This window comes from Schistocerca gregaria, chromosome 6 (genome assembly GCF_023897955.1).
Source record: "Schistocerca gregaria isolate iqSchGreg1 chromosome 6, iqSchGreg1.2, whole genome shotgun sequence".
NCBI classification, from domain to species: domain Eukaryota; kingdom Metazoa; phylum Arthropoda; class Insecta; order Orthoptera; family Acrididae; genus Schistocerca; species Schistocerca gregaria.
In genome coordinates, this window is record NC_064925.1 from 389,579,413 (window position 1) to 389,696,284 (window position 116,872).

General features: G+C 41.1%; 2 protein-coding genes across 5 annotated transcripts; one reads left to right on the forward strand and one right to left on the reverse strand.

Annotated features, from left to right (window-relative positions):
- Positions 1–9,011: 9,011 nt before the first annotated feature.
- LOC126278693 (probable aminopeptidase NPEPL1) lies at positions 9,012–68,970 on the reverse strand. 4 transcript variants are annotated; one of them, XM_049978956.1, is made up of 10 exons: positions 68,912–68,970; positions 68,169–68,368; positions 67,905–68,087; positions 60,915–61,226; positions 58,966–59,193; positions 57,480–57,658; positions 44,683–44,806; positions 37,858–38,034; positions 26,174–26,284; positions 9,012–9,417 (listed from the first exon to the last, which is right to left on the reverse strand). In XM_049978956.1, the coding sequence occupies exons 2-10, from the start codon at positions 68,316–68,318 to the stop codon at positions 9,274–9,276; spliced, it is 1,608 nt and encodes a 535-aa protein (XP_049834913.1). In that variant the 5' UTR covers positions 68,319–68,368; positions 68,912–68,970; the 3' UTR covers positions 9,012–9,273. The 4 variants fall into 4 exon arrangements, with proteins under 4 accessions (XP_049834913.1, XP_049834914.1, XP_049834911.1 ...); XM_049978957.1 differs by lacking the exon at positions 68,912–68,970 and adding an exon at positions 68,692–68,777; XM_049978954.1 differs by lacking the exon at positions 68,912–68,970 and adding an exon at positions 68,452–68,679.
- A 92-nt stretch (positions 68,971–69,062) lies between these two features.
- On the forward strand, positions 69,063–115,843 carry LOC126278694 (protein Rae1). Its single transcript, XM_049978958.1, has 8 exons — positions 69,063–69,279; positions 69,401–69,493; positions 69,625–69,798; positions 69,892–69,963; positions 85,139–85,292; positions 104,902–105,032; positions 112,492–112,686; positions 115,047–115,843. The coding sequence occupies exons 1-8, from the start codon at positions 69,097–69,099 to the stop codon at positions 115,131–115,133; spliced, it is 1,089 nt and encodes a 362-aa protein (XP_049834915.1). The 5' UTR covers positions 69,063–69,096; the 3' UTR covers positions 115,134–115,843.
- Positions 115,844–116,872: the final 1,029 nt, after the last annotated feature.

Sequence of the window (116,872 nt, forward strand, 5' to 3'; positions counted from 1 at the left end):
GAACGTGTGCAGGCTTCTCTCTGGGCATCACCCTTAGTAATTTTGCCAAAACCTTCCGGCAAATTGAGGCGTTGTGTAGACTTCAAGGCAACAGTGCATCCACAACTAGTGATTGCAACTTTTCCTTTACCCCGCCCAGAAGATCTTTTTGACAAACTGTGCCCGGGTAAATATTTTTCGAAGTTGGATCTAGCAGATGCGTACTTGCAAATACCAGTGGACAAAGAATCCCAGCACGTTTTGGTGGTTAACACGCATCTTGGTTTGTATCGAGTCAAACGACTGCCATTCGGTTGTGCATCCGCCTCTGCATTGTTTCAGCAACATCTACAAACTGTTTGTGCGTTGGTCCCTACTGCAGCAAATTATCTGGACGATATTGTGATCTCATGAAAGATGGAAGAAGAACATTTGGCCAATCTCAGAACATTATTTCAGGTCTTGCGACAAAATGGTCTTCGCTTGTGAAAGGACAAATGTGTGTTTTTTGCTCGGGACTTGCCATATCTGGGACATGTAATCAATGCCCAAGGCATACAATCCAGTCCCACGCACCTTCGTGCCATACACGACTTGCCTTCGCCGCAGAATTTGAAGCAGCTATAGAGTGTGCTGGGAAAAATTAATTATTATCGACGTTATATACCACACGCCTTTTCCATTTCAGCTCCGCTTCATCGCTTATGCCGTAAAGGTGTTCCGTTCGTCTGGACGACGGAATGCGAACGCGCCTTTCCAATACTTGCCTTATGCCATTCGATCCCCAGAAGCTCCTTTTGTTGATGGTGGATGCATCGGATTTCGGGATCGGTGCTGTGCTTGCGCACAAAGATGGATCACATGATCGCCCTATTGCCTTTGCGTTCAAATTGCTCTCGTCTGTGCAAAGAAATCATTCACAGATCGAGAAAGAAGCATTGGCTCTCGTATTTGGTGTTACAAAGTTTCATGATTCCTTGTATGGTCATCACTTTACCATAATCACAGACCACAAACCTTTGACATCGTTTTTTCATCCGATCAAGCCTGTACCTCCGCGTACAGCGCAGAAATTCAGTCGCTGGTCTATTTTCCTCTCACAGTACCGCTACGATATCTTGTATCGGTCCACTGCTAAGCACGGAAACGCCGATGTGTTGTCCCGCTTGCCTGTTGCTGAGGATAGGGCATTCAATTCCTCCGAACTTGCTTGCTTGTTCATTGATGCGGAAACCGAAGATGTGGTCGAATCATTTCCAATTGATTTTCGTTGTGTAGCTACAGCCACAGTTGCTGACCCTGTCCTTGCTACTGTTCTGCGTTTTGTTGCTACGCAATGGCCCTTGTCAAAGTCACGGATCGGGGACCCGTTGGTTCGCCGATTTTTTGCTCACAAGGAGAGACTTTTTGTACGACGTGGTGTTTTGCTGTTGCGTTCTGATAATGATCAGTCCAGGGTCGTGGTCCCACGTTCGTTACAGTCCTCTGTCTTACATCTTCTCCACCAAGGACATTGGGGTATAGTGAGAACGAAACAACTTGCTCGTCAGCACTGTACTTGGTTCGGAATCGATGCCGTGATTACGAATATGTGCTCTTCTTGCATGGTGTGTGCCGAACAACAATCAGCACCATCGCGGAAATTCTTTGCATGGCCAAAAGCCATTTCCCCTTGGCAACGCTTACACATCGATTTTGCTGGTCCATTCTGGAATGCTCGATAGTTGGCTGTGGTAGATTCATTCAGTAATTTTCCTTTCGTTGTCCATGACGTCATCTGCTACCATCCAAGTGTTATCTGCTATCTTTAGCATTGAAGGTATTCTACAGACTATTGTTTCTGACAATGGCACACAATTCATGTCAGCAAAATTTCAGTCATTCTGCAGGGCCAATGGTATTCAACATCTGACGTCTGCGCCATTTTCGCCACAGTCAAATGGTGTCTCTGAACGATTGGTCAGGACTTTCAAGTTACAGATGTTGAAGTTGAAAGAGTCGCATTCTCGGGAGGACGCGTTATTGCTCTTTTTATCCTCGTATTGCTCTCAGCCCCGAGATGGTCGCTCGCTGGCTGAGTTGCTCCACGGTCGCCCTCATCGAACCTTGATGTCTTTGCTACATCCGTTGCATCAGGTTCCTGTGCAGCGGCAGACACCTGCTTTTGTTCCAGGCGACGTTGTCTACTACCGCCACTATCGAGGTTCACGGCGTTGGCTCGAAGGGCGCATTCTTCGCTGCCTCGGCAGCGCTATGTATCTGGTTTTGGGGGCCTCTGGTGAGGTGCGTCGGCATCTGAATCAGCTGCGCCTCTGTCGTCGCACGGGATCTTCCGCTCGCCGTCTGCTTTCAGTGACGGTGCCGTCCGGTCAGCGCCCTGGGGACCCATCTACTGGCTCGCCTCAGCCCCAGGTGTTACCGACGCTGCCTTCCAATTTGCCCCATGGCGCCGCGCCGCCGCCACAGCCACGCCCGCAGTGGACGCGTCGCTGCAACCGCCCGGCGCCTCCCTGGGTCCCGCGCCGCCGATCGCTTCCTGTGACCAGTTGTCCTCCGACATGGAACTCTGCCCGCTCCGCACCATATATCGTCTTCGCCTGTCGGGTGCCCCGGCCCGATGGAGGTCGACCCTTCGGCCCCTCCTGTCTCTCTACAGGCGCATACACTACATGTTGGCGTGCACCCTGGAGCAGGTTTTCAGGCGTTTCCTAGCTCCCCGCGGTCCAAATGGCAGGGTGCGGATGGCACAGCCTCGCCTATTGTTAGGCTCCCCACCTCGTCGCACACGTCAACATGCGGTCCTCCCCATGACGGGGGGAATCCTTATGCCACAACCGTACGCCTATTTGCAAGGGAGGAATGTGGTGTCATTGCCAGACACCACACTTGCTAGATGGTAGCCTTTAAATCGGCCGTGGTCCGTTAGTATACGTCGGACCCGCTTGTCGCCACTATCAATGATTGCAGACTGAGCGCTGCCACACGGCAGGTCTAGGGAGACTTCCGAGCACTCCCCCCAATTGTACAGCCGACTTTGCTAGCGATGGTTCACTAACTTTTATGCTCTCATTTGCCGAGACCTTCAACTACGTCATTTGCTACGACCTAGTAAGGCGCCATTCTCGGTACTATTGATATTGTAAGCTATGTATCGTCAAGAGCGACGTTCGTCATTAACGGATTAAAGTTAAGTATTCCACCAGCTACGTCCGTTTTTCTCAATTCTAATTCCCTTGTTATGTTCCAGATCTCACGTCAGCCTGCGTGAGCTAAAACGCATGCATTTCGGCAACCTGTCAACCACAACAGCTAGTTCTGCATGGTTCGCAGGATAGCTTCCGTAAAGTTTGGAAGGTAGGAAATGAGATACTGGCGAGAGTAAAGTTGTGAGGACCGGGCGTGAATCATGCTTTGGTAGCTCAGTTGGTAGAGCACTAGCCCGCGAAAGGCAAAGGTCCCGAGTTCGAGTTGCGGTTGGGCACACAATTTTAATCTGCCAGGAAGTTTCATATCTGCGCACACTCCGCTGCAGAGTGGAAATCCTACTGTGGAAACATCCCCCAGGCTGTGGCTAAGCTATGTCTCCACAGTATCCTTTCTTTCAGGAGTGCTAGTTCTGCAAGGTAAGCAGGAGAGCTTCTGTAAAGTTTGGAAGGTAGGAGACGAGGTACGGCATAAGCAAAGCTGTGAGGACCAGGCGTGAGTCGTGCTTCGGTAGCTCAGTTGCTTGCGAAAGGCAAAGGTCCCGAGTTCGGGTCTCGGTCGGGCACACAGTTTTAATCTGCCAGGAAGTTTCATATCAGCGCACACTCTGCTGGAGAGTGAAAGTCTCATTCTGGAAACATCCCCCAGGCTGTGGCTAAGCCATGTCTCGACAGTATCCTTTCTTTCAGGGGTGTTAGTTCAGCATGGTTCGAAGGAGGACTTCTGTAAAGTTTGGAAGGTAGGGGACGAGATACTGGCAGAAGTAAAGCGGTGAGGACAGGGCGTGAGTCGTGCTTCGGTAGCTCAGTAGGTAGAGCACTTGCTCGTGAAAGGCAAAGGCCCCGAGTTCGGGTCTCGGTCGGGCACACAGTTTTAATCTGCCAGGAAGTTTCATATCAGTGCACACTCCTCTTCCGAGTGAAAATGTCATTCTGGAAACATCCCCCAGGCTGTGGCTAAGCCATGTCTCCACAGTATCCTTTCTTCCAGGAGTGCTAGTTCTGCAAGGTTCACAGGAGAGCTTCTGTAAAGTTTGGAAGGTAGGAGATGAGATACGGCACAAGCAAAGCTGTGAGGACCGGGCATGAGTCGTGCTTCGATTGCTCAGTTGGTAGAGCACTTGTTCGCGTAAGGCAAAGGTCCCGAGTTCGGGTCTCGGTCGGGCAGACAGTTTTAATCTGCCAGGAAGTGTCATTTGAAAAAAGGTTTTATTTATCCAAGCCTTAGGAGCCAGTGGCTCCTTCTGCTGGCAGAAGGGCTGAAGAGGAGAAGTGGGAAGAGGTTTAGGAAATGGGGTGAAATTCGGAAAAGTCACCCAGAACCCTGGATCAAGGGAGACTTACTGAAAGAGCTGAGAAGTAATTGTTAAACATTGATTATTTCAGTTGTTAATTAATAATTTGCTGCTATTCAATCGGCCGTCTCTCATTTCGCAAGACTGTCCCCAGTACACTTACCGTGTCGTACTATATTCTAACACTTGTTCATTCTGATTTACTTACTATCCAACAGTATCTGACTAATTGTTACCTGTGTGTTAAGATACTTAACTCTTCTTTGAGACTACAGTAAGCTATTAACGTGTCAGATGTTTGCTTAGTCTAACTCACAGACCACATGCATCTATTTGGTTTTCTCTGTTGTACGCCCTGTCTTATTTTTAACTTACTAGGAATTTTTATATCAATATACTTTTGAGAGTGATAAAAAAACAGAGGTGGAAAAATTCTTGCCAAGGCACACAGGTGAAATTAAGCCAATAAAATTTTTAATCAAACACTGGAAATGTAACAATACCAGAGAAGGAAAGTTGCTACTCACCATATAGCGGAGATGCTGAGTCGTGATAGACACAATCCTCATATCCAAGTGTTGCTCCCAGTCCTCCTTGAAGAACATCCCAACAACCCTCACCATCACCCCAGGTGAATCTTGTCCCATTAAGGAGCTGAAAACACATCGCTCTTTTGTCATCCTCCCGGTGGATAAAGGCTCCACAACTGTGGTCCTTGACCGTGTGGAGTATGTGGCAGAAGGACTGTGTCAACTCTCTGACACCTCAACCTACAAAGCTGTTACCCAGGATCCCATTCCCTCCATCCAGACTGAGCTGCAGAAAATCCTAAAAATCTAAGGTCCCTCACAATGGCTTCCATTGACCTACTCACTCCCCCTGAGCCACGTACCCCTACTTTCTACCTATTACCCAAGTCCACAAAGAGAACCATCCTCGCCATCCCATTGTGGCAGGGTTCAAAGCCCAAACAGAATGTATCTCAGCTCTGGTACACCAACACCTCCAACCTATCACCCGCAGACTCCCATCCTACATCAAAGACACAAACCACTTCCTAGAACGCCTCAAATCCATCCCACCTGAAAACTTTCTTGTCATCATAGATGCTACATCCCTTTGCACAAACATCCCACATACCCATGGTCTCTCTGCCCTTGAACACTACTCTCCCAATGCCCACCTGAAGATCTTTCAAAAACCTCGTTCCTTATCACACTTACCAACTTCATCCTCACCCATAATTACTTCACTTTTGAAGGCCAGACCTATAAACAAATCAGGGAAATGGCCATCAGAACCAGGATGGCTCCGTCCTATGCCAACCTCTTCATGGGCCACAAGGAAGAGGCTTTCCTAAAGACCCAACAGCTGCTTCCCCTGGCCTGATATAGGTTTGTAGATGACATCTTTGTGGTCTGGACTCGTGGTGAAGAAACACTCCTTAACTTCCTCCATAACCTTAACTCATTTTCAAATCTGAATTTCACCTGGTCCTTCTCCAAAAAGAAGGCACCCTCCTGGATTTTGACCTTCATCTTGTTGAAGCTCACATGCACACCTCTGACCACATCAAACCCACAAACAAACAACAGTACCTTCACTTTGATAGCTGCCATCCATTCGACATCAAACGCTCCCTTCCCTACAGCCTAGATATTTGTGGCAAACGTATCTGCTCCAGTGACGAATCCCTCAACAATTACACCAATAACCTGACCAGTGCTTTCCTCTCTCGCAACTATCCTGCAGATCTCGTCCACTAAAAATAGATCTCCCGAGCAATACATTCCTCCCCGTCCAACAACAATGTTACTACCCCCAGACCACACAGAAGCATCCCCCTTGTCACCCAATATTATCCTGGCCTTGAATACATCAACAAATTACTCTGCCAGGGATATGACTTTCTCAAGTCAAGCCCTGAAATGAGATCATCCCTTGACAATATTCTCCCCACACCACCCAGAGTTGCCTTTTGTCACCCCCACCTAACCTCTGTAACATCCTTGTCAAACCCTACGATATTCCCAGACCACCTTCTCTACCCAGCGGTTCCTATCCCTGTAACCGACCCCGCTGCAAAACGTGCCTCATGCATCATCCCACAACCACCTACTCCAGCCCCACTTCTGGTAAAATATACACAATTCAAGGCAGGGCCACATGTGAAACAACATGCCATTTATCAGCTGACATGCCTGCGCTGCACAGCCTTTTACATTGGCATGACGACAACTAAACAGGCTGAGCGCTTGGACGGGTACAGATGAACTGACCGCCTAGGATACGTCCAATACCCAGTAGCAGAGCATGCCCTCCAGCACAATTCTAGGGACCTAGGAACCTGCTACACCGTACATGCCATTTGGCTTCTCCCACCCAACACCAGTCCCTTGTTACTGCAGAGATGGGAACTTGCACTCCAACACATCCTTTCATCCTGCCATCCCCCTGGACTGAACCTACATTAACCAACTTCACTCCCATTTACTCTTCCCAGTCTTCTCCTCTTTCCCTTTCCTCTTTAGCCATTCAAGCATCTTTTCATCCTACATAGTTGTGTTTATCTTTGTACTATATACCTCTTTACTTCTGTATGCATCATCTTTGGTTTGTAGCTGGCACAGTACCTACAGTAGAATATCTTTGGCTTCCCTCTGACACCCATGCCTCCATCTTTGCTACCCTCCCTGTTTACCTTTCCCCAGTTGCTTCATGACCTGGGTTGTGAGTAACTGAATCCACTTTCCCTTCCTCCCCTTTTTTCCCCCTCTCTTCTCCCTGACGAAGGAACAAAGTTCAGAAAGCTAGGATACATAAATTTTCTGTTCTATTTTGTGTACCTATCGGCTGTACTGAGCTGAGGTAAGTACTGGCCAGCCCCTCTATCTCTTTGTTAGTATTTGTTTCACATCTTTATATGATACTTTCCATTAATCATTTAGCACAATAAAAAGATTCACACATTTAAAGCTTTCGGGCATTAAGGCCTTTGTCAGCAGTAGACATACATATACACACACACAATCACATAAATGCAACTTGCACACACATCTGCAGTCTCAGAGAGCAGAGACCACACTCAGCCTGTAGTGGGGCTTTGAATTTCGCAGTGCTACACTCGTTCCCTCAGTTAAAAATTTTACCGTCGCAGCAGTATGAGCGCTCGACGGCAGAGAGTAACTCTTTTTCGTTTTCTATCCGTTTCTTTTGTCTCTCGAGAGAGGAAGCTTAATGCAGAACGTGATCTGATGAAGACCAAAAAAACTATTAATGTGTAGACAACTTGTGGAAGTTATGACATTTGGAGGAGGGAAGCAACGTAAAATAAATTGCATTTAATATCAAGACGGTTTTGTTTACATTAGAAATTCCTGGACGATGAAACTTATTGCAAGATTTCGGTGCAGACTTTTCACGCAGAAATGAAGTAGGAGATTTTTGAAGACCTGGACGCCGCACGAAAGAAGACATGTTAACATGGTAAAGAATGATCTCTTACCTACGCCATTTCCCCCTGTCAGTTACGTTTTGTTATTCTCTGTTCTTTTTCAATAATTTTTGTAGTGGAAATTAGTTTAACTTTTGCTCAAAAACGCTACAAGGACCACCCCAACAATAGCTTTTCCGAATCACGAAGTCCGATAGCTTTTCTGTAATACGAAGTCTGATTTGCTTTTCATTCTTTCCTTTTTTCACGGTCATTTACGATTTTAAAACCCCTTTTTATTCACCATTTCTTCCCACATTTTCAACCATTTTCTTTTTCTTTTCTTCTCATTTTCTTTTTTATTAACCACTACAAGGCCTTAATGGTCGAAAGCTTTAATTGTGTGAATCCTTTTATTGTACCTATCACGACTCGGCATCTCCGCTATATGGTGAGTAGCAACTTTCCTACTCTGGTATCAATAAAATTTTGTTTATATGTGTTGGGCAATAACTTAAATGTCTGCTACATCTGCCGAATATTTCTATTTAAAAAGGTGCAGGAATTCCCTCTAATCATGGATTTCTTCATTTTTATTGGTTTAGTACCAATGAAACCATTGAAAGTTGGTGGTGATTTAGGAGTCAGTACCTTCATTTTTAACAGTTAAGAAATAGGTGATGAATTCAAATACAGTTTTCGTCTTCTTGCAGATTATCCCAAAACTGCAACCCCAGTTGAAAACCTTGATCAACTGATTTAAAGGTGTACAGAATAGGTGACATTGTTGCTACATCCCAATGACTAAAGTATATTTTACATAAAGAATTAACTATGTGAGAGTTTTGTGCAAATAGTTGTTTGCATTTGTGGGATACTGGCCAAAAGTGCAACCACTGTTTTTTTGAGTGTGAAACGTCCTTTTTTTGTTGATTACTGTTTGAAGGAAAAACTAACTTCCATATTCGGAACAGAGGCATGTGCTATACCTGAAAATCACTCCTTATAATATCCTAAGTACTTCTGCTGAGTAATCAGACATTGCAAATAGCCTGGTATACAAAGGAGTGAGGAGAACATGGAGAAACAAACAATGCCAAAGACTTTGGAGAGAAACTTTTAATTCCTTGTTAAGTAAAACCCAAAATTAGAGGAGCACATGCAATACACAAATTTTGGCTCATTTGTAAGCAAAAATACAAAGATCGTGCTATATTAGTCAATGCTATCTGCCACATACAGTACACACTGATTGTGAAAGTAGTGATTAACACAATACAGCTAGCTCTTTACACATGTTAACAAAACAGGCAGTGACATCATAGAAAAGAATTAATACAGAGGACCATCCATCAGTATTCATTTAATTTCTTCTAATCTTCTTTGTTCCACAAACATCATCTGAAAAGGCTTTAGATGGTGCAAGCTGACGCAGCAGTGCATCTTCTGAAAATCCACCAAACAATGTAAGCAAGAGGGCAACTCCATAACCAGTGGCACGTTCACCCTGAAAGACAAATGGAGCTTTACAAACCAGTTTCAAGAATTTCTGAGGCTGAAGGTTCTTTTTATTTTGACATTATGCAATTATGACATATTTCCGATACCAATATTCCGATAATAGTAATTCTGATTTCCAAATAATCATCTTGATTTGAATAAATTTACAGCAATATTTGCACCATTTGGTACTTCTTCTAATTGTTTTGTAAGGCTCTACACCTACATATATGCGTTAGTTCCATACTTTAACTTTTCTTTCCACTCCATTCATGAATGAAAAATGGTAAGATTGACTGCTTGTACGGTTCTGTGGACGCCATTATTTGCCTGCAACATATCTATGGGCTAGATGTCAAACTGGCTGAGGATGATTTGTTCTTTTGGACCGAAAAGAAAGTCTTTTAAGAAGGTGTATGTTATCTTTAAGTGTCTGCCAATTAAGATATTTCAACATTACTATTACACTGCCATCTTCTGTGCACATGCCTGACGTGCTCTGTTGGTCGGAAATGATGTAGGTTCTCTTATTTACAAGACAGTCCATGTGATTATTCTGCTTCTTATCTACATCCACATCTTTACTCTGCAAACCTCTGAAGTCCATGGCAGAGAGTACATCCCATTGTACCAGTTATTAATGTTTCTTCCTGTTCACTCAAATATGGAATGTGGGAAGAATGATTGTCTGATTGCCTCTGTGCATGCGGTACTTATTCTAATCTTATCTTCGTGATCCCTATGTGAGCAATACATAGGCTGTTGTAGTAGGTTTCTAGAGTAATCAAGTAAAGTATGTTCTCTAGGTATTTGTTGCATCCAAATATTTGTGGATAGCTGACTCATTCATGTCCTCTCTTACTGCCTGTGTTCTTTCACCAGCAAGTTGTATAACTAACATGACCTCCCCACGCTGTGTTCCTGTTTTTTATTCTATTTGCATCTTAAAAGTGGCTGGTAGTTGAATCTTATAACTGCATATTATCATGACAGAGAATGTTGTAGAAGGACAGAACTCTACAAGGTGGCCAATTTCAGACAAACGATTTCTGTGTAGTGATCAACACAAATAGCCAGAGTGTGTACAGTGCACAGAGGCTTTCAAGGGCACAGAGTCTGAGCAGAGGTCACAACAGAAAAGCCAGTGTCGCTGGGTGTACTCTGTGGCCTGATATTGGGCGAAGAGCTCTGTTGTAAATACTGAGCAGTGTGACGGAAGCCGATACCGAAAAATGTCAGCGCCAATGACGAAAGCACACCCAACACCAAGGTCACTCTGAGAGCTATCAGTGTACACAATGGTACTATCGCGAAGGTGCATGTGACGGTCATGAAACTGAAGGTGATAAGAGTGAGGCTGGAGTAGTGTCCATAGGAAGTGAATGAAGGCCAAGGTGAACACAGGCCGCAGCACGAAGCCAAGGTGGTGAAGGGTTCACACCCACCGGGAAACTTGCAGGTAGCGTGAAGTTAAGCTACTGGAGCAGGAGCTGAATACAAATTCCAGGAAGTAACAGAAGAGTGACGCGCCCCATACTGGCGATCAAAGAAGCTATCAAAGAAGGAGGCATAGGATGGGTGGCCATGGATGACAGACAAACAGCATGTATGCCTGCTGGGGAGAAAGTCATGGCAGTAGGACAGTGGTAGTTCAGCAGCTTCTGCATACCGACTCTCAACTGGGCTAGTGCGAAAGGCGCCAGTGGCCAAATGTACACCATGATGGTGGATATTATTGAGATGATGTAAGAGAGACGGTCATGCAGATGCATAAACAAGCACCCATAGTCTAGTTTTGAATGGACAAGGGACCAGTACAAACAGAGGAGGATGGTTTGATTTGCACCCCAGGAAGTACCGTTGAAGACACATAGGACACTGAGGAACCATGTACAGCAAGCTGCCAGGTAAGACACGTGGGAGGATCAAGAAAGATTTCCGTTGAGCATGAGCCACAGGAATTTTGTAGTTTCAACGAATGAAAGAGCAACAGGCCCAAGATGTAAACATGGCGGTAGAAACCATTTGCACTGCCAGAAATTCATACAAACGGTTTTGTCAGTGGAAAAACGAAAGCCATTGTCAATGCTCCGTAATTAAAGACGACTGAGACATCACTGAAGATGCCGCTCAATGAGACAGGTATGTGGAGAACTGCAATATACGGCAAAATCATCAACAGAAACAGAGCAGGATATACATAGTGGGAGACAGGCCGTTTTAGGGTTAATAGCGATGCAAAGAGGATTACACTGAAGATGGAACTCTGAGACACACCATTTTCCTGGATAAAGGTGTCCGACAAGGCAGAACCCACATGGACCTTGACAACTCAATCTTTTAAAAATTCCTCAAGGAAACAGGGCAGGCGGCCATGGAAGCTCCACATGCAGAGAGTATGGATTATAGCAGTCCTCCAGCAGGTATTGTAGGCTTTCTCCAAATCGAAAAACACGGCCACAGTCTGAGATTTCTGCAGAAAACCCTTCATGACAAGGGTGGACGAAGTGACAAGATGGTCAACTGCAGAACAGCGTGCTCGAAATCCACATTGTGCAGCGGTGAGTAGACTGCAAGACTGGAGCCACCATACCAGCAGGGCACGAGTCATACATTCCATCACTTTGCAAACACAGCTGGTGAGAGAGATGGGGCGGTAGCTAGAAGGAAGGTGTTTGTCCTTACCAGCCTTAGATATGGGTATGGAAGTGGTTTCGTGCCAGCATCTGGGAAACGTGTCCTGTGCCCAGATGTGTTTGAACATATTAAGCAGAAATACTTGTACACAAAAGACAGGTGTAACACCTGAATGTGAACAGCGTATGGCCCTGGGGCGGAGGATCGGGATGAAGTGAGAGCATGATCTAGCTCCCTCATAGCAAAGGCAGCATTGTGGCACTCACGATTCTGAGAAGAGAAGGGTATCGCCCAAGCCCCCACCGCTCGTTTCCAATGGAGAAAGGCAAAGTGATAATAGAAGGAGCTTGAAATTTCCACAAAATGACAGCCCAAGGTGTTGGAGATTGCAGTACGGTTCACGATGACGTTGTCTGCTACTGTCAGGCCAGAAATCAGCGAATGCGTTTTGGTCCCAGAGAGCTGTTGGCGAAGGTTGGCCCACACATCAGAGGAAGGGCTGGAACTAGTGAATGAAATGCAGCAAGTTTTTTTGCTATCCTGAAGAACGCGATGACACTGCGCAAGCATCTCATTATAATAAATGAAGTTAGGAATTGTAGGATGACATTTAAAAACACAAAGTGTGTGTCTCTGCGTGCGAATTGCATCACGGCATGCCTCAGTCCACCAAGGGACTGGGACATGGCGTGGTAAAGAGCAAGTGAGAGGAATGGAATGTTCTGCAGCGGTAAGGATATGTTTGTAAGATATTCCACCTGGTCATCACAACTGGGGAAATTTTGTTCATCGAAGGTCACCAAGGAGGAGTAAAGTCGCTTGTTGGCCTTAGCAAGCTGCCATTTGGGTGTGCATTAACGTGGGGTAGGAGTCAGTAAACAGATAGCATGTGGAAAATGGTCACTTGAATAGGTGTCAGAGAAAACAGGCCACTCGAGACGATGTTTTGCTTCTATGTTAAGGCAGAAGAGTTTTAGTTGATTAAGGTCAGCCAAGAGGGCACCTCTCCGACAGGTAATGGTGCGCATTACTGTGACTGAGCAGCAGAAACGGGTGAGGTAGCTGCCCAGTAAACTGGAGGAAGTGTGCCCTGGTAACATCGAAAGATGGAGGGATGTAAATGGTAGAAAGGGAAAAGGTCAAGCAAGGAAGGAAAATGTGAACTGCAAAAGCTTGAAGGTTAGTAGTCAGGGAGATGGGCTAACTATGAATGTCATCCCATATGAGCAGCATGACTCCCCCCATCAGATGGAATGCTGACCTCAGGGGGTAAGGTCAAAACAGACGGAAGAAATGTGAAAGCTCAAAGTGGTCATGAGGATACAAGTTTATTTCCTGAAGGCAGAGTACAAGTGGACGCTGCGATTCTAAAAGCAGCCATAAATCCTCTTTTTTGGATCGAAGGCCATGAACGTTCCACTGGAGGAGAGTCATGAGGAGGAAAAAAGGAAGGGGTGTCACCTCAGCAGCTGCCGAGAGCCAGCCTACGAAGACTCGCTGCTACAGGGCACAGAGGCAGGAAGATCCTGCTCCCTGGAGGTCCACACAAGTGTCAGCTTTCTTGCGCTGTCGGCCTGCAAAGTCCAATGCAGAAAAATGGTTGGAGGTGCGCACCGCCGACATGGAGGTGAAGGTATTATGTGGCGACACTATCGAAGAGGATCTTTGGTGAAGGAGAAGACTGTTTGGCTTTTTTGGACTTCTTCAAGCCTTTCCAGTTAGCAGAGGAAGACTTGGTTGTCGGTTGGCTGGTGGGATACAGAATCTCTTCATGGGAATATTCCTTCCATCCTTTCTGGCCTGCTGATTGTGTAGCTGGTGACTTTGACCCATGAGGCGAGCATTTGATGGCTTGTTGGACAGCCCACTCATCGAGATAATAGGACAATCTTGAGAGAAGGTACATGGTTGCCACTGCAGGGTGTATACATGGACAAGGAAAAAAAATTCCCAGATTTCTCCTGGATTTCCCAGTTAAAAATACACTTTCTCCCGGGCGAAAACATACTTTTTCCCTGTTAACTGATGGTATATTTTCTCTTGGAACTGTATAAGTGAATGATTATGGTTTTATACACAAGAGTAGAATTTCCCGGCACTTTAGAAAACTAAACAAAGGGGGAAAAAATGCGTTTTGGAAAGATCTTTGATATGCAGCAACATATACGCTGCATATTTTCGTATTACGAAAGTATAAATTCGAATTCCACCAAACACCACATGTTACTTTGCAAAGCATTGAAATCGAGATTGCGATGCGCTTTTGTAAGCCAGTCATAGCTCATGTCACGTGATCTCGCCAGCTGATGACAGCGGGTATTCAGAGCTTAGGACACGTGAACATGTGATGTAGTCAGCCAATAGCAACATCACTGTTAAGTAGCGCGAACGCACAAACAGAAAAGTTAATGGTTTCAATTAATATACATAGTGTTGCTACATGAAACGCAAAGCTTTCACATATAATATTGGTCTGTAAGATTAATACGTTGCAAGAGAAGCTAAGCTAAGCTTTCACATACAATGTTGGTCTATTATGCGTGTATTACAATTTAAGATATATCACACAAATGTGATCGTAAAATTTTTAGTTTGTTAACATTTTTCAAACCACCATTCGGAATATTTTCCCATGACCTGTTAGAAATAGGTTCGTTTCTGCAGTTGCCAGAGAGCGCCAGATAACAGTCTTCACCACGCTTGCGCAGCTAAGATGTCGCAGGAAGCCCGTATGTTCGTATGTGTAAAACATTAAAAGATTGTACATTATGTCATAGAAGAAACAAAACATCACAGGATACTCCACGATCATTGGAATTTCGAGACCCATACTAAAATGTCCACATTTAAAGTCGACATTTGTATGTCCATATTCCCAGTCAAGTAGGCCACGACCTGATATTAAGCTTTTCAATGTAGTTTTCGGGATGTAAATTTTCTTGGAGTACCAGTACTGTGTTATCTCATGTTTGGTTCTTTATTTTGGCATAATGCCATACGTGCTAGAAGTTGAAAACGTGCACTTGAAATGCAGCGAACAGTGTGTGGAATTAAAAAGAAAATTTCTTTAGCAAACTGACAAAAATAACTTCATTGTTCTACAAGGCAATTAATGCTTGACTGTCAGAAAGGTGGAAATCAGAAATCTGTTTTGTTTTCATTTGACGTGAGAGCAGTAAACAAAAACAGCAAAATCACTAAATGTAAAGACGGGTCACGTGGAGGCTACCCACTGTAACTCAAGACTGCTCTGCGCATCAGCCCCAGATCTACAATATTTCTGAACCGGTCCAATACCCCATAACTCCCTCGAGTGTTTGAGATAGGACGACAAAAATTTTAAAAAATCGAATTTTCAAAAATATGTGCATTTTGTAGTGCACATCTTTCTGAAGAGTCTGATGCATAAAACGTGTGTTCGAGCAAATGTAAGACATGTTATTTGGTTGTAAGTGTGCCGAAGGGCAGTGCCTCGCCTCCTCACACAGCATTCTTCTATCGTACGTCAGTGTGCTTCGCTCTGAGGAATTGTATATTTTGTAATGGATGCCATCAAACTATATTCAGGACAGTGGAAATTAAAATGTCCTGTGGTGCCTCTCCTGCTTACAATTCGCCGGTTTGAAATCTGGCCCCTCTTCAGAAAATTTGCACTCTTTATTCCCTATAAGCTTACAACTTGCTGCCCTGTGTGACATAAAATTAAATATGGGATACATAAACCCAGTGAAGACATGAGACAAGAAAGACAATACACATTTCTTCAATCCTTAGCTCCAAGAATTTTTTCTCTTTAATCTTGTTACAGCTTGCTTTCTGCGAAGGAATCTATTACCTCATCAAAGTTCGTGAAATATTTTGCTACATGAAAAGTCGAAATGTTATTGTCTAATACAGAAAAAGCTGTTAATGCAAATAGGACCCAAGACTGGTGTGGCTTCCCGATGTGATTATGTCTATTTTGTCACATTCTGCTAGATTAAACGAAATGACATTTCTAATGCTGCAACAATTGTAATACGCACCAAATAAACGAGACCGTTTGTGCCAAATCAGTCTTTTTTGTAACGACCGAATATAATTCACCAAGTACGAATATCAAGTGCCTATTAGGCCTACTACAAGCAAAAAGCCTTACGTTAGGAAGTAGTTTCACACTTCATTCATACGCTCCAGTTTCTCAAGTATGAGATCGAAAAGTAGTAGTACGAAATTTTTATACAAACTTGGAATCGTCATATTGTTCCATAATTTATATGATGTCCCCGGTTCTTCTCCTTCCTCGTTCTAATAAACTGTCTTGTTAGCACTAGTTCTGTAACTGTTCCTGCCAATGTCAAAGCTTATTCGCAAGTTAACTCGCACTAACTCTGCCAGAATCACCAGTTTAGTTATCCCGCGATTATTCTCTGGTTAGGGGAGACTTACCAGATAGGATGAGAAGGAAAGACTGATTGTTAGGGACTGCACTGGATGAGATTTGAAAACCCAAGAGCTTAAAGGTGGAAAACAGGGTAAATATGCAAGACACAGATTACTACTAAAACATTGTGCATGACTTAATAAGAGTGAAAAATAGGCAGAGAGTGTATACAGGCAATGCACAATATCCTGTTGCAGAGCATGCTCTACAACATGACAGTTATGACCTTGGTGCCTGTTCCACCACAGGCGCCATCTGGATTCTTCCTCCAGACAACTGTTTCTCAGAACTCCACAGGTGGGAACTAGCACTACAGAATGTCTTTGGTTCTCATCACCCACTTGGCCATAACTTATGTTAATTCCTTCCGTCTCAGGGTCCCCCCCCCCCCCCCCCCCCCCCACCCAGAGTAACTACTCCTTTCTTCACTCCATTTTAGTTTTTTACATCTTTCATTTTCTGACCTGTCTACTTTTCGCCATTCCCCCTCTCACCTCTCGCACATACAATGCACTTAGCTTTTCACTCTTGTGCATGATGTTTTAGTAGTAATCTCTGTCTTGCATATTTATCCTGTCTTCCACATTTAAGCTCTCACGTTTTCAAACCTAGTCTGTTGCAGTCCCCAACAATTACTCCTTCCTTCTCATTCCCTCTGGTAAGCCTCCCCTGACCCGGGGTTCTGGGTGACTTTTCTGAACTGTACCCCTTTCCCTAAACCTCTACAGTCCTTTTCCTTCACTCCTCTTCCTCCCCCTTCAACTTTTCTGCCAGAAGGAGCCACTGGCTCTGAAAGCTTATAAAAGTTAAACCCTTTTGTGTGCATGTTCTCCTGCCACCACTTGGTGAGTAGATTTTTTACCTATCCATTTGCATAAAATTATGAAATTACTCACCATATAGCAGAGATGTTGAGATGCTGACAGGGCAACAGAAAGACTACTAAACACGTAAGCTTTCGGCCAGAAGGCCTTTTTCTGAAATAGACAACATACATACACATTCACACAAACACAGCTCACACACCCATGAACACTGTCTGGTTGCTGGGGCTCCAAAAGCTAGAGTGTTTAGTAGTCTTTTTGCTGTGCCTGTCTGTGACTCAACATCTGTGCTGTATGGTGAGCAGCAATCTATCCTTTTCATAAAACTGCCATTATTCCATTCCAGATTTTCCATTGTTTAATTTTTTATTACGTTTTGTTTGTACTATGGTATACCCATTTCATGGTAATAATGTCATGTGCTTTTTAACCCAAAATTAGTTATGTAACAAAGAAAGTCTAAGCAGAACTTAACTTTTACAAACTTTCAGAGCCAGTGGCTCCTTCTGGCAGAAAAGTTGAAGGGAGAGGAAGAGGAGTGAAGGAAAAGCAGAAGTATGTTGCCTTTAGGTGTTTGAGATGAAATGAAGCAAGCATGAGTCAGCTATTACTATTGATGTAAGGATTCTAGAACAAGCCTGCAAAGCAAGATCTGTCATCTGGTGTATGATGCACATTAAAATTTAATTTTCCATTTTATTTCAAACAGTCCAGTGGTGCTATGGTTCTCTCTCGTGAAAACCAAAAATTAATTTACTATGTTTCATCCAACTTCAGTGAGTCCCTCTAACAACAAACTTTCAATTATTTTAAATGTATCATTTAACTTTCCTGGGCTAAAAGTTGCTCCACTAAACTTTACATTGATTGTACTTTCGGCAAAGATGATCATTTCAGCTTCATGTGCAGACAGCGGGATTTGTTTACCAATAATAAGAATAAAACTGGAGTCAAAACTGACTGCTGTATCTTGAACATGCAATCTTATCTATTACATTAAAACCATATGCACAGTGAAACTTGTTAATCAATACCGATATCTGTGTTCCTGCACTTCTTACACAGAAAAGCAAACACTAATACACAAAATATATTATAAAGGTAAGTGAGACTGGTAACACTGCTACTTCCTCTCTGCATCAGTTATGCTCAATTGTGCCCCGAACTCCACACCTGGTTGAACTTGCTGCAGTTGCTTAACATTATGTTGAGAGCTTCTGAAATAATGTTTTTCAAAAATAGACCAATAGAAGTACGACCAACACTGCACTATCAAATTCTGTTTGAAGCCGTTACTGGCACTTACAAAAAATTGCAAGGGACATGGGTATTTGGATGCACCAGTTCTTTTTAAGAGGTCAACACATAGTGTGAGGCAAAGTGTGTGTAGGTAGACCATTAACTTCAAAAATGGATGATAATGTGGAAAAACTGAAGTGTCCTTTCTCCCTTTTCCCCAGCCAAACTGCAGTCACAGCACTGTCTATTCCTACAGCACAATGTAGCCATGTTGTTGTGGTCTTCAGTCCTGAGACTGGTTTATGCAGCTCTCCATGCTACTCTATCCTGTGCAAGCCTCTTCATCTCCCAGTACCCACTGCAACCTACATCCTTTTGAATCTGCGTAGTATAGTCATCTCTTGGTCTCCCTCTATGATTTTTAACCTCCATGCTGCCCTCCAATACTAAATTGGTGATTCCTTGATGCCTCAGAACATGTCCTACCAACCGATCCCTTCTTCTGGTCAGGTTGTGCCACAAACTTCTCTTCTCCCCAATCCTATTCAATACTTCCTCATTAGTTATGTGATCTACACATCTAATCTTCAGCATTCTTCAGTAGCACCACATTTCGAAAGCTTCTATTCTCTTCTTGTCCAAACTATTTATCGTCCATGTTTCACTTCCATACATGGCTACACTCCATACAAATAATTTCAGAAATGACTTCCTGACACTTAAATCTATACTCGATGTTAACAAATTTCTCCTTTTCAGAAACGCTTTCCTTGAGATTGCCAGTGTACATTTTATATCCTCTCTACTTCGACCATCATCAGTTATTTTGCTCCCCAAATAGCAAAACTCCTTTACTACTTTAATTGTCTCATTTCCTAATCTAATTCCCTCAGCATCACCCGACTTAATTCGACTACATTCCATTATCCTCGTTTTGCTTTTGTTGATGTTCATCTTATATCCTCCTTTCAAGACACTATCCATTCCGTTCAACTGCTCTTCCAAGTCCTTTGCTGTCTCTGACAGAATTACGATGTCATCGGCGAACCTCAACATTTTTATTTCTTCTCCATGGATTTTAATACCTACTCTGAATTTTTCTTTTTTTCCCTTCACTGCTTGCTCAATATACAGATTGAATAACATCGGGGAGAGACTGCAACCCTATCTCACTCCCTTCCCAACCACTGCTTCCCTTTCGTGCCCCCTCGACTCTCATTTAACTGCCATCTGGTTTCTGTACAAATTGTAAATAGCCTTTCGCTCCCTGTATTTTACCCCTGCCACCTTTAGAATTTGAAAGAGAGTATTCCAGTCAACATTGTCAAAAGCTTTCCTTGAGTCTACAAATGCTAGAAACGTAGGTTTGCCCTTCCTGAATCTAACTACTAAGATTAGTCGTAGGGTCAGTATTGCCTCACGTGTTCCAACATTTCTACGGAATCCAAACTGATCTACCCCAAGGTCGGATTCTACTAGTTTTTCCATTCATCTGTAAAGAATTCACGTTAGTATTTTGCAGCTGTGACTTATTAAACTGATAGTTCGGTAATTTTCACATCTGTCAACACCTGCTTTCTCTGGGATTGGAATTATTATATTCTTCTTGAAGTCTGAGGGTATTTCGTCTGTCTCATACATCTTGCTCACCAGATGGTAGAGTTTTGTCATGACTGGCTCTCCCGAGGCCGTCAGCAGCTCCAATGGAATGTTGTCAACTCCGGGGGCCTTGTTTCGACTCAGGTCTTTCAGTGCACTGTCAAACTCTTAACGCAGTATCATATCTCCCATTTCATCTTCATCTACATCCTCTTCCATTTCCATAATATTGTCCTCAAGTACATCGCCCTTGTATAGACCCTCTATATACTCCTTCCACCTTTCTGCTTTCCCTTCTTTGCTTAGAACTGGGTTTCCATCTGAACTCTTGATGTTCATACAAATGGCCCTCAAATCTCCAAAGGCCTCTTTAATTTTACTGAAGGCAGTATCTATCTTACCCCTAGTGAGATAAGCCTCTACATCCTTACATTTGTCCTCTAGCCATCCCTGCTTAGCCATTTTGCACTTCCTGTCGATCTCATTTTTGAGACGTCTGTATTCCTTTTTGCCTGCTTCATTTACTGCATTTTTATATTTTCTCCTTTTATCAATTAAATTCAATATTTCTTCTGTTACCCAAGGATTTCTACAAGCCCTCGCCTCTTCAGCTACTTGATCCTCTGCTGCCTTCCCTATTTCATCCCTCAAAGCTACCCATTCTTCTTCTACTGTATTTCTTTCCCCCATTCATGTCAATTGTTCCCTTATGCTCTCCCTGAAACTCTGTACAACCTCTGGTTCTTTCAGTTTATCCAGGTCCCATCTCCTTAAATTCCCACCTTTTTGCAGTTTCTTCAGTTTTAATCTACAGGTCATAACCAATAGATTGTGGTCAGAGTCCACATCTGCCCCTGGAAATGTCTTACAATTTAAAACCTGGTTCCTAAATCTCTGTCTTACCATTATATAATGTATCTGATACGTTTTAGTATCTCCAGGCTTCTTCCACGTATACAGCCTTCTTTTATGATTCTTGAACCAAGTGTTACCTATGATTAAGTTGTGATCTGTGCAAAATTCTACCAGTCGGCTTCCTCTTTCATTTCTTTGCCCCAGTCCATATTCACCTACTATGTTTCCTTTTCTCCCTTTTCCTACTACCGAATTCCAGTCACCCATGACTATTAAATTTTCATCTCCCTTCACTATCTGAATAATTTCTTTTATTTCATCATACATTTCTTCAATTTCTTCGTCATCTGCAGAGCTAGTTGGCATATAAACTTGTACTACTGTAGTAGGTGTGTGCTTCGTATCTATCTTGGCCACAATAATGTGTTCACTATGCTGTTTGTAGTAGCTTACCCGCATTCCTATTTTCCTATTAAGTATTAAACCTACTCCTGCATTACCCCTATTTGATTTTGTGTTTATAACTCTGTAGTCACCTGACCAGAACTCTTGTTCCTCCTGCCACCAAACTTCACAATTCCCACTATATCTAACTTTAACCTATCCATTTCCTTTTTAAATTTTCTAACCTACCTGCCCGATTAAGGGATCTGACATTCCACGCTCCGATCCGTAGAATGCCAGTTTTCTTTCTCCTGATAACGACATCCTCTTGAGTAGTCCCCGCCCGGAGATCCGAATGGGGGACTATTTTACCTCCGGAATGTTTTGCCCAAGAGGACGCCATCATCTTTTAATCATACAGTAAAGCTGCATGCCCTCGGGGAAAAGTTACGGCCGTAGTTTCCCCTTGCTTTCAGCCGTTCGCAGTATCAGCACAGCAAGGCCGTTTTGGTTATTGTTACAAGGCCAGATCAGTCAACCATCCAGACTGTTGCCCCTGCAACTACTGAAAAGGCTGCTGCCCCTCTTCAGGAACCACACGTTTGTCTGGCCTCTCAACAGATACCCCTCCGTTGTGGTTGAACCTACAGTACGGCTATCTGTATCGCTTAGGCACGCAAGCCTCCCCACCAACGGCAAGGTCCATGGTTCATGGGGGGAGGAATGTAGCCATATAGGTGCATAACAGCGAAAACCTTTTGAACTAAGGCCACAAGAACTCATTAATATCACATGGTTTTTGTTGACCTCTCCCCAATGGTTGCACATTCTTGTTCAGGTGAGAAAGGCCTTTCAATTAGCTATTAATTAAACTGATATATTTACTGTATAGTTCATCACGTTTGTCAGGATTCTATTTATTGTGAAGGTAAAGGGCAGATTCTGTATGATGTTTGGCAACTATCCTCTGCTAGCTCTATGTTTTTATATGAATTCTCACACTACAAATTCTCCATTACAATTCGTTTAGTAGAACAGTCAAAAATTTGTGCACATATTTATTGGAATAAGATCTATACTGGACAAACAAGCTGAGTCACTGCAACATTTAAAAGAGTAGATCTGTATAGAAAACAACACATTTTTTGTTTGTACATAACAATAATAAATAATAAGAAGAAAAAATAACATTGTCACAAGCCTACATATAATATGAAGTCTTGCATTGCACTAGAAAGGGAAAACCGATTAACATTCTTAAAGAATTGGACATTTATGTTCATTGTGAACAGATTCCAAAGAAGTTTATCAACAAACCAGGTAATTATACCAAGTAATATTATTTATTAACTGTACTTTGAGATTGGACAGCTGGGAACTGATTGGTAATGGTATATTCAACTGCAGCTACTTGTGGAGTGTTGTAAATGGCTGGTGTTCACGATGTCAAAACACCTGCAAGTGGCTCACAACATTACAGGAAATCAACCACCAGTAAATGTTTTGTGTAACTGCCAACATTATAAAACAATGAGCTATCATTTTAATATTCCATTACACCAGCATGTTTTTCTGTTTTGTTTTAGAATACAAAATCTCCATTGAGATGTTCAGTTCATCGTTTTAACACAAACAGCTCCATATAAACCAATTTTGCAGGATACCACAGAAATGTTGCCACTAACTTCTAGGGGAGGTTGGGCACATTGTTAGGATTGGTAACTGCATAGCAACCTATGGCCACAAACATCAAAGGTGTGTGGTAGCAGATGTCGATGATCGGATAGGAAACAAGAAAGTGATTTTTTCAAACTTTATTGGACATATGAGTACACATAGTGTACGACATGAATAGAGCTCTAATGCTACAATTTTGCACTGTCAGATGCCACCCATGTCTGATACCAATGGAGTATTAACTGCTAGCCAAGCTTGAACACACCGGGAGTTTCTTTGATTGGAGCAGCTGTGCAGATAATTCTTGCGATGAGATCAATTTCAGACTCCACAGGATCATGATACATGAGAGGTTTCGTGAGTGCCACAAACCAGTCCATTATGCCCAATCAATGAATGTGGGAATGACTTGTTCAGGTACCTATGAAGAGCCAATAAAAATGAATGTTTCTCTCTTGTATTGTTATCCTAATGAGTCTGAAATGGATCTCATCACATCATCGTCTGGGCAGCTGCTACAATCAAATAAACTCCCAGTGTGTTTGAGCATGTCAGGCACTTGATGCTCTGTTGGTATCAGTATGCGTGGCCTCTGATAGTGCAAACTTCAAGCATGCGTTGTAGCATTAGAGCTGTATTGATGTTGTACACAATGTGTACTCATTATGTCCAATAAATGCTTCAAAGAATCACATTCTCATTTCCTTTCCAATCTTCAACAGTGTCAAACACGATGGAATGGTATTGTTTGCTGATGACATTAACATTCTTCTAAAAAAAGGATTAGTTTCCACATAAGCAGAAAACCCAAAAATAACTCTTTAAAAGTGAAAGATGAGCTCACAGAATGTCTATCACAAACCAAATTTGTAGGGGTGCAGATTGAGGCACAACTAAAATGGACTGAGTATGTTATTGTCCTCGGGAAACGAATAGCTTCAGCGTGCCTTGCACTTAAAGATTAATAAATTCTGATTGAAGTAGCTCATGCACTAGAACAACTTACTTTTCATATATTCATTCTGTGATGAGTTATGGGATAATGTTCTGGGGTACAAATGAGCAGAACAGACAAACACTTTTTAAGCTACAAAAAAGGGCCGTACAAATTATGACAAAATGTAGCTAGACAACTCACTGCACTGAGCTGTTTAAATCTATGGGAATCTTGACTCTTTGATGTAAGTACATTTTGCAAACAGTGATCCACATAAAAAAATAAAAAATAAAATAAAACAAGAAGACACTGATCAGTACACAACGAACAGGTCTCTACATGAACATGGAACCAGTTACAGCCATCACACACACACACACACACACACACACACACACACAAAGTGTGTGTGCTATATAATGGAATTAAAAACATGCCTTCAGGAATGACCTAAAAATTATTTGTTAGAAAAGTATATTTATATTAGACTACCTAAAACAATGTGTAAATTTTGTTGACAATAATTCTAATAATTAATTACTGAAATTAAAGAGGCATTTTACAATATGTTCAATAGAACAGTGAAATACAATGTCAAAATGGGTAACTCAGTAGAGCAAGACATGTCTGTATCTATTTATGTGTGTAATTGTATATTAAAAACAAAGATTCCAAGACTTACCAAGCGGGAAAGCGCCGGTAGACAGGCACAATAAAAAAACACACAAACACACACAAAATTTCAAGCTTTCGCAACCGTCGGTTGCTTCATCAGGAAAGAGGGAAGGAGGGAAGGAGAAGGAAAGACAAAAGGATGTGGGTTTTAAGGGAGAGGGTAAGGAGTCATTCCAATCCCAGGAGTGGAAAGACTTACCTTAGGGGGCAAAAAAGGATAGGTATATACTCGCACGCGCAACCGTCGGTTGCTTCATCAGGAAAGAGGGAAGGAGAAGGAAAGACAAAAGGATGTGGGTTTTAAGGGAGAGGGTAAGGAGTCATTCCAATCCCAGGAGTGGAAAGACTTACCTTAGGGGGCAAAAAAGGATAGGTATATACTCGCACACACACACACACACACACACACACACACACACACACACACACACACACACACACACACACACACACACACATATCCATCCATACATATACAGACACAAGCAGACATATTTAAAGGCAAAGAGTTTGGGCAGAGATGTCAGTCGAGGTGGAAGTGCAGAGGCAAAGATGATGTTGAATGACAGGTGAGGTACGAGTGGCGGCAACTTGAAATTAGCGGAGATTGAGGCCTGGTGGATAACGAGAAGAGAGGATATATTGAAGGGCAAGTTCCCATCTCCGGAGTTCGAATAGGTTGGTGTTGGTGGGTAATTGTGTATGTTTATGTATATCTGTGTCTGTATTTTATGTATTTATGTGTTGACATATACACAGAATTTACATTGTCTATGGATGGATAGATGGATAAATAAATAAACCTCCGGTACCACTTACACATGATGTTTGTGGCCTGAGCTGTTATGCATTTCTCAATCCATGTGATGTGCCACACCTCCCTAGAAGTCTGTCATGACATTTCTGGACACATTGTATATACTCAAAATGAATGTGCTATGCCTGTCCCATTCCTTTCTTTTTCCTTCCCTATCTTCAGCAGCATTATGGTGGTATATCTGAGATAATTAGCTACAGCAGAGCATAGTGAATTGCTGTTGTATACTATATCTAACATCAAAATACTGCTAGAAATAACTGAAACCAGTACTGTGTATTACATCTTGTGGTTGTGACTCAATAAAAATATTTGTAAATGAGTCAAATTTATGTTTTTCCATTAGACAATATTTAAAATATAATGAAGATCAACACGACTATTTGCCCTAACAAGACACAACTTTAGAATAATCTTACTTTGTGCCGCATAGTTCACAGCATTGTCACTGTTTCTGTACTCATTTCTTACTTGTGATAATGCTATTGAAATCAAGTCTTTCTCATCAAGCAAGTGACTATGTGGTCAAGTGGTGGTGTTAGTAAGATTATTTCTTGAACGTGTATGTTAACAATTATTCTGATATTTGAAGGCATACATTAACAATTATTCTGATATTTGCTAACAAGTCCTAACATATGGCACACTGCTTAAAGATTATGTAACTTTACTCGAGTTGAGGAAAAAAGTACTCACACTATGCACAGGATACGCCATGTCAACATGTATCCAGGCTCCAGGATAATCAAAGCCAAGGTGCGCACCAACAAACAGTCCTGCACATGAAGACTGGGCATTGCTCCGATCCTGAAAATAGGAAAGAATATTACTGAACATTGAAACAGAAATAAAAACGAAAGAAAAGTGAGAAGTAAAAGTTATTCAGTTTGTTGTTACTTGCCATCTTGTTTTATGTTACTATGGATTATTGCAGAAGCCCTACAAAAAATTGCAAGCAACTTTGTCAAAATGTTGTTTGACATTTCACTGCAGTGCACACCACTGTGCGTGTACACAATGAACACACAGCTACAAAAAGTTGTAATTGGTAATTTAGTCTTGTTTGGAAGAGATTACACTACCACCACCTTGGATCATAGACATTCCTCTTAAGAAGAAGAGTCTTGTAATGAAACCATAAAAAACAAAGATAGTTTCTGATTGACAAGTGACATCTGTTGCTCTACACCCCTTCCTATATATTGTGACTTCTATTGTTTTCTGTTAATTTAATTTTTTCTTTTTGATTTATTGCTTTTAATTTTAGTTTTTTGCTCCTTACAACTCTGACTCGAGAACTGCCATATTAACATGACACGGACAGAGAGAGATACGTGGTTGGTTGATTGGGAGGGGGGGGGGGGGGGGAGGAGACCAACAACAAGGTCATCAGTCCCACAATTTCAGGGGGCAGAAACAACAGGAGGAACAATGCTAACAGCATAGTCCAGTTGATGAGATAGGGAACTGGGCAAACAAAGACGCAGAAGGAACATTGGAGTGGCAGGAAGAGTAAGAAACAGGAAAGGAGGTGAGGTGGGCAGGGGCAAGAGCAGGACGCATCCCAGAAGCACTATGCATGCTGGGATGCTGGCACCACCACTGCTCCAGACAAATCCCAATCCCAATCCCCATCCCATCCCATCCCATCCCATGACACCAGGGGGAGACAACACAAAAAAAGGAGAACAAAATGGCACAAAAGACTAGACAAAATACAGGGAAAGGAGAGGGGGGGGGGGGACCTGGTTGTCGTGCAGGCAAGGTCAAAGGCCTCCTAAAATAATTCCAACTGGGAGACTCCAGTTCCAGAAGGCAATGCAGGAACTGAAATCTGGGAGGACAAACAACTTCTGCAAAGAAAACCAAGCACAGACATGACCAAATGAAGGTCATCCACTAGCACCCATGACGTGGAGAGTGGTAGGACATATTTAGTTCAAAGGGCCGAAAGGTGGAGACAGTACAGCAAAATATGGATCACTGTGAGGGGGACCCTGCAACAACAAAGAGGGGAGGGGAATGGCCCCATTACAGAGTAAAAGAACTGTAGGTCAACCTGGTATGGCCGATACGAAGATAGCAGATGATGGGAGAGGCAGAAGGAAGAACACCACATAGAGGAGGGCCCTTACTTGAATAAAATTTGTTAGATGGGGACAAGTGCCAGCCCAACAATGAGCAAAAACAGAATTTGACAAGAAGCTGCAAATCCATCCCTGGAGAAGTCACAGATAATGGGTGGTAGGTGGTTGCCCTCCCAGCCACATAATCAGCAAGCTCATTATCTGGGTTACCCAAGTGGCTGGGAACCCAAAGGAAATCAACCGAACAAGCAGCAAGGTCAAGATCAGCAACAGCGTCGTAAATGGCAGAGACCAAGGGGTAGCAGGAAAAACACTGAGCAATAGCCTGAAGGAAACTCATTGAGTACTTACACAACAAAGTTGACGAGGGAGGACTGTTTAATAAAGCAAAGGGCTCAGTAAATGGCCACTAGTTTGGCAGTAAACACCATACACATGGAAGGTAGGAGATGGTGTGCTGTGCCAACACAAGGTGTGAAAGCATATTGGTGGATTTAGAACTACAGCGTAAAAAAACTCTAGGACCCTGAAACTCCCGTAAAAGTGGGCAGAACAAATGACTGAAAACCATCAGAGTGATGGAGGCTTTTGGATCGCAAGAGAGATCCATCTGAATCTAGGGCTGTCGAACTAGCTGGGAGGGGTGGGGGGTGGACCGGGAAAGGGGGGGGGGAGGTTCCAGGAGAGAAAGTGGCCTGGGAAAGGGAACAAGAGGGAAGATGGAATTTGTGATAGAAGTGTGGCAGAGCCCAACTAGTAAACTCAACCAAAGTCAGGCAACTTCCTGGAGCCACGAAAAGAATAGAATAGGAGGGGTAAGCATGGAAAGAGCTGATAGCACTTTCTCAGGAAACCATGCGTTGTGACTGCTGAACCAAAAAGGGGGGGGGGGGGGGGGAGCAGGACAGAATCCCAGTGCCAACCAGAAGACTGACAGTGATAGAATAAAAGGCACCAGTTGCCAAATGGATACAACTGTGGTAGACTGGGTCCAAGAGGAACAGTGTGGAAGGGGCAGCTGAGCCACAAACTTGACAACCGTAGTCGAGATGGAACAGAACTAAAGCCCAATAAAAGCAGAAAAGAGCCGACAATCCGCACCCCAAGATGTGTGGCCAAGGAAGAGTAGCACACTGAGTTTACGGAAACAGCAAATCTTCAGAAGGTGGATATGGGGCAATTAAGTAAGTTTGCTGGGGACCACAGTCAGGCATTGAGCAATGAGGTAGAGCTCCGGATCGAGATGGACTGTAGTATGGCGACAGAAATGCACCACTCATGGTTTGGGGAAAGAATTGAAAACCATGTGAGAGAGTCCACAGAACAGTATGTTGGATGGTGCACTGGAGCTGTCACTCTGCAGGGGCCACCAAAGTTGGATCTAGCCCAAATAAACACATACAGAACAGGGGTAATCAACCGTCTAACAAAGCCCACGAGTCCATTAATAGTAACAAAGAAAATAAGGACACTTAATGTAGAACCCTGTGGACTGCCATTCTCCTCCGTCCGCGAAGAGCTGAGAACAGTGCCAACCTGAACTCAGAGCAATACGTGGGACAAGAACAGGTGAATAAAAATGGGGCAGGGGTCCCACAGATACTACTCATGGAGTAGTATCTCATCAAGTGTAAGAAAAATGTGATGGTACCAAGCCGTGTCATATGCCTTACAAAGATTGAAGAAAACTGTGAAAAGATGGTTACACTGAGAAAGAGCCGGCCAAACTGCAGTTTCCAACCAAAGCAGATGATCAGTCAAAGACCATCCCTCCAGAAAGCCCCAATGGTAGAAAGAGAAAAGGTCATGAGATTCGAGGATCTGACTGAGCTGATGAGCCACCATCCCTTCAATAACTTGCAGGGGATGTTGATCAGACTGTTTGCTTGGTAACTATTGATGGATGACTTATCCTTACCCAGCTTAAGGAGGGATCCACAGTGTTGTTCCTCCACTGACCGGGAGAAAATGCCTTGCAGCCAAATAAGGTTAAACACCTGCAGGAGGTATCATCTTCGTGGAGGACTAAGCTGTTGAAACAATTGGTTTTGGATGGAATCAGGGCCTGGGGCTGAATAGGGGGAAGAGGAGAGGGCCAGTTCCCATTCAGTGAAAGGTTCATTGTAGGATTCTTCCTGACACGGGATAAAATGTAAGTGGGAAGCTTCGGTTCACTGTTTCCAGGGGAGGAAGGTGGGCAGATAGGAGGCTGGTGCTGAAATGGATCACAAGGCATTCTCACTGATCCTTACGTGGAAGACGGCCTCTGACAACCCTGGAGGATGCAGAGTGTAGCCCACACTCATGACAGAAGAATCTATGGAAGAGACAAAGAATTCTCATTACACCTGCTTGCTCTGTTTGATTAAGAAGTAATGGGTTTTCGTGCAAAGATGTTTCATCATCATCATCATCATCATCATCATCATTTAAGACTGATTATGCCTTTCAGCGTTCAGTCTGGAGCATAGCCCCCATTATAAAATTCCTCCATGATCCCCTAATTCAGTGCTAACATTGGTGCCTCTTCTGATGTTAAACCTATTACTTCAAAATCATTCTTAACCGAATCCACATACTTTCTCCTTGGTTTCCCCGACTCCTCCTACCCTCTACTGCTGAACCCATGAGTCTCTTGCGTAACCTTGCTTCTTCCATGTGTGTAACATGGCCCCACCATCTACACCTGTTCGCCCTGACTGCTACATCTATTGAGTTCATTCCCAGTTTTTCTTTGATTTCCTCATTGTGGACACCCTCCTGCCATTGTTCCCATCTACTAGTACCTGCAATCATCCTAGCTACTTTCATATCCGTAACCTCAACCTTATTGATAAGGTAACCTGAATCCACCCAGCTTTCACTCCAATACAACAAAGTTGGTCGAAAGATGAATGGTGCACATATAACTTAGTCTTGGTACTGACTTGCTTCTTGCAGATGAGAGTAGATCGTAGCTGAGCACTCACTGCATTAGCTTTGCTACACCTCGCTTCCAGTTCTTTCACTATGTTGCCATCCTGTGAGAATATGCATCCTAAGTACTTGAAACCGTCCACCTGTTCTAACTTTGTTCCTCCTATTTGGCACTCAATCAGTTGCAAAGATGTTTAAAAAGTAATATGATAAGAGGAGGACGGGTGCCACTTAAGGTGTTGCAAGGCTCAACAGCAATCATGGATGGTGATGGCAATGGCCGTGCTCCACCATGGGGCTGCTTGGGGCTAAAGAGGCCCGTCATGTGAGGAGTGGCAATTCATCGGCGTAAATAATTGTACATGTCACGGATGACTTCATCAATACAACCTGACAAAGAGGGGGTAAACACAATCTAGGAGGTATATGAATGCCAATCAATGTGATGGAAAGTCCTGCGGGGTAACCTGACCATTGGGAGGCAAGAGGGAGTGAAAGACTCAACAGGAAGTGGTTGCTATTGCAGCAGTGACCAGTGTAATGAAGGGAGAAGAGGAGGGGAAGTGAGCAAAGATCAATGGCAGAGAAAGTGCCATAAGCAGCACTAAAACGGGTAGGGGAATCATCATTAAGAAAGCACAAGTTGTGATCTGCAAAACACTGGTCTATGAAGAGACCCCAGACTAGACAGAAGCATTGCCCAAAAGAGGAGATGGGCGTTAAAATCCCCAAGGAGGAGGAAGGGAGGGGGGAGTTGCTGAAGGAGGGCAGTGGATGAGGTTCCTGTCAGGAGAGAGACAGAAATTGCAAACTGTGACCACAGAGTCCCAATGGACCCTCATGGTAACCGCTTCCAAAGTGGTACAAAGGGGGGTCCATGTACTAACAACATCTGTATGCACCAATGTGCAAATACCACTGGAAGCCTTCAAAGGGCCGACCCTGTTCTGACAAAGCACAGAACCCACGACGCGTCAGCGAGTGAGCATCGGTAAAATGAGATTCCTATAAAATGACACAAGCTGCAGAGTAAAAGGAAATCAGGGATTGCAACTCCGGAAGGTGATGGCAGTTTTCATTAAAATTTCATTGAATAATCATGTAACGAAGGTCTAAATGTGAGGTGAATGGGCTGGGTCTGGTCACACTGCCAGGTCACAATGAGTCACCAACGCGGACAAAAAAAAGGGGGGGGGGCAGGTTGCAAGGGGGGAGTTGGCATCTTCAGAGGTAGTGGTCCTTGTCCTGACACTTGTGTTTCTTCTTTTTTTTATTTCACAGGAGAAAGAAAGCAGGCTTCAGTGAGACCTGGAACTGGACAGAGAGCAGGTGATCTTAGGGCACATGTAATGTGGGTCCCATGGCTGACATTTACCAACAGACCTCTAACCTGGAAGACGCCAGGACAAGGGGTTCCATGAGAAGGCCCCATCACCAGCATACGCTGAAGTACAGGACACTTCTCTGGCCGGGTGGGGTGGGTGGCACATACAAGGGAGGGGGTCAGGACTGGGATAAGGAGAAGGTGCAAAGGACTTAACAGAGGCAAAGTTAGATGTCATAGACACAGGGTGCAGACAGTCATATTTCTGATGAGACTCAAGTCTAGGATAAACACTACTGTATTTTCTTGTAAACCAGGAAATGCAGCGAGCGTGGTGGGTGGGCCTCAGCCAAAAGGATACGTAAGACCCCACCACACAGAATGGCTATATTTCTGGCAATATAGCATGAAAAGAACAACTGCATTGATTATAAGATTGAAAACGCAGTAAGGCCAAATGCCGAATACGCTAAGTAAAGTGTTCTTCCCCAGTTGGCTCACACTACAGAGATAAAATTTAGAAGAGGAGGTCAAACCCCAAAGCGGGGGGGGGGGGGGGGGGGGGGGGGGGGGGGGGGGAGAAGAGGTCCCAAAGCACATGGGATAGAAGATCCATGAGGATAACCAGGCTGATGTAAGCAAGGACAGAGAGAGGGGAAGGAGCAAGGACAGGAAGGGAGAAGTACGTTGGGGAAGGGAATGCAGCCCAGGAAGGAAAAAAGGGCTGCAATAGCTTGGGGCCCAATGTGCACCACACACAAAAGAGCCATGAGCCCTCTGGTGAGCAAAGTACTTAGTGATTGAACTGTTTGCACTCTGACCAGTGCAAAGAAATTACAAATTTGTAAATATATGTTGAAGTAAGAAAAATGAGCTATCATTTTCTGGAAACTTGGTATATAAGTGCCTTTTTTTTATTAATGTTGACAAGAGTCTTAGAACTTATACAGGCTTGATTACTGTACAATGGTTGTCTCACAGACTGCCACAGGCAAGTAGATTTAGAAAGGTACAGAGAAAATGGGGCATTCAGTAAAATTATGTATGCAATCAATTGTCTTCTAAAATACACACTGTTTTTAGAACTTATCTAATAATTGTTGTGATAGTGGCACGACATTTAACAGTGCCGCCATGACAGTACGCGCAAACGGCGATAGAAGCGCTCCGCAAATCGGCTGAGCGTGGGAGCGCCACCTAGCTACGAACGGCGCCAGCCGCATGTCAGGGCACGGCAGTCGAATACGAGAGACTGAGTTGTAATCATGTGATCAGCTATTGTTTCTAAGAGAGAGAGTGTTGAATATCCACGCAATTATTGTCATTGAAGGTTATAACACTTTTTGGCGACGAGGATGGGATCTTTTCACTGCGTTGAGGATTTGCGTGTTCGTGACGGGGCAGACATGGAACAGCTTATGCAAGCGCTCATTGAACAACAAACACAGCTGACGGCTACTATTCAGGCTCAACAAACACAGCTGATGGCAGCGATTCAGGCGTTGTCGATGTCGCTTACTCATCGTCTGTCTTCCTCTTCTCCGCCTCCATTCCCTCCTTACGATGAGGCCGCTGAAGACTGGGAGGATTATGAGAAGTGTTTGTGGCAACACTTCTTGGCTTTCGGCGTTGTCGGCGCTCCTATGTGTGTAAGTCATTATTTCTATCTTGGATTTCCCCTCGGGTCTATCAGCTGCTATCTCAGTTAGCCCCTCTATGGGAACCCGTCTCCCTGTCCTTCCAAGAAATGTGTGACTTATTGTCTGACTATTATCGAAAAAATACCCACGTCGTTGTCGCCCGCATGGCGTTCTACCGGTGTCGTAAACAGCCCCATCAATCTTACCGGGCTTGGGCGGCGGAACTACACGGTCTGAGTAGGAAATGTCAGTTTGTCACGGACACACATCACGAGTCTTATGCTGATTCAATGGTTAGGGATGCTATTCTACGGCTTGCTCCTGATAAAGAAGTTCGGCAACGTGCCCTACAACTGCCAAACCCGTCGTTGTCGGAAGTTCTAAGCATCGCCCAATCCTTTGAAGTATCTCACACTGCTGGCCCGCAAATAGATGCGTGGTGTGATGTAGGCGCTGTACAGTCAACTCTCGACATGGTCAAATTGCCTGTTTCACAGGAGAACGACGATGTGCCGGCGGTTCACTCGCGTCAACAACGTCGCGTTGGGCCGCAACGCTCGCAGCGAAACCAGCAACCACAGAAGCCGGTTCGTTCCACACTTCCTTCTTGCCCCCGTTGTTTCGTACAGCATGACGGCAGCGTGTCCAAAACGTTGGGCCACGTGTAATTCATGTAGGAAAAAAGGCCACATTGCTTCTGTGTGTCAGTTCCCTAAAGTTCCTGTCGACGAGGACGAGGCGTCGGACATGGATGTTCACTGTGTGCTTTCTCAAACACATAAGTTGTTTGTTACTGTTCGTGTTATGGATAAAGACATCCGCATGCAAGTGGACACTGGCTCTGCAGTAACTCTCATTAATTCTCGCACGTATTTGGCGTTGATCTCCCCTCCTTTGTCTCCAGTTATGCGAAATCTGAGGACTTATAATAAACAGAAAATTCCTATCATGGGCCAGTTTGATGCTTCCACTGCCTACAAGTCTGTTGTTCGGCCCCTCACGTTATATGTGGAGGATCAGGCGGGCACTGAAAACCTGTTCGGTTATGATGCTTTCCAGTTGTTCGGGTTCTCCATTGATGATGATGTGCACCTCATATCTGAGGATATTCCGTATCAACAGCTGGATGGATTGTGTTCTGAATTTTCATCCGTGTTCTCTGCTGGTCTCGGTTGTGCCAAGGATTTTGAAGCCCAAATTACACTTAAACCTACGGCTCACCCTAAGTTTTTCCGGGCACGCCCTATTCCGGTGGCGTTGCATGCACCTGTCAAGGCTGAGCTAGACAGGTTAACAGCTTCAGGGATTCTCCTTCCGGTTACCTCCAGCGAATGGGCATCGCCGATCGTGGTGGTTTCTAAACCAAACGGGAGTCTGCAATTGTGTGGTGACTTTAAAGCCACTGTCAACACTCAGAGCCTCACTGACACTTATCCTCTTCCCCGTCCTGAGGAGTTGTTTACCAAGCTCGCTGGGGGCCAGTTATTTTCCAAACTTGACTTATCGGAGGCGTACCATCAGTTGCCGTTGGATGCTACTTCCAAGGAATTTGTCGTTATCAACACTCCTTGTGGGTTGTATCAGTACCAGCGGTTACCATTTGGCGTCGCTAGTGCACCGGCCATTTTTCAGCGGTTTTTGGAACAGATCACGGCTTCCGTTCCCGGCTGCATAAACTATCTGGGTGACATTGTTGTCACGGGGGCCTCCACTGAGGAGCACCTTCATAATTTGCGTTCACTGTTTCGGGTTTTGCATTCGGCTGGGTTGAGGTGCAATCTGGACAAGTCACAGTTCTTCCAACCCTCCATTGTGTATCTTGGTTTCCACTTGTCCCGTGAGGGTATACGTCCTCTACGTCAGCACATTGCGGCCATTAACACTCTACCCCGGCCGTCTATGGTCAAAGAACTTCAGGCGTTTCTAGGCAAGATTGCGTATTATCACAAATTCATTCCATCCGCAGCTGCGGTAGCTTATCCTCTCCATCAGCTGTTACGCAAAAACGTCCCCTTCTGTTGGTCCGACGGGTGTGAGCAGGCTTTTGTCCACCTGAAGGCTCATTTGCAGTCGCCGCCTTGTCTTGCCACATTCTGTCCGGGTCAGCACTTGGTTCTGGCGACTGACACGTCACAGTATGGCCTAGGGGCTGTTCTCGCCCATCAGTATGAGGATGGGTCGGAACGACCCATCGCCTATGCTTCCAAGACCCTCAACGAGGCGCAACGGCGTTACTCTCAAATCGAAAAGGAGGCGCTCGCTATCATTTATGCTCTAAAAAAGTTCAGCATTTTTTTGTATGGTTTCTAAGTTTCACCTCATCACCGACCACAAACCGCTGGTCTCCCTGTTCAACCCATCGGAGTCGCTTCAGGATAAGGCAGCTCATCGCCTGCAACATTGGGCCTTATACTTGTCTCATTTTCATTATGAGATTCACTATCACCCCACGGCCCAGCACGCCAACGCTGACGCTTTGTCGCGATTGCCGACGGGCCACGACCCGGTTTTCGATCGTGATGGACTCCTCTGTTTCCACATTGATGAGGAAGAACGTCGTGCGGTCGAGGGTTTTCCACTTACAGGTTCGCAGGTCGTGTCGGCTACGGCGCAGGACCCGGTCCTGCGTCGGGTGATCGATTTTGTTCAACGGGGTTGGCCAGACAGGACCAAGGGCCGGGCATCGGATCCCCTTCGCAACTACCATGCCTTGCGCCTTCGTCTGTCGGTTCGTGATGGTGTTGTTCTTCTGGCCACGGATGGCGCATCTCCCCGGGTCATGGTGTCAGCCTCTCTTCGCAAAGATGTTCTCAAACTGTTGCACGAAGGCCATTGGGTTATTTCTCGGACTAAGTCCCTGGCCCACAGGCACGTTTATTGGCCCGGTATTGATTCGGACATCACCCATATGGTTGCTGCGTGTGGCCAGTATGCTCAACAACTGGCGGCACCTCGTACAATGCCCTCTCCATGGCCTGATCCAGCTCAGCCATGGGAACGGGTGCACGCCAACTTTGCCGGCCCCTTCCTCGGTGCTTATTGGCTACTGTTGATTGACGCCTTCTGGAAGTTTCCGTTTGTTGTTAGATGTCCGTCACCCACCAATGCGGCGACGACGCTGGCTTTGTCCAAAATCTTTGCACTAGAAGGTCTTTCATCCACGATCGTCACAGACAATAGCCCTCAGTTCTCTTCGCAGGCCTTCCGTGATTTTTGTACTGGACAAGGGATTCATCATGTTACAGCACCTCCCTCCCATCCGCAATCGAATGGGGAGGTCGAGCGCCTTGTCCGCACTTTTAAATGCCAGATGAAAAAATTCCTTAGTGATTTTTCCACAGATGATGCTCTGCTGCAATTTCTGAGTTCTTATCGCTTCACGCCTCTGGGTGATCGCAGCCCTGCTGAACTCTTGCATGGCCGCCAACCGCGCACTCTACTGCACCTGCTTCACCCTGTCAGGCCTTGTGCTGTGTCCCCTAGTGCGGGAAAATGCTCGGTGGGTGCCGACGTGTGGGCACGAGGGTATGGATCTCGCCCTAAATGGATTCCAGGGGTGGTCACGGCTCTTCGCGGCCGCCGGCTTTGTGAAATACGTACGGGCGAAGGCACGGTTGTTCGCCATTACGACCAGATGCGCCCACGAGTGGTGGCCACACCAGTGCCACCGCCCCATCCTTCGCCTCCACCAGCCCGAGAAGACAGTCCTGTCGCTGCTGCCGATCTACCGTCCGTGTTGATGCAGCCGACATCGCTACCGCTTCCGAGTATGCCGGAACTGGCCACAGTCGCGACACCGCCTTCTCCGGGACCCATCTCGCTGGAGCACACTCCCAGGTCCATGACACCTATGGATGCTGCTCCGGAGTTTTCACCCATCATCTCATCCAAGAGGCAAGTTCCACGCACAAGCTTCCGTCCTGGACATTTTCACCATACTCTCGTGTCTCTCCGCGGGATCTCCTCGGGGCCTCACAAGAGGCCATGGATGTCTCCGCGCTGTCCATGTCTCCAAGGAAGTGAGTGTTTTTTTTTCAAGGGGGGAAAAGTGTTGTGATAGTGCCACGACATTTAACAGTGCAGCAACAACAGTACGCCCAAACGGCGATAGACGCGCTCCGCAAAACGGCTGAGCGCGGGAGCGCCACCTAGCTACGAACGGCGCCGGCCGCATGTCAGGGCACGGCAGTCGAATACGAGAGATTGAGTTGTAATCATGTGATCAGCTATTGCTTCTAAGAGAGAGTGTTGAATATCCACGCAATTATTGTGATTAAAGGGTATAACAATAATAATGCTTAAATATACACTGTGTTTACAACTAATATAATAATAATGCAACTCTAATTTGCTAACTGCCACACACAGCTTCAGATCTATTGACAACTAAACTATATTATGAATAAAACTTACGGCCACTGAATTCTTCATGTCAGCCACTGCAGATGCAAATTCACTAAAATGTAGCTCAGGACAATATGGTATAGGGAAGACAAGGTCACCTGAGATGCGGCCTGCAGTCACAGTAGCTGTCTCCCATTGTCCACTGTTAGTTAAAACAGCAGCATGGTACTTTCCAGTTGATATACCCTGCACAGTGAAAATATATCACTCCATTGATTATACAAAGTATTGTCACAATTTAAATGTCAAGTTACCTAACAGTGCAATTTTTTTCCACCTTTGACAAAATTTTTGGGAGACAAATGTTACAATACTGAAAATTCAAATACTGATAATATAGACAGTAATTTAAATTTTTATTCTCATCCCCATTCCATTCTCTTGAGAAATCACACTAAATTACAATTTATTTATTTTCATTTACTTTTAAATCATATTTCTAAAATGCAACTGCGGCAGAACAAAAGCTATAGTTATATTCCAGAATACAAGTATTGAAAGAAATGGATATACCAGACATCTTCAAAAGATACTAATCTTCTTTACCCAACAATTTAGGTATAAGAATGAAAACAATCAATTATTGACAAAAAAATTTAACTAGATAGGTAAAAAATCTACTCACCAAGCGGCAGCAGAACACACACATAAAAGATGGTTTTAATTGGCAAGCTTTCAGAGCCAGTGGATCCTTCTTTAGGTAGAAGGGGAAGCAAGAGGGGTGAAGGTAAAGGACTGGAGAGGTCTAGGAAAAGGGGAAGATTTCGGGAAAGTCATCCAGAACCGAGTGTCAGAGGTGACTTACCGCATGGGATGAGAAGGAAAGACTGATTGTTGGGAACCGAGTCTTTACTTCTCATCCCACGTGGTAAGTCTCCCTGACCCACGGTTCTGAAAGACTTTCCCAAAATCTGCCCCTTTTCCTAGACCTCTCCAGTCCTTTTCCTTCAGCCCTCTTGCTTCCCCTTCAACCCTTCTGCCTGAAGAAGGAGCTGCTGGCTCCAAAAGCTTGCCAATTACAACCGTCGTTTATGTGTGTGTTCTGCCGCCACTTGGTGAGTATGTTTTTTATCTATCCAGTTAAATTACTTTATGTATAAGGCTAGACATGCGACAAACTTTAAAATGAAGTAAATTTGCTGCATGCTAATATCTTGGCATGAGCTGTGTTAGGCACAGGTGCACAATCTGTAAGTGACATGTGAAAATTTCTGCCAGACTGGCTCTCAAACTCTGATTTCTATCACGAGCGGTCGCCTTCGCCACTTTGGCTATCCTTGACCTCCTCTCAGACTGATCCAAAACTTCCACTTGTCACACTGTCTACGTCTTTATACCATAGAATCCTACAGTCATTACCTAATGCATGTAGCTTTACTCTGTACTGCCACACCACAGTGCAAACAAGACTATAGGAACTGAGACACATTGTATTACTGTCTTGTGCCCACTATGGCATTTTGTATTTATTTTCTTGTCTGTGTGAACAGATATTAATGACGACTGGCAGCCTGCTGAAATATATTCTCTGAATACGAATATGCTTTCATCAACTCTGTAGTTATAGCTGTACTACCTGTTAGTAACATATAAAAATTTGTGCTGGTGGGGTCACATAATGATATCATTCACAGTATAGGAAACATACAAGGTTGTTCAATAAGCCCTTAGGAAACCCAAGTGATGACATGTACTACTGAAACAATTTGCTGGTAGTAAGGATTATATGTCGCTAGAGAATAGGTAAAGTTGCAATCGTATTCATCACTTGGTTTCACTGTCCCATTTCACTGAAGCAACATAGAAAAAAGTTAGTTTCAAGCAGTGAATAAAGACTTTGGTTTAAAAGGGTTAACACCAAAACAGATCAAATCCGAGGTAGATGAATTTCACATCACACCTGCTTATGTGTTTACAATTGGATAAATGAGTTTCAATGTGGCCATACATCCACAAAAGATGAACTGTGTCCAGGATGTCCAGTGAAAATGACCATCCCAGAAACGATCAACAAAATCCAAAATATTGTTCTGAGGGATTGATGAATCAAAGTGCATGAAATATTAAGGCCGCAGGCATATTCCAAGGTATTTTCAATTTTGCATGAATATCTGAGAGTGGAAAAAACCATGGCAAGATGGGTCCTGCATTTGCTCTCAGTAGAGAATAAATGCAACATTGTGATTGATGTTGAGGCCGTTTTTGCGCTTTTCCATCAAAATTCTATCGGATTTCTAAGTCAGAACGTAATTGTGGTCAAAACATGGGTACACTACTATACACCGGAGACTAATAATCAATCAAAACAGTGGATTTTTGAAGGCAAATGAGCTCCAAAGATGGCAAAGATGGTGATATCTTCTAGCAAGGTGATGGGCACTGCTTTTTGGGATGCATGAGGAAACATCTATGTCAATTAATTGAAAAAGTGACAAACAGTAATTGGAGAGTGTTATACGCTGTTATTGTACCAGTTGTCCACATAAATAAAGGAAAAGTCCTCATTTGAAAAAGAAAAATCTTTTTCTTCCATCACAGCAATGCATGCATGCAGTTTCAATGGACAAAATAATGGAATTAAAGTTTGAATTACTGCAACATCCACCGTATTCACTGGATCTGGCCCCAGCGAGTGTTTATTTAATTTCCTAACTTGAAAAAAATGGCACGGCAGTTCACATCAAACAAAGTAGTCACCGCTTAAGCAGATGCCTGTTTTGCAGGTGTTCTGGAATCCTACTTTTTCATGGCTTAAATAAGTTGGAGCAACACTTGGAAATATGTATGGAGTTAAATGTTGTTGAGAGTGGGGAGGGCGGGGGAATCCCGAAATAATTGTTATTTTTTCCCCTAAGGACTTATTGAATGACCATCTAACTTTAAAAAACACCCGGAAAGACAATTTTCTCTTAATACAATCTTCTGTATAAAAAAATATCATTTATTTGAAGAGGGGAAATGGGAGGGTCTCTCTGGATGCCTCAACAGACATAATTATTATGAGAAGAGTTATTTGCATAGGAACGTCTATATTGCCATCACAAGTACCACCAGCTTATCAAGAGTAGGCAGCTACTTCCAGAGGCCACAATGGAAGCAATTAACTAAATTCCTGTTTTGGAGGGCTCAAATCAGATGCTGGTGGAACGAAAGTTTCTGGGTGTTTCCCAGACAGTCTGTGAGAGCAATGCTACATTCTGATTTTAAAGCATGTCAGAAATAACCCAGTTGACTGAATTTTATTTAGAATTTGCTGATTTCTACCAACTGGAATACTTCAAAATTTTGAAGTTAGTGCCTGGCTAAGATACAAGTTAATTACTCCTTTTCTTTGTTGGAGATCTGACAAGAGATGCAGCATTTTAATGAGCATAAATTCAAAATTGAATCCTTATAAAATCCATTGGCAATCATCTCATGTGCAAACTGGGTGCAATCTTCCAAAATATGGTGCAGTAACATTCGTACAATGCATGTTATATCACGAATCGGAAAATATTTAACAGTAAATTGACAGCAGCTCTGAGGGCAGTGTACGGGAGCTGGCACCACGAAACATTAAAAGTACCTCCACCACACTCTCAGCAGCCATGCCTCCAGAAGTCCTGACTCTTGAGATAAATAGCACAGCCCTTCCATAGGCCACAAGTTCAGCTCACTCCACAGATGCCAGCACATCACTTATGGATGGATTAATAATGACTCGTCTTCACACCAGGACTCTCATGACATGAATGCTTGGATTTCCTGTGAATTTTGGTTTGTGGACTGTGTGTGTATCACTGACTGTTATTTCTGGACCAATCAGATACTATCAGAGTTCGAACTGTGTGTGTGTGTGTGTGTGTGTGTGTGTGTGTGTGTGTGTGTGTGTGTGTGAATTTTTCCAGTAGAGTTGTAATTCTTGGAATACCAAATCACAATCACAGACACTAGAGGCTCCCCCTATTGGAAACAAAATCTGTGCTTCATCATAAAGTATCCTTTTTGGAGGCACTACTTCTTATATAAATGGCTGGAACCACCAGGGCCCAGTAGAATGTTTTACTATGCAGCTTCTTGTCATTTGTTTTGAGTCACACTTACCACTGATGCACTTCAGAGGAGTCAAAGACTTCGGAGTGTGATGCAGTGTGTATCCTCCATTCCTCCTTACTTGCTAAGTCCATCACTAATTCCTCCAAATTTTTACCTGTCTGGTATCCATCAGAATACCATCACCTAGCCTAGTTGTTTTAAACAAAGGAGATGAAAAACACCTTGGAATATGCCTGCAGCCTTAATTGGTTCAAATGACTCTGAACACTATGGGACTTAACATCTGAGGTTATCAGTCCCCTAGAACTTAGAACTACTTAAACCTAACTAACCTAAGGACATCACACACATCCATGCCCGAGGAAGGATTCAAACACTCCAATTACTGTGCACAGCATTCTCTGTGGGCATGACACATAACCAACTGTCTACTTCCAAGAATGGCCACAGTGAAAATTGACTGTACAACAGCCACACATGTTATGCATCAAAACTCAAATGATCAGCAGCTGCTTCACTACGCTTGCCATTTGGATACTCCTTTCCAGCACAAGCTTTTCTGAGCTATGCAGATGGTAATTCTCTCCCTGCATACTCCTAATCCCCCCGCCTACACTTCTGCTAACCTGTTTCCCACTGCCTCATCTTGCCTTTTCCCTTTTCTCTCTTGTCATTATCCATACCACTACTCCCCCATTCAGTTTGTGTACTGTCTTGTCCCTGCCATTATTCTCCCTGCTCCCACCCCCCTCCCCGCCCTGTCCGCACATGGTCTCTCTCTCTCTCTCTCTCTCTCTCTACCCCCTCCTTCCCCCTTCCCATCCCTCTCCCCTCCTCTCTGCCTGCCTGCCTGCCTGCCTGTCTCCAATGTACTCCCTCTGTACCTTTATATCTTGTACATGCTCTACTTCCTCAGAACTCCTATTGTCTTGTTCTGCAACTCCCTGGTACTTCCATGCACTACCCTGTTATTCCCTCCTCACCTTGTGCAACCTTCCCTACCCCTTCTGTACATCAATCACACCAGGCAATTGCTCTCTAATATTCAGTGTCTCTGTGGTTGCAGTAGTGTGCATTTGGGTGTCTGTGTGTACTTTCTGCCGGAAGAAGAGCCAGAGGTCAAAAGCTAATTAATATTGCATTAGGTAAGGGAGGGATGCGTTATGTTTCAGTCTGCTGAAAGTGAATGGTTGCCTTTCTTTATGTTACATATTGTTCCACCCATCCACAAATTTCCATTACTATTACTATAGTTTTTAAGTTCTTCACATCCAGTAACAATATCAGTTTCAAATGGAACAAGAATACCTGAAATATTGCAGACTCTTTCACACTCAGAATGTTGTTGTTCATTAAAAATGCTGATAGACTAAACACACAATGCGAAAACACAATTTGAATCCTGTATATGTACAGTCAATTTCACCAACTGATTTAGTGTTTTGTCATCACATTTTTACAGAAAAGAACAAAACAGTTCAGAAATAAGGATTACTGGCTTCCTTTTTGTGGATGTTGTACCACTGATGGCATTGGCAAGACAGTGGCACTTGGGGGTTACCATTCTTCCATTCAAAAGTGTCTCTTAGGACTTCCTGACTGTAGGTGATACTGTAGTTCTCCTCAATGCAGTGATATTGAAAGAAACATGTATGAGGTGTTGAGTAGGTAAAAATGTTTTTTTAGTATGGACATTTCTAGCAGGAGCAGGTTATGAATGGTGGAATGGTACCTTGTAATCCAAACCTGAAACAACTAAGGAGCTGTCTAGGTTTGAAAACATACGACAGGATGACTGTTTAGCCCATACTCCAAATGTCTTTGTTATAAAGCTTGTGAATGGAGAACAACAATAATACAGTTTCTTTCACTTTGTAGGGAATTGTTACAGGTACACTACACCCAAGCTGTAGCTGCTAAGAATTTTTCATTGAAATTTCAGGAACTATTTATTGCAAAATGTGCAGGCAGCAAATTCAGATAAAATAATGAATCTTAAAAAGTGAAGAAACGAAGTAATAAAGTGGTTTCTGAATTTTTCATACAAATATCTCTAAACAGCCACAACTGAAGATATTCTACTGTAAAAATGTTTACAAAAATATCAGTCAGATGATCCGATCCCAAATTCATCATTATGATGAGCAAGATCCTAAAAAATAGTTTTTATTTCATTAACAGCTTCAGCAATGCAATTATGAATAGAAGAATGGACAATGTAGCCTGTTAAAAACTAGTGAAGTTGGAGTCGGCACTTATGAAAAATTATACCCTGTTAATGCAGCGAAAATTTTATGTACTATGATGTACACTAAAAACAACTTTTAAAATGATTACAAAAAATTCAACTAAATTGGTTCACAGTATATAGGACATGAGATCTTTATAGAAGTCCATGATCATTCTTAGCACTTACATACAAAATTTGTCTAGATCACAATGTGATTATTATTCCTTATGACAACTGTATGCACTGGTCACTGTAATATATGGTAGAACTGCCGATGTGACACATTGTATTTATGCTTCAGATTCTATTTTGATCTGATGATGGCAATTACTGAAAATGTATCGGAATAAATCATAAACACATTGTGATCCATACAAATTCTGTGTGTAAAATCATTCTGATATAGCTATAATAGTGCCAATTCCCTCGTGACAGCTATTGTGACTTTGCAGTAGGTTTTATCATTAGTGTAAAATAGTATATATAGTCAGCACAATCCAAGAAAAAGGCCACACTGTCATGATACTGACACTGCGAGCTGAGGATTTTTTAATAGTAAACATTACCTGAGCACCTGTGAGTGTAGCCATATCAAGAATAATATTTGCTTTTAGATCCTTATGGGCATAGGAAACACCATCTGAAAGCACCAACCGCCCCTCAGCATCAGTGTTGTTTATTTCCACTGTCCTAAAATATGACATAAAATACATGTACTCTGGATAAATTCTTAATTAGAACCACAGTATCCAGTATATTTCCAGGTAAAAATGCTACAGAAAGCTATGCACACAACAGCAGTACTCAGTGTAAATAAAAAACAAACATCTCTATTTAGTTTAATATTACATCACCACTCATGTGCAATGTAGCACGAGAAATGTGATTACGGACATGGACAGGAAGCTTGTGTCATGAGTCCTGACCATTAGGGTACAGGTCACCTGCATCATCATAATGGTACACTACTAAATCTCATGCTAACAACTATTTAAAGTTTTCTGGAACCATTCTTTCTCATTAGAAATATGCAGTAATGAACTTTAACTGTATATATGCATAAAAGGGGAAACAGTCTTCAAGTGCATAACATTACATTGGATTCTTCATAGCAGAGAAATTTTGTTGTATGATTCACAAAAGAAATTAAAGTTTGTAGTGACTTATGCTAAGCTTCTGCAATGAATAAGAATCACCAGCTGATACAGTAATAAATATTGCTAAAACAAAACTGTGCATTGGAACCCTTTTTAAGGCTAGGTAATAACATCTAATGGAATCAACAGCTCATATAATCTAAAATGAAAATGCATCTTATAGGAGCAATATGCCAACAGAATGAATGCAGCACTGAGGATAAGGTGGAGGGGGGGGGGGGGGGGTGGAGAGCTATAGCTATTAGTGGTTACTTTTGGTTGTTCAAGTTGGAGATGTAAGCTATCTGGATATGCAAGTGCAGGTTCAGAAAGTAAATTTGTTAAAGTATCATCATCACACTAGGTCTACAGTTCAGCACTAAAAAGTTGCTAGTAACTTTTAAAAAATCTGGAAATGATGTTCATTTCCTCCTTGAAGAGAAATACATTAATGGATTGGTGTTGAAACAGCAGGTATTTGTAATAGATCTTAGAATTAAAACAACTCAGTTGCTGCAAATACTCCCTAAGGAGATACGACAGCCATTTTTTTTAATTTATCTATTTAATCCTACATTCAGCAGACTGTTGCTTGCCACCTATAAAACCAACCATGTCATATACCACCAGCCCTAGTGCAACTGTTGCACAGCTTTTTGTACTGGTATGAGTACATGGGACAAATGGCCCAATGGCTGTGGACAAAAGAAAAGTGGACCACCCTGTGGCACAACATGCAGCTGAACATAACATGCTTGATTTCACAGATTGCTTCACAACCAGGGCCATACGGATCCTCCCCTCCACTACCAGCTTTTCTGAACTGCACAGATGAGAGTTAACCTTAAAACATGGTCTCTATTCCCGAAATCATCCCTGCCTCAATCTACGGTTATGTACCCTCTCCCCACACCCTCATCCAATCGTTTCCGCCCTCTCTGTCCTATACCTCTTCCCAATTTGTGTCTCCTTACTCTCCCTCTGTGATGCTCTCTTCCAACACATCCACCAATCTTTCCCTTTCTCTTGTCCTCTCCTTTTCCACTCCCTGTATCCCATTTCCCATTCCCTCCCTCACAGCTTCCTGGAGATGTACCTGGTAGCCTTGTCTTGCTGTCATCTAGTTTCTTCATGCTCCACCAGGCAATGCTGACCTCTCCACACCCCTGGATCCCAGTCAAGCTTTGTTATCCCTTACCCTTCCCTGCTCCACTCTGGATCATTGCTCCCATTCAATGTGACAGCTGGAGACAGAGGTTGTGTGTGTGTGTGTGTGTGTGTGTGTGTTCCATTGTTTTTTTCACTGCTGACAGAAAACAATTCAATGCTATTTTATTTTCTATATTAAAAACAAAGATTCCAAGACTTACCAAGCGAGAAAGCGCCGGCAGACAGGCACATGAACAAAACACACAAACACACACACAGAATTACGAGCTTTCGCAACTGGCAGTTGCTTCGTCAGGAAAGAGGGAAGGAGAGGGAAATATATTTTTCCCATGAGGAAGTTTCTTTCTATTTTATTTTCTGTTAGATGTTCACAGGGGAAACATAATATGCTGTTATTGAGAAAGCCATATAACTTAATTAAGCTTTCTCACTGCCTCCCAGAAACTAACACACTTGATAATGCAAATTACATATGAGTACTGCTTATGCAATGGTTCATCAAATGCCTCTGTCAGTGTAGATAATAGGAGTTGCTGGATATGTACTTTTACAAGAGAAACTGTTTTAGAAAGTTAATAATCCCTCCCCCTCCCCTGCCCCCATAGTATAACCTCAGAAGTTACCACACTAAGATATATGTTAAAGCTCTTACCATAATCACAAAATCTGCAGAACATCACATAATAATGGGCTAACTTATACCTCCATAGTGCCTGCCTATTTAATGAAGGTATGCTTATTGCCAGAGAAAGCTTTAAGCAACGGAGATAGATGTGACCTATTCTCACTGTAAATAAGGATTTTCCCTCTTATTAGATAAGACAGTGATTTGGTTTAAAGTTACCTGGCACTTTTACACCAAAATATTACTTAGAAAATGTCCCTTCCCAGCCACTTTCAGATGTTAGCCATACATACTGAGACGGAGGTCATGGAGAGATTTAAATGTCACTGCAGTACTTCAGCATCAGCAATTGCGACAGTACTCTGGTAACATCTTTTATGAAACATTTTATATGATATAAACTGTGGTCTGAAACACAAAACTGTTGTTCTGACCATCGCTTCTGTATTACTGTAAAGGACATTTGCAGCCATCCTGTTACATAACTGGATCTCCTTCATAACCTACTCACCTACTAATTTTCAATCTGGTTAACACCACTCTTATGACAATTTTGGTAGCATTGTATTATTATCCCTGAGCTCACTCACAGTTTTTAACAAGCAACAAAATTTTCAATTTCATTATCTGTGACTGATTCACTATTTTTCCCACTCTATAAGCTGTGTGAAGTTAATTTTCATCACACCCAGACCATGTAAATGTTCTGTTTATACATGACATCAAATCACATTCACTTTCTAAATGCCTTTTTAACATTTTCCAATATTCTTTAGCTTCTCAGGCTGTTAATTTCCTCTCTGACGTCCACTATCTCCTCACATTCTCTTACAAACCAAATTTTACAAGATCTGCAAATCCAACAGGTGAACTGACAGCTAATATTACTGTCAACATAAATTTAGACCACACAACTGGCAAGTGCCAAGTATTTTTGGAAAACCTGTCATCATCTCTAATTTTCTTAAGTGGGATTGATCCACCAGCCTTTGTGGTCAATAATAAAGTATCCAGGCCCACGACCCTGCCCAAAATGTTCCAAGACATGCCCAGCAACAGACTGTTGGATGCGACCGACAGAAAGAGATTAAGTGCAGCCATTCGTTCTAAAAAAAAAAAAAAAAAATATAGGTCTGTAGTGATCATGCCAACATACAATACAGTGCAAATTGTAATTGAGCTGCTGTAATCCGAAAATTGTTTGTAAATTGTTTGAGTGTATTGTAACTGCCTAACATCTGTTCTATATGGTACAGAGTTGTCTTTCCTTGTAACCTTGCTTATATTCTATACCAAATTTTCCTCCATTTTCCTCATTTTCATAAATTGAACCTTAATTTGTCTGTAAAAAGCATTTTCTAATAAAAATGTCTAGTGGATAGTTGGTTGGTTAGACTGGAGAAGACACCAAACTATGAGGTCATCAGTCCCCTTGACCCGGGAATAACTAAAACCGATAAAACCTCACACTATAAGAGGGAACTACAATGGCCATAAAAAATTACAAACTACAAAAACAGAGGAGGAAGGAAGAAGGTGGAAAATAGAGGAGGGACAGAAAGTGATTAATGACAGGGGCACGAAGTAAAAAGCAAAGGTAGCCAAAATAGACACTCAAGATAAAAACAGATCCCATAAGGAAAGGAGTGAGAAGGCAGAGGGCAGGGGTGAACCACCAAGCCCAGTCGAAGCCAGTCAAATTGGAGCGAAGGGGGGAGCAAGACTGCCTGCCATCCCTCCATCCAGTGATAACATTGAAAGTCCCACCATTAAATAAAGCGATAAAAACCCCCATCACGAAGAAATCGTAAAACTAGATCAGCTGCTGAGGCACTGCCAGTTATCGCAAGGAGTAGTGGGTCAGGAAAGCTAAAAGTCCGTCGCAGGGCGGCTAAGTTGGGACAGTCCAGTAAGCGTTGAGCCATAGTCAACATTGATCCATGATGACTGAGAGGGGGGTCCTCATGACAGAGGAGATAAGTGAGTCAGCCAAGTATGGCCTCTGCGGAGCCAGCAAAGGATGACAGAGGTCTTACAAGAGGCCTGTAAGGAGGATCGCCACATAAATGCAGACTCCGTTATTGCCCTGAGCTTGTTCGGCGAAGAAAGAGTGTGCCATCCCGCATTGCCGAACACAGGTCTATTTCTAGAAAGCCAATAGCAAGAGATGGCCAGTTAGTAGCCAATTCAGCCAGTCGATCAGTCCTGAGCAGAAGCGGACATGGTCCAGTGCATGTAAGATGGCAAGATGGCTACCAATTCTGCAGTAAAAACACTACAGTCATCTGGTAAGGAACACAGAGTTCTGTGTGTCTCGCATAGGTGACCAGCGACCATGGAGTCATCACTTCTGAACCTTGGAGTAAACAGAGGAGACAGAAGAATTGGTGGCTGTTGGTGGCGCAAAACTCACAGCGGTGGAATCCCCACCTCTACGAGAAGGCTAATCACGGGGCTAGTCCTGAAGGCACCAGTCGCACATTGTAGCCCACAAGGGTGGATGGGGGTCAAGTATCTGCAATGTCGAAGGTGACGCAGAAACCCAGACACGACTCCCTTAGTCTAAATGAGACTGGACCAGTAATTTGTACAATCATAATAGAATCGAGCGGTCTGCACCCCAGGTGGTATTGCACAAACATCTAAGAACATCGAGATGTAGCCAGGACATCTTCTTCAGGTGGCAAAGATGAGGGAGCCATGTCAACCGGGCATCAAAGACTAGATCCAAGAAGCGATGGGTGTCCACCACCTTGAGGGACTGGCTATCGAGGAACAGGTCCAGATGGAGATGGACTGTACGGCGACAGCAGAAATGCATGACATGACTTGCCCACCGAAAACTGAAAGCCATGGGAGAGAGCCCAAGATCGCCCTCTGTAGACGGCACTCTGCAACGCCCATGACGGAGGAAGCGACATAGATACAAAAATTGTCAGCATACAAAGAGGGAGACACTGCTGGCCCAGGAACCGCCACCAGCCTGTTAATGGCTATGAGAAAGAGAGGGACACTCATTATGGAACCCTGTGGAAACCCATTTTCTTGCCGATGGGAGGTGCTGTAAGAGGAACCAACTTGGACTCGGAAAGAGCGACAAGAGAGAAAGTTATGGATAAAATGGGCAGAGCGGCACGAAGGCAGCATTTGTGATGGGTGGTGAGGATGTAGTGGCGGCAGGTGACATCGTAAGCTTTAAGCAGGTCAAAGAAGACTGTAATGAGGTGTTGCATATGGGCAAAGGCAGACTGGATAGCAGTCTCCCGGTGGACCAAGTTATCCGCCGTAGAGCGGCCACAGCAAAAACCACCTTGAGTCGATGACAAAAGGTCGCAGGATTCAAGGATCCAAGACAGTCACTGACTCACCAGGCATTCAAGGAGCTTGCAGAGGGTGTTGGTAAGGCTAATTGGATGGTAGCTATCCAACTGAAGAGGTGGCTTCCCAGGCTTCAACACTGGAATAACAATGCTTTCTTGCTACTGGCTAGGAAAAACCCCTTAACTCCCCAGCCGGTTGGAAAGGGTCAGTATACGATGGTGGCCAGCCACCAATAAGTGTTGGAGCATTTGAATATGTATCCAATGTGGTCAGGAGTCGTGTTGGGACAAAGGGGAAGGGTGCTGGCAAATTTCCACTCGCTAAATGGGGCATTATACGGCTCCAAGAAGTGAGAAACGAAAGACAAAGGCAGGCATTCCAAGCACTCTTTCAGGAGGAGGAACTTGGTCGGATACTGAGTCGATGCAGAGGCTTGGGCAAAGTGTTGAGTGAAATGCTCTGCAACAAAGTCTGGATGGGTAAGGACAACACTATGTACAGAAATTCCTGCAACACCGGTGGGAGGGTGATGGCCAAGCCTGAGTTTCACCCAGACTTGTGAAGAGGGGGTGGTGGTGGTGAAAACGTCCCGTCGACAACGAGGTCATTAGAGACGGAGCGAAAGCTCGGGTTAGGGAAGGATTGGGAAGAAAATCGGCCGTGCCCTTTCAAAGGGACCATCCCGGCATTTGCCTGAAACGATTTAGGGAAATCACGGAAAACCTAAATCAGGATGGCCGGAGACGGGATTGAACCGTCGTCCTCCCGAATGCGAGTCCAGTGTGCTAACCACTGCGCCACCTCGCTCGGTTGTGAAGAGGGGGTGTGCAATCCTATGGCAGCCACATATCATTCCCAGCAAATCCGTTTCCGAAATCCGATTAGGTAAGGGGTGCAGGTGTGGAATCGTTTAAAGACCAGAAGGAGAGCCGTAGGAGTGTTGAAGAGCATGGCAGTGGTCTTTTATGGCCACAGCAATTTCCGGAGTCCACCAAGGAACCATCTTCCGATGGGGGGCAACCCAAGGAAGAAGGGATGGCTGAAACAGCTGTGGAAAGGATGGCGGCAGTCAAAGTCTGTGTAGACTCATCAATACCACTGTGTGGTAAGAGAAGGCACCCCAATCAGCTTAAGAGAAGGCCCTTCTGGGAGGGTGATGGAGTGAGATACACTGAAGGAAGGCAAAAAAAAAAAAAAAAAAAAAAAAAAAAAAAAAAAAAAAAAAAAAAAAATGGGTAATGATCACTGTCACATAAGTCGTTGTGGACACCTGACTGGATGGAGGGAAGAAGGCTAGGACTGCAGATGAGAGGTCAAGGGCAGAAAAAGTGCTGTGTACCACACTAAAGTGTGTGGGAGTGCTGGTGTTTAGTAGACAGAGGTCAAGCCCTACCAAAACAGCTTCAACTGTCCTGCCCAGGGCAGTAGTTGTGTGCATTAAAGTCCCCTAGAAGCAGGAAGGGAGTTGTTGAGGAAGGGTGGTTAGGGCAAGGGATGTGGGCGGCCTGTCAGACGGGAGGTAGAGATTACAGATTGTGATTGGAGTGGCCAGATGGACCCCAACAGCAATTGCTTCTAGAGTGGCACGAAGGAAAACCCGTTTACTAACAATGTCTTTCCGAATCAAGGCGTAAACACCACCAGAAGCCCGCATGGGGCCAATATGGTTCCGACAGAAAGCGTGGCACCCATGAAGGGTGGGTGAGTAAGAATTGACAAAATGGGTCTCCTGGAGAGCAATGCAAGCAATAGAGTAGGAGGACAGAAGGGGCCGCAACTCCAGGAGGTGAAGCAAATATCCATTACAATTCCACTCGAGAATTCTCAAGCTGGAGTCCAAATGGGAAGGGAACGGATTGGAGCCAGTCACACCGCTGAGTCCCCATCCGTCCCTGAGAAGGATGGGGTAATGTCCATATAGGTGGGGTGAGACACTGTTGGTTCATTGGGTGGAGGAGGGGAAGGCAGCACCTCAGGGGGTACCGGAGGGGCCTTGCCCTAAAATGCCTAGTGGAAAATAGAAAAGTAATCCCTCTAAAGATTTGATGTAGAAATGTAAAATATGCATAGGCTCTGATCGAGGGCAGTAACAGCAAGGATTTAAAGCAATAGGCTGTGGATGGTATAGTTCTGAGCTCTTAACTATGTAATACTTTCTGAAGGAATTGTCTTATTTTGAGCACCTTAGTGCATTGGTGGATATGCCGGATTGATTTCAATGAACCCAATTCATGTAGTTAACTGAATTTTGGCAAGGTTATATTGTGGAACTGCCAAAGACTAGATGTCCCACCAAAGAAATGTAGTGTGTAGTTGTCAGTGGTGTATTAATATCAGTGCTGGTAATTCAAGGATCCTCGCAGATTTGATTCTGAACAGCAGCAGCATACAGAGCACACCTTGGTTGCAGTATCAGATGAACAGCCATAGTTGGAATGTACATTCACTACAGTGCTAATGTTGCCTCAACAGTGTCAGCTAGGAGCATCAGAAATCATTTACTGAAAGCAGGGCAATGAGAATGTGGATCACTAACATGCTTCCTCTCAACCCCACGCATCCTATATCAAGATGTGTAGCAGAAGAGAAATGGAAGGTTAGAAAGTACAAAGTTGTACTTAATGAAGAGACCTGGCTCTCCTTGGAATCAGTGATGGGCATTTGTAGGCATGGTGCCTGGCTAATAGAGCAAAAACTAGTACACTATATCAAGAAGTCACATATGGGGACAGCTCTTGGGCATCACGGTATGGGGAGCAGTGACTGTCCACTTCTGGTGTTTGCTGAGGGAACACTGAATAGCCTTCTGTTGTTGCTACTAAATCTGGGAAATGCACTCTTTCTCAGTATCAGTTTTCAGATTTGCCTTATTACCTCACACACTCTCAAAGATTTTCAGCAGCACCATTCATCATATGTAATGACAATAAACAGGAAAATTGTCCAACAATCTGTAATACTGGCAACACCCCATGACAAACTGCGATAAAACACATGGGAGCAAAATAAAATAATACAACCTACAATTATTCATTAATTCATCATGCGCTGCAGATAACGTCAAGAATGAAAATATTCAGGGAAGTGGAATGCGTCAAGATACACACAGCAAAAGACAAGCAAATCATAGTACTGTAGTATTATATAGCTAGTGCCTATGATTCCACAAGCCTTCAGACAGCTGTATAGCAAAAGTGACTTGCATTCCTCGCTTGCTCGCTATAAGGACTTCGGCAATCACAAGGAAACAATCCAATGTAAATCTAAAGCTGCAGGATTGAAAGTCTCTTCACGTTTGCAGAAAGAGACTAAAGTCAATTAGATTCAAAACTTTGTCAATCCTACTGTTTTCCATCTTCAGGACTGTTTTCCTCCATGTCTCCAGCAGTAGCCCCAAGTCCTGGGGGTGCAAGTCTCTCATGCAGGTGTCGCTACCAGCACTGGCACTATCTCGCTGCCTGCAGTCACGTGCCTCCAAGCGTTGGTCACTGTATCCTCCTATGACCTAGCTATGAAGACTGCGGCTCAGGCGATCTATGGCAGTTGTACACTGGAGCAGCATTGTGGTCAGGCGACAAACATCTGCGGTTTTTCAGTGCGGACCTCTCCTCACCAAGCACAGCCGCAACTCACTACGAATGACACCATGGCCATCTTGCCACAGTTCCTCAAGCATGGAGTTCCTATCGAGGAGTGCACTAAACTCGCCTATCTGACATCTGTTTGCATCAAAAGTCCAAAGAGCACCTCGCCTGCTGCTTCCAAGCTGTTGACCCTCACCAACTGCTGCCTCCGGACCACATCGAGAGACATCACCAGCAACTTTGATGTCAAGCTCCCAACCTTACACAACAACTACAACCAGATCAAGGACATTTTACTAAAGTAACAGACACTAGGCTGGCACCAAGCCACATATCCAAGATGCTTTGTTTTGTTATTCATAGGGAAACAGGAAATTACTGTTTTCTTTATTCACAGGTCAAATAAACTTCTACTGTTTCACTTAACAGGTTTTCCATATCTTGTAGCATGCATTTTCATCACTTGGATACTTAGTAACTTCATCTGATTAATATATTAACAAAAGAATTATCACTATCCTGCTTGATAACATTCACTCATACGTCTGCTGTTTCCCCAATTATATTAAAGAGCTGCAGGTTATTTGATACCTTAATATTTACTTTATTACACTGATGTTTTTCAATGTGAATAGTTACCTACATCTGTAAATACCGAGTCCTGTTTACAGTACCTTACTATTTGTCACACTGCACTACAGTGAACACTGGTATTTGCCCTGTACTAACAGAGATGTTCAATCTTTGAGTCTCAATATTCAGATAATTTATAGAAAAAGTGTTAATGATATATATTATTAATATTCATCTGAACTTGTAAGGATACTAAGTGTAATGCTTTGTGTGAGATGGGAGACAGTTATGCACACTACTACGCTCTGAACCCTATAAAAAAAGGCAAAGTCAAAGTGCAAATAATTTTTGCCTTCCATTGTGATTACACAACCCACTTTCCGGTGAAGCTAATTTTTTACCAGCACGATGTATTAAAGAATAGATGTAGTGGAAAGGAACTATAAAAATTCATAAATCCTTAAATCGAGTTCTGCAAAATGTTTGGTTATCTGCTTTACAAAATATCCTTACTGCTAGTGCCAGGTGAATAAATGGTTTATTTACATTAAGTGCCCTCTCCCTGAAGCTAATTGCACAAGACAATAGGGAGTGAAAATATGCAAATAAAGCTAACACAGTCTCCTTGTCCTTAGCTCAATGTAATGAGAGATCCAAGGGTGTAATACATGTAACTCAGCATCTTAATTTGTTTGTTTATGTGTTGATTCCATTTTAATTTGTAATCCAGCTGGACCCTACGAAATTTTACACACGGCATTTCATTTAGTGAATGACTATTAATGCCTACTTCTGGTGCTAGCAGGTCATTTTTGCTATTTTGAAATTGTATGCTGATAACCAGCTACATGCCCGTTCAGTCATCACCTGAACTTTGTTCGCCAAGGTTCAGTCTGGACCCTTGATTAGTATGCCTGAGTTATGAGCAAATCTATCAGTTTTCGAACTACTCTGTAAAGTCACTGGAAGATCATTTATGTAGGTCAAGATTTTTTGTGGGGGTTCCATAGTGGTTGTTACTGTGGTCTTCAGTGTGACAATAGATTTGCTCCAGCTCTCCCTGTTACTCTATCCTGTGCATGCCTCCATCTCCAAATGACTACTGCAAACACATCCTTTTGAATCTGCTTACTGTATTCATCTCTTGACCTCTTTCTGTGATTTTTACCTCCACACTTCCCTCAAGTACTAAACTGGTGATCCCTTTATGTCTCAGCATGGGTCCTATTGACCAATACGATTAGTGCCACAAATTTCTCTTCTCCTCAATTCAAATTGGTACCTCCTCATCAGTTTTGTGATATACCCAGCTAATCTTCAGTATTCTTCTGTGGCACCTCATTTCAAAAGCTTCTATTTGCTACTTGTCTAAACTGTTTATTGTAGCTGTTTCACTTCCATATATGGCTAAACCCTATACAAAGCCTCCAATCACATACTTATACAAAATACTTCATACACGGCTACAGCCCATACAAATACTTTCAGAAAAGACTTCCCAATGCTTAAATCTGTATCCCATGTTAACAAATTTCTCTTCTTCAGAAACACTTTTCTTGCCACTGCCAGTCTACACTTTATATATCCTCTCAACTTCAGCCATCATCAGTTATTTTGCTGCCCAAAAAGCTAAATTCATCTACTACTGTCAGTGCCTCATTTCTTAATCTAATTCCTTGAGCACACCTAATTCAATGTGATTACATTCCATTACCTTTGTTTTGATTTTGGTGAGGTTAGTCTTATATCCTGCTCTCAAGGCACTGTTCATTCTATCCAGCTGTTCTTCGAAGTCCTTTGCTGTCTCTGACAGAATTACAATCTCACTGCTAAACTTCAAACATTTTATGTCTCCTCTCTCAACTATAATTCCTATTCCAAACCTTTCTTTATCATGGCGGGCTCTCCCCTGGCTATCAGTAGTTTCGACAGAATGTCTTAGCTCCTGGGGTTTGGTTTCGGCTTAGGTGTTTCAGTGCTCTGGCAAATTATTCTTGCAGTATCATATCTCCCATCTCCTCTTCATCTCCATTTCCATAATATTGCCTCCAAGTATATTTCCCTTCTGTAGGTCATCTATATACTTCATCATTTAGGTTCCCACTCTTTGCTTAGGACTGGTTTTTCATCGAAGCTCTTGATATTCATACTGAAACTTCTCTTTTCTCCAAAGGCCTCTTTAATTTTCCTGCAGGCAGTAACTATCTTCCGCCTAGTGACATACATTTCTAAATCCTTCAAAATCCCCTAGGATACATCATTCATTCCGAGATTAGTTTCATGCCCATGACAGTCTGTCAGAAAGACAATCTGCTTTCTATTATGAAGGTCAGGCTCGGTCTATGCAAGTGGGATTTTATTAATGCTGTAACATTTTAGTATACCGAGTAGAATTTTGTAACAAGCCTATGATTGTGTCTAAGCTCAATTGCAGGGTTGCACTGTAACTAGAGCAAGTTATACAAGATACTGATTTGTTGCTCAATATTATCTATCAACTACACGTGTAATGCCAATACTGTGAGCACTGTTAATAACATTTAATTCACTGTGGATCTCTGCTTCAGAGAACTGATTTTTCATTTCCCCATTTTTTTCTTTTAAATTTTTGTGCTGAAAAGGTAAGTTTTTATTATTTTATTTTTGTCTATATTTGCAGGGTAGTAGCATACTATAGAGAAAGAAGAATATTTCAAATATATAACAAGGAAAGTCCTGGCAGAATGTAGCTAATTTAGGAGTAAAGGACCACACACTGAAGAGGAGAAGCATTGCGTGATTTTCTGTATCCCTAACTTATTTACATTAAAACATATATTCTCAAGAGTACAAACATACTAAAATGGCCTATTTTTCCACTAAACCCTGAAATGCAAATACATAATAATAACTTCTTTCTGAAGAAATACAAATAGAAAATTTTAAGTTGTTTTACATGGATAAATGATTCTCACCTGCCAGAATAAAGAGTGTGGACATCATCTGGACGTGTTGCATCAGGACCCACAGCATTTTCTGCTAGACAGAAAACAGCATGTAAGTTCTGTGCAAAGCCCCTCTCAACTGCTGCCATGAAAGCGCCAAGTATGGCAGCTGCTCCACCACAGTCACGCTTCATGCCTGGCATAGTAGTCTGGAATCAAAGAATTACCATATTAATTCAAATATTGTACATTTGACTCCTTGTGAACGTGAAATCAGTGTCACTAAAGCTAATGTATATAGACAGTACTTCATCTACACTTGAAATATTTCAGTCCCATTACACTTAGCAAAGTAGAAATTATTACCTATCTTTATCTTTGCATTATATTTTGTCAGTCATGGAGATATGAGGTCAATTACTCAGAAATGTAGAGCTGACAGTTACTGACTATATGGGCTGATGTTTGGTTAGTATTTACGGCCAATGGTGTAGGCCAAACCTCTTCCACACACCATTAGTTAACCAGCTTCCAATTTCTATGAGTGTCAGGAAAGAGAAAATATTTCTGAAATTTAAATAAAACACATTTAATCTTAATTCATGGTTTTACCTTGGCTTATGTGCTTTTTGAGTTGGGATTCCCTATCTCTCGCCCCCCCCCCCCCCCCCTCCCCGAAAAGCTATGATGCAATTAAGAATACTAGTGTACTCTCCCAGAAACCTCTAGTCACATGATGAGGTATTTTTTGTCTTCAATACCTGCACCTGCCTATAAAAAATGGTCAGTATACTACATTGAGACAGTAAAATGATGTGATTAAGTGTGCCTTTTCATTTTCACCATTCATCTACAGTTAAGCAGTTGCCTGCCATTTTCTTCCTTTTGCAAAATGATGAATACCCATCACAACTAAAGTTTACAAGCTGGAATATTGTAACATTGCTCAACAACCAGGTATGCTGAATTTATTCCGTTATGGATGAAACTTAGATTTGGACAATGCGAATTATTGAAAAAATGTGTCTGCCTCTAAGAAGAAATCCTTGACAGATATGCTAATGGTGTCTTCTTTATAAAATGGATGCATGTGGGTTCAGGCTTTGGTGAGATTTTCTACTCACCCTTCCATTGCTAGACTGCTTGCATTTTAATAATATCCATACCAAACACATAATTGGATGTGATAGAAATTTCAAACAAGAATTCTATATACTGGCTGAAATGAGACCTCCTGTCTACATCAAACACTACACAGACTTCTGGATGAATTTTTGGTACTAAAGCCATCCCTGGAAAATTCACCCATGCTAGTTACTTAATCTCAAAATGCGCTCACTTTTAAAGCATAAAAAAACAAATTTTACACAGTACATTTGGATGCCCCAAGATAACACCTAAAAGACATAATTTAGAAATAATGTGATGTGCCTGTCTCCTCAACTTTTTCTAGTCGGTGTTCTGTTACTGAGTTCTTCTCACCTTACCCTTTTGACGTCAGTTCTGGATCACTCACTTTTCCCTTGATGCTGAGTCCACCGGTGTCATAAACGATGCCCTTGCCTACCCAGGCAACTGTCTCAGTCGCACCCTGCGGTTCATGGGACAGCACAGCAAGAGCTGGCCCAACAGCTGCTGCCTTTCCGACTCCGTAGATTCCACCAAAGCCGCGCGCCTCCAGCTCTTTGCCTCGAATGACAGTCAGTCGCACTCCTGGGTATGCAGCAGCTACAGCTCCCACTTCCTGAACAAAAGCAGTTTGCAAGAATTTCTATACACATGCTGTTGGCAGATTTTCACAGAACATGGTGTCTGTATGTGCAGAGTTCACATTAGAAAGATATAGCTTGAGCAGAAATTCTTGCCCTGAGACGGCTTACATGAAATATTCATACAAGGGTCTTTTGTTTATCATTAAATAAGATTACCATTTGCTTACACAGATAAATGATCTGTAACATTTTTACATGATTGTGAGTTTTTTCTTTCACTTTATTATGTTTACATCAAAATATGATCATATTTGACCACTGTGAGAAAGTCAAGGATTTCTGTATGTACAAGGGTGGTGAAGCATTGTGCACAACAGCAGCTGGTATCACAGGAATGAATGTAGTAGAGAAATTAGGGGAGTACTTTCTTGAATATACAACATTTTCTACATCTTGTATGCTAGTGTGCCTTCCGAGTACAAGGAACTCTGCTGACAGCTATGTCTCCACTGTGGTTCGAGTTTCAATACTGAGACCAAGAAGAGACAACTAAGTGCTGTAATCACATAAGACACGTATGTGAGAGCTGTGATAGTTTGCTAATTAATTACAAATTCTTACAGAAATGGAATTCACCAAACAGTCAGGTAAAAATAGGTAGACTCATATATCAACGTGTGAAGGTTAGGGTGATTAATTTTCAGTGAACTATAACAGAACAAATTTGTGGCTAACAATCCAGATATCATGGAAGTGGCTACGCATACAAGTTTAAAAATTATGGCAACACAAAGTAACAGTCTAGCCCATTTAATTGAAATTTTAAACAATATGAACAATGCCAAACTTTAATATGAATGGAGAAAGTGTTACTTTTTGATTAAGTGAACACAGAAACAGACAAGTTAGGAAAGTGCACTACTCACTTTGATTAATAAACCACCAGAGGCTTCCTTTTCTGAACCATTTTATTCAAATAATTCTTACTTACTTGAAGTAGAAGTTTAAAATTATAAAATATTAGGCATGTTTGCTTCAGGCAATATGATCAGGTAAATTATACTATGTTTAAAAGGTGTTAACCATTTTTGTAATACACCCAACCACCTACAAATAACAGACAAACCCAAAAATAAGGGCAAAAGGGAAGTAACACAATGCAATTCTTTATGTTTTCTGTCGTTCCCCTATTTGTTCTATGTAAGTGATGCTGCCGCTGCCACCAACGCAACCTACTTGGAGACGTAGTCCACCTATGTAATTAAACGAAAGGCTAAATTGAACAAGGCCTTCTATATATCATTCTCAAAAGAACTGTGATGACAAGATTAGTCTAATTAGCCCATGAATATTGGTATTTTAAGCAGCAATTCTTCCTGTACTCCAAATGCATACGGAATAGAAACACTAACACACAATTCTGTGGGTCATACACTCTGCCATGCACTTTATAGTTTTTGTACAGTATGTAATCACAAAAAAAGCAATACACGCTTTCAAAGATAAATTCAGTGTGTGTGTGTGTGTGTGTGTGTGTGTGTGTGTTTACTAATATAGGAGATACGAACAATCGATTCTCTCTTCCTCTGGTGTTTTAAGGATGTACATCTCTTCAACAGAAATGGCATTAGAGAACAAGCTTTAAGAATGTATGCCTCTTAAATAGAAGTGACATTAGAGAAAAAGCAAACAGAACTAACAACAACATTCTACATATAACTATAAGGCATTGAACCTTACACATGTTACATACCTTGAGGAAGTGATCCACATTCATTACATTGCAAGGCATATCAACAATTTTGGCTGCAAGTCGAACACCAGATGCTGCACTTTCAAGGCAACGCAAATCATCTTGGCTTAAATGCAGATCTTCAGACTCACTCTCATCTTCAGCACCATTCGCCCCATCAGCAATAGACTCAGGAACCAAGAGGAATTCAATGTTTACTACAGTTGGTGTTTTACAGTCCTGTGATGAACCTGGCGACTTTGCAGAATACAGTGGATAGGCACGCGCCACGGCACACGCTGATGCAAATACATCCTTCCGCTCACATACGATCTGCATACATAAATGAAATAGTACACATTAAAAATTCTTATCTAGAAGGTCTGGATACAATAATGTAATAAATGTTAGATACAGCATGCAAAACAACAACGCACTAACGTACTTCTGTATTTGACATTTAATTTCAATGCAAAAAAGTTACCAGGTCTCCATAATACTCTCTGCGAGGATATATATCTTTATCACACACACACACACACACACACACACACACAACTACACCGTGCCATCTCAACACACACTTGGGGGGGGGGGGGGGGGGAGTAGGAAGGACAGTTGGGAGTTTGGAGGCAGGCAGCAGGTGCATAGGATAGGAATGTGACAGAGAATGTAAAGTATAGGAATGCAACACGCCAGTGGTGAGGTCTTGTAGTACGCAATGACAATGAGTGAATTTGAGGGGCTATAGAGAAGAAGGAGACACCATAAGGATGTGGGTGAGCATGCAGCATGAGCAGAATTAGAGTTGTGGGGCACAGTGTAAGTGGGTGAAGGTGAGGGACAGGAGCTTAGCAGGCATTGTGCCAGGAGCATTATGAGAGAACAAAGAAGGATCACCCCCACCTATGTATCTGAGAGAAGTTGGTGGTGGTGGTGATCCAGATGGCAAGGGCTGTGAAGCAGCCACTGGAATAGAGCCTGTTATGCTCAGTGATGTATTCTGCCACTGAGCATTCAGCTCTTTTCTTGGTCACAGTTTGGTTGGTTGCCATTCATTCAAGTACACAGTTGAATGGTGATCATGTCCACATAAAATGCTGTGCAGAAACTGCAGCACAACATGATTGCATTCTCAGGTGGCCCTGCCTCTGATGGGGTGGGAGAACCCTATGACGGAACTGGAGGTGTGGTGGATGGGTGTATCAGACAGGTCTTCCTAAGGATATGACCCATACAGTAAGTGTTTGGATGTTTGACACGAGGGCCCTAATATCATTCAACCTGCACCCAAGATATCTTCCCCACAGTTTCTTCTTTCTCTATTGTCTTACTTCCTCCCAGTTCACTCATTGGCTAAAATACACTTATGGCAGGTCTTGGGTTGCATGTTGGTACTGGTAATACACTGACATTGGTCAAAGCCAATGATAATCACTGAGTATAATGGCTTCTTTCAGCAAAAGATACAAACTGATTATATTTGTTTTATATATTGAAAGTGCTAGAATAATGTTAATGACCTGGTTATATTAATATTAAGGCTGATTACTGCTTTTTGCATTTCTTTGGTGACTCGAAAAACTACATGTGCTGACTGACTGACCTGTAACATAACCTGAAGCCTAGGTTATGTTATAGTTTTCTAATCTGCTTGTTGGTTGGCGAATCTAACAAATATCAACCCAAAAATATCACTGCCGTAATAAACTGATAACATAGCCCAAGATATGACCTACCTGTATGTCTGATTCACGGTTTTGACGAAAATTCTGACAATATGGTTAAATTATAACCTAAAAGAATAAAATACTAGCTAACTTTACTGACAAATGATAGGACATTAAGAACGAGAATCTCAATGACTATCTACACCTGACTCATAATTCATTGTGTTGACTTCGCATGATTCATCACAGAAATTATTATCAAGAGCACCATGCAACAGAAAAAGCTGCAGACACCATAGATGCACTTTTACCCACTAGTATGTATCATTGCCATTGCCTGCTGGATGAGGTCATCTGCACTGGTAAGAAATTGCATTTCTATCCTGTGCACCTGCTGCCTCTCTCCCTGCTGTCAGCCACACTTTCTTAACCCTCCTTCCCATTGCCACCTCCTTTCTCCCCTCTGCCATCAACTGACACAATTCCTCAACTTAGTCAAGCTGCATGACTACAGACTGGGTACAATGTATTCAGCTGGCACAACATAGCCTTGCAGGTATGTGCGTGCGTTGTAACTAAAAAAAAGATTCATCTGAAAGCTAGCAAGGTCTTCAGTCTTTTTTATGTGCCCATTGATGCCTCAACATCTCAACCATTCTGCAGGTTGTCACCTTTACTCCTAAATTATTAATAAAAGATTTACATCTTCCACTATCTGCTCATATGCTCCCTTCTTTTTATTAAAACTTTAAAAGGTACATCACAAAACATCTCTTTCCCTTATGCTTTTTTTCCATTATTAAATTTTCTTATTCTTGAGCATGTCTTATCAGTTAATTTCTTATTTCCACCTTTCGTTCACTATTTTGATTTTTATCAAATTCTTCATTATTTATGAAGTGTGTTCTCGAGCTACACAATATAACTTGGAGAGAGTTTTTGTTTTGGCCCGAGTGAGATGGTGCAGTGATCAGCATGCTCGACTCTTATTCAGGAGGAAGATGGTTCAAATTCCCATGCGGCCATCCAGATTTACGTTTTCTGTGATTTCCCTAAACTACTCCAGGGAATGCTGGGATGGCTCTTTAGAACAGGGCATAGGCAATTTCCTTCTCCATCCTTCTGTAATCCGAGCTTGTGCTCCATCAGAAAGTACCAAGATATTGATGGGACATGAAACTCTAATCTTTCTACCTTTTGGTTTCACTCATAAACAGTAAAGTTGGGTTGACACAAAATATAAATTCCTGTCAGTTGGCAGATATCTTCTTATTTCAACACAAGTGTCGCATCCCACAGCACTGACGATTTGCCTTAATGCACTCATATCTAGGGCTGCTTCTGCAATTCTTTCCATCTTCCACATCTCTAACAACAGATTTCAACAATGACTCATGACATAATACGTGCTTCCGCATTTGCTCTCTTTATTTCCTGTTCTGACATTTTTTCTCTTTGACTCAATCCAAAATATCTTCTTTCTTTACTTGATCACTCCACCCACTGTTTGAACAGTCTCTTGTAAAATCACCTTTCAAAATCTTCTACATTACATTTATACCTTCCCTTTTGCCCATGTTTCTTGCCTTATAGAGCTGTTCTCTAAAAACAAGTTTTTTATGAATCTTTTCCTGGTAATAAAGCTTAAATATTTGAATGTTAGTGACTGTTAATTTTCAAAGACAGCCCTTTTGCTCTATGCAGTACTTGGTGATACGTCTTTCATGTATCTTCAATCTTTATTATTGTACTCCGAAACAGAAAAAATTGTCCACCTTTTCTAATCTCTTCTCCCAGTTTGCACTTGCAGCCATCAGCCAACATACATACCAAGTCATTAAGAACCCAATTCAGTTGCTGTTCACTCCTGGCAACTACTGCTGTCATTAGAAAATCATATTGTGCTGATTTTCTGTCCCTGACAAACAACTCCCACATTACGATAGTACTTTACTTCCCAATTTGCCTCTTTTACATAATAAATAAATTAACTGGCAACGCACTTAGTGACTGTGGGTACATAACTCTAGACAGTAAAAACCTACAGCATGCAAATCCTATGGACACAAACAGTGCATACTGATGAGTAGTCTAGCCGGGTCAACAGAAGCGTCCAGTTCCACTTGTATGCTTTGACCCATGGCATAAGGATGTTATGGTATGCGATGTCATTAAGGTGCAGAGTTTATGAGATAGCTATGTTTGTAGATGTTGCCTTGTTGTGTTTGATGTTGCCCTGTGTGTGTGTGTGTGTGTGTGTGTGTGTGTGTGTGTGTGTGTGTGTGTGTGTGTTGTGGTTTTGTTTTTCATGGTAGTAGGAGTTGTTTTTTTTTCTCTATTAATAGCTATGGCTGACCTATATACGTCAAGGGAAATGACCGATTCTCATTTTTGTAGTTTTATGTGTAGGTATTGGTGTTTTGGTATCATCACCTGTGGTCAAGGGAAATGTCTGATTCCAATTTCCATAGTGTTTGCTGTAGGCGTTGGTGTTTTGGTATCGTCAGCTGCAGTTGCCTATACAGGTCAAGGGAAGCGTCCGATTCCTGTAAATTTTGTAATTATTATATATATATATATATATACGGTTATACTTAGCTTGTCCCCTCACTAAAACTGCCAGTTTCCCGCTGTTGTTCCGTTAGTTTGATTGTATTTTAGGAGGGAGATGTTACTGTCTTATTTATTTATATGCATTTTCATATTTGTTGTTGTGTGTATGTAGAGAACATCATTGGCACCATATTGGAGATGCTTAAAATAGCCATTTCCACCATATTGATGATGTCATGGGTCAAATCAGATGAGTGGAATTGGACACTTCCGTAATTCCGTCAAGCCAGAAAAGTCGTCCTATTTAAAGCAATTAGTATGCACTACCACACAGTTATCATTTAAAATTTGTAAAATGCATAGAAATATATATTCTGATGTACTGTTTATAACAACTTATAAGTTAAGTTGCAGCCCAAATAACCAGGACAATAATTATTTTACCCAAACTTCGTGTCCTGAAGTCATGTTCAGTGCAAGTCACTACAATAAGGACTCTGTTGATAATGGACGACTCACAAACACAATTTATCGACAATAGACACTTCATGATACATTATGACTGCCTTTAGTACAGAGAATGGGAGTAGGGCCAATTGTAAAAGATCCAGTTCAAAAACCTTGTTCCATAATAGCAAATTCAGTGAATACTTTTCAGGGGAGTGCTGCTTCCTGCAGTCAATTACTCCTTTTAGTGCTAAATGCAACCTTAATGTGGCATAATGAATGTTATTTTTTCTTCTTGTATAGTCATTATGAACATCATCGTTCCTTTTGAACTACAGTGGATTATTTGCAACACACTCCACGAGGAAATGAGTATACTGTGAGACATAGTAAGAATGCTCAAATCCTTAAACAGGTGTCTACAAGATGATCATGGGGGAGTCCCACATATTATTCATATAGCATGTTTCTGAACAGTACATTATTCTGTATGATATTTCTAAATGAAAAATTGCAAAATATGTCAACATACTGATTTTCTCTCCCTGACATTTGCAATGATTCTAAGTGCAAGTGTGGCAGAACTAAGTTGTTGTTGGAGTTAAAAGATTTGCTTTTTCCAGTTTAAATTCTCATTAATACGACACCTATGAATTTTGAAATTGTGAACCTATTTATTGTTTCCTGGCCATATTACACTTATCATTGTTGTGTCACCCATATGTGTGCAGAACTTTTTTTATATAACTCAGGGCGAGACCATTCACAAAAAACCAATGATACTTTTAAGAACTTTGTTTACCATTTTTCTGTTACTGTAAGTATGCATGGTTACATATATGAGGAACAATAGTGAACCTACGATTGAACTTTGGGGAAGCTCATACGTGGCTTCTCCCCATTCAGAATTATGTCCTCTGACTATATGGCTTGAATTACTAAGTACAGCTCCTTGCATTCTTTTGGTTAGATATGATATTATCCATTGGTTGGCTACGCCATCAATACAAAAAATAACTTCAATTTATCTATGAGAATACTGTGATCCACACAATCAAATGCCTTTGACAGGTCATAGAAAATACCAACTGGCACTATTTTATTATTTCGCACTTGTAAAATTTGCTGAATGAACATGTAGATGACATTCTCAGTAGTGCAACTCTTCTGAAACCCAAACCATGATTTGCTGAGGATGTTGTTGTTGTTACAATGAGATAATATTCTAGAATAAATCACCTCAAAATTTTGGAAGACTTTGTCAGTAGTGAAACAGGTTGGTTGTTGTTGACATTGCTCCTACAATTTTTCTAATAAAGGGGTTTAACAATAGCAGTTTTCTGTCCTCCTGCAAAAATACACTAAGTTAGTGATGCATTACATGTATCGGATAAGAATGGGCATACTGTAAGGGTACAAATCTTTAGTACCCTATTGGAAACACCATCAAAGCCAGACAAGCTTTTATTTATGAAGTGGTGTCAGTAGCAACTGTAAAAGGTTACATTGTATGAAGAGAATATGTATGGTTTTCTGTCCCCTCGGGAGAAATCAGCAGTATATTTTATGACTGAATACCATGAGAGTTGCTTTCTCAACATACTGTTGTGGTTGTTCTTTTGAACTGTTAATCCTTTTATTTTCTACTATATTTCAGAAATGATTATTAAACACATTTGCTACTTGTGACTCATCATCTGTAGCACTTCCATTCCATGTTATCCTTGATCTGTGGCTTGTTGTACTGTCTCATGTCATTAAATTCCATATAGCTGTAAGTCTGTTGGCAGAATTACTGACATAATGTGCATATTCCTTGATTTTTAATATGCTTTTCTTAGTAATTTTGAGTAGTTTTTGAATCGTGCAGATACTGCACGATCTCCTCTTGTTCTTGCCAAAAGAGACATTTCCCTTTTCTTCTCACCAGGATACATTAATCTCTCTAATGATCCAGATTTTTTTACATGTGTGCAAAAGAGCACTGTTAGGAGGAAAGCAGGACATTGTAGTTGCTTTCAGTAGAGCATTAAACATGGTCTTATTACTGCTCTGATCCCTAAATTTTATCAGAAACATGTAGGAATAGTGGTGTCCAGCCGCAACAGAAATTAATAGTTTCAAATACTGGCACTTACATACCTTGGTAATCAACGATTTTACCAACTGAGTTTTAGTCTCATACTGTCAAACACGGAAAATACAGGGGCTTAGACGGATTTTTGTTCGAAAGGAAGTTTGAACTTGACATTTCCATTCTGGAGCAATTTCTAAAGTGTCCGAGGGCTTAATGAACAATCAGCAAATAGGATCAACTATAAAACAAATAAAAAGTATTCACCACAATCGATTCTTCAACTCCTGCCGTCGAGCTACGAATCAGCTTGGTAAGGGCATGTGATCTCGACGAAGTGTTATGACGGCTACATTTGAGAGGAAGAGCAGCAAGCGTTGCTAGGTTGAGATACAAAGAACAGCTGTCTGTTGGTGACGGATGCAGACTTGCTAAGGCTGTCTTGTACACCTGAAAGAAAAAAAAAATACAAACAGATCGTAAAACCAAAATAAAAGAATTAATATAATACAGTCAAACCAAGCTATTTACCTCTTCTGTCACTCTAGGTTCTAACTTTATTTTTATATCGTTATATTTCACTTTTGCCAGATTTTTTAACTGGCCTACAATTAATACTGGTTTCTTTTGCGGATCGCTTGGCGTTAAACCATCCTGGAATTCCAGCTTCACTGCAGGCATAGCTGATAAGCAAAGTCTGCTGGTGCCAAACCGTCTTCGTATTACTAATCCTGGAATTGTACAGAACCGTAAAAAATGCATGTCACGTCAATGATAAGGGAAGGATTAAATAAAATCTTCTTCTCTGACCCACGTTTGAAATACAAGAAGTACGTCCACACTGTTACTTTACAATTAGCTCCACGATTTCTAAAGCTATTCTGCTTAAAAATTGAACACAAATATCAAAACACAAACGCTAAAGTTCCGTTAATCCAAGTAGTAGTAAATAGAGTCTGTAAACAAATTCAGTGTTGTTAAATCTGTTACTTTTGCCTTCAATATTTTTACAACACAATTCAGTTAACGTCACTTATATAAGAAAAAAAAAAACCTCATGTAATATCTTATCAGTTCAAGAACACTGTAGTCATCAGATAAACATGATGTAAACTAAGTTGTGATTAGTGAAGGACTCTGGTAACCATGGAATTTAAATTACATGGCGTCAGTAGTGTCTCGTGTCTTTAATTTACTTAAGCACTGCTTATTAGTCTGGATTATCATGAACAACACTATGGAGATTCAATAGCTAAGTAAAGAAATATAATTACAATAGAAAACTAAATGTGGTGAAGTGGGTCCTTTGTATTATTTTTCCTCTATGCTGCGGGATCTCTTCCTGTAAATTCTTTGACCCCTATGCGTCATGTTTTTGTTTTGAATGTGCAGTGTAGTCTCTGGAAGTGTTAGTAAGGTTGTTGACAGTATTTAGTTGCAGGACGTTTTAGAACTCAGAATGTTTAATCAAAGTACGTTGGGTAATACATCGGGGTATGGCACAACGACTACTCCGTCGTCAGCTAACCCAATGAAAGATTTTGAAGTTACATCCCCTCCTGACGATTCAGTGTCGTCTTTAGCGTTCAGTCCCGCCACAATACCACAAAATTTTTTGATAGCTGGAAGCTGGGACAACAACGTAAGTGCATAAGACGAGAGAAATATTGTGGAAATCGTATAATTAATTTCCTTTAAATCGATGTATTGTGCAATATGACATATATTTTGTAGTCTGAATAATGTTGAGATTTTTCACAAAGGTCCGCTGCTGGGAAGTCGAACAGACAGGAAAAACAATTCCCAAGTCAATGCAGACCATGCAGGGTCCAGTACTGGACGTATGTTGGAGCGATGTAAGTGTTAACATTACATTCCGAATGGACATTTTGCTGAAATCTGAGAATATGTTTCATGTAGGAAAACATTACATTGTCATTTACCAACATGTACGAAATCTAAATTTGAAACTATTATTTTATTACAGGATGGGACTAAAGTCTTTATGGCTTCTTGCGATAAGATGGTAAAATGTTGGGATCTGAATAGCAACCAGACAGTGCAAGTTGCCCAGCATGATGCACCGGTGAAAACATGTCACTGGATAAAAGGAAACATGTATTCTTGTTTAATGACAGGATCATGGGACAAAACTCTCAAGGTTTGTGGAATAGCAAGAGTATTTGTTAGTTTTGAAACATTTGAAAGCTAATGGATGCATATGTATGATAAAATTATATGGCTGTTTTTTCAGTTCTGGGACACGCGAAGTGCAACTCCCATGCTAAGTATCACTCTTCCGGAAAGGGTATATTGTGCAGATGTTGTGAGTATAGTTTTGGATTATCCTATGGTTAACTTCTCTTTTTGTTGAAAGATTAACATTATGTGCATGAGACTTGCCCTTATATTTAATTAACTTCTTAGCTACATCAAATATTTCATCAGAATGTTTGGTATTATATGTGTCGCCATGTACAATCTACTGATGCTGTCACCAAAACTAGAAGAGACAGTTCTACGGAAGTGTCAGGATTCCATCTGTCTTCTTTGACCCATTGATGTATTGGTGTTACAGTGTGTGATGTCACTGTGATGCGGTGTTTTTGAGCGGGTTTGTGTTTGTAGATTTCATGTTATATTAGGTGTTATACTCTGGTGGTGGATGTTGACATATAAAGTTGTTCTTGTAACTTGTGGTATTGGGTTGATTTAAGTCTTGATAATCTGCGAATTTGAAAGTGTGTGCTTTGGTTTATGTATTTGCTATTTTTTTAGGTGTGATTAGCTTTGTGTTTTGCATGTAGAAAGAAATTTAATATTTTTTATGGATTTTTATTAGGCATGGGCATGTCTGATAAGTTTACAAGCTAGCCCCATTCATTGGATTTGGATGTGGATGGAGACATGTTTTTGACTGTTAAGGTTTGCAGTTTTTTGGACTGTAGCGGAGTAAGTTAGGTGTCATACTTGTGGGCAGTGTATGAAGTCGACCAGAGCTCTGGTGGCCCATACTAGGAACCTGTGTATGTTGAAGTTGTGTTGTGATAACATCTGGCAATTCATTCTGTGTGGTACCTGGCATGAGAAACATAGGTTGGCCATGGGGAGATTGTGTTACTTATTTATTATTTTTGTTACATGCTGTCTTTAAGGTTTTGTGTGCATGACACTGGAGTGAGTGTGAGAGATGGATTGATTGATCCTGTTTTTGTAAGGAGGTGCGTTCAGAATATGTTAAGTAAAGGGGGTAGTTGAGTGGACCAAGAATCACATTTGAAATTGATGACTTCCATGTCAGAAAGTGGTAGTATGGGAGGGAAGTTCATGGATTGGTTTGTTGGTGTGGGCAGCTGTTATTTCGGGGGGGGGATTCTGATTCTATTTTCGAAGTTTTAGCATAGTTCTAGTAATAGGGAATTTGTGGGGCTTATTGGCAAGGGTAGTACTTTGATGTCAAATGCATTTTCGTGTTGTAGGGGTATGGGGAAAAGGGGTTATGAGCACTTAGTGGTTAACCATAGCATTCAGTTTAAGGATTATGATACTAGAGCTTGCACTAATACCTTATAAGCGTTTGGAGAGGAGGGAGGGAGGGGGCAGTTAAATTTGTAATAGGAGGAAGGAAGAAGTACTCTTCCAACATGCAGCTCCATTTAGATGACTATTGCTGGCAGAAGACTATCCCTGAGAAATTTTGTGGTGTTCAGGTTTTTCTTGAGGTTAGTGGAGAGGATGTATAGGCTGAGGATTCTGAGTTGAGGAATTGGGTTTGTGTTAAGGGGGGGGGGGAGGAGGATGAGAGGTTGTGGCTATGGTTTGAAAGACTTACCTTAGGGCGAAAAAGGGACAGGTATACATGCGCACACACACACACACACACACACACACACACACACACACACACACACACACACACACACACACACACACACACACACACACACATATATATATATATATATATATATATACACAGACACAAGCAGACATATGTAAAGGCCCTCCCACTACCACCTACTCCAGTTCTGTAACCCAGAAAGTGTACACGATCAAAGGCAGAGCCACGCGTGAAAGCACCCATGTGATTTACCAACTGATTTGCCTACACTGTGAAGCTTTCTGTGTGGGAATGACCAGCAACAAACTGTCCACTCCCATGAATGGACACAGGCAGACAGTTTTTGTTGGTAATGAGGATCACCCTGTGGCTAAACATGCCTTGGTGCACGGCCAGCACATCTTGGCACTAACACTAACCTGTCAGAACTCCGGAGATAGGAACTTGCCCTTCAAGATATCCTCTCTTCCCGTTACCCACCAGGCCTCAACTTCCGCTAATTTCAAGTTGCCGCCACTCATACCTCACCTGTCATTCAACATCATCTTTGCCTCTGCACTTCCGCCTCAACTGACATCTCTGCACAAACTCTTTGCCTTTACATATGTCTGCTTGTATCTGTATATGTGCAGATGGATATGTGTGTGTGTGTGTGTACCTTTCCTTTTTTCCCCCCTAAGGTAAGTCTTTCCGCTCCCGGGATTGGAATGACTCCTTACCCTCTCCCTTAAAACCCACATCCTTTCTTCTTTCCCTATCCTTGCCTCTTTCCTGATGAAGCAACCGTTGGTTGCGAAAGCTTGAATTTTGTGTGTTTGTATGTGTGTCTATCGACATACCAACTCTTTCATTTGGTAAGTTACATCATCTTTGTTTTTAGATATACTTTTCCCATGTGGAATGCTTCCCGAAACATTCCTCTTGGGAATGTGTGTGTGTGTGTGTATGTGTGTTGTGGTGGTTGGTGGGGGGGGGCGGAGGAGGAGGTAATAAATGTGTTTCTGTTGCAGGCTTGCTTTAGTTTTATTTAGTTTTATTTGAATGTAATGTTGATGCTTTGTCCAGTTTGGGTTCATGGTAATTTCGTTATAGTTCAGTTGATTTAGAGAATTTGGGGGTTGTTGGGTTTTAGAGTTGTGCTTTTCATATTGGAAGTTTGTGTGCTATTTAGCTCTTGTGCAGTTTGTTGGACTAGGCTTTTTTTTACTTGTGTTTGGGTTGCAGGTATCTAGGGCTTTGCTTGAGCTGTATAGGTATAGGGAATTTTGTGATACCCCATTTAGGAACTGCATATGTTGTTTTTTTGGCATTGAGGCTTTGTTTAAACTTTATAGGTCAATTGAAATAGAAGATTCCTGTGGTTTTGTGCTTATAACACTGTATTGTATGTTGGGATTATTATTTTTTTTTCACCACCCTAAACCCTCTATTACCATTTCACTGTTGGAGTGGTAAAATTTGTCACTTTTTTGTTCGCATATTTATGTAGTGACATTATAATCACTATATTTCATTAGGTGGAAATGAGTGTTCCAGCTGTAATGATGATGTCATAGGTCAAAGCAGGCAGGCAGAATTGGCCAGTTCCCTAATGCCATGACATATTCATTACAGAGTCTTCCCAGTAGTTGTAATTTTAAACATTGACAGTAGATGATGTTATAAACAGTCACAAGAGCAGCTAATGGAAGTAATAAAAAAGGAAAACTGGAATTGAGATAAGTCCAAAGATTTTATTTTTTATAGACCTGACACTTCTTTGTGTTTTCATTATTTGCTGCAGGTCTTTATTCAACTGGGATCCTTCACTGCTTACAGCCTACACATTTGCCTTGTATCCAACCTGGCTGCATGCAAAATTCAAAGCCAAAGTCATTAAAGCAGTCACAGTACACCTTCATATCATCCTTACTACTCTTTTTAAAATAGTGCGATGCGCCTGTAGGTTGTGTTTCATATTTTCCTTTCATACATTTGAACAATTACTTGCTTTGTATATTAACATAACTATTAGTTGAACTGGCAAATTATTACAGTTTATCTTGCTTATGCACCAGCTGTTTATTAGTCTAACAGACATTTTTATGGCAGAAAAATTTTCAAGTAAACTGAGCCTTTATATTGTGTGAATATAATTGTATGTAGATCTAAATAATTTTAATTCTCTTTTGTGAATAATTTTCATTTTCTCTTGTTAGTAAATTTTGTTACTTAAGGTATTTAAGCTTAAGCTGAAGCTCCCATTGTCGCTGAGAGCTAATATAACAAGGGGGAGTGATCTCCCAGTACTTACTGCAACCTACATCCTTTTGAATCTGCTTAGTGTATTCAACTCTTGGTCTCCCTCTACAATTTTTACCCTCCACGCTGCCCTCCAATGCTAAATTTGTGATCCCTTGATGCCTCAAAACATGTCATACCAACCGGTCCCTTCTTCTTGTCAAGTTGTCCCACAAACTCCTCTTCTCCCCAATTCTATTCAATACCTCCTCATTAGTTATGTGATCTACCCATCTAATCTTCAGCATTCTTCTGTAGCACCACATTTCGAAAGCTTCTGTTCTCTTCTTGTCCAAACTATTTATCGTCCATGTTTCACTTCCATACATGGCTACACACCATACAAATACTTTCAGAAATGACTTCCTGACACTTAAATCTATACTCGATGTTAACAAATTTCTCTTCTTCAGAAACTCTTTCCCAACTCCTTTACTACTTTAAGTGTCTCATTTCCTAATCTAATTCCCTCAGCATCACCCGACTTCATTTGACTACATCCCATTATCCTTGTTTTACTTTAGTTGATGTTCATCTTATATCCTCCTTTCAAGACACTGTCCATTCCGTTCAACTGCTCTTCCAAGTCCTTTGCTGTCTCTGACAGAATTACAATCAAAGTTTTTATTTCTTCTCCATGAATTTTAATACCTACTCCAAATTTTTCTTTTGTTTCCTTTACTGCTTGCTCAATATACAGATTGAATAACATCGGGGAGAGGCTACAACCCTGTCTCACTCCTTTCCCAACCACTGCTTCCCTTTCATGCCCCTCGACTCTTATGACTGCCATCTGGTTTCTGTACAAATTGTAAATAGCCTTACGCTCCCTGTATTTCACCCCTGGCACCTTCAGAATTTGAAAGAGAGTATTCCAGTCAACATTTTCAAAAGCTTTCTCCAAGTCCACAAATGCTAGAAACGTAGGTTGCCTTTTCTTAATCTTTCTTTTAAGATAAGTCGTATGGTTAGTATTGCCTCACGTGTTCCAACATTTCTGCGGAATCCAAATTGATCTTCCCAAAGGTCCGCTTCTACCAGTTTTTCCATTCGTCTGTTAGTATTTTGCAGCTGTGACTTATTAAACTGATAGTTCGGTAATTTTCACATCTGTCAACACCTGCTTTCTTTGGGATTGGAATTATTATATTCTTCTTGAAGTCTGAGGGTATTTCGCTTGTCTCATACATCTTGCTCACCAGATGGTAGAGTTTTGTCATGACTGGCTCTCCCAAGGCCGTCAGTAGTTCTAATGGAATGTTGTCTACTCCCGGGTCCTTGTTTCGACTCAGGTCTTTCAATGCTCTGTCAAACTCTTCCCGCAGTATCGTATCTCCCATTTCATCTTCATCTGCATCCTCTTCCATTTCCAGAACATTGTCCTCAAGTACATCACCCTTGTATAGAGCCTCTATATACTCCTTCCACCTTTCTGCTTTCCCTTCTTTGCTTAGAACTGGGTTTCCATCTGAGCTCTTGATATTCATACAAGTGGTTCTCTTTTCTCCAAAGGTCTCTTTAATTTTCCTGTAGGCAGTATCTATCTTACCCCTAGTGAGATAAGCCTCTACATCCTTACATTTGTCCTCTATCCATCCCTGCTTAACCATTTTGCACTTCCTGTTGATCTCATTTTTGAGACGTCTGCATTCCTTTTTGCCTGCTTCATTTACTGCATTTTTATATTTTCTCCTTTCATCAATTAAATTCAATATTTCTTCTGTTACCCACGGATTTCTATTAGCCCTCGTCTTTTTACCTACTTGATCTTCTGCTGCCTTCACTACTTCGTCCCTCAGAGCTACCCATTTTTCTTCTACTGTATTTCTTTCCCCCATTCCTGTCAATTGTTCCCTTATGCTCTCCCTGAAACTCTGTACAACCTCCAGTTCTTTCAGATTATCCAGGTCCCATCTCCTTAAATTAGCACCTTTTAGTAGTTTCTTCAGTTTTAATCTACAGTTCATGACCAATAGATTGTGGTCAGAGTCCACATCTGCCCATGGAAATGTCTTCCAATTTAAAACCTGATACCTAAATCTCTGTCTTACCATTATATAATCTATCTGATACCTTTTAGTATCTCCAGGATTCTTCCATGTATACAATCTTCTTTTATGATTCTTGAACCAAGTATTAGCTGTGATTAAGTTATGCTCTGTGCAAAATTCTACCAGACGGCTTCTTCTTTCATTTCTTCCCCGCAGTCCATATTCACTTACTATGTTTCCTTCTCTCCCTTTTCCTACTGGCGAATTCCAGTCACCCATGACTATTAAATTTTTGTCTTCCTTCACTACCTGAATAATTTCTTTTATCCCATCATACATTTCATCAATTTCTTCATCAGCTGCAGAGCTAGTTGAAATATAAACTTGTACTACTGTAGTAGGCGTGGGCTTCTTACCTATCTTGGCCACAATAATGCGTTCACTATGCTGTTTGTAGTAGCTTACCCGCATTCCTATTTTCCTATTCATTATTAAACCTACTCCTGCATTACCCCTATTTGATTTTGTGTTTATAACCCTGTATTCACCTGACCAAAAGTCTTGTTCCTCCTGCCACCGAACTTCTCTAATTCCCACTATATCTAACTTTAACCTATCCATTTCCCCTTTTAAATTTTCTAACCTACCTGTCCGATTAAGGGATCTCACATTCCATGGTCCGATCCATAAAATGCCAGTTTTCTTTCTCCTGATAACGACGTCCTCTGGACTAGTCCCTGCGCGGAGATCCGAATGGGGGACTATTTTACCTCCGGAATATTTTACCCAAGAGGACGACATCATCAAGTCATACAGTAAAGCTGCATGCCCTCGGGAAAAATTACGGCTGTAGTTTCCCCTTGCTTTCAGCCGTTCGCAGTACCAGCACAGCAAGGCCGTTTTGGTTATTGTTACAAGGCCAGATCAGTCAATCATCCAGACTGTTGCCCTTGCAACTACTGAAAAAGCTGCTGCCCCTCTTCAGGAACCACATGTTTGTCTGGCCTCTCAACAGATACCCCTCCGTTGTGGTTGCACCTGTTCATGGGGGGGGGGGGAGGGGGGTAAATGTCATATGTAACAGGAAACCTAAATGCAAATCACTCACAGATACGTTCAGTGTCTTTGTGGAAACTTGTTTGCTAAATTTAGAGAACCATTACTCAAGGTACACTGCACAATTCTGCTGCTTGAATTATTTTTTATTTAGGGAACATGAGAGATTTGTGTGTGTACAATCACAGTCATTTACCTCCCACTCATAGACATTTATGGGACACTATAAGTAATGATTAATATTGTATTGCTATTAATTTCCCAGCATCATGCTCTGTACTGTAGCTTGTGTTATGTGTAAAAATTTACCAAATGTTAGCTATTATCTCAAAGTATTACATTCAGCAATTACTGAAGCTTTTGAACTGCAGATCTGTCCCAACAGTTTCAGTAGAGAGAAAAGATATACTAAAGAAAGAGTGCACTGGGTAGAATGTGGAATCTGGCCTACAGCAATTGGCAAGAACTAAGATACGTCTGGCACCCTCACCATATCCCATTATGTCTGGTGGTCTGTAGCCAACTGATCTATCTATGACAAGAGTGTTGAATACGAATTAACAGCTCATGTTGAAACCAAAAGCAGTTTTAATTCTCTATCTTTGTGAGTGCTACTGCAAAGAGCTTCTTGGTACCACTAAATTATGTTCTAAATCAATAACAGCACACTACTGAACAGTTGAAAAGTAATGAATGATTACTGTATATGTGAAACATAGGAAAACTGTCCAGTCAGGTTGGCAGCCTAAGTGCTAATTTAAAAAACTGGACTAATGCAAATGGGTCTTAATGCTCTGAGGGTTTCGTACAACCATAATTATGTATATAGATGATGATTATTATGATTATTATTATCATTATTATTATTATTATTATTATTATTTTGTTTGGCTCAGTGGCTTAGTGCAAGTCATTAAATTGGCCTCAACTTCGGCGCCTTGCATATACCTAACTTACCCAAGTTATCCAACAGGGGACAAGGGATCTCCAGTTTAACATGGATTGCGAGTCATGTCATTTCTACCAACTCCTTGCATCGTTGAGGGGTAAAGGCTAGGTTAAAACAATGAAAAATCTGTGGTCCAACTGATTCAATCCTGTGTGCTCTCAGTTTCCATGCATGTTATGTGCCACAAGATCTCTAGGCTGGACATGTATGAGGGGGTACCCAAAAGAAATGAACTAATTTTCTGGTGGGCAGAGATTTTCTAGTACTGAATTATAACGCTAGGATCACATAGAGTAAACATTCCAGTCAATAAGCTGCGTACCCTCGCTGAAGGAGGTCACACCTAGTTTTGGCAGAGTTTATAGTGACAAGTGCTTCGTGAGGTAGTTGTTTTTGCAATGGCTGATTTTCATGAACTACATGCCATGCTGAAATTTCACTTTTGCTTGGAAAAAGTGGAACAGAAACTCTTGAAATATTCAAAATGGTCTACAAGGATAATGCTATGGGGAAACTTCAAGTGTTTGTGGTGTTTTTCCTGTTTCAGAAATGGTGAAATGTCAGTTAGTGACAAATCTTCTTTTGGTATCCTTCAATGGCCCAAACACACAAAAATGTTGAAAACATTCATGTACTCATCAACATGGGCCATTAAAGAAATTGTGGAGCTATTGGGAATGACTTGAGGTCAGTGCACTGAGTTGAGACGGAAGGTTTGGAAACGAAAAGTGTGACTGCGAAATTCGTGCCACAACTGTTAAATGTTGAACAATAGGGAGGAGGAAGCATGCTGTGCTTTGAATGAAGAGTTCTGAAATGATCCAAACTTTTTTTCAAAAATTGGTACAGGTGGCAAAGCTGGATGCTGTAGCAACAATCGTGAATCACAGCAACAGTCATAGCAACAATTGTGAATCACAACAACAGTCAAGCAGTGGAATACTTCTAGTTCACCTCGCCCCAAGGAAGCTCATCAGATGAAGTCAAACATTATAACACTGCCAATTTGCTTTATCGATGTGAGAGGAGTCATCTATTCAGAATTCGTTCTTCAGGATAAGACAGTTAACGGGCTTTCTTCTTGGAAATTTTGAAAAGACTGTGCAAAAATGTGCAGTGGAAGTGGCGTCATTTGTGGCAATTGGGTGACTGGTTTTTTCATCACAGCAATGGCCCTGCTCCCAAAGTTGTGTCTGTATGACAATTCGTGACCAAAACTGGTATGACCCCTGTTCCTCAACCTCCATCCCTCCCCCCGCCCCCCCCTCCCATACCCACCCCCACTGTCACCAGACATTCCCCCCCTTTTTTTCCCTAGAATGAAAACAGACATGAAAGGAAAGTGTTTTGTTGATATTGCCGAGATGAAGGAAAAAAGTTGGAGGTGCTGTCAAGCATCACTAAAGACGAATTTAAACAATGTTTTGAATTATGGAATAAAAGAGTAGACGAGTGTGTTAGTGCAAGTGGAGAGTACTGTTAAGGGGATTGGTTTGTGCTTAAAACTGACTAAATAAGCTTAAAAATAAGTTTTTTCCCTTTTGGTAACCCCTTGTACAGTCAAGAAGATTACGCATTGGTACTTATAGAGTCCAGGCAGTCTCCTAACAGCTCCTAGACAGTCACTAGAGTACTGACCAGAGAAAGTCAGAGCATTATACTAGCATTTCAGCTGTAGCTAGCTAAAACAAAGCTTTGTCACCTCTAAAAAGGAAGAGATGGCATCTGATTGCCATAATCAAAAAACAACACAACTGCCTCTAATCCATGTGCAAAATGTTATGTCCCCTATCAACATTGGATTTAAATATTGTCCCAGGTAATGACCACTTGCAGAATAAAATGTTGCAGCATTTTAAAGGAGAGGAAAAGGAAACCTAATCACTTCATTTGACCTAATCTTGTATACAACAATGTACTAATTCCTGGAGGGAGGCAATTGTAATTCCTCTCTTCAATCCAAGGAAGGGCTATATGTGTCAAAATAGTTAACACAGTATTGTTATTTCAAGCTGTGTGGATGAGACTTTGCAGGATATAGTGAGCAACTGGTTAAAATAGGCTCTAGAAACATCTATTGTGAATTCATAGTTATACACCATTGATAAATTACCTACTGGGGGCGGCTGTAGAGAAGTATATCCTTCTCAGACAACTTGAGGCACAGTGTCATTGGTATATCTCCAGTGATGTGGCTTCTAGTGATGACTCTCATCTTCTTGTGATCATTTCTCTACAAAAATTTCTTTAGACTTTTGTGGGCCCTGCCTTACTTATGGGGACATTGTATGCCCTATGCCACCAAAATTCAGTTATTGAATTCTGTGGCCCATTATCTTGGATACTTTTTGAAATACCAACTTATAATTTTCTATAATTATTGAATGCGCCTTTCTAGATACACCGAACTATAATTATTACTAAATTGTATTGTGAGGCATGTTATCTTTTTTTTCCAAACGCTCAATTTTCTGACAAAATTTTGTAAATAAATGAACATAAAACTAAAACAACTCTGGATATTTTAATTATTCTAGTTCCATATGTGTTGAATCTCACACTTGGCATGCTGTGAAAATTTCATGTCTCTACCATCAGCCCGTTTTTAGAAAACGGGTCATTAATTGCAAAAAATGTAGTTCGGGGTATTGAGGTTTAAAACTTTTTTTATTACAAGCTCTTAGACAGACTTACATTTGTGCGTCTTTTGTCCACTAGAATTGCCCTGGCCCATAGTCTATGTCTTCTTCAGTGTCACAACAGCCCAGTGCTTGCCTCCTCTTTTTCTTTCTTGCTTCTTTTGTCATTTGCTGAGCAGCTAACTCTGCTTCACGTACATGGAGCTCATCCAGTTCCTGCAGTCCTTTAGCTGTGTTCTGTCCAAATCTTACCCTAACTTCTCCAGAACCTTAAGTCTTCCATAGTTCCCACCATTATTTACAGGCACACGACACCCTACAACATTATTGAAGGACTCATTAACATTCTGGGTCTTCCCATGTGAACACTTCTTTAGTAGCTCAGGATTTGCCAAATCTCTGTAAATAGGTTTGATTGCCTCCGTTACTGTCAAAGGAAGAGAAGGTTTATGTGTAAATTCATGCAGGGTGCCAGAAAATTCAGCTTGCCTATACTTACACCAAGTGTTTGGTGGAGGTGGACACAAAGCATGACATGGCTTTTTATTGGTTGATATTCAATGAAAGAAAGTGCACCACACAGCTCTTTTCATCTTCTCTAAATTGTCGCAGTTAACTCTAATGGCCTTCCCAAAAATTCCCTGTAATTCATCAGTTACTTTTCTGATACTAGTTTTCATTGAAAGTTGTGTGATTATCGGCTATTTGTGGAGTAAGCTAACTTTTATTTCTATTTATACGTAAATAAACTAAGAACTGATTTGTTTATTTGTAATGCCAACTTCTGAGACGTAGCAGTAGGCACAAAACAAAGCAATTCACAGCCTTCTAGACTGTGTAGTCTCCAAGATATGACTTCCCAACTGTGGCAGTATAACCGTAGCTGTGAAATTTGACAGTCACATGTCAGTATTCAAAATATCATTTGAAGGTCTCTCAGTTGTCTGTTTTTAATGTATACCAACATCTTCAGGAAGTCCAAAGTACATTCTGGAGTAGAAAACAGAAAATGCCAAATTTCAATGAATTTCACGTACAATGTCCCCTTAACTGTTTTGGTCAGAACAGTAGCATCTACCAATAACTTATTTTAAATGTAGCCATGTTTGCTATAGTTATTAATAGTATATTGTACACTGTGTAAAGCCCTATTCAGTGATTCTTTATGTGGATGTTTTTGTTACCTTGTAGTTTTCCTAATAGCCATAATTTCCAATTGCAGGACTGATGACTTTGCCGTTTAATCCCATAACCCCCCTCCCCCTCAATCAATCGATCAATCGCCTTCAGTTGTCAGTTAATAGGTTGGAGGCATATGCTAAATGATGATGCACATGGGCATCCTTTGATGACCTGCGGGCGTGATTCAAATTCTTACTTAAACTTGCGGGCTGGCTTGTCACATGACGCGACAGCAACACTCCTAGCACATGAAGTTAAAGCTGTAGTTCCCATGATGTTAATGTGTATAACGCCACACACTGGTATGAATGGCACCTCTTTCCCGATGTGCCATGTCAATAAATTGTACCTCAGAACAAGTGTTTTTGAGAGTAAATTCATTATCTTTTCATTCCATTTTCAGATGTTTGCATTTATTTACATTTAGTCAACATTGTTTCTTTATTTACAGTGTTTTACAGTAGCTGCCATAAAATCTTCCATTACAAAATTATGCTATGTTGTTAGTAAGAAACAACATTCATGGCACGTAAATAAATGTCATCATGGAAAAATAAGTGTCAATAATAAAAGCAGCTGGTTGCAGCTAATTATTTATAAATTACCTTCAGTTTCAACAGTTGCAGTGATCTAATAAGTTAACAGTAGGCAAGAAGTATTTACTGATGTTAGTGTGAGAAAGAATAGAAAAGCAAAATATGTTAATGAAACAAGCAATCCTAGTTGAAAAGTGATTAGAAATAAATTCATGATATATGGCCACAAGCAGATCATTAGTGTTTTAAACATAAATATATTAATATCACCAAACTTTATTAGCAGGCATTTTTTTAAAATATTTGCCCAAAAATACTTTCAATGACTGGTTGCATAGGCATGGATTGTTACTGTAACACAAAAGAAACATCACTTTTTTGTTTATTTTAAAGAGTTTAAAAGTATAAATCACTTGGCATATATCAGCAGTATTATGCAGAAACCAAACTGGAATAATGCAAACAATAGAACGGTGAACATCTGAAAATGTGTCACAGACAGAGTATGAATTTCTGCCGCAGGTCAAATTGAAACTGGGTCTGGGCTGCGTGCTGCCGGTTGTCCACTCGTGTTTTAAGTTATCTTCGGGAAGAACAGTATATGTTCATGTTCATGATTATGGATGAAGGGCACTCAAAATATAAGCATAATTTTCCACCAAGAAATTTCATGTTTTCTCACATGTAAAATATCTCAAATCCATAAGTCACCCATCATCTTACACACCTGAGTCACAAACCATGAGAACCAGACTGAACACACATTCTGAAATTCTGTAAGGCTTTTGTGTGATGCTGGCTGGATTACAGCTGCACAAGATATGCTTCATTGATCCAGTAAACATATAAAAAAAACAATCATAATAAAGTAAATACATAGCTAACCAATAATTTTTGTTATTACTATAGAAGAGCATTGTCTTTAATGCAAAATTAAATTTTTCACAGTATACATTCTAATGTATATTTGTCAATTGACTTTAATAGGATTTGTATCAAACCAACATGTTAATGAAAACAATGTTATTATGCAATAAAAATATTCACATTAATCATTCTGATATATAATTAATAATCTGTTTCTGCTATAATTCTTTAATGATATACAGTGTTATGTAAATACTTGTTTGTGTTATTATTGAAATAGTCAATCCAAAATCTAAGTCTTATGGTTAAATGTTTCGATTTATAGTATGTTCATAATGACCATCCTTTTGGTTTCTCTTCAAATTTGATTCAGTTCTCCTTCTTCCAAGCAACCACAAACTGACATAGAGTGCTTACTTTTTCCTCATTGCCATTTACCATAGCAATTTAATATTAAATGTTAGCATAGAAATATGCTGCTCCAGTTGTCCCGAAAACATTATTCACATCAGCCTTCTTTGCTTCACATCGAACGAGGTGGCACAGGACTTAGCATACTGGACTCGCATTTGGGAGGACAGTTCAAACTGCGTCCGGCCATCCTGATGTAGGTTTTCCATGATTTCCTTAAATTGCTTCATGCAAATACCAGGATGATTCCTTTGAAAAGGCACGGCTGATTTTCTTCCCCATCCTTACCTAATCTGAGCTTGTCCTCTGTCCCTTATGACCTCGCTGTCAACGCGACATTAAACACTAATCTTCCTCCTCGTTGTTTCACACACTCTACTGATGGGCAATTTTTTTTTACCGTTTTTGGCCACCTCTTGAATTATCACTTGCAGAATTTTTTTCTTTCATAAATGAAAAAGCTCTTCCATTACAGATAGAAGCTGTTGTTGAAGATTTAGATTTAGCATTGCAGAGAAAAGTGTGCTTGTTGTCAGCATAATCAGCTGAGCAAAGTAACTAATTAGCTTCATGTAGTGTTAATGTTGGTTACAATACAGTTTGAAACACACACTATAGAGGATTGATATGATTTGAAACAAAGCTAGTTTTCAGCAGCTATTTACAGTGTTAGTGAATAAGATTTGTTACAGTTTCATAACATGAAAATTGCTTCAGAAACTATATGAAAGTGTATTAACTTCAATTTTGTCGGTTGGTGGATATAATATGATTTTGAACAGTGCTCATCAGATTGGGAAGTTTTTTTACAACCTCTGGTTTCTAAGAGTATTTCAGAACATGATTTTAAGTCTGTAGTCAAAGAAATTTTAAATGGTTACTTTTGTAACCCTCACTATGGGGCCAAATTAGCACTCTGTAACAACAGACTGATTTGCACATTAATTCACAAAAACCAAACATTAATAGTTCCTGATTCAATTTATGTTAAGTCCAAGCAAACTACTTTGTTGTGCAAATGTATGGCAATTATGATATTAAGTACAGTTCCAAGTAAGTCTTACAGTGGTGGAAACAACATGCTCATCAAATAGAAGCACCAGCTCTTGGATTGCACGTTACAGTCCCATCACTAGTTACCCAGCAGCTAGCAAAGAAAAATTGAGGGCAAGCCATCAACAAGCAGTCTTACGTTGTCCCGCTATAGAATTTCATGCAGCAGCCTGCAATGTCATTGCATACCCTGTTGGAGGTGCCCTCGACATGTGGGCAATGTTATGCATATCAGCATATGTATATCTTCCATTTAAAAGTCCAGCAGGAGTACTAAAGTAACTACAACCATGTTATAGTATACTCTGATGGGTCTAAATAGGGCACAATCTCTAGGTACAGATACAACCTTGATTGAAAAGCTTTATTTCCTGATTTTGCCTTTTGTAATGCTCTGAATATGTTTCTTTCCATGTATTAATGGGTATTTTTATACTACCACACTTCCTATTTTTGGAACTGCTATTATATTCCATCAATTGTTCATCAACGTGTGATAGTAATATTTACATTTTAAGTATGTGTAGTGCTGCATTACCTAAACTCGTAAGGACATACACCCCTAAACTGTAACAAAATGACAGTAATAATAATAAAATTTCTTGTGTCTTAATTTTAAAAATAGAAGCAGTAAAAAATAACTGATTTGGTATTGGCCAATTTTTTTATATTTCTGTGTCATCAACTATGTTTCAGGATTTTCCAATGGCAGTGGTAGGTACTGCCGGCCGAGGACTCATAGTGTATCAATTGGAAGGGAAACCCCAGGAGTACAAACGTACTGAATCACCCCTCAAGTATCAGCATCGATGTGTTGCAATTTTCCGTGACAAAAAGAAGTCACCTACAGGTGAATAAAATTAATATAACATTTGATTCAAACTAATGGAGATGAAATCATCCCTTCCATGTAGTTCAAGAAGTTTTGTTTATTACTCTGTGATGATAGAACACTGAAGAGGTTAAACATTTTGCTAACCATAGTGTACATAGAGAAATCTTAAAGCTAACATAACAGCTAGTCAGGCTTTAGGATATTATAATGTTTCTTCCCCTTGGAGTACTTCTCACAGTCTGGTTTAATCAGTTTGGGGGAAATTCAGCTAATTCGTAGTTTAGTATATAATTGTGTTCTCAGTTTTGATCTATTTTTATTGCTGATATACCCTCTTTTTGTATACTAATATTAATATATTTCCTCATAAAAGCTGCAAATTGCTTAATAGCACTCTATGAACTTTTTCCACCGCCTCTAAAGAGAACCTTGAACAATTAGCAGGTCCTTAATATTAACAGGGAAACTGTATATCTGAAGTATCATGGAGTTTGTCCAATCAGTTTCGTTCGAGAGCACAGCAGGCGCTACAGAGTCCAGTTAATGCTATGTGGCAAACAAACTGATGCTCGTTTGCCTCATGTGAAAATAAAAAAAGCAGTTTAAAAAAATGACTAAGTGAATTAAATTCTTTTGGAATCCAATTAAAACCTTAAATAATAGTATATTAGTGGAACACATTACCCGTGATTCCACTAGTAGAAGGAGTACAAATGTAAACATGTGCAATTTTGTGACATTACATAGCCTCCTTACTAACTGCCCAATCAAAGGTAAGAAAGTCTGTTTCTGATAGTAACTATAGTATTCAACAGTGTAAACATGAAAAGGAAATTCAAAGTTCTGTATGTATACAGGGTGTTATAAAAAGGTACGGCCAAACTTTCAGGAAACATTCCTCACACACATAGAAAGAAAATATGTAATGTGGACATGTCCGGAAATGCTTACTTTCCATATTAGAACTCATTTTATTACTTCTCTTCAAATCACATTAATCATGGAATGGAAACACATACAGCAACAGAACGTACCACCATGACTTCAAACACTTTGTTACAGGAAATGTTCAAAATGTCCTCCATTAGCGAGGATACATGCATCCACTCTCCGTTGCATGGAATCCTTGATGCGCTGATGCAGCCCTGGAGAAAGGCATATCGTATCACAGCCGTCCACAATACGAGCACGAAGAGTCTCTACGTTTAGTACTGGGGTTGCATGGACAAGAGTTTTCAAACGCCCCCATAAATGAAAGTCAAGAGGGTTGAGGTCAGGAGAGTGTGGAGGCCATGGAATTGGTCCACCTCTACCGATCCATCGGTCACCAAATCTGTTGTTGAGAAGTGTACGCACACTTAGACTGAAATGTGCAGGAGCTCCATCGTGCATGAACCACATGTTGTGTTGTACTTGTAAATGCACATGTTCTAGCAGCACAGATAGAGTATCCCATATGAAATCATGATAATGTGCTCCATTGAGTGTAGGTGGTAGAACATGGGGCCCAATCAAGACATCACCAACAATGCCTGCCCAAACGTTCACAGCAAATCTGTGTTGATGACGTGATTGCACAGTTGCGTGCGGATTCTCATCAGCCCACATATGTTGATTGTGAAAATTTACAATTTGATCACATTGGAATGAAGCCTCATCCGTAAAGAGAACATTTCCACTGAAATGAGGATTGACACATTGTTGGATGAACCATTCGCAGAAGTGTACCCGTGGAGGTCAATCAGCTGCTGATTGTGCCTGAACATGCTGTGCATGGTACAGAAACAACTGGTTCTCCTGTAGCACTCTCCATACAGTGACGTGGTCAACGTTACCTTGTACAGCAGCAACTTCTCTGAATCTGACATTAGGGTTATCGTCAACTGCACGAAGACTTGCCTCCTCCATTGCAGGTGTCCTCGTCGTTCTAGGTCTTCCCCAGTCGCGAGTCATAGACTGGAATGTTCCATGCTCCCTAAGACGCAGATAAATTGCTTTGAACGTCTTCCTGTCGGGACACCTTCGTTCTGGAAATCTGTCTCGATACAAACATACTGCGCCACGGTTATTGCCCCGTGCTAATCCGTACATCAAATGGGCATCTGCTAACTCCGCATGTATAAACATGGCACTGACTGCAAAACCACGTTCGTGATGAACACTAAGCTGTTGATGCTACGTACTGATGTGCCTGATGCTAGTACTGTAGAGCAATGAGTAGCATGTCAACACAAGCAGCGAAGTCAACATTACCTTCCTTCAATTGGGCCAACTGGCGGTGAATCGAGGAAGTACAGTACATACTGACGAAACTAAAATGAGCTCTAACATGGAAATTAAGCGTTTCCGGACACACGTTCACATAACATCTTTTCTTTATTTGTGTGTGAGGAATGTTTCTTGAAAGTTTGGCCGTACCTTTTTGTAACACCTTGTACAGTTGTTTTTACATACACAAACAATTCCCCATCATATTTTATGAATCTTCTGGCTTGTAAGTGACACTGTGCACAATGAGCTATGTTCTCCAGCCAATATAACTAAATAGGAGATTATGGTGTTATGCAGTGGTTGTCACTCTTTCATTTATTTATTTTTTATTTTCTCTGATCACATTGTACCTCACACGAAAAAGCATTTACTATTTTTGACGACACAGCTTTCACATAAATATCTGTTTGTAATTAACAAAACATCAAGAAACTGTGACTTACGACACAATTTCAGTTTGAATACTCTTTTCACAAACAAGATTGATATTTTAGCTTTACATATGTATATAGGTTTGTATCCCTCAGATGTAGTAAGTACAACAAGAATAGTCCTTTAGCAACTGTTTCATCAAATTAATCTTTGTTAACAACTGTAATTAACTTCCAGCTGTTTCATCATAAAAAAGTTATATTGAACAGAACTGTCACCCTCTATTGTTTATGCTATGTCACTTTCCCATGGAAGGTATTTACTATCACGTATCTATAAAGTTACCTGATTAGGAAGTAAATCATCAAAATATATTCAACTTTCTTTTATAATGCAGGTATATAACCAAGTTTAATCCATTGTGATGATGACTTTGTTTACAGAAGTCTGATTACGCTTAACGCCATAGTACCTGGAAAAAAATGCTAAAATCAGGATTTAAATAATTAATGGAAAGTATCATATAAAGATGCGAAACAAATACTAACAAAGAAATAGAGGAGCTGGCCAGTACTTACCTCAGATCAGTACAGCCGATAGATACACAAAACAGAACAGAAAATTTATGTTCCTAGCTTTCGGAACTTTGTTCATTCATCAGGGAGGAGAAAGGGGAAGGAAAGGGAAGAAGGGAAAGTGGATTCAGTTACTCACAACCCAGGTTATGAAGCAACAGGGAAAGGAAAACAGGGAGGGTAGCAAGGATGGAGGCATGGTTGTCAGAGTGAAGCCAAAGATATTCTACTGTAAGTACTGTGCCAACTTCAAACCAAAGAGGATGCATACAGAAGTAAAGAGGTATATAGTACAAAGATAAACACAACTATGTAGGATGAAAAGATGCATGAATGGCTAAAGAGGAAAGGGAAAGAGGAGAAGACTGAAAAGTAAATGGGAGTGAGGTTGTTTAACATAGGTTCAGTCCAGGGGGATGGCAGGATGAAAGGATGTGTTGGAGTGCAAGTTCCCATCTCTGCAGTTCTGAGGGACTGCTGTTTGGTGAGAGAAGCAAATGGCACATATAGTGTAGCAGGTTCCTAGGTCCCTAGAATTATCCTGGAGGGCATGCTCCGCTACTGGGTAAGTGATAGCTAACAAAAGGGACAAAACAATGAACCTGAGCCACATACCCCTACCTTCTACCTATTACCCAAAATCCAGAAAGAGAACCATCCTGGCCATCCCATTGTAGTAGGCTTCAAAGCCCCAACAGAACGTATCTCAGCTCTGGTAGACCAACACCTCCAACCTATCACCCGCAGACTCCCATCCTACATAAAGGACACAAACCACTTCCTAGAACGCCTCAAATCCATTCCCACTCCTCTCCCACCGGAAACCTTTCTTGTCACCATAGATGCTACATCCCTTTACACAAACATCCCACACACCCATGGTCTCTCTGCCCTTGAGCACTTACCTCTCCCAACGCCCACCCGAAGATCTTCCAAAAACCTCGTTCCTTATCACACTTACCAACTTCATCCTCACCCATAATTACTGCACTTTTGAAGGCCAGACCTACAAACAAATCAGGGGAACTGCCATGGGAACCAGGATGGCTCCGTCCTATGCCAACCTCTTCATGGACCGCATGGAGGAGGCTTTCCTGAAGACCCAACAGCTGCTTCCCCTGGCCTGGTATAGGTTTATAGATGACATCTTTGTGTTCTGGACTCATGGTGAAGAAACACTCCTTAATTTCCTCCATAACCTCAACTCCTTTTCGAATCTGAATTTCACCTGGTCCTTCTCCAAAACCCAAGCCACCTTCCTGGATGTTGACCTTCATCTTGTTGAAGCTCACGTCCATACCTCTGTCCATATCAAACCCACCAACAAACAACAGTACCTTCACTTTGATAGCTGCCATCCATTCCACATCAAACGCTCCCTTCCCTACAGCCTAGGTATTCGTGGCAAACGTATCTGCTCCAGTGACGAATCCCTCAACAATTACACCAATAACCTGACCAGTGCTTTCCTCTCCCGCAACTATCCTGCAGACCTTGTCCACAAACAGATTTCCCGAGCAACACATTCCTCCCCGTCCAACAACAATATTCCTACCCTCAGACCACACAGAAGCATCCCCCTTGTCACCCAATATTATCCTGGCCTCGAATACATCAATAAATTACTCCGCCAGGGATATGAGTTTCTCAAGTCAACCCATGAAATGAGATCATCCCTTCACAAAATTCTCCCCACACCACCCAGAGTTGCCTTTCGTCGTCCCCCTAACCTCCGTAACATCCTTGTTAAACCCTACAATATTCCCAGACTACCTTCTCTACCCAGCGGTTCCTACCCCTGTAACTGACCCCGCTGCAAAACCTGCTCCATGCATCCCCCCACAAACACCTACTCCAGCCCCACTACTGGTAAAACACACACAATTTAAGACAGGGCCACGTGTGAAACTACACATGTCATTTATCAGCTGACATGCCTGCACTGCACAGCCTTTTACATTGGTATGACAACAACTAAACTGGCTGAGCGCATGAACGGACACAGACGAACTGTCCGCCTAGGAGATGTCCAATACCCAGTAGCGGAGCATGCCCTCCAGCATAATCCTAGGGACCTAGGAACCTGCTACACCGTATGTGCCATTTGGCTTCTCCCACCCAACACCAGTCCCTCTGAACTGCGGAGATGGGAACTTGCACTCCAGCACATCCTTTCATCCCGCCATCCCCCTGGACTGAACCTACGTTAAACAACCTCACTCCCATTTACTTTTCAGTCTTCTCCTCTTTCCCTTTCCTCTTTAGCCATTCACGCATCTTTTTATCCTACATAGTTGTGTTTATCTTTGTACTATACACCTCTTTACTTCTGTATGCATCCTCTTTGGTTTGAAGCTGGCACAGTACCTACAGTAGAATATCTTTGGCTTCCCTCTGACAACCATGCCTTCATCCTTCCTACCTTCCCTGTTTTCCTTTCCCTGTTGCTTCATAACCTGGGTTGTGAGTAACTAAATCCACTTTCCCTTCTTCCCTTTCTTTCTCCTCTCTCCTCCCTGATGAAGGAACATTTATTCCGAAAGCTAGGACTTAAATTTTCGGTTGTTTTTTGTGTTTCTATTGGCTGTACTGAGCTGAGGTAAGTACTGGCCAGCTCCTCTATCTCTTTGTTAGTAATTGATAAATGACATGTGTTGTTTCACATGTGGCCCTGCCTTGAATTGTGTATGTTTTACCAGTAGCGGGACTGGAGAAGGTGGTTGTAGGGGGGAGGGAGGGGGGGGGGATGAATGGGGCAGGTTTTTGCAGCGGGGTCAGTAACAGGGTTAGGAACTGCTGGGTGGAGAAGGTAGTCTGGGAATATTGTAGGATTTGACATGAACGGACACAGACGAACTGTCGGAGATGTCCAATACCCGGTAGCAGAGCATGCCCTCCAGGATAATTCTAGGGACCTAGGAACCTGCTACACTGTATGTGCCATTTGCTTCTCTCACCCAACACCAGTCCCTCAGAACTGCGGAGATGGGAACTTGCACTCCAACACATCCTTTCATCCTGCCATCCCCCTGGACTGAACCTACATTAAACAACCTCACTCCCATTTACTTTTCAGTCTTCTCCTCTTTCCCTTTCCTCTTTAGCCATTCATGCATCTTTTCATCCTACATCTTTATACTATAAACCTCTTTACTTCTGTATGCATCCTCTTTGGTTTGTAGCTGGCACAACCTACAGTAGAATATCTTTGGCTTCCCTCTGACAACCATGCCTCCATCCTTGCTAACTTCCCTGTTTTCCTTTCCCTGTTGCTTCATAACCTGGGTTGTGAGTAACTAAATCCACTTTCCCTTCTTCCCTTTCTTTCCCCTCTCTCCTCCCTGATGAAGGAACATTTATTCCGAAAGCTAGGAACTTAAATTTTCGGTTGTTTTTTTGTGTTTCTATCGGCTTTACTGAGCTGAGGTAAGTACTGGCCAGCCCCTCTATCTCTTTGTTAGTATTTGTCTCACTAAAATCAGGATTTTACAATAAAATAAACAGTCTATACAGTTAAATGGTGGAACATACATTTAAACAGTATTATGTGACTGTGGCCCCAGACTATGGAAATATTATCTCTTTCCTGAGTAGTTCCAGATCCCTATTTAAATGTTTATCCTCAGAGACTGGTTCCAGGGAAAAGTACAAAAGCATAAACTGTCCATGGGTGCGAGGTACCTGCCATCCCCATTGTCCCAGTACAAATGTACTTGAGAGCCTTAACACCTCTTATTTGAACAAGACAATGCTCGTCACTGACCACTTTTAACCAAGTACATTGCCTGTTTTAAAAGTGAAGTCTGCCCTCAAAACTTATTAAATTATAGCTTAATGACATTAACCTAGACACAAATTATAACATAATTTCAACCCATTACAAATTGCATTCCTACAAAACATCCCAGTACAGAAATTCAAAGCACTACTATTTGCAAAAATTTGACTTAATTGTCAGTCAAGTTAAAGATTTGCAGTCACTGATCATGACGATTCCCTGAAACATGATACTTCCCTGGTTTGATGATTACTTGCTCTGCAGAGCATTTTCTTTTTACCCTACCACCACAATGGCAAAACCTGAAAATAACTGGTGGGTAAGGGTCTAATTTGGTTAATAATGGATAAAACAAAGTTATATTTTCATATTCACAGTAGGTTTGTGTTACAAGAATTCGCTGCTACCTAAGAATCCTACTTTCTTAACTGTAGTTAATTAAAGGTGTACAAAAGTTATAAAAATCCTTTCCTATTACTCAAAACTATAATCAGTGCAGTGTAGAAAACTAAAAAAATATCAATTTAATCATTACAATCTACAGCTGGTGGTACTTTGTGACACTTGTTGCAATTCACATTTCTCCATTATACCTTTCAATCTACTTTAGATTACATGGACTATTAAAACATTCCTTCCTTTTTGATATCTTCAGTTTCAGCAATCCCGTTTCCTTCTTCATTCGATCTGTGCCCAGTATTTTTCTCCCTTTATATCTGAACCTCATGTATGGCTCATTAGTTCTTTTTTCCTTTACTGTACAATAACAACTAATTTTACCTACTGTCAGTCCATGGTTGGGTTTAATTTTCCCGTGGTGGGATTTAGTTTTCCCTGATGAAATCTGACCATTCTTTCCTCGCCTCTCTTTGTGACCTTTATTAATGTTATCCAATAGTTTCAAGTTACTTAATATTCAACTGACTCTTGACCAATCCTTCCCAATCATTTTCTAATGTACGTAGGTGGGCATCTTACTGATTATTACCTTCATTAGATGACTCTCACTTATTGATTCATGTAAGAACTTTACCCTTGTAAGGTGCCATTCAGAATACTTCCAGAATGCACCCCCTTAAGGGTTGAATGGTTTTGGGTCCATCAGTTCTAGGATTAGTTTTTGCTGTTCTCCCTCTGTCCATTATTTCTCTTTCAATTGTGTCTCAAAATCTTTCCAATTCTGGAATTCCTTCGCATTTAGGGCTCCACATTCTTCCACATTGGACCTCAGATGTCCTGTTAAGAATTTGATTTTCTTTTCATCATTCTGTATTAGTGGAAAAAATATTCAAATGTTCGTAAAATGACTACAGAATGTATTTCCCCTTCAGGCTTGAAACATGGAGATGTATTGCATAGATTTCTTCCGCCTTCTAGACGAAATTCCTTCCACCACTCAGTTGCATTTCCTGACATTTGTGGTCAGGGTACATTACTTTCTTTTAATTCTCCCCCGTTTCCAGATTACTCTAATTTCTCTCTCAAATCAATAGTGTGGGTTCTACAGTCTCTATCTCCACTGTCTGTACTAGTAGTCCTTTCAATACTTTTGATACATGTTTGGCTATCAATCTCCACCATCTGGTTAGTAATTTCCTGTAACCTACTCTCAGAAAGTTCTATTCTGGGTACAAAATCTGCTGGCACTGACTCTGTTTCCCCTTCTTAAATCTAATTTTGTTGAAATGTTTCTTTCAGTTCGGTAATCAAATGATTGTTACAGTTCACCTTCTTCTTGAAAGATTTGAATTCCTGTTTGTTTTTCCTTAAGTCAGTTGCTACATCCAAGAAACCCTCTTCCTGTAATTTAGTTTGGAGATTTACATCGGTTGATACTTCCTGCACAGTTGCCATGACTTCAGTTCAGAGAACTTCTAAATTATTAAACTCCTCTTTCAAACTAAGTGTTAAATTGTTTAATTGATCACTGATTAAAGTGACATCAGATTTTTACTTTGTGATTTCTGCTGTAAACTTTACTTTTATTGAGCTGCCAGTTGGTGCACATCGACAGTGCAGAAAGATACGTATATAGCTTCTTTTCTGTGTTTACTTGATAGTTTTTCTCCTTAAATTGCGTGTGAGTTTCATATAGGAGGTGTAATTTCGAGTTCATACATTCTTTGCGTATTTCCCTTGCGTTATCTAGGCACGGACTCGTGTTTCAGTAACTGTTGTTCAACATCGTTTAGAATGGACAGGGACTGTGATTGCTGTGTTCGGATGAGGGCTGAGTTGGCAGCTTGAGGCTGTTGCCAATGGGCACCACTGTGGGGAGCCGGACTTGGGTATCACAGGGATGTCAACCTCATCCCGTCTGTCCCCAGATCCATCTTCTGCTGTGGTTGCTCCGGTTGCTGCCTGCTATGGGGCTGAGCCCTCCCCTGTGGTTGATTGGGAGGTTGTTCCAAGGTGTGGTAGGCAGCGAAAGACGTCCCCAGTGGCTGACCAGAAAGCCTCCCCGGTGCGTCTGACAAACAGGTTTCAGGTACTGTTTCTGGCTGAGCCAGATGCAGCTGCCTGCCCTGTTTCAGAGGATGATTCTCAGCCTTCAAGGTCCGGGAAATCGCAGATGGTGGGCTTGTTGGTAGTTGGGAGCTCCAATGTTAGGCGTGTAATGGGGCCCCTTAGGGATGTGGCGGCTAAGGAGGGGAAGATTCAGTGTGCACTCCGTGTGCATTCCGTGTGGAGTCATTTCTGATGTGGAAAGGGTCTTTCCGGATGCCATGAAGAGCACAGGGTGCAGCCAGCTGCAGGTGGTGGCACATGTCGGCACTAATGACGTGTGTCGCTTTGGATCTGAGGAAATTCTCTCTGGACTGCAGCGGCTATCTGATGGGGAAGGCTGCTGGTTTTGCTTACGAGATGAAGGCAGAGCTCACCATCTGCAGCATCATTTACAGAGCTGACTGCAGACCTTTGGTGCAGAGCCGGGTGGAGGGTCTGAATCAGAGGCTCAGACGGTTTTGCGACTGTGTTGGCTGTAGATTCCTTGACTTGCTCCAATGCTGTGTGGCGTGAACTGGGCAGTTTTTTAGGTTAGAAGGCCTCGGGAAAGTACGGGGTGGCCTGCAATCTCAAAGGGTGCATGGCAAATACAGGACATGCTTGGATCAAGGAACAGTCGGAATTGTAGTTGTAAATTGTTGTAGTTGTGCTGGGAAAGTCCCTGAGCTTCAAGTGCTAATAAAAATCACAGAAGCTGAAATCTTTATAGGTACAGAAAGCTGGCTAAAGCCTGAAATAAGTTCTGCAGAAATTTTTACGAAGTCTCAGACGGTATTCAGGTAAGATAGATTAGGCAGAATTGGTGGTGGAGTGTTTGTGTCTGTCAGTAGTGATTTATCTTGTAGTGAAGTCGAAGTAGATACTCCGTGCGAATTGGTATGGGTGGAGGTTATACTTAACAGCCGAACTAAGTTAATAATTGGCTCCTTCTATTGACCCCCAGAATCCGATGATATAGTTGCTGAACAGTTCAGAGAAATTTGAGTCTCGTAACAAATAAATACCCCACTCATACGATTATAGTTGGTGGGGACTTCAACCTTCCCTCGATATGTTGGCAAAAATACTTGTTCAATACTGTTGGTAGGCAGAAAACATCTTCAAAGAGTGTCCTAAATGCTTTCTCCGAAAATTATTTCGAGCAGTTAGTCCACGAACCCACGCGAATTGTAAATGGTTGACCTCTTAGCCACAAACAATCCAGAGCTAATAGAGAGCATCATGACTGATACAGGGATTAGTGATCACAAGGTCGTTGTAGCTAGGCTCAATACTGTTTCTTCCAAATCCACCAGAAACAAACGCAAAATAATTTTATTTAAAAAAGCAGATAAAGTGTCACTAGAGGCCTTCCTAAGAGTCAGTCTCCATTCCTTCCGAACTGACTATGCAAATGTGGACGAGATGTGGCTCAAATTCAAAGATATAGTAGCAACAGCAATTGAGAGATTCATACCTCATAAATTGGTAAGAGATGGAACTGAACCCCCATGATACATAAAACAGGTCCGAACGCTGTTGCAGACGCAACGGAAAAAGCATGCGAAGTTCAGAAGAACGCGAAATCCCGAAGATTGGCTAAAATTTACAGATGCACGAAATTTGGCACGGACTTCAATGCAAGATGCCTTTAATGGGTTCCACAACGAAACATTCTCTCGAAATTTGGTAGAAAATCCGAAGAAATTCTGGTCATATGTAAAGTACACAAGTGGCAAGACGCAGTCAATACCTTGGCTGCACAGTGCTGATGGTACTGTTACCAATGGCTGTGCCACTAAAGCGGAGTTATTGAACACAGTTTTCCGAGATTCCTTCACCAGGGAAGACAAATGGAATATTCCAGAATTTGAAACACGAACAGCTGCTAGCATGAGTTTCTTAGAAGTTGATACCTTAGGGGTTGCGAAGCAACTCAAATCACTTGATACAGGCAAGTCTTCAGGTCCAGATTGTATACCGATTAGGTTCCTTTCAGATTACACTGATACAATAGCTCCCTACTTAGCACTCATATACAACCACTCGCTCACCGATAGATCTGTACCTACAGATTGGAAAATTGCTCAGGTCGCACCAGTGTTCAAGAAGGGTAGTAGGAGTAATCCATCGAACTACAGACCTATATCATTGACGTCGGTTTGCAGTAGGGTTTTGGAGCATATACTGTATTCAAATTCTGAAGGTGGCAGGGGTAAAATACAGGGAAACGAAAGGCTATTTACAATTTGTACAGACACCAGATGGCAGTCATAAGAGTCGATGGGCATGAAAGGGAATCAGTGGTTGGGAAAGGAGTGAGACAGGGTTGTAGCCTCTCCCCGATGTTATTCAATCTGTATATTGAGCAAGCAGTAAAGGAAACAAAAGAAAAATTTGGAGTAGGTATTAAAATTCATGGAGAAGAAGTAAAAACTTTGACGTTCGCCGATGACATTGTAATTCTGTCAGAGACGGCAAAGGACTTGGAAGAGCAGTTGAACAGAATGGACAGTGTCTTGATAGGAGGATATAAGATGAACATCAACAAAAGCAAAACGAGGATAATGGAGTGCAGTTAAATTAAATTGGGTGATGCTGAGGAAATTGGATTAGGAAATGACACACTTAAAGTAGTAAAGGAGTTTTGCTATTTAGGATGTAAAATAACTGATGATGGTCGAAGTAGAGAGGATATAAAATGTAGACTGGCAATGGCAAGGAAAGCGTTTCTGAAGAAGAGAAAGTTGTTAACATCGAATATAGATTTATGTATCAGGAAGTCGTTTCTGAAAGTATTTGTTTGGAGTGTAGCCATGTATGGAAGTGAAACATGGACGATAACTAGTTTGGACAAGAAGAGAATAGAAGCTTTTGAAATGTGGTGCTACAGAAGAATGCTGAAGATAAGGTGGATAGATCACGTAATTAATGAGGAGGTATTGAATAGGATTGGGGAGAAAAGAAGTTTGTGGCACAACTTGACTAGAAGAAGGGATCAGTTGGTAGGACATGTTTTGAGGCATCAAAGGATCACAAATTTAGCATTGGAGGGCAGCGTGGAGGGTAAAAATCGTAGAGGGAGACCAAGAGATGAATACACTAAGCAGATTCAGAAGGATGTAGGTTGCAGTAGGTACTGGGAGATGAAGCAGCTTGCACAGGATAGAATAGCATGGAGAGCCGCATCAAACCAGCCTCAGGACTGAAGACAACAACAACAACAACAACAACAACTGTATTCAAACATTATGAATAACCTCAAAGGGAACGATCTATTGATATGTAATCAGCATGGTTTCAGAAAACATCGTTCTTGTGCAGCGCAGCTAGCTCTTTATTCGCACGAAGTAATGGCCGCTATCGACAGTGTATCTCAAGTTGATTCCGTATATCTAGATTTCCGGAAAGCTTTTGACACCATTCCTCACAAGTGACTTCTAATCAGGCTGCGGGCCTATGGGGTATCGTCTCAGTTGTGCGACTGGATTCGTGATTTCCTGTCAGGAAGGTCGCAGTTCATAATAATAGATGGCAAATCATTGAGTAAAACTGAAGTGATATCAGGTATTCCCCAGGGAAGCGTCCTGGGACCTCTGCTGTTCCTAATCTATATAAATGACCTGGGTGACAATCTGAGCAGTTCTCTTAGGTTGTTCGCAGATGATGCTGTAATTTACCGTCTAGTAAGGTCATCCAAAAGTATCAGTTGCAAAGCGATTTAGAAAAGATTGCTGTATGGTGTGGCAGGTGGCAGTTGACGCTAAATAACGAAAAGTGTCAGGTGATCCACAAAAGAAATCCGTTGGAATTCGATTACTCGATAAATAGTACAATTCTCAAGGCTGTCAATTCAACAAAGTACCTGGGTGTTAAAATTACGATCAACTTCAGTTGGAAAGACCACATAGATAATATTGTGGGGGAAGGTGAGCCAAAGGTTGCATTTCATTGGCAAGACACTTAGAAGATGCAACAGGTCCACTAAAGGGAGAGTTTACACTAAACTCGTTCGTCCTCAGTTAGAATATTGCTGCGCGGTGTGGGATCCTTACCAGGTGGGATTGACGGAGGACATCGAAAGCGTGCAAAAAAAGGGCAGCTCGTTTTGTATTATCACGTAATAGGGGAGAGAGTGTGGCAGATGTGATACGCGAGTTGGAATGGAAGTCATTAAAGCAAAGACATTTATTCGTCGCGGAGAGATCTATTTACAAAATTTCAGTCACCAACTTTCTCTTTCGAATGCGAAAATATTTTGTTGAGCTCAACCTACATAGGTAGGAATGATCATAAAAAATAAAGAGAAATCAGAGCTTGAACAGAAAGGTTTAGGTGTTCTTTTTTCCCGCGCGCTGTTCGGGAGTGGAATTGTAGAGAGATAGTATGATTGTGGTTCGATGAACCCTCTTCCGAGCACTTAAATGTGAATTGCAGAGTAATCATGTAGATGTAGATCTTTCAGGCTTGTCAAGTTTTGTCACACAACCATTTAGTTCAGCCAATCTGTCTATATTATGTTGGTTAGAATCCTCAAAGGCAGTTGACAGTTTCTCTATTTTTTTATCTTGATTATTTAATTATTTATTTTAATTGTCCATTCTAAGATTAAACTCTGTATTTTGATCTTGATATCTACAGCCATAACCATGTGTTAAAATTGTTTAAATGTCTTATCTTTTTTTTATTTTGTCAAAATTATTATTGGTCATTTTTAATCTTACAAAAGATATTAAACTTTTTAACAAAGAAATAGTTAATTTTTGTCCTGTCTTTTTACTTTTTTCACTAATAAAAATTCACAAACATGCTCACCAGTAATTCTGTCTGACTTTATTCATTTTTACAATCATCTCGTGTTTGCTTGTCATCAGCATTGGTGTTTGGTCTGCTTCCATAGCAGTGGTGTTGGCTGCATCAATTCTCACCATTTAGAAGCAGTTTTCACTCTTCCTACGACAGTGTCTGCTTCCGTAGGGGCGAGACTCAACAATTACAGCATCCGTGCAAGCACCAGTAGATGACACCTGTAATGTTCTTGTTCTTGAAACTTCAACAAATAATGCTGGAGCAGATGTTAAATCCTCGGCACCCAATGTTGTTATAATTATCGGTTGCCCCGAAGTACATCAGCTCCAATCATTCTTTCGGCTGTCGTGATTTGGAGGCTATTATTAATGAAACATTACTTTTCTTTCTTTCTTGTTTCTTCTGTTTAGTGTCACAGTTGCCACATATAATGTTACTTCCTCTTGGACTTCTTCTCAAAGCAGGTTTACTCAGTTTGGAATTAAGGCAGCTAATTTCTATATCAATATAACTGTGATCTCAATTTTGCTCTTTTTTATCACTGACGTGTAAAGAATACAGTCCATTACATTGTTTTGTTTGTTTTTGTTACTGTTGTCATTGTCGTCTTCAATCCTGAGACTGGTTTGATGCAGCTCTCCATGCTACTGTATCCTGTGCAAGCTTCTTTATCTCCCTCTACGATTTTTACCCTCCACGCTGCCCTCCAATGCTAAATTTGTGATCCCTTGATGCCTCAAAACATGTCGTATTAATCGATCCCTTCTTCTAGTCAAGTTGTGCCACGAACTTCTCTTCTCCCCAATCCTATTCAATACCTCCTCATTAGTTACATGATCTATCCACCTTATCTTCAGCATTCTTCTGTAGCACCACATTTCGAAAGCTTCTATTCTCTTCTTGTCCAAACTAGCTATCGTCCATGTTTCACTTCCATACATGGCTACACTCCAAACAAATACTTTCAGAAACGACTTCCTGATACATAAATCTATATTCGATGTTAACAAATTTCTCTTCTTCAGAAACGCTTTCCTTGCCATTACCAGTCTACATTTTATATCCTCTCTACTTCGACCATCATCAGTTATTTTACATCCTAAATAGCAAAACTCCTTTACTACTTTAATTGTCTCATTTCCTAATCTAATTCCCTCAGCATCACCCGATTTATTTTTACTACATTCCATTATCCTCATTCTGCTTTTGTTGATGTTCATCTTATACCCTCCTTTCAAGACACTGTCCATTCCGTTCAACTGCTCTTCCAAGTCCTTTGCTGTCTCTGACAGAATTACAATGTCATAGGCGAACCTCAAGGTTTTTACTTCTTCTCCACGAATTTTAATACCTACTCCAAATATTTCTTTTGTTTCCTTTACTGCTTGCTCAATATACAGATTGAATAGCATCGGGGAGAGGCTACAACCCTGTCTCACTTCTTTCCCAACCACTGCTTCCCTTTCATGCCCCTCGACTCTAATAACTGCCATCTGGTTTCTGTACAAATTGTAAATAGCCTTTCGCTCCCTGTATTTTACCCCTGCCACCTTCAGAATTTGAAAGAGAGTATTCCAGTCAACATTGTCAAAAGCTTTCTCTAAGTCTACAAATGCTAGAAACGTAGGTTTGCCTTTTCTTAATCTTTCTTTTAAGATAAGTCGTATGGTTAGTATTGCCTCACGTGTTCCAACATTTCTGCGGAATCCAAACTGATCTTCCCAAAGGTCTGCATCTACCAGTTTTTCCATTCGTCTGTAAAGAATTCGTAAAGAATTCGCGTTAGTATTTTGCAGCTGTGACTTATTAAACTGATAGTTCGGTAATTTCCACATCTGTCAGCACGTGCTTTCTTTGGGATTGGAATTATTATATTCTTCTTGAAGTCTGAGGGTATTTTGCCCGTCTCATACATCTTGCTCACCAGATGGTAGAGTTTTGTCATGACTGGCTCTCCCAAGGCCGTCAGTAGTTCTAATGGAATGTTGTCTACTCCGGGGGCCTTGTTTCGACTCAGGTCTTTCAATGCTCTGTCAAACTCTTCACGCAGTATTGTATCTCCCATTTCATCTTCATCTACATCCTCTTCCATTTTCATAATATTGTCCTCAGGTACATCACCCTTGTATAGACCCTCTATATTCTCCTTCCACCTTTCTGCTTTCCCTTCTTTGCTTAGAACTGGGTTTCCATCTGAGCTCTTGATGTTAATACAAATGGCTCTCTTATATCCAAAGGCCTCTTTAATTTTACTGTAGGCAGTATCTATCTTACCCCTAGTGAGATAAGCCTCTACGTCCTTACATTTGTCCTCTAGCCATCCCTGCTTAGGCATTTTGCACTTCCTGTCGATCTCATTTTTGAGACATTTGTATTCCTTTTGCCTGATTCATTGACTGCATTTTTATATTTTCTCCTTTCTTCAATTAAATTCAATATTTCTTCTGTTACCCAAGGATTTCTAGCAGCTCTCGTATTTTTACCTACTTTATCCTCTGCTGCCTTCACTACTTCATCCCTCAGAGCCACCCATTCTTCTTCTACTGTGTTTCTTTCCCCCATTCCTGTCAATTGTTCCCTTATGCTCTCCTTGAAACTCTGTACAACCTCTGGTTCTTTCAGTTTATCCATATCCCATGTCCTTAAATTCCCACCTTTTTGCAGTTTCTTCAATTTTAACCTACAGGTCATAACCAATAGATTGTGGTCAGAGTCCACATCTGCCCCTGGAAACGTCCTACAATTTAAAACCTGATTCCTAAATCTCTGTCTTACCATTATATAATCTATCTGATACCTTTTAGTATCTCCAGGATTCTTCCATGTATACAACCTTCTTTTATGATTCTTGAACCAAGTGTTAGCTATGATTAAGTTATGCTCTGTGCAAAATTCTACCAGACGGCCTCCTCTTTCATTTCTTAGCCCCAATCCATAATCACCTACTACGTTTCCTTCTCGCCCTTTTCCTACACTCGAATTCCAGTCATCCATGGCCATTAAACTTTCATCTCCCTGCACTATCTGAATAAATTCTTTTACTTCGTCATACATTTCTTCAATTTCTTCGTCATCTGCAGAGCTAGTTGGCATATAAACTTGTACTACTGTAGTAGGTGTGGCCTTCTTACCTATCTTGGCCACAATAATGCGTTCACTATGCTGTTTGTAGTAGCTTACCCGCATTCCTATTTTCCTATTCATTATTAAACCTACTCCTGCATTACCTCAATTTGATTTTGTGTTTATAACCCTTTAGTCACCTGACCAAAAGTCTTGTTCCTCCTGCCACCGAACTTCACTAATTCCCACTATATCTAACTTTAACCTATCCATTTCCCTTTTTAAATTTTTTAACCTACCTGCCCGATTAAGGGATCTGACATTCCACACTCCGATCTGTAGAACGCCAGTTTTCTTTCTCCTGATAACGATGTACTCCTGAGTAGTCCCCGCCTGGAGATCGGAATGGGGGACTATTTTACCTCCGGAATGTTTTACCCAAGAGGATGCCATCATCATTTAATCATACAGTAAAGCTGCATGTCCTCGGGAAAAATTACGGCCGTAGTTTCCCTTGCTTTCAGCCGTTCGCAGTACCAGCACAGCAAGGCCGTTTTGGTTAATGTTGCAAGGCCAGATCAGTCAATCATCCAGACTGTCGCCCCTGCAACTACTGAAAAAGCTGCTTGCCCCCTCTTCAGGAACCACATGTTTGTCTGGCCTCTCAACAGATACCCCTCCGTTGTGGTTGCACCTACAGTACGGCCATCTGTATCGCTGAGGCATGCAAGCCTCCCCACCAACGACAAGGTCCATGGTTCATGGGGGGATTGTTTTGTTTATTAATATGAAAATATTTTCTCATAAAAGCTACAGATTGCTCAGTGGCACTAGTTGAACTTTCTCTAACATCTCTCAAGAGTGCCAGGAATGATTTGCAGATCCTTAATGTGACAGAGAAACTATATGTCTAAGGCATCATGGAGTTCGCTCCATGTAATTTTTTTAGTAACAACCAGAATCATATTCTTTGGAATACAGTTGAAACCTTAATTAACAGAATATTAATGGCACACATTACCTGTGATCATTCTAGCAGCAGGAGTACGAATGTAAACATGAACAATTTTTTTGACATTACAATAGCAACTTGTATACAGCTGCTTTATCTATTTACAATTCAGGAATTTCATTCATGTTGTTGTCAGAGTTACATTATACTTATTGTTGCTATCAATAGCATGAAAATTTGCGTTTGATTGGAACACACGCCCGGATACGTTGCTTTTCACTACCAGTAACTTCTGCTATTAGGCTATCTGAGCACACCTTCAAGTCTGACTCAAACTGCCATTGTCACTGATGTTTTTTGGTATGGTGTCTGCATACTGCAACCAGAGATTGTTCCGTGGGTTATTTAGGAGTAGCACCCCCATGAAGGTGGTTGATGGATTTGATGGAGGCCTATGACTTCAGTCATGAAGACACTTTTGCTGAAATGAAATTAATGTACCAGTGCGGATGAAATGAATAAAGATCAGTTACATGAAATAAATTAAATATCTTCGGAAATGCTGAAATATGAATCATTATTGCCTCCATTCATTTCATTTGGTTTATATCCCTTGTGGCAGGATATGCTGCTATGTTCCACTGTGCAGAACAAGTTCCTGTCTGCAAAGTCGTGACATGTGGGTGCTAGGTAGAAAAATTCCAATTACCTGTATGCTGAAGCAGGCACTGTGAATTCTGTGCTGTTGAGCATGCTCTGCGACTGGGTGCTCTATTAGCCTCTGTGTATTCCTCATACATGTCTAGGCATTCTTGCTATCAGCTTCACTTTTTTGCGTCAATTGATATGTGTATTTTTATCTTGGTTATTGATTGTTATTGAGGGATGTTTTCTACGTAATGTGATTGTGTTGTTGCAAATTGTTCTGAGCTTTGAATTACCCTTTTCCAATCACTGTTACATAATTTCTGCCTGGTTCTGCTACCTGGCTCTTCAAAGCAATCAGATAATAATTGCGGTTCACTGTGAGCATTTATCTTAATTTCTGCAACTTCTATCCTGAAGACAGGATAAAAGCTAGGAAATATTTGAATAAATGCTATACAACACTGCTTCAATTGTGTTAAGTAAATGTGCTATGTTTCTCAGCCTGTCTTACAGTTGCTCTGTTTACCTGCAGTCCTTAGTAACTTTCATTAACTCTTACTCCTTTTTCCTAGTTTCTGAGGGTAGTGTGCTTGTTAATTATTTTTTTATGATTAAGCCTGTTGCTCCATAGTAAGATATTTTTTCTTTATACTGACTTTTAAATTGCAGGATATGCTTTGGGCAGTGTGGAAGGCCGTGTAGCAATCCAGTATGTAAATTCAACTACTGCGAAAGATAATTTCACATTCAAGTGCCACCGTTCAAATGGGGCACCTAATGGCTATCAAGATATCTATGCTGTAAGTATCACATCACACTGACATCCAAACAAATTCCTGCTGTAATGCTTCTGTACTGTTCACTGAGCAACCAGTAGTTGAAAATTATTATTATTATTATTATTATTATTATTATTATTATTATTATTATTATTATTATTATTATTTTGCTCAGATCATGTAGTTTCTTATTCCGTTTTGAAGGCTGAAATGGAAGAGGTTAACAGTCTATGTTGTCCTGGATGCAGAATCAGTACAATAATTGCGATTTTGCAAGGGGTTTATATCTTTCTCAATGGATTATGGTTCATGAAGTTACCTGCTACAATAAGTACTGAAAAGATTGCAGCTAAAGTGAAAGTAAACAAATTATTGAAGTTGAAAACATTTGATGGTTGTTTTGAGTATTCTTCTCACCAGTGTGACATTTGAAACCTTCAACATGAGAATTTCTGCAGTCTTCATAGTACAAAATATAGAAATGTTCGTATCTTAGGAAAGCAACAGTTACACTTAATTAGTCTATAAATTATCAGAAGAAAGTGGGATACTACCTTCAGATTTTGAAATAAATGATGACAATTTTTTGCAGTGTGTCATATTCATCTGCTAGAATCTTTTAAGCTGATGCTGAGAAAATCAAGAAACTGGGGAAACGGGGGAATTGGTTAAATATGTTGTTATTGGGAACAAGAAGATTAAATGAAACTTTGGAGTAGCAAAATATAAATCTGTGAAATGCAGATGGAAAACCCTCATTAAACATAGAAGATCAGACAGATCACAAGTCTATCTGGGACTTGTAAGATGAAGAGGAACTGTCCCAAAGTGTTAGGAAAGGAAGAGGAAGTTGATTTGAAAGAAATTAGTGATCAAGTAATGCTGTCGTGCTTTGTGACAGAGCACTAAATGATCTGAAAACAAACAAATCAGCTGGAGTTGAAAGTAGACATTCATGGTCACTGAATTTATTGGGAGATATAGCAACTACATAGGTAATTTGAATTGGTGCCGAAGACGTGTGAAAATAGGGACCATTAGATTTCCAGAAAAAGCATTACCAAAGAAGGCACATTGGGATAAATATCCAGACACATTGCTTAATTTTTTCATTGGATTTTAGATAGCTCAAGTCAGATATTGTGACTGTGCAGAATAATATTTAGTGACTAAGAGCAAATAATAAAATACTATGTGTTGACAAATGTGTGTGTGTGTGTGTGTGTGTGTGTGTGTGTGTGTGTGTGTGTGTGTGTGTGTGGGCGGGCGCGCGTGCATGTGCGTGCGAGTATATACCTATCCTTTTTTCCCCCTAAGGTAAGTCTTTCCGCTCCCGGGATTGGAATGACTCCTTACCCTCTCCCTTAAAACTCGCATCCTTTCGTCTTTCCCTCTCCTTCCCTCTTTCCTGAAGAAGCAACCATTGGTGGCGAAAGCTAGAAATTTTGTGTGTGTGTTTGTGTGTTATTTTATTGTGCCTGTCTACTGGCGCTTTCCGCTTGGTAAGTCTTGGAATCTTTGTTTTTAATATACAAAACTATGTATGTATGCTTTATACAACCTGCTTTAACACAGATTTTTTTAAAGACAAAAGAATAAAAACCTTACCCGTATTGATTCGAACTTTTTGTTGCTAAATGGATTAGTGAAAATATTGAGTAATTGTCTGCATATTTAGTGCACTTTTATAGATGAGAGTGCAGTTGAACCATTAAAAATTGGGTATATTATAATATATTCTGTTTTTTTTTTACATTTCTACAATGTTGCAAGTATTTGTTGCCAGTGATGCTCAACAGCAGTGTTTTATAAAGAAGAAGAAAATGAAAATACATGCATAATATTCACAGCTATCATTCTGTTATAAAGAAAACATGAAAGTTCTTTTATGGCAGCAGATGATTGACACATGTGCCTTTGCTAACAGCACAACATTGCCTGCAGCACCTCTTGTTGGTTTGTGACTATCTGTTGGACCCTAGATGGTTGGAAAACCATAGCTTGGTGAGATGAGTCCCAGTTTAAGTTGGTAGGAGCTGCTGGCAGGGTTAGTGTGTGGCACAGACCCCACTAAGTCGTGGATCCAAGTTGTCAACAAGGCAGTGGGCAAGCAGGTGGTGGCTCCACAATGGTGTGGACTGGACTGGGTCTGCTGGTCCAACTGAACTGACCATTGACTGAAAATGGTAATATTAGGCTACTTGGAGACCATTTGCACCCATTCATGGACTTCACGTTTGTAAAGAACAATGGAATTTTTGGTTGACAATGCGCCATGTCACCGGGCTGCAGTCATTCGCAATTGGTTTGAAGAACTTTATGGATAATTTTAGCAAATGACCTGACCAGCCAGATTACCCAATTTGAATCCTATTAAATATTTATGGGATGTATTTGAGAGGTCAATTCGTGCGCAAAATCCTGCACGGGCAGCACTTTAGCTATTATGGATGGCAATAGAGGCAGCATGGCTTGGTACTTCAGCAGGGGACTTGCTTGCTTCAATTAATTGTTGAGTCCATCTCATGTCTAGTTGCTGCATGGTGCCAGGAGAAAGGAGGTCCAACACGATATTATGATGTATCCCATGGTTTTTGTCATCTCTGTGCGCTGTACGTGAATTGACAGCACTAATGTCCAGAATCTGGTAAAATACCCTTGGTTAGATTATAAAATTCTGTATCTTCAGTTTCTGAGTGGTGGTGTCAATAAATACCACATGATGGGTGTATGTTACATAATTACTGCCTTGCTCTTTTATGCCACATACAAGGCTACAGTCTTGTCTTTTGTAAATCCAGATGGACAGGAACCTATTTCTTTGGATTTGCTGGGAAGGAATCACTTATACTCTCTCTCGTTTTGCCTCACAGTTCCAATGATATCCGCAAGCTCTACAAAGGAAAACCAATTGTCCCATGTGACATTGCTGTTTGTAACTTGTTTAAGCTTCGACAGGCATATTAAAGATTATGTTTGTTTTGAGATCTTTCATTCTTCTTCTGTAAGCCTATCTCCATCTGAATCTCTGTCAGCATATAAATATCAATTCAGGAAATATTCATTTCTAGCATCTGAAAAACACATCACTTTTATGCCATATTGCATCAATGCATTATGAGGTGCTAATGGTGTACACAGCTTGGCAATATTATGCATGAATTTCAAAAATAGTTCTGAAATTGCAGATGTCTTCTCTCGTAGCAGCATTGTTAGAGTGTAGCATTGAAAGAAGTATATTGAATCGACGTTCCCTCATGACACACTGAAAAATGTCACTGTCAGAACCATCTGTTGCAAACATTGTGCTATTAGTTGTGATAGTTGAATAAATGCTGCAGAATACAGTAAAAGTCCTAACAAAGCGTGGAGCTCTGTAATGTCTGTCACGCGTATCAGTGCAGTGTGGAACTTTATATTTTTGCCATTCAGTTCCGATTTTCGCATTGGTCCAAGCTACTATTTCTTGTGGGGGTATTCAGATTCCAAAGTACCTCAGGTTCGGCTGAATTTCCTAATTGTACACATTTGACCCTTTATACATGGCAATTGAAGAACAATATTGTATTTTTACATCATTCTCCTTGTGATAAAAGGTCAACAAGACCACTTCAACCCATTTTTCCCATAATAAACCTTATTATGAACATAACTTCCTGCAATACCTTACCTTTCATTGCCAGAAATTTCAGAATCTGAATTATCATCACATACCTCTAAGCAGAAGTCTACCTCACACTCATCAACATCACTTGCATCATCTAGCCATGATTGTATTACAGAAGTCTAGATCACATGAGTGAACACTGCTACATATGGGTTTACCTCCACTCGACATAATGTAGCTTTTGAGGTGTGTCACACAGACCGCACGTGTTAATAATAACACTACAGTTTTAATGCAATAAACAATTGGAGGTAAACTGTAACCACAGAATTGATCAAGGACATAGTGCATAAGGTAGATAGAAGTGGGGCGAGCAGACGCAAAATAAGGTGCCAGCAGGAAACTTCAGAATTATCGATTGGTATGGAAAAATGCACATCGCAGATTAAGGGTAAATTAAATTATCCATCTACCATTCAGGTTCTTGGACACATGTGATAGCTATATTCGAGTAATGAATACTGTAGAAGAATAATAGATTTTTATTTATTGTAGGGGCAGATACTTGTTAAAATGAATCAGAATTTTACAGTGTGGAAGAATTTTACAAACACAGAATCAAAATATTCAGTTAACTAACAGAAAAGTGGCAAGTAATAATTACTTTTAAATTAGTTTTGAACCTGTATATTATTCCAGATGTTCTTATTTTTGTAGAAAGAGAAGAAAATTCTCAGACAATCAAGAATTATGCTTGCTACCGTAGACATGGACGCAGAATCCATAAAATTTACTCATATTTCTCATGTTAGTTACAAATTCTATGCAGTATTCTTATTTCTTGTATGTGCTAAATAAATTTTTATTCCATTTTTCTGCATTCAAAATTGTCTCTCTGCCCCCCCCCCCCCCCCCCCCCCACACACACACACACACAGAGCTGCTCTTTCTATAATTGTGGTATGTATAATTCTACAAATGCAGATTCATAAAGTGAATGAACAACTATATCTGTCTGTTTGGTAAATAATCATTAATAGTTTGAAATTGTGTAATTTAGCTTTTGTAAGATTCAAAATGTACTATTTTCCTGTAAAATTATTATTATTATTTCGGAAAATTATTGTAGCGTTACCACATGGAAAATGACTCTAAATGTATGAGTCATTCACTATATTCAATTATTAATCAATAATAATAGATATTCTCATTCTTGAGTGACTAATGATAGGCTAGGAATGGGAAGATAATGGCCATGGCCTGTTTTTAGGAACTATCTTGGCATTTATCTGGAATGATTTGGGAAAACCACTTAAACACTAATCAGGATTGTGGGCTGGCTTAGGTTACAGTCCTGAGCCTGTTCAGACATTGACTTGACTGTGTCTTTATTAAGGAAGCCAGACTGAAAGATCACTAACAGAATTTCCAGAAAAGTGAGTATGTATTCTGGCATAGGCTGTTTTGTAAAAATTATGTAGAAACTGAATGAGGAGTGAGATAGAATGAGAAGTTACTTATTTACACTTCTTTAAATAGTTATACTGTATATTTCAATCACTTAGAAACTAATCCCTACACCATTGACAGTTTGATGAAATAGCTTCTAGCCAGATAAAACTGAGTCATCACAGAGTGTATGTAATTTGCTGGAAATACCTGGTAACCAAGGAAAGACTTTCATTGTCAGCAGTTGAATTACTGTTATAATCACTATCCTGTTTCAGTCTGAACTGTTGCCTCCAATGTCTGCCCCAGCAAAACCATTGCATTTATATGTGGCTGCAGATTTAATTTTTTAGTATCTATGTCATTCCAAAGGAAATGAATATAGTTTATGTGAAAGTTTTTGTTTTCTCTTTAATAACAATCCATAGGGATTTTGCTTTATTCTTTATTTTTTCTTCATGTCTATACTGTTTATTTTTGTGACAACACAATGAACAGCTTTTAAGTAGTTGGCAATGCAGTTTCAGTTCTTATATCAAATAATATTCTTTTTTCTGTTCAAAGAATACAGAGATATTCATAAGACCTATGGGGTTTCATAAGAGGACTGTGTGAAAATTACAAGACATACAGAAAAGTGACACATATCAGTGAATAGAGAATCTCTCAAAGTTTAGATTCGCAGTGCATTGTGACGTAGTTGAAGAGCACACCACTAGTGGGTCAGTGTTCAGGACATCAAGACAAATCATTTTTGCATTGGATTCATTCATGTCTGCAGATAGGCAATACAGTCAACAGATATACAAAGCTGACTCCATTGTGCCTTCCCACACCAGCACCTTCATTGAACAGCATGCAATTAATGATGTTTGCTGTGTCACAAACGGTGCCCATTTTAATCAGCTGTGTTGAGCATAATGTAGGAAAACTTTGAGAATAAATTATATTTTTCACGTATAATGCTTAGCCAGTAGATCTTTTGCACTGTCCTTCCTGCAAACTTTCTGTGAATAATCAGACAGGACCACAATTTATAGCTCTTTTGAATAGTACCATTCCTTTGTTGGTGTAACATAAATGAATAAGATGTTTCACAGTTAGTATTTACTTCTTGTGACCGATTCATTGCCCACAGAGGTAACATTCTTTTCATTTTTTAGACTTTATAATGGAGACAAATCATGATACTTCAATTCAGTGCTCATCAGCAGAGTTCTTGCACTCTAAAGAATGGCTCCCTATAAATCTAGCTATCACAATTTTGTTCTTCAGATGTTTTAGTGGCTTCTAAAAGTGCTAGTTTACTTATTTCTAATTTTTGAAATATGAAACATATTGTTGTTAACCCTACTCTTTCAGAAAATAATGTTCATTTTAGTGTAGCATTTAAAATAATGTTTTTATAAATTTTATAGAACATGTACTCCACTGGCATCAATTTATTTATCCCACAAAGTACTTGCTTATATTACATACTGTCCACTTAGTTGACATAGAAGAAACCTACTTTTAAAGATATAAGATTGGACTCCCAGCCTTGTCAAACTTGACATAGGATTCTGTCAGTAGTTCACAATTGTCCTTGTATCCTGTCATCTGTGGTATAAGCTTTCCATCATTTGTGTGTCCTGGTGGGCACCTTACCTCATACAGTGTTATGATGATGTCACTATCCATCAACTGCCATGTTTATCTTCTCTTCCATGTGGCACATTTGTGGAAAATTTTGGGTTTAAACACAGCCATTTAAGGGAATATTGAGCAGTAACTCACATGACTAATAAGTCAAACATTGTAATTCACCAAACTTGAGATCTTCATGTTGCACATATTGTTACAGGGTTGAGAAAAGGGGAAAGTACAGAAGGAAGCCACTAAGAAAAGCGTGTTGCCATCTTGTGAATATCTCTCTCTCACACACACTCAACTTTATAGTAATGTGCCTCTACATGATGATTGATTATATGTCTTTACTCGTGCAACTGTATTCCTTCCATTTCACTCGACATAGCATTCAAATGTAATGTTCTTAAGAAGAGGGTTTTGGAATTGGAAGATCAATTCCATGTCAAATTGTTGCAAATTTTTTCACACTAAATGTTGAGGACGTTCTTTATGTTCTTATGTTGCAAGGTGTAAGAGTGAATCTATCTACAGGAACAGTGCTCTATTTAATAGTTGTTACACCAAACATAGTTGTGAGCTTTTTCAGTGCTTACAGTGTTCAGAACTGTAATGCAGACTTACCTTGCAAAAGGATATGCATTTGTGTAGGTTAGAGAGAAAGAGTTGTGGATTTCATGAGTGACTGCACTTATACTTATAATCAAAATTTTCATTACCCTTTGATATATCAGTGGTATAATTTTAGTCACTGATAAACTGTGAGGAACAACTAAAACAATGTTATTTTCTTTATAGGTGAATGATATTGCTTTCCACCCTGTGCATGGGACACTGGCAACTGTTGGTTCTGATGGTAGTTTCAGTTTCTGGGATAAGGATGCACGCACAAAACTGAAACCTTCAGAGACCATGGAACAATCAATTACACGCTGCTGCTTCAATAGCAGTGGCCATATATTTGCATACGCTGTCAGCTATGATTGGTCAAAGGTAATTTAGAAAGTAATATGTGTGAAATCAAATTTAGGTGGCAGAATATAATGACAAGTTCTTATTTAAAGTGATAATGGAATAAGTAGTTAATATGAAATTCATTGTTCTGGGCAATTCACTGAGAACTGACATAGTGTAATGTTGGTAAAGGTTTATAAGTGGCTCGAACCTTCACTTTGGATAATTAAGAGAAAGGTGGTAAAATTCAATTTCTTGAAGATTATATGCCTCAAGGATGTCCCAAAACTTGAACTTCAGTTGAAAAATATGATACTCAACAACCAACAGTTAATGTGAAATAGCTGGTGCCACAGACAAATCAGTATAAAAAATTCTATTTTAAAAATCCAACTGACTTTGTGTAGCCTTCTGTTGCTATGGGTGAAGTACATAAATTAAACACAAATTTTATTAGTGAGTTGAAGAAAAGTTGGAAACATTATAGCCAGTGTAATGCAGAACAATTAATACTTTTCAGTCAATAAGAAAACCATGTGTGAATACTGCACATATTTAGGACCAACTGGATGAAAAATTGTGAGAGACAGCCTAAATTGCGAAAGGGACAAAACTATCATTCATCATGAGAAAGCACCTGCCCACAAAAATGTGTTGGTAATGAAAAAATTGAGGGAGTTGAAGTGTGAATTGTTAGAATCTCCACCCTATTCAGCTAATTTTTCACACCCCTCCCCCTCCCGACCACCACCAACAATAATTTTCCCATTTTCCCATTCGTAAAGAATTTGTTGGAGGAAAATGTTTTAGTCAGATATGTATTTTGTCAACTCTCCAGAACTGCACTTCAGAGGATGTAATTAACAAATGGCAAAAATGTTTGACAAGTTGCTTAAGCATTAAAGAGGACTGGATTGACAAATAAATTCATTTTACACCTATAAGCCACTGTCTTTTATACCTGCCGGAGATTTGTTCTTGCTGTTGTATACTGACTGTTCGAGGCATGTTATTCTGTCCTCAATATATAACATTAATAGTAAATCATCATATTCCGCTTGCAGTTACATACAGGGTACGTTCCGAAAGTAATGCAATTGAATTTCCCGCGCCGCTCCTAGTAGTCGGAGTGGGAGGGGGCCACATGGAGTAGGTGGGGGGGACGCTAAGCTTTGCCGCGAAACCGGTTTCAGTGCTCTCCGAGCTGTGGAAGCGGCAGGACGTCTGTTATTGTAAACCTCTGCGCGCCGACCGTGTCACGGAAAAAATGGGATCGAGCAACGTTACGCGATTAAGTTTTGTGCTAAACTGAACAAATCTTTTGAGGAGACTAACAAAATGATTCGTGAGGCTTACGGTGACTCTGCTCTGTCCTACTCACAAGTTTCGAGGTGGTTAAAGGCCTTTAAGCCCAAAAAGGCAAGAATGAGCAAATCAAAAGTGAAAACAATGCTCATTGTCTTTTTCGACAGCAAAGGAGTTGTCCATAAGGAGTTTGTTCCTCAAGGACAGACAGTTAACGCTGCCTACTATGTGGATGTGCTGGAAAGACTCTGCAAAAGGGTCGTCAGGACGAGAAAGGACATCTCCGCTACCTGGCAACTCCATCACGACAACGCACCTTGCTACAACGCGCTACGAGTCCGCGAGTTCCTGGCCAAACACCAGGTGCCAACGCTGCCCCCCCCCCCCCCCCCCCCTGCTATAGTCCTGACCTCGCCCCAGCTGACTTCTTTTTGTTTCCTAGGATTAAGTCAGCCCTGAAAGGAACCAGTTTTTCGTCCATAGACGAGATCCAATCCGCCGTGACGAAGACCTTGCGAGAGGTCCTAGAAGACGCCTTCCAGGGCGCGTACCGGTCATGGCAGAGTCGCTGGAAAAAATGTGTAGAGGCCCAAGGACAGTACTTTGAAGAATTTTAAGTGTTTGTGCAAATCTGTTCAATAAATTACTTTGAAAAAAGTAATTGCATTACTTTCGGAACGCACCCTGTATTACGATAATTGCTGACATTTCTTGCATTGTCATTGTGGCCAAGTTTAAAGAAACAATAATTCTAGTATATGCATACACGACAGTGGATATGATCATTTATATGAGCAAGCCAGACCATAGAGGGAATTACAGGCAGTATTCTTTTGTAAGGAATGTGGATTGTGGATAAGTAGTGATAAATTCACTGAACAGTTGCTAGTGTTGTGTACTATATATTAAGTATAAGAAGTACTAATATACTGGCAGATGGTGGTGGCAGTTTCTTGTGAAGTGTAAAATTTAATAAGACTCCAGCAAAATTGATTAAACATATCTGTATGTGGAACTAAATACTTTGTGATTTGTGAACACACAATGCATCATAAACCCACTTAGTAAGTCATTGTTTCTGTATTGGTCCACAGGGCTACGAGTTCTACAACCCAATGAAAAAGAATTACATATTTCTGCGCTCGTGTTATGAGGAACTGAAACCTCGCAGTTCATCTTGAATATTTAAAGCTGTTATGTACCTGGTGACTGTGTAAATATCAGATCATTTGTAATAGCACAAATAGGTCTTTCCTACAATGAGTTACATATGTGTATTATTTTCAGCATTTATCATTTTATAAAGACTGTACTCAGACTGTATTCAAATAAAATTAACATTTTTGTATGCTGTGAGTTTTCAATTTTTGTTGGTTGTCACTTTTGCAGTTGCTGGTGTAAACTGTTTGTTTCTGATATTTACTATTCTAGAGAACCAGTAACTGCGTAGCACTCGGAGAAACAGAATGAATAATTATTTCAAATGTTTATGTAGTTTAATATATCAAGTGTTAAGAGGGAGTGAAAGTGAGAAAAAAGGTAAAAAAAGGCCAAACACTAATTATTTTGTGTAGTTCACATTATTTAATGTTCTGTGTATCTGTGGGGAGAGGCAGCAAGTGCACTTTACATTCTCTCTCACTCACTCTCTCTCTGCTTAGAAGATTAAAGATTAAAAATAGCGTATCATGACTTCAGAGTCAATAGAAAGTCATTTTTTAATTGACTTAGTTATTACGTCCAGTTAAGTATGAAATTAGTCAAAAGTTTTCATCTGTTTTAACTGTACATTTTGTAGTTACCTTTTTCCCCAAATGTAAAGGAAAACATTTACAAGTGATGTACTCACAATTTGTAATATAGATACTAATTAAACTTTGGTATTCTCTTAGACTGTATTTGTCATTTCTCTTTCAGTTTTGGCCACTGGGTTACAGGTTACAGTACCTGTGAAATCAATTTGTGTGTGTGTGTGTGTGTGTGTGTGTGTGTGTGTGTGTGTGTGTGAGAGAGAGAGAGAGAGAGAGAGAGAGAGAGAGAGAGAGAGAGAGAGAGAGAGGGGGGGGGGGGGGGAGGTGCAGTTGTGGTTTGCCTTTAATACAGTGTCGATGAAGGGGGCACAGTGTTAAGTCACTGGACTTGTAGATGTTCAAGAACTCAGATACATGCTGCTAAGTCATTAACTAAAATATACTGCGAGACAGTTCTTCTTCAGTGACATACTTTCCACAAGAAAAATGTAAGAGACATAAGGGTATACAAGCTACTTTTCATACCTACATCCATTTTGAACTTGCTTATTGTATTCAAGCCTTTGTCTCCCTCTAAAAACTTTTATACCCGACACACACACACACACACACGCGCACACACACGCACGCACACACACGCACACACACACACACACACACACACACACACACACACACAGACAGACACTCGCATGCTCTTCCTTCCATTACAAAACTGACAGTTCTTTGATACTTCAACATGTGTCCTATCAATTGCTGCCTTCCTTTCAGACAGACACTCGCATGCTCTTCCTTCCATTACAAAACTGACAGTTCTTTGATACTTCAACATGTGTCCTATCAATTGCTGCCTTCCTTTAATCAAGTTATGCCATAAATTTCCGTTTTCCACTTATTTGGTTCAGTACCTCCTCACCTGTTATTTGGCCTACCCGTCTAATCTTCAGTATTCTTCTGGAGCACCGTATGTCAAAAACTTCTATTCTTTTCTTATCTGAACTGTGTAGCACTCACGTTTCACTTCCATACAAGGCTACACACTTCAGACAAATACCTGCAGAAAAGGCTTCTTAACAATCCAGTTGACATCAGATGTTAACATTTCTCTTTCTCAAAAATGCTTTTCTTGAAATTGTCAGTCTGCTTTTCAATTCTCTCTACTTTAGTCC

Coding starts and splice junctions, on each gene's coding strand:
- LOC126278693 (XM_049978956.1), bottom strand. CDS start 68,318: ATGCCTGCAGTGAAGCTGGAATTCCAGGATGGTTTAACGCCAAGCGAT. Junction 59,194..60,914: donor ATGTGGATCACTTCCTCAAG/GTATGTAACATG, acceptor GCTTTTGTTCAG/GAAGTGGGAGCTGTAGCTGC. Junction 38,035..44,682: donor CTACACTCACAGGTGCTCAG/GTAATGTTTACT, acceptor TTCACTGTGCAG/GGTATATCAACTGGAAAGTA.
- LOC126278694 (XM_049978958.1), top strand. CDS start 69,097: ATGTTTAATCAAAGTACGTTGGGTAATACATCGGGGTATGGCACAACG. Junction 85,293..104,901: donor CAAAAAGAAGTCACCTACAG/GTGAATAAAATT, acceptor TTTAAATTGCAG/GATATGCTTTGGGCAGTGTG. Junction 112,687..115,046: donor TCAGCTATGATTGGTCAAAG/GTAATTTAGAAA, acceptor ATTGGTCCACAG/GGCTACGAGTTCTACAACCC.